This window comes from Calypte anna, chromosome 6 (assembly GCF_003957555.1).
Source record: "Calypte anna isolate BGI_N300 chromosome 6, bCalAnn1_v1.p, whole genome shotgun sequence".
NCBI lineage: Eukaryota > Metazoa > Chordata > Aves > Apodiformes > Trochilidae > Calypte > Calypte anna.
The window spans coordinates 31,547,791-31,681,708 of record NC_044252.1 but is presented as its reverse complement, the minus strand read 5'-3'; the positions used below and the strand labels follow the sequence as shown (position 1 = coordinate 31,681,708).

Below are 133,918 nucleotides of genomic sequence, written 5' to 3'. Positions count from 1 at the left end.
AACTCCAGCTTTGCTGAACAGAATCCCATCATCAAAACACCACCACCTTCCATTTAAAAAATGGTTTAAAACCCCAGGAATGGGGTTACATTGAAATTAAGTTGTGCCTTGACTTGTTCTGTGCAGCCCGCACACCCTCCTGTAGCTAGCAGCAGATTTGGAGGCTGCAGAGACCCTCCAGCTCCTGGGCTTGGTGGCCAGGACCTGCCTTCTGCTCCCTGTAAGCAGAAGGAGCTGTGCTGGTGGCCTGGTGAGCCCCTGGGGTACAAAGCCACCACACCAGGATGCTGTGTCACAGGTGATGGCCAGCTCAGTCCCTGGATGGGGATAGGGGACAGAAAGATCTCTGCCTCCTCTCCACTCTTTCATTCACATCCACTTGACAACTGGCTGAAAGCCATCATTCCCCTAACTGTTGCTTGTTTTTAAGTAATGCAGCTGCTCTGCACAATCTTACCCACCTTTTTGACTGTTCATTAGGGACCTGCAATACTCTTGGTTTATTCCATTTAAACTTGGATTTAACTAACAGTAGTTATGTGCCCCATCACCTCTTCATTACGAGGCTGAATTGCTTCCTAAGGACCAAACCATGCAGAGTCTCACAGCTTCTGCGAGGCACCGGTCACCCTCTTTTCTCATCCATTTCACTTAGGCAGCAGCTTTCAATGGGAATTGATGGCAGGCTGAGGCTGGATGAGTCCTGAGCCACCGTTCAGATCCTGCACTCAAAAATCTTCATTTGCAGCAAATGATGATGATGATGATGCTGCACGTGACTCCCCTTAATGCGAGTTAATGTCTGTGTGACCATCGAGGAAGGAAGGCAGAACAGAGGATCAATAATCACAATGATCTCAGCAATGGTTTTGAAATATTTAACCAGAGGCAACAATTAAGGTTCTTTTAGATACAGTGAATTTAAAGCCTGGAATCTGAGACAAGTGTTTACCCTTAATGATTGTATGGCTTTCCCTAAATGATGCCTCCTCCTGCTTGAGCTCAGCTACCTACAGAGCCAGCACAGAAACAAATGCTTCAAAGCCACGTGAAACTGCAAAGAACTTCTCTCCTTTGCTGGTTTCTCATTGCTTTTAAACAATGCTAAACCAAGGATTAAATTTATAATTTAACTTGTCTTATAGCAAGCATTAAATATTCCCAAGGAAAGTTGTGGATCGAGTGGGCTTATGTTTTATAAAGCATCACAACCTGCCAGCCTTCCTCAGCTGGTGGGGGCTGAAAGGATGTTGGGCTTTTTGTCTTGCTTTTTTTTGGAGTGATATTCAGATTTTGGAAGTGAAGAAGAATATTTGCTTGCTGGTAACCTGAATTCCACTGAGATATGAATCTCTGTCTCTTTGAGAATGATAGAAGAAGTCGGGCAGGGTATTGTATACCATCTTGCATTAAAAAAACTCGGGGGTTTAAGGCCATCTGTATTTAAATCCAAGGACAGATGAGACATTTAAATTTTAGTAGCTCTCAGTTATACACCTGACATAGAGAAATGGCTGCAATCCTTTTTATCAGGCTGGAGAATAGGCATTAAATGACAAAATATTAGTCAGGCCATAGATCCACGAAACCTGTAAGTTCTTCAGCAGCTTCATTAAATCTGTTTTTTATCAGAGGGGAGAGAAGGGTCTGTTATAACACTGAGAGCATTTGAGGCATCGGGCTTTTAGAGGCTGGCTGCCAGCTACTTCATCCATCTGTCTATTTTCATATTTATTGTTTTCCCAATCACTTTATTCATCCATCTGTTCATCTGTGTAAACCCATTTTTTTAAATTTTAATTTTTATTTATAGACTGACCTTAATAAACTCCCCTCAAGTACCCCGTGTTTATCACTGTCACGGATGAAAACATTATTAATGACAAGGGGGTGGGGGGGGGGCTGAACGGGGAGGATGCCTGCCCTTTAAATTCCTTTTCAGCTGACTGGGCTGCAGCAACTCAGCTGGGTGGAGGTGGCTGGATCGATAAGGTCGGAGTTCAGTCACTGCTCCCATCTCCTCCATCATCCCCATCACTGCCAGCTAACGATGCCTGCAGGTGGAGCAGGGCCACTCGCCTACGTTTATGAATGGCTCCGTGGCAAAGGCTTTTCCACCCCGTCAGAAAAGCTGTGGGTAGCTGGGGATATTTATTTTTGAGGGAAGGAAGGGGGGGTGGGAGTCCCAGGAAAGCAGCCTGGTGTGCTCGGAGGAAATATCGCTGGCTCCTAGGGCAGTGCTGGCACCAGGTTGGTTTCAGCTTTTCTGGGGAAATTCTGATTCAAGGTGAAAAAGGGAAGTGCTGGTCCTTGAATGCTTCCCACATCCCATGAAGGAATCGAGAGGTGAGTCAGGTTTCAGTACAGTCACTGTGCTGTGCTTTCAGCCCAGGTTCTTAAACTCTTGAACTCCCAGGGGTTGATAACCACACATCCAAATCCCTCTATATTAGCCCAAAACTTTGATACCCACACCTGGTGTGGGCAGCAGTAGGTGTATTTCTTTCTGCAGGTGCCTAACTCCTGATGGAGTTCAGAAAATGCCATTTATTTCTACTGATAGTGTCCTCCTTTAATTGCCACCAGCAGTAATCGTTGCCTTGAAAGCAGAATGTGACAAGAGTATCTCAAAGTACCCCAGAATTATCCACCCCTATGGATTAGGTGTGTTTTGAATTTATGATAGGTGATGATCACAAGGTGGCTACAAATGCTTTAAGGGTTCACTTAGCTGACATAAGGTCTACCCTTGCCTCAAAAATACATTTTTATCCTGCTGGCTTCAAGCAGGTTTGACAAATGCTCTCCAGGATAACTCAAGCCTCATGTTTTATCTTTGGTTGGCCTAGGTACCATTTGTGACAGTTTTGCTGTGAGAGATGTGGCTGTGAGGCTGGGAACATTCCCCTCATGGCTTCATCTCATCTCCTGGCTCATTAGAAGCCTTGGATTCCTGCCTGGGATTTCATTTTGACATCAGAGGCGTAAATCAAGTCATAAACATATTTAAACTAATGTTGTTGAAAATCTGTAATTCTGACAGCAAAATGAGCAACAAAAGGAGTGCATCTGATGTTTGGTGACATGTAATTTTAACTTCATCCAGTCCCTGTGCTTTTGAGACATTGTTACCTGCAGGACAAGGCAATAAAATAAGGATGTACAAGAATGTGTCAAATGTAGGGCTTCCCTAAATTACACTCTGAGGCACAGATTAATACATTTAATACATTCCAGTCATGAGTGAAGTACTTATAGCAGAACAACTGCTCCTCCAGTGATATCATTCACTGGAATGAACTACAGCTAACAGTGACAAGCTGGAAAAATGCCCCCACTTTTCAAACTGTACAAATGGCATTTGGACACAGTAACTCAAAACTGGACACTTCATTTCAAGTTTAAAGCTAGTGGTCCAGTCAAAAGCTATTACTCCATCTTCTTTATTTGTAGTCCATGCTTTTGTGCTCTTTAAGAATCAAATAAATACTGGTGTAATGGTTAGCAACTGCCAGTTCAACGAAAAATACTGCTAAATTCACCAATAAGTCTTTTTTCTACACACACAAATTTATGACATAAGAACTGAACCCATTCCCGTTACAATGTCTGGATAGTTTTTTAATGTAGAGGGAGACTCACTTTAGTGATAAGAGTTTAAACCTCAACTCCTTTTTCCTTCTTTCTGGATCATACATCTAGATAGAGAAGAGCGTGAAATAAACGACGTGGGAGCCAAGGTGCAATGAGCTGGCCCGGCCTCAGCTCCAGCACTCTGGCAGAGGCAAGTGATCTCCATGGCCTCTTGCACCCAGAACTCTTTCCCGTTTGAAGGAAAAGAGGTTATTTAAAGGCAGATGCAAGACCTGCCCTCTCCTCTCTCTTAAGAACTCAATGGAGAAGGGGAAGGAGGGTACAGGAAAGGGCTTTTTGTGAAGGGGGTGGAGTGATAGGATGGGGAGGAGCAGTTTCAAGCTAGAAGAGGGAAGATTTAGATGAGACATAAGGAAGAAATTCTTTGGTGTGAGGGTGCTGAGCCCCTGGCCCAGGATTCCCAGAGAAGCTGTGGATGCCCCATCCCTGGCAGTGTCTCAGCCCAGGTTGGATGGGGCTGGGAGCAACCTGGGCTGTGGGAGGTGTCCCTGCCCATGGCAGGGGGGTGGCACTGGGTGAGCTTTAAGGTCCCTTCCAACCCAAACCAGTCTGGGATTCTGTAGTGGAGGAGGCTGAGCTGGGTACAAGCTCACTGGATGCCTCCTCTATGATTCTTGTTGTCCCACTGTTTTCAAGTCCCTCTCTCTCAAAGGGACACCCCAAACCTCCCCCTCTGCCCCACTGCTGGCTGTAAAATAACCTCAGTTTGTGGTCACCACAGATGTCCTGCTACCACATCATGTGCTGATGCCAAGGGAGGCAGCAGAGCTACCCTGTGAGTTGGGAGGGCTTTGTACAGGGACAAGAGGCTGCCCAGGGAATGGGGGTGGTGGCTTTCCAGTCACTGCAGCACCATGAGCAAGATTTGGGGCTTGGGTTTTCAGTTCCTGAGTTGATCTGCCTGTACCAAATAACCAAAGCTGAAAGGGAAGAGGGTTAAGCTCCCTCATAGCAATCAGCACGAGCATCACACCCCCAGAGAAATCTCTCCTGCACCCCCCCACCACTACCACATTAGGGGCCACGAGGGTGTCTGTGAATTAATGCTTATTCCAGACAATGCCTGTGCTAAAAAAATGTGTTATTAGGTGACACATCACACCTGGAAGAACACTTACAGTTCTGGTGCTTACTCTAATAACAGTGCAAAGCTTCTGAAACTGACTGATGAGAGACCATAGCGGGGCTGGAGGGATGGAGGGATGGATATTCATGCTGTCCAAGTGCCACATCTTCTCTCCAGAAAGCTTTTTTACAGGGTGCTGCATTAAATGCTGCAGTAAAACCCCAGCCTAACACCCACTGTGGGGAACAATGGATTTGTTTCCAAAAGGAGAAAAGAGCTCAGCCTCACACTTCTTCAGTAAAGTACACAGCTGTGTTTCCCCAGACTCATGAAGTTACTTATAACTTGTTTTGGGGAAGACAAGGAACTAAGCCCCAGGTAATTATGGATTTTCTAAATATAGTGGTTTTGCTTTCCAGCTTCCCCACGTGGTGATTATAATCCTGTTCATTTTTGTCACTGGTATTTGCAGGGAGAAGCCTCAAAACTACATGGCTCTTCTTAAGTTTCTTTCCCACTGGTGCTGGCTCTGTAGTGGTCCCATCATCAGAAGACCCATGGTACCTGAAACACTCAAGAAAAAGTGTTTGGAAACAGAAATTATTCTGATTTCCACAGAAAGCACTTAACATTTTTCTTTTATTCAGTTTCTTAAAGATACCAGCGCCGAGATGAACAAGGATTTTATGATGTTCTAGGTAATTTCATTTGGTGTTGTAATTACATCTTGATTAATTCCATCCACATGGAAAATGATGAGATTTTTGTTTTTTTTTCTTATCTGCAGGGTACACTTAGCAGATTTTGTATTAACTACAAGTAATGCAAGTTGGGAAGGACTCTGCCAACAAAGCACCTTTAGTGACTCAGAAGGCATAAATGGTGTAAGAGGGGCAGGATTGCCCCCCTGATCCCTGCACTGACATCATGAGAATACAAAGACCCTGAAACCTATTCTGCAGAAATACAGGAGGCTGCTAAGACACAAACCTCTGCCACTTCCCTTCTTCCACTGCTGGCACCAAATGCAATGTGTCTGTTACCACCTTTCCTTCTGGGAGAGAAGCTCCTCTTGACAGGTTGAATGAGAAACCAGAGCTCAGCAGCTTCAGCCCTGCCACTTCCACACGTTCTACATGGTGAAACTTGGTTGGAGGACTGGGAATCTTTTTTTCATGAAATCATTTAAGATTATCTTAATCCTTTGACCGTAGCCAGCTGACACCATCTTCTGATGTTTAGCTGAGGTTCTAAAAATGCAAAATTTTATTTTCTGAAGTATAAACACTTTTAAGTTGTTCTCCTGAGTTCTGTAGCCACTAAGAGATGTATGGGGAACGACGTGGAGCTGCAGGAGGTCCTTGCCCATGGAGGTGTGCTGCCATGCAACTCCACTAGGGCTGAATTCCCTAACTTTGTCCTTATGAAAGCTCTCATTACTCATTCCTGTCAGTTTCCACATGGCCTTCATGCTGTAGCCATACAAGAACAAGAGACCGCAGGAATTCCGAGGAAGGGCTGGGGATACTCAGAAAAATCTCCTAAATGATACCAATTAGAAAACCAGGATTGATGTCTCCTTTCCTTCTCCTCCCTGCTGTTATCTCCTGTGAAATAGCTTCAGAGTCAGGAACCCCTTACTGGTCACTGCAAGTCATTAATTTTAGAGTCATTTTCTCCTGCTGCATCTTGCATTGCACTGCAAAATGCTGACACTCCAGGCTGGGAAGCACTGCAAATTTCAAGCACAGTGCTACAGAGCAGAGTTGGTCTTAGAGAGACCTAAACAAGACATCACCCAGCAGTGCAAGGGAGGAGCTGACACGTGGGTTACACACTCATGAAAATACATCCCAGGTGCTGGGACGCTGCTTTATGCAAAGGGAGTGGGAGTGCCAGCCACAGCCTGGGGTTGTGTCTTGCTTAAAAATCCCACTTTCAAAGGTATAAACCAACCCCATTATATAGGTAAGATATAGCTCACTGTGTTTTAAAATAACATGGCTGCTTCACAGCCTCTACATCTACCTATGAGAATCCATTTGGTGTTACACGTTTCTGTGAACAGACTTCACAGTTTATTGACTTCCCAGAGGCTTTGGGCTGGCTGTGGCACAGAGGAAACCCCTCAAACCCAAACTGAAGCAGCACCTGTAGCCTGTGCTACATGCAAAGGGGTTTTTTTGGTTGAGGCTGTCAGGGAGCAGTGCCCAGCAGACACCACCATTCACTCCAGCTGCAGGACCAGGCCAGGTGGCATCAACCTGACTTCACTGGCAGGAACCAAGAGTTTTTACTACAACAGCATTCACTGGGGATGGTTTTTTTACCAGGATACTGGTTTACATTAGTCCACATCCAATCCTAACGCAGCTTGTAAACATCTTGAAGCAGAATTTTTTTTTTCACATTTATATTTTTTGCCAGAACTCTTTTTTTTCACATTTATATTCTTTGCCTTTACCCAGATGATGGGGGTTTGTGTGCACCTTGCACAGCAAGCCAAAGAGAGGGATCCTACCTCAGCACAACTGAAAAATAACAGTGTTTTAAATTCCTACCACTTGTTCCTTGTAGAATAATAATTAAAAAACCCCAACAAACCCAATTCAATCCATATCACAGGATTTTATCAGCAGCAAAATTCTAATTTAAAATTTTACCACTGCCTGCTCTCCCAGGGAATAATAGCAAACAGTGCTCTCCAGTCCTACTTTCAGCTCATTAAATCCTGTTGACAAACTCATTCGTTTTAAGAACTGAGTGAAATGACTTTCAGAAGAACTCTCCTCAAGGTGCACACATGGGAAGTAGCCCTCAAAGGCATCATTCTTGGAAAACCCACCATGAAGGCAGGAGACCTGATACCCCTTGCTGCAGCGCCTGTGCAGAACACGGAGCATAAAGTGACAAAATAATTGGATTATAGAAGCACAATTCAGACTTTCAGTTACTGGGTGCTTTCTTGCTCCTGGTTTCCACAGAAAAAGTCAGGTTTTTTTGTTCCTTAAGTCCTTGTGCTGCTGATTTCCATATGAAAAGGTAAGTTTATAAAAGAGCTTTCCTATTTTACTACATCTAATAGTTAATAATTTAAATCTGTAGCCATTATCATCATATAGATTGACACAAATGGCATATGGATCATTCTGGGGATGAGGGTTAGTTTCTTTTAAGAGAGAATTGTTTTAGTTTTTGCAGGAAATTAATCAGGGGAATGGGCTTTGTGGAGCATGGAGCAAATCTAATCTGTTCTTTGTTCAAATTTGCCTTGCTCCAATTCCTAGCAATTGTAGACAACATGCTCTTTTGTTCAGGAGCCACTTGTTACATGCATAATTAGAGACTGCAGTAGCTGTGTTTAAAGAAAAACTGTTTTCCAGTGTAATGTGTGATCTTGATAATAGTATTTTCATCAAAGGTAGCAATTACATTCATTAAACTGGGACTGGCAAGGCAGCAAGGAAATTAAGTGGAAGGTGAATAAAAAGCTCCCCGTTTCTTTTTAAAATCTCTGCCTCTTTACAAGTTGAAATGCACCATGTTGAGCTGCAAACTGGAAAATACATACTGAATATAAAAAAAAAAAAAAAAAAAAAAAAGAAAGAAAGAGAGAAAGAAAAAAAATAAAGTCCTCCTTAACCTTTCTGAATAATGATCCAGAAGATATCCTAGGGACACCTACTATAGATGCACTTTTCAAATTAAAGGGCTTTATTCTACATTAATTTCTTATGCAAGTTTTAAACGAGCTCAACATATGATTCAGGTCTTTAAAGGCTCCGGGGCTCTCCAGGATTAATTCACTGTTCTTTTCACACATAAATTAATTGTTTTGTGTTCTCAAAAAAACAGCAAACAGCACATAAATCAACCAGTTTAGAAAAGACACAAGGCTGGTGCCTTTTGCAAATCACTGAAGTTTGTTGTTTGCACTTCATTATTACAATCTGCAACTTTTAAAGGAAAAGCTGGAAAAGTAGGACATATGTTGTTAATTCTAAGCAGGTTTCTTGAGTGCATAACTCATTTTAGCAATCTGAATCCTTGAAAGACAAAAGTTGTGGAGCCCTGAAAAGCTGTTCTTCCAGCATTCTCATTATATTTTGCCCAGTTAATAATTCAACCACACATCACTAATGTATTTGCAAACATTACCACGTAAAAACAGTTATTTAATTTTTCTTCCTCTCTTTTTGCCTTAAGCCTTGTCAGGAGTGAGGTTTGCAGATAGAAAAATGTAAAAATCTTAAGATGTCAGCTCTGGGAGGGCTGTGTGCTCAGCCAGTGGGCTCCCCCTGGCTCTCCTGCTGAGTGCACACATGGGAATCTCATTTTTTAGCTCCAGAATGTAATCCTCCTTTTTTTTTTTTTTTTTTTTTTTTTTTTTTCCAGGCACAGCATCACAGGCTGATGCTGGGGGAAGCAGGTCCCTCCTCTGCAGGTCCCTCTGTGCACACCACTGCAAACAAGTTCCTACTTCAGATGAGCCCTAATTTTGCACACAGGCAAAATTCCCCATGTCAGGGGTCTCAGCAGGTGACAACCAAAGCAGAGGACATTGCAGCAAGTAGGGCAAGGCTAATGGACAAGCAGTCCCAGCAGGACAGGTACTGAGAAGCAGGAGATGGCAGGTGACATCCTCCCTCCTGAACAGGGATGTCCCAGTGCACTCACATCTCAAGGCAAGGGAGCAAAATGCAGCCAGAACCTTGTGATCCATAACTCCAAAAATAACTATTTCCCATCCTGCCCTTCCCAGAAATAGAATATGAAACCACAGCATCTTGGCTAGATTGGAATTTGCATCGTTCTGCGAAGCATTTCCTTCAGTTAGGAATGATTTAATTATTCTTCACTTCCTCTTCGAGAAATCATTCCTGGATAATGAGGTTAGCATAGAGCAGATATGTTTCAGTCAAGGAGTAGATGTAATTTAGTGCCAGAAGGCTTTTACAGTTAAAAAAAGAAACCTAAAAATCTTTTTGGATACATCCAAATAGAAGCAGCAGTATGAAGAAGGTTGCCTGTTACAATTAGACTGAGACTTTAACCCTGTGCTGTCTCAGCACCCTGAAAAATCAGAGGACAACCTCAACCCTCCTGCAGCACAGTTCCTAACACAAGGATTAAAAGGCACATTCTAAAGAATTATTAAATAATCAGAAGCTATATTACCTCCAGAGAACTGTTTATCTCTGCAAATTGAATCACTGAAATCAAAGCACAGTAGAGCTGAACACTTCTAGCAGGATAACGGGAGAGTTCCTGCTGCTCCTCACTTTGGACCTTGAAAACCTAGAATCCTGCATGGATCCTCCAATATGTTTTATGCCAAAAAGCTTGCTGAATCCAGATTTTACTGATCAAGCAACAATCAAGACAACTTGCCATGTCAATCACATGTAGATATTGCCACAATTAAACTAAGCAAATTATTCCTTCTTTCAAGCTTGGCTGGACAGACATATTATTAACATTAGAAGGGTTGGGAGCAGATGATCGTTGAGGTCCCTTCCAATCTGACATTCTATGATTCTAGCACATTTAGAAGACCACAGTAATCTGGAATTTAAGAAGGAAGCATAAAAAGTTTGTGTTCAGTGAAAATCATACAATGGAACAGAAGGAATTTTTCTGTGAATATGAGGAAAACAAGACTACGAATGTAAACACAGCATCCGTATCATCCAACCGTTTTCTAGCACATAATAGGGAGTCATAAAACATTTTAAAAGTTCAAAAAATACCTGAGCTGAAGTGCTTTGCCTCAATTCTTGTGGGAACAATAAGAGCAAATGCTGCATTTGGCATGTAAACATCCTCCATTTCAGGAACAGAATGTTTAACATTTCCTTTCCTAAAACAAACAGCATCAGCTTTTGCACTAAAACACATTTGCTCTGCACCAACTCTACCTTCAACAGCTCTATTGACAAAACAAATTCTGTGGAGTTTTTTAGGCATTTAACTAAATTACCAGATGCTTAACTTGAGTTTTTGAATTATTCCCCAATTCTTTTAAGTCAGTAGAGCTGATCCAATGCTCTCTGTGAGATGAAATGCAAAAAAACCCCAAACCCCCCAAAAATATTGTTGTGCCTACAACTGAATCTCATAGATGTTTTTTTTGCTTCAGCTGGTCCTGTAGCTGGTGTTGGGTACATGACACATTAACTCCATAAACAAAGCTTTATCAGCCAATATTTTTTAGCATAATTAATATTCACAGCTTCTGTGACTCTCAACCTTTCACACTGGTTTTTGTGTCCCTACAGATAAAAAAAAAAAATATCCAGAGAAGCCTGTGTCCTTCTAAAAGGTAATTATCATGTCTTTGGGTACCATCTAAACGAAGGCAGAAAATCTCAGCAACACAGCATCAAATTAAACTGGGATGGCTGCTCTGCTTATATTGAAAAATTTGCATTTAATTTGCATCCTAGGATGCAAATTAGTGACCAGAAAAATCTCGCAGCATGTCCTAGGAAATGATTCAGGCCAAAAACAGCAAAAAAAAGTTGCAGAGAAGTTGATATGATAACAAGGATGATCTGAATGTTACTCTCACAGGTGGGTCATTGACAGTCTTGTCAGAGTGTTCCTAAGAGAAGGCAGGAGACAAACCCTCAACCAGGAGAACATCAGCTCTGGATGTGTGTACCAGAGGCCCTTCCAAAAAACTGAAACAAATCAAACAAAACCACACAAATTCCAGAGAAGCACAGGATATAAACTCAATATGGACCCATCATAATCCACCTTCCCTTTGTTCTCTCTGCCCTAGGAAAGCAAATCCTCCCATGGTTGGCACACGTGAGGGCAACCAGGCTGGTGAAGGGACTTGAGCACAGATCCTGTGAGGAGAGGCTCAGGGAGCTGGGGGTGTTGAGGCTGGAGAAGAGGAGGCTCAGGGGAGACCTCATCACTCTCTACAACTCCCTGAAAGGAGGTTGGAGCCAGGGGGGGTTGGGCTCTTTTCCCAGGCAACTCTCAGCAAGACAAGAGGGCAGGGTCTCAAGTTGTGCCAGGGGAGGTTTAGGTTGGAGATTAGAAAGAATTTCTTTCTGGAGAGGGTGATCAGGCATTGAAATGGGCTGCCCAGGGAAGTAGTGGATTCTCCGTGTCTGGAGATATTTCAAAAGAGACTGGATGTGGCACTCAGTGCCATGGTCTAGCAACCGCAACGGTGGTTCAAGGGTTGGACTTGATCTCTGAGGTCCCTTCCAACCCAGCCAATTCTATGATTCTATGATTTCTGGATCTGCCAACTCCCATTTGGTCCCAAACCAAACAAGCAGTTTCAGTTTCAGCTCTTCCCACCCTGCAGCCATCGCTCCAGATGAACCAAAGCTCATTTTTAAGTCTTGCTGATGTCCCCTGGGAGGTCACTTTGAGATTTCTTTGTAGGTAAGTCTTGGAAAATTAGGAACTCTACAGCTAATAAGACACACAGAGGAAAAACAGTCCCAGAAAGATGTAAACCCAGATGATCTTGCAAGATAGAAGAATATGTAAAAATAGTACTGATACCTGTTGAGACTGCATATTGACAATTTATCATTACTTTACCAGAAAAAACATTGCATTGTGCATTGCATCTTCTTTTTTGCACATAAATAAACCAATATGAATCAACACCAACATGAACATTCATGCTCTAATCTATGAAACAAGCTATTAGACAACATGTTGGTTAGTTCTAATTACCTAAATGTCTAAGAAACTTCCTGCACATGAACAGAATATTTTTAGAGGATAATAAAAGCCAAGATTTCAAAGCAGCTTAATAATGTCTCTAGTATCAGATAATGAGAAATTCCCTCAATGCTGCTAAGCTGGACTTAGTTAATTATAGCAACTGATCTTACAACTGGCATATTTAGCTGAAATAATTACAGGAATTCCTATTTGTTAGGCTGGAACTCTGGATTCACTACACACTGATGGTGGACTGGTGAGAGTTTAGAAAGAAGCCTTGCTTCTTCCACCTGGGTGCACAATCCCCCTACATAACTCCAGCCAGTCAAATCCAGAAGACTAAAAATTCTTGCCATGTTCTCACCTGGACCTAGAGCAAGGAATTACACCTCAGAGAAGACAATGATTGTATTTTGATACAACATAAAATGATAGATCATGGGAAAATTGTTTAAGAATCATACGTGCTCATCTGCCCATCAGCTCTCACTTGATTTGTGCCTCTGCCAGCAGTCTGCATGGGGATAACACAAGAGGTAAATATTTATGAAGTAGTTGTGGTAGCTCTTAACCACCTCCATGTCATTCTCTGAGGAGATCTATGATGCTGGTACCCTGAATTCACTCTGGGGCTGAGGAAAAATGTTTCTACACCTTTTGTGTATTCAATAAGCAAGCTCTGGGAAGTCAGACAACTGCTTTTGAAGCAGAATGTGCTTCAAATGGAGCTCAGCTTAGTAGAAGAGCTTGAAATGTGTCTCTCACCAAAGAGATTTCCAAATGGAAATACAGTAACATGTTAATTAGAAAATTCTTTGCATAGTGAAAGGCTCCCAGTGAACAATTACTTCATACTTCACATCAGCCTTTTCAAACACAATCTTTACACAGGGAAAAGAAAATATGAAAGAAAGAACAACAGCATAGAAAACTTTGTATGAATTGTTATATTTGAGTATTTCCCAAGCAGCAATTAGACTTTTCTGTGAGAATCTGCCTCAGACCTCTATCACAAACCAGAATACTAAAGAAATCTGACAGAGGAGAGAGTTATTATGTCCCAGTACAAAAATGGCAAGATTTGGGGAAAATTTTAGATGATGGATTATTAGAGAACCATCCCCTGATGTGCAGGATTAGCATTGTATCAAGGCAAATGTCAAAACCAGGCACTTTTTAATACATTCCTGATACAGGGCTTTAACTGGGGAAGCCCAGATGCAACATGTGGTACTGAAGATGCTGTTCCAGGGCAACAGTCTGGATTGGCTGGGCTGAATGAAGGGAAAATATGAACACTAATATGAACACTCACTGTGTACAAAGCAGTTTTGAGTTCTGTCATTAGCACAGAAAGCCTCACAGCACTCACAATGCCAGCTCTGCAGCCCTACACCTCTAGGTGCAGCCAGACACCATCAACAGCCTTGGGATCACAGTGCCAAATGTAGAAACTTAGTTGATGACAATCCAAAAATGCTTGTCCCAAACAGAATGGGGTGAGGGAAGCACGTGCAGCTCTTAACAGCTCTTGCACAACAGCACAGTAATTTTATTACTAAACAAATACCTATGTTAATGCAAAAGCAGAATCAGACTTAAGGGGATGAAACAACTTGCTGGAGTTGTCAGAGACCAGAAAAAATGCTCTCCACAAAGGTGTGTGCCCTTTGGAAACACAGATCAAAGAAACTCAGTGGCTGCAATTAATTTGTGCACATGTTTCTCTACAAATCTTTTTGGCAAACCCCAAATACAATACACACATTTGTTTCAGACCTTACTGTGTACAGAACACACCATAAAGGGACAGGTGAAATATTTACACTTGTAACATTTAGTTAATGGCTTGACCTTGTTTTTCTGAGAACTGCTGAGTAGCTGATGAAGATTTTGTAGTAAGGTTATGATGATATCAGACTCACAGGTAGATCATGCTGAGCAGAATAACTGTAGCTAACTGTTGTGGTGTCTGTAGTCTTTCTAACAACTTCCCCAGCTGTTTTAATTCAGCTGAAAGCCTGCAAATGACCTGAAAAGTAGAAGAAGTACTAATAATTTATAATAACAATAATAGTAATACTAATGATGCTAGGAGAAAACTTCAGAAATCATCTAGTCTCCTACTTCTGTATTTTTGAAAATTTCAAAGCTGTTGATCAAACTGATAGGGGAGAGGCTTTTTAAGTGGCATCAGAATAATTATCATATTAATTCTTTGCCTATCAACAGGCAAAGTGTACATGTGGGGGGAGTGGTTCACTGAAGAACTTACTTCCCTTTGAAGCTGACAGCAAGACAAAAAAGTTGTTAGCAGTGCTTTTCCTTCTGGCTTGTGTCTTTGCATAAGGCACTCCAGTCTGCTTGTTTTACAAAATCCTACTTGTTAAGTGTCATTTGGCCCTGGTTTGGCCAAAAAACTCCTCTGGGAGTCTCTGACTGTAACATTCAAGGCTCCTCTTGAAGTGAGTCATCAGTGACTAACAAGCTTTAAAAATGAGATCCTTCTAAGTCAGCTGATACCAGAAAACCAATCCTTCCCTCCCCAAAACACTTGAGACAAATTGCCAATTACAACAATTATAATAATTTTTCATATGTTAAGCTTTCCATCCCTTGATTCTTAGTTAATTAGTCCTCCAGCACTGAAGAGGCTTCTGCAGTAAACAAAATGTCTAGTTTTAAAGTAAACAGAGAGAGATAAAAAAAGCACATACTTCTCAACCTGCCCCTCCTTTCTCTCTCTCAAAAGGAGAAAAACTGCTTTTTTTGTAGAGAACCATTAACTTCCATGAGAGTTTTCTAAGGTGCAACTTAACTGTCCCTTCCTAGCTACCAGGAAGGCTTTGAGGATTAAAGTCTGTAAAATGCATTGAACATGGAAAGGCCACTGTGAGGTGATATCACAGCATTCCTACTGCCTAGCTTATCCTTCTGGCTTTTTGCAGAACTACTAGAGCTTTTTTTAAGCCAATTTCACTAAGATTTCAACTCAACCTTTTATGAAAGGAGAACTAAAAATAGGCTCTTAGATTAAAATCCTTAACAGCTGAGAAGGCTGGAAAGGGAGGTAGAGATTATCCACCATTCAGGACTGAAAAACTGGGGCTGGAAGGACTTAATTACCAAGGTATACTTAAGAACACACTAAGGGCTGCTATAAAAATTACTCCAATTACAGCAGCTCCACAGACATCACTCCACCTGGGAGAGAGGAAACCATCACTTCAATCCCTCCATATCCCCCCCCTCCTGTCCCTCATGTTAATAAAGGGCACCAGGAACAAACAGCAGCTTCACACCATGCAAGAGTTGTGCTGCACATGTAGAGTCCCTTCCCCCAGGTGGCTTCAACAAAACTTTCACCCCCAGCAAGCAAAGGATTTGACTTCTCTTGCTTCCACCTTGAAATCTCCAAGTGCAGAAACACAGTTTAATAATTTCTGCCAATGTATTAGCTGAGAAGTGTCTCAGGCAGAGGTATTTTTAACCTGTGATCTGGATGGGAACATGGAATTTACAGTTTCACATCAGTTACACACTCCCTGTCCTGAAATGGGGAATTTGTGGTCTTCCTTATGATTTTGTCTCATATTCCTCCTGATGTATGATCTTTATAGTTACAAATAAACATGTAATTCACAATGGATATTCAGTGAAATCATTTCTGCTAACAGTAAAAAAGTCCTTATGGTTTCAGTACTCCTGTGCTAAGCTTTTTGCAATGGTGCTCAGCTGGATATTTGAAGTTCCTTCATATATTGTACCTGAAAGTAGAAGAAAATAGATTAGAAGACAATAAAACCAAAGTGGGTATATGAAGAGAGACCAAGATGCTGTTTTAACAGTTTAGAGCACTGACAATTATGAAGTGAAGCTTTACTGAGTAAATTCTAGAGACAGAATTATCAGATACATAATTTTTTATATTTTGTTGTCTGCAACAACTAAAATACTCTTCTGCTGGTACAACTTAAAGGTCTTTTCCTGAAAAGAAATTCCTAAATAGTAAACAAAAATTAAAAATTAATATCAGCAAGAAAAGTCAAAGGATAATATTGTTAGAAATGTCAAACTGTTAGGTATGGGGATTATACTGGTAAACAAGGAAGTCTTGATAATAAAACTCCACATAGATTCAGATCTGAAAACTTCCTGAAGGGAAAATATTTTCAATCTTTTTTTGAACTGGAATTTTCTTAAGAGAACACAATGTGTGTGTATTTTGTAGGTATCTAATTAAACACATTCCATATATAGATATTCATACTTAAATTTTTACCTTCTCATATTAAAGCCTTTAAAAAAGTGCTGTTAGTCTCAGGGAAAAAATATCTTAAAATAATAGCCAGTCATTCATCCATAAACTTAATACTACTAATGCAACAAGAAGTACTTCAGAAACTCTCACTCACCTATCTTGCAGTCACGATAGAACTTTTCTATTGGATAATTTTTTGTGAATCCAACACCACCCATCCATTCAATACATTTACTTGTTGTCAGTGTGGCAACCTGTGAAAACAGTTTCACAGTTACAATGTCAGGATTCAACTACAAAAAGATGTTAATAAGATTTATTCTTTGTAGCTATTTAAAGTAAAAACAAAACAGCAATTTAAGCAGTTACTAGAAACAGTGGGAAGAGGAAGGACTGGTAATTGTGCATCCACCCTGCCTTACCTTACCAAGTTATTTTAGCACTAAAACGACATTTTCCTAAATCAGAGACAACCAGGATTTCACTAATCATTGTACCAATAGTTTATATGCTGCACTATGAAAAAACAATTACTAAAGGGCAGAAGGAATCCAGTTTGGAATCATATTCCAACCCTCAGCTGCGAGCAGCAGAATTGAAATGGTCAGCAATGAATGAAGTCTCCCCATGTCAATTCCTCAGCCACACTAAGACAACTCTGAGAAATTTAAATCTCTCTAGATGAATGTCTCTCTCTTTTAATGTTGCTGCTTGTTTTTCAAAATTTTATTTAGGGTTGTGAGCAGTTCAATCTTACACTTGACATCCCATACAGACGGAGAATGAGAGACAAGACAAAGGTACCTCACAGATCTCACAGCAAAACATGCATTAAAAGTTACATATTCAGTAACAGAAGAAATGTTTGAACAGCAATAAAATAAATCCAGTGGATAAAGAAACTGCAGGTTACCTCAGCAGCATAGTACTTGGCCATGCTGGCTTCTTTGATGTGTGGCCTTCCCATCTCAGCAAGCCGAGCTGCATTGTAGGTCAGCAACCTCGCTGCCTCCAGCTGTGTGGCCACCTGAGCTATCTGGTGCTGCATCCCCTGCAATCAGCACCCCAAGAGTCAGGCACAAACACCTGGGATTCAACTTGAATTTCTACCAAGAACCATTCTTTTCACCAAGGAACATCCCTCTGAAATAAAAATACACAATGTGCATGGACTAATAATCCTGCACATCTGTGTGTCAGTGAAACCAAAGAAAAACTTTGGGCCACTGAAGAACTTTTAGGAGCTCCAAGCCCATTTTCTCCTTCCCTTTTCTTGGATTCAGGAGTACTGAGGAACTTCTTGCCTGTCTCTCTGGACAGGAGGGTTGAAAGTGAACACCTGCATCCATGAATATCAAGGAAAATCTCCAGCAAATCTTAATATTTTCCTCAGCACTGCAGAGACATGGGTAGGTCAAAGCTGTGTTTATTTTGCAGCTCTTGAGGACACCCATACACTAACAAGTTGAGTTCCCTGATGATTTTTAAAAAGCACCTCTTAAATAAAGTGGAGAACTGGCAAAGTTCTTCTTCCCATGTCCCATAGCCATTACAAAAGAGGAGCATGAAAGTCTACAGAAAGTGACTACTGAGTGGATTCAAGGGGAGGGAAGGAGGTGGCACAGCTCACCTATAAATTGCAGGTATTAAGAACAGTTTTATTTAAGGAGGCCTAAACATTACAATGACTTAAAAGGAGCATTTAGTTGTCTAACATGCTTGTAAAGCAGAAAGAAAACTTTCATCTTATTAGAACATTGACACTGCTCCCTAAAATTAGCAAAAATATATATGCAGGTCAAAATAACAAAATGATTCAGCAATTACAAATTCCATTTCCCATTCAAAAGACGCAGTTCCAATAATTTCCTAGAGATCTCTGGCTGCTTCCTAAAACGTGTATAAATTATGAGCAGTACTAATGTTCCTTCCCTTCATCCGAGATGTAGGTTTCTTTTAACAAGAAAATTACTACAGTAATTACAATTATATATCTTCCTTATTAAACTATACATCATTTCTGCAACAAAGAGTCTTTTTCGTTTCGAGATACTGATATTATCATGAAAACTAAATGTCTTTGTGTAACACAGGAAATCTAATAATTCAATCAGTTTCCCTCATCTTTTTATAATTTCTAATGCCTCCAGAAAAAGGCCTTCCCCCACACCTCATGAAAGGGTATAAAAACTGGAACACAGTCAACATACTGTGATATTAAAATGAGAAGAGAAAGGAGCTCCATGTGTATTATTCTCAAAGGCAGTCAATACACTGTCGAGGGAAAGGAGTCATGTTAATAATGTTTGGAAGTTTTAAATAATTTATGCAGCACTTGCAAAGGCACAAAGCACAGAATTTATATATTTCATGTGGCAGAAGAACACTGATCTGGAATTCTTTTGAAAAATTCTTTCTCAGATACTGAGGAGACATGACACAAGGTGGAGCACAAATTAAGAGCACATCAGATTACTCATTTCACTGACTTCATTTACTCTGGTAGCTGCCACAGGCTCAGGGTAAACTTCTCATGTGTTCATTAAGAAATACCTGGAAATCGAATATACTTTTCCCAAACTGGACTCTCTCCTTTGTGTAGGGAATTGTGTAGTCAAAACACCCCTGTGCCAGTCCTAACATCTGTAAGAAGTAAGACACAGTGGAGTTAGGCCAAAAAACCCAAAGCCAACCCAAACTTAGTGAGTCCATTTCATGCTAATCCACTCCTGAAATAAACTTTCTTATTAAAAGCAAAATAGTTCTCAAAACACTATCACAAATTTGTTTTTGGATAAAAGTTATGGATCAAATGCAGTTGCAAAAATATTGAGCATTTCTGGAAAAATTCTTAATTATATGAGAAAATCACTGTAAACTAAAAATCTATAGATCTACATTACACTATTACATGAAAAATAATTTGAATGATTATTCAAAGCTATTTTCATAATCAGAATAATTTCTCATTTTATAGAAAACACTAGACTGTGAGAATTAGTAATTTATTTCAGAGGTTAGAAAATTGGTGCAGTGCAATCAGGGATAGTATTTGTTCCAGCATTTTCTAGAAAAAAACCAACTCAACAAAACATTTCTAGAAGACTCATTGTCTTTTCACACACTTATCTTGGAAAATAACATCTGGGAAAATGAGACATGAGCACTGATACAGAAGTAACTCACATCTACCCTAGTGTCTGATTTGTAAGCCTACAGAAACATTATGAAATCTGGAAGAGAAACTGGATTTTTGGGGGGATTTAGAACTACCAAATTTTGAACAAGACAGCAAAGGAAGGACCCTGCCTTCCATATATCTTGGAGTATTTACCTATTAGTAAATAAGATCAGTTGGTTTCATTCTCTAACTACAGTTCATCTGAATGCATTCTTTCTACCTAGTTTCTTTCCTAGGAAAAAAAAAAACAGGATTGGAAGTTTTAATTAGGTTAGAAGTGTAACTTGGAGTAATTATGAGTAAAATCCAGATCATGTATTTTACTACCAGAGTCTGTACATTATCTGTATCTCTGGGAACAATGGGGACCACAGCCCTAGTCTTTAAATGCCATATCTGTCAAAGTTTAATCACAGATACTCTTAGGAAATGCTGGAAACTCCAAGGCATTTAGCAGCAGAGGGTATTGCCACATGGAAAGGCTAAATTTCATGAGGGCTGTTACATCTGGTGTGCTTCCAAACTAGGAGAAAAGGCAGTCTGGCAGTACAGGAACCCTACATAGCACAACTACATCCACAACAAAGTAGAAATGTGGAAAATATTACTTTCAAAAGTATAAATACATAAAAACGTAAGGAATTTTATTATAGGGCTGAGCTGATTTCCACAGCAGCAATCTGAGTCCACAACAAAATACAGTATTTTGAGGTAACTCCAAGGTCAGCAAGCATTTTCCTCTTAGATGCCATAAGGTGCAATTTTCAAACACAATAATAACAAGGACACTTTTCCTATTTAAAAAAAAAAAATCACACTTATTTTACAAATAAGTTGACTTCTAAAAATAAGTCATTGGGAACATATAATTTTTCATTAGGTCACATTTGTCACTCCCTTACAATCACAGTTGGAAGCATTAAAATTATACATGTCAGTGTGTTATATTTTCCAAAGCTAGTTTTCAAATTTGCATAATGGCAGAGAAAAATGTTACTACATTTCAGCAGCAATAAGTTAACCACCAAAGACAAACTAATTGCCATTTAATGTTTTCTAAATCTATTGCTTAATGTCACCGAAGGAGAATTTCACCATTCACACTCGTTTCAGGGTGTTACTGCAGCTTAGATACAGGAAGGGTGACATCTAGTGGCAATTTCGTTTTTATTAAAGTATTTTCTAAATAGTTCATTCTTAATGGCTTTAAACATTTTGTGAATTTCAATGCAAGTTCAAAACTACAGACTGGTTGTATTCAGTGTTAAAAGAAATCACCCACCTGTGCAGCAATACCTATTCTGCCAGTATTTAGCATCCCAATTGCATACTTATAGCCTTGTCCAACCTGTCCCAGGATGTTGGTTTCAGGAACCTAAAGGATAAAACCACTCAATTATTCTTCTATTCTGCTTTACAGCTTTGCTGGTGTGGTTCAGAGATGAATCAGTGTGTAAGTTTTGCTTAATGTTTCTCATAAGTGAAGGAATAAAACATAACACAGACATTTGGCATCTAGAATATCTGATCAGATCAATCTGTGGTCATAAAGTGACAGTTGAGAAGAACTGTATCAACATTTAAGAAAGCCAACCCCCCCTGAAGACTTTTGTGAAAGTATAAGGGGGAAAAAAGTCCAAATATGCCAAATGACCAACATGTCTGTCCTGGTTTGGACCAGGATAAAGGTGATTTTTCTGTCTTGTACTTTTGCTTTTAGCTAAGTTTCTTGTAAGTAGTTGCACTTGCTGAAATTAACAGCAAGTTTCTCAGACAGTGTGTGCTTCTAGGATTGATAACACTTGATGTTTACAGTTACTGCTAGAGACTGGTGTGCAGAGCCAAGGACACTGCTCAGCTCTGAGGAACATTTTACCGTCCAGGAGGATACAGAGGTCCCACCTGAGCCCTCCTTTGGGGAGGAACAGACAAGATAGATGCCAGAATTGACCAAACAGAGTATTCCATCCCATATACGTCACACTCAGTATAAATTTGAGGCATCACGAGGGCCAAGCCAGATTTCCTGATTTCCTGCTTCCCTTCCTTCTCGGCATCCTGGAAGGATCCCGTCCGTTCATCTGCCTGTGGTCCTGATCCGTGCCAGCCCATATCTGTGTGTTCCTGCCTCCAGTTCCCGACTGCTGCCAACTCCAGGATTCCAGCCTGGACTTTCCCAGGGCTGCCCTGCAGCCTCGGTGGTGACGTGAGAGTTATTGGGGAAAAAGGGGGGAGGAATGTGGTTTCCATTTTCCTGTATATTTGTATATATTTAGTAATTTTTCCTATTTATCATTACTGTTTCATTAAAGTTGTGTAGTTTAGTTTCCAACCCATCAGTCTCTCTCCCTTATTCTCTCTCCTTTCTTTATCAAGGAGAGAGAGATTAATAGAGAGCGTCTGTTATTCGGTTTAATTGCCGGGCCAGTGTTAAACCTTGACAATGCCTAAGGAATTAAAATACTGGGAATTTGGTTAACATTCTCTCCTTGCAACCACACACAAATTCTGCTCCAATAACCAAACCACTTGCAATACCTTAACATTTTCAAATGTTACTGGGCAGGTAGAAGATGCTCTGATTCCAAGCTTGTCCTCCTTCTTCCCCACTTGCAGTCCCTCTGTGTCACGATCTACTATGAAGCATGTAATTCCCCTGTACCCCTGGGATGAATTAAAACACAATCAAGATATGTTTTTATACTAATATCAGCATTGACTTTTAATCTTGACTATTTAAAAGCAAATGTGTAGCTGTAAAAAGACAAAGTATTATGCTTTTAAAGCCATGAATGCACAAGCAACTCCAGTTTATATAGCAATGCAGTTAACAAATACAGAAACTGATTTATCAAATGTTTTCATTAGAGCTAATACTCAAATCATCTGCCAGCTTGTGAAGAAATGAACAAAAGTTCAGAAAGTGGCAATACAATGAAAGGAAAATCCTCTCTTATTTCACCAAACCCTGGAATTTTAATTTTAAAAATAAGTATCTTTATTTTTTAAAAAAGACAGACTGAAAGTAGTTTAAAAAAATAAGTAAAAGCTTTAAACAATTTAGTTTTCTATTCAATTATCACTGTAGTGTATTTGTATCCTCCATTTTAAAGCCTCTCACTGACTTTTCTGAATCTACTACCTGTATCCAAGCTTGTGACCAAACTAGGAATATGCATATTCAGCTATGTATCTTTTTACCTGAACATACTTTTAATACAGTATCTTTGTTAGATTTCCAGTGCATGCAGCCTAAGCTCTATTTTGCCTTTTAACAACAGCACCATGCTAGTTAAATCAGGAAGGCTGGGCTCTCTCTTCTCCCATTACTCAGAAAAATACCAATGCATGCTGTGCTCTTCATGGAAGCAATTACAGTTCTGACATTTTTATTTTCCCTGGTGGGAGGAATTTATTAAATTGCTCAGCAAGTTGCAAATTTTTGTTGGAAAACAATGTAAAGGTTTGCTGTCAGCTAGGAAAAGGTGCAAAAATTAGTAACCTTTAATGTATCAGAATACATTAGTATAAAATACATACATCATCAGCTGTCACTGATATGCTGCTCATCTTTAGCCACTTACTAAGGATGGATCTGCATTTGCCATCACAAAGAAAACTCCTGCATGTTCTGCTAAGCTAATCCACATCTTTGAGCCATTGATAACATAGTAGTCTCCTTTCTTTTCAGCCCGAGTCTTCAAAGAAAAAGCATCACTGCCAGATCCAGCTTCTGTAAGACAGAAGCTGCCAACCTGTCAAGTGAAGGGAAAAGGGAGTTTTATTTTTTACTAAACATATGACAAATTCTGCAATGAGAGCAGCTATAAACAAGCACAAGTCTCTTAAATTCAAACACTTTAACCTACTCCATCAAAATAACACAGTTTCAGGTAAGGAGATTAAGAATAGAAACACTTTGTCATTACCTGTCTCTTAAAGTCAACTGCTTTAAAGTTCTTTTCCACTGTAAATTATATTTTAATGAAACCAGTAGGCACCTTTCCACTTCTGTCTCCCAGCTACTGATGAGGGGACACATCTACCTCACCACAGACCTCAGCTCTAGACAGCATTTCAAAGTTCTTTGAAACTACTGAAATTGTATTTTCCAACACTGCAGTCACACATTTAGCCACTGAAGGACCCCCCAATAACATTAGATAACTATTAAAAATTATTATAGTTTAGCAAAGTGATTTTGACTCACAGTATCTTTAGCCACCCTGGGCAAGTAAAGTCTCTTTTGTTCTTCTGTTCCATATGTGGAAAACAACTTATTTGTTAGTGTATTTTGGAGTTCACATAGAAGAGCTACAGATGGATCAACTTTAGCCAATTCTTCTACCACCAATATGACAGAAAGAAACGAAGCTCCAGTCCCTCCATATTCTTCTCCAAGATCAATACTCATCAGCTGAAACATAAAAGATGCAAACAGATCAACCTGTCAGCTCCTGTCAACAACTTATTAACTCAAGCTCATACTTAAGAGATTAAAATAAAAAACACAGAATGGAAATAAATAGCTACAGATCCTTCCCCAGAAACCTGTTTTCCTTCAATACCCTTAAGAAACTTATTCACAGAAGCTGACAATCAGTTCATGCAAGAAATAATCAACACGTGTAGCACACAGGCCAATCTCCCAAAATCTGATTACATTTTGCAGGAGAAATTAACTCTGCATAGAAGTCTAATACTTAGAGATGTCACTGCATAAAATGACTTTCTAAACACAAGATGAGCTTTAGGTTTGACAGCAGGAAAGGCTAAAATTGAATCCAGGAATGAATACTTGCAACTCAAGTCCTCCTGGTTGCTCAGTAAGGACACAGACAACTCTTGATGCTCTTATCAGTCACATCAGTTCTGTGCAATTATGTTTATACAATTAAAAGAAAACAAAAAAAGGGAAAGGGGGGAGATAAGGAAGTGAAAGATAAAGATTGTGGTGTGGGAGTTGGAGAGATAGAAAGAGTATAACAGGAAAGATGGAGAGTGACAGTGTAGTAAAGAGAAAGTTGTCCTGGTGTAGAGAAATGTTTTAGTGATTCATAAGTTAGTTTGAATTTTGTCACTCAGGCTAAAAATCTGAAAAGTGCAGAGCTAGGAAACAACAGGAATGATGTCACTTTCTGAATAAATGATAAAGTAAGTGTGCAGACCCCTTGTTCAAACAGTCCCTGTATTATAGAGTCTTCCATTTTTGAATTCTCATCCATTTTTTGCACCAACGGCGCAACTTGTTCCTGAGCAAATTTTGCCACTGTCAATGAAAAGAAGAAATAAAAGTGTGTAAGTATTCTACAGCTCTCCTTGAAGATCAACATAACAGTCACGTGGTACTTCTGACAGGTCGTGTGTGTATTCCCTGACTCTCCCACACAAGCTATTCAAAGGACAAAAAGCTGTCCGAGGTGATGAGGCTCAGTTGTCACTGCCTTCTGAGCTCTAAGTTGTCACTTAGAGCTACAACTCTAAACTGAAATAAATACTTCCTGTAAAACCACAGCTTTGAAAGCATCTCAGCAACACTTATGTAACACTGGCTGACAAAAAAAACCTATAGAAAATATTTGAAATACACTCCCTGTCTGGTTAGCTGTATTGCATTTTTTTATAAATTAAACCTGCAGATTTGGAAGATGTTCTCAGGTTTTAATGCATCTCATTTTGAATGCACAAAATCCTGTGAGACTGTTTCTGCCTAACTGGAGACTTTTATAAGCTTTTTTCCACATGTGTAAGTCCTCACTCTTTGCTCTGAGGATCCTGTTTGAAACAATCTTCTCCGTGCAGGATTGGCTGCATGACAAAACACACACATCACATCTGTCACCATCCTGGATATACTTGAAATCTCTGGAAACCAGCTGGAGCAGATAGCTGCAGCTGAAATAAACCCTTTAGAAAGGGCAAGAGTCAATAACCTGGCAACTTCATGTCTGTGACAGCAACAGTTTTAAACATTAATATGTTTGCAGGGTAAACTGCACTGTGCTATGGTAACATGGGAAAAGAACATGACAATCTCCTCTTGGGAACTAAAGCAGTTTTAACATTGAGCAAAAGCCCCCACAATAATCTCAACATTTAATTAAATAATGAAAATAATTTTTCCATTTAATATTTCCCTTTTGATTAAGGCATTTCAACATTTTAAGCATGCAGAAAATAGGTACCCATGTTTTTCAGCATTGTCTCCTCCTCAGTGAAAGTCTGAAGGGGAGCATGGACAATTCCATCACTGGCTGGATTTGGCTGAAGTTCTGATTTGAAGGACCTAAAGACATGCTGAGAAGCCCTCCAGGGAGCCAAATGCACTGGCAAATTTCTTCTCAGCTGTTGGCAACAAATACAAAACATGCAAACAGTTAATACAATTCCTATTTGCATACAGGTAACAGTACAATATTTCACCCAGTAATTTTATTGAAAAGACACAAAAATGAGCAGAACAGCAGCTTTTGGGAGCAAGAAATGCATGGTGACTATTAGGTAGGTGGACATAAGTAATCTAACAGGTAATTAGTTTTGTATCTTGAAGGACAATAAACTACTTCAGTAGATAAAAGCAAGCTTTAGAAGGGAAGACATTTAGTTTTAAAGTTTTTCTACCCACAGAATATATCAAAAAGTAAGAGGCTAACAGTAGCTAAACTGCTCCTGAAAAGCAGTATTCAAAAAGGAAGCAGAGTTTGACTGACTGACCACAAGAAGCAAGACATAAAAACACCTTTGCTCTCACAACTCCCAAGCCCCAGCTTATTCTGTGGCTAACATCTAGAGATCAGATTTTTGCTTCAGATTTCTGTCATTTTTGCTCTGTCAGTATAAAGTGCAGACATATTAATGTCTTACCCAAGTCACTCCTAACAGAAACCCCCAGTAGAGACACAGCTGTGCCATAAAAATAATGAGCACATGCCTGTCAACATAGAGTTTTGCCAGCATGCATCAGCATTAACCCCACAGTGAGCAGACAGACTGACTGTGCTGTAACCACACTGCTGTTTAGCTCACAAAACACAGCACAATTTTGCAAAGCATGCTGTGATAGCAGGATTTCTCAAAAAAAAAAGAAAAAAAAATAGGTATTAACTCTGGGATCAGAAAGTAGAAATTCCTTTGAACCCTCTAATAATTCACTCTTCTATGTTGGCTTCCAACACTTGTCACCTCCTTGGCTGAAGAACTGATGTAAAACAGAACTACAGACTGGTTTTGTCTTAGGGACAAGATGCATAAGTCTACCATGGTAAGAAAGCTCTGATTTTAGCAGAAGTCATGCATGACAAAATAAAATAGTAAGAAGTGGTAATACAAAACACAAATATTGCTGTGAACATTCAATGTTTATTCACCTTCAACACCCCTGGTCATCACATAAAAAATACTGACTACTGAAGCTGATGTATGAATACAAAGTTTGGTTGGTGGCAACACCTTCAAATGGAGACTGTTACTGGAGTCACTACAGGGGCTTCACAAAAAACTAAAATACAAGTTGCCCTAATAGAGAAAAAAATCCAAGGCAACCATGTTGTGGAACATGTCAGTCAGGAATGGATTATCCAGCTTTGGTGGGGTCACTCAGCACCCAGGCAAGCAAGAGTATTAAACATCTATGTGTGCAAATCCACATTCTTAACAAGGTCCGAGAAGGAAAAATCTAAGCGTAGCTGCATACATTTAACACTACATGCTTACAGGAGTACACATCATGCATACTTCCTGCTTCTTCCACTACTTTATTTCCAAGTACAAAGAAAAAAATATTTTATTTTCACAGTGGCACAGCCAAAGATGAATCACTGAGAATAGTTCATCAGTACTGACCAAGAACAGTCAGGAGAAATGCATGGTGCCTTATAAGAATACAAAACTTTTTGGAAAACTGCAAGTAGAGACACTCAGTGGGCAATAAACCAATAGAGCTGAAACAACAAGTGGCAGTAATCTGGGATTAACTTCAGTTACATTTGCTTGCACTTGAGGCTTGGGTGTAGAATTATCAGCCACACAGGTGAACACTTCACTGAATGCATGCAGGGGCTCTGCCCTACCCAAAGTGGGAAGTACAGGTACTGCAAACTAAAAAAAAAAAAAATTTAATAGATTTTTCTCATCTGCTTTCACAAAAATGAGAGGTTGAACAAACTTGATTAAAAGCAGCCCAGTGAGGTCAAGCACAAACACAAGCTGCAGTGACCTGCAAACAGCCTGGCTAGCAGGTTGAAGCTTAGAAAAGGAAAATTCCTAATACAGTTATACTAAAAAGTCTTAAAACAGTAAGCTGGCCCCAGGGGATGGAATATACACAGAAAACACCCAAATGCAGAGCAGCAACCCACAGGTAACAGGTATTTCACTCCAGAGTAATACCATAGTGTAGAAGTGATTTGGTTTTGAGTTGATGTTTAGATTTAAAAAAAATCAAGTCACTACATTATGGTTTGCATTTTTATTCTTAGAAGTCATGCAGTCAAGTGGTATATACTGACTTTGGATACTTACTTAAAGTGCATGTATGTTACTCAAATTATTTAGTTCAGCTTTCATGGGTTTTCTTTGTCTTTTTCTGTAGTTAAGGTTATGACCTATGCTGCTACTACATTGAGACTGCTTGCCCCACTAAACATATGTATTTAAAAACTGGTGTCTGGTTGCTCTGATAAGCAGAAAAATCAATGTTCTCTCAATTCCTGCTTTCACCTCAGCTTGTTAAAGCATAGTTATTTTGGTTTTTTTGTTTGTTTTACACTCCAAAACAAGATTTTAATGCTGGTGGACCTGGCAGAAGCATTAAAATATAAATAATAAAAGGAAATACAATTTCCTCAGCTCCCTTTTCTTTCCTTGATGACTCCACTCCTGTACCCATCCCAGCTGTCCTCCAGACAGCTCCTGTTTCTCAGCAGAGAAGCTCCATCACAGGAAGCTTGCTTGCCCTGATTTATGAGGTTTTTTTCTTTATTTCCATTACCACAACACCCTCACAAGCTGCCATGGGGAGATCCCAGGCTGGCACGCCTTCTCACTCTGCACAGCAAGAGTCTCCTCTGATTTTTCTGCTTATTCCCTTGGTCTTTTGAGTATCCTTATGGTGCTACAGACCTGTTTAGAAAAGTGAAGGAGACAGCAGAGCACCCGAGCTGCTAAGAAAACCTCTTGCAAGTCTTGTGCAATGCCTTGTGTGGGAACAGCTCCTGTAACCAGGGGCTGCTCCAACCAGGAGCCCTTTCACAAGACACAAACAAGATTTTTTTTTTTCCCTTCTTTTTTTAGCACGAAGCTGCCTGATACCTTCCCAGCGCCCCCCAGGTAAAAAAATAAAATAAATGAATATTTATAAACAACCAAACCAACTCAAAACCTAAGAATCACAGACTGCCAGGCGGGAAGGGAGCTGAAGGATGCGAAGGAGCAGAATCAGCCCCCTCAGCCCTGCAGACCCTGCCAGCTCTGAGCACCCGAAGCCGCCCTCGCCCTCAGTGGAGGCAAGGACGATGCCGGGACCGCAGAGGCGGAAAGGGACAGGCAGGAGCCCCTCGGCAGCCTTCACCGGAGCTGGGAGGTGCGGTGGGATATGAGGCGGGATCCCTCAGCCCACCGCTCCCTCCAGCGCCCGCTCAGTCACGGGAAGGCATTCAGCAGTACCCCGGGACTGGGAAACTGCGGGATCCGCCGGCATCCCGGGAAGAGAAGAATCCCACCACCAGTACCAGGACCACCGCCTCCGCCACCACCAGCAGCAAAAGCAGCAGCAGCACCAGCAGCACCAGCAGCAGCACCAGCAGCAGCAGCAGCAGCACCAGGAGCAGCACCAGCAGCAGGAGCAGCAGCAGGAGCAGCAGCAGGAGCAGCAGCAGGAGCAGCAGCAGGAGCAGCAGCAGCAACACCAGCAGCAACACCAGCAGCAACACCAGCAGCAACACCAGCAGCAACACCAGCAGCAACACCAGCAGCAGCAACACCAGCAGCAGCAACACCAGCAGCAGCAACACCGCCACCTCAACCACCAGCAGCAGCAACACCGCCACCTCAACCACCGCCACTACAACAAGCGCCGCCACAACAAGCGCCGCCACAACCACCCCCTCTCCCCTTCACCTTCGCGCAGTTCCTCAGCCCAACCACCGCCGCCGCCGCCATCTTAGGGTCCGTCCCCCTCCTCCCCGTGTCTCCGCCCCGCCGGTGCGCGCGCAGCGGTCTCGCGAGGCGGCGGTGGGCGGGCCGGGCCGGGTCGGGTCGGGTCGGCAGAACAGAACACAACAAACATGGCGGCGGCGCCGGGGGCCGCGGGCGGCGGCTGCAGCGGGGGGGGGTGATGGCGGCGGCTGCTGCTGTGGTGAGTGCTGCCCCGCTCCTCACCCACTCACGGCGCTCAGCGGGGCGGGGGTTCCGGCGGCTGCAGCAGCAGCAGCAGCAGCAACGCGGTCCCCGCAGCCTTCGTAGAGCGGCAGCAGCCGTCACGCACCTGCCCGGAGGCTGAGGCGTCCCCCGGTGTGGCCTCCTCTTGACGTGAGGGGAGCGGGAGGGTCGGGGCTGCTGTGGGATCGCCAGGGAGGGAGGGAACCGGCACAGGGTGAGGGGAATGAGGTGGGGGTTGAGTCGGCCCTTCGGTGTCTCCTCTGGCAAACACGGGAATTTCGGCGGAGATCTCCCGGGGCCGCCTGGCTTCCCGCCCACGCGTGCAGGCGGCGTGGGTCTGAGGAAAGTGTGAGGCAAAGTGGGGGTGTCCGTGCGCCGGGGAACCGGGGGGTGTCATGGGGCTGGGCCCGGCTGCCGCTCCTCTTCCCTCCCACAAAAAAAAAAATCTTGGAAAGGAGCTGGAAGGGCTTGGGTAGAGTTTGGGATCCTTCCTCCTGCGTTGGGTTAATTCTAAGTCATTTGTACTGAAAAAGATGAGTCTGGGGCAGTGAGATCCCCTCTTTTTTTTATCACTCCTCCTCCTTTTTTTAACACCCCCCCTTTTTTTGTCACCCCCCCCTTTTTTTGTCACTCCCCCCCTTTTTTATCATTCCCCCCTTTTTTTAACACTCCCCTTGTTTTTTTAACACTTCCTCCCCCTTTTTGTCACTCTCCCCCCCTTTTTGTCACTCTCCCCCCCCTTTTTGTCACTCCCCCCCCCCCTTTTTGTCACTCTCCCCCCCCTTTTTGTCACTCTCCCCCCCCTTTTTGTCACTCTCTCCCCCCCCCCTTTTTGTCACTCTCCCCCCCCTTTTTGTCACTCTCTCCCCCCCCTTTTTGTCACTCTCTCCCCCCCCCTTTTTTTCACTCTCTCCCCCCCCCTTTTTGTCACTCTCTCCCCCCCCCTTTTTGTCACTCTCTCCCCCCCCTTTTTGTCACTCTCTCCCCCCCCTTCTTGTCACTCTCTCCCCCCCCTTTTTTGTTACTCTCCCACTCCCCCTCTTTTTATCACTCTCTCCCCCCCCTTTCTGCCAGTCCTCCCCATGGCCATACATAGTCATATTTTTTTCCTTATAATAATTTTATTACACATTCTTACTGTGTGTGTGTTAAAAGTATTGGGTTTACTGTGTCTGAATTATTTACTGTGTCGGAATTATTTTCTGCAGCTTTCTTTTATTCATAATGCCTCTCAGCCTGGCACGTCCTGTAATACTTCTCAGACAATAAAAAGTGAGCATCAGAGCTGTAATTAATGTTAAATCCTAGTGGTTGAGCCACTGTAGGAAGTGAATCACCAGTATTCTACCTGTCAGGGTATGAAGCTGGAGAAGATGTAGTTATCTGTGCAGAAAATGTTCTGTGTAAACAGAAGTTGAGGGACATCTGGTGAGATCAGCCCAGATAAATGAAACATGAGATGGCCTCCTCAGGTTTCTAATAATGACAATTGCAGTTGCTAGTTTGTGGTACTGACACAGCAGTTATCTGATCTGTATCCTTCTTCCCTAAAAAGGAGAGTGGCCAGCTGTGTATCTATAAAAAAAAATAGCAGGTAACATCACCAGAGGTACTTTTGTGCATACAGATGTAGAGGTTTGAGGTGGTGCTTAAACCGTGGCAGCTTGCCTACATTGAGAGAAAAAAAAAGGTTGTTTTCAAGTTAAATCAGTGAGGTACAGAAAGGAAGTTTTATGCAGTTGATCCCTAAAATAATATCTTTTTTCAATCATGTTTAAAATTGTGTGTAATTTTCTTTAAATTTAATGTAAAAATAATTGATCGTTTTCTCATCCATATCTGTAATTCATATCCTGATACCTTTGTTTTGTTGCAGGAGACACCACCAAATGGAACACAATTTAACTGAAGCCTGCAGTGAGGCTGGGGACACCTGAAAGAGGGTAAAGTTGATACATAAAGATGTGTTCAAAACCACCTTAGTGGTGATTATAATGATAGCAGTTGGACTCACTGGTGGATGGTGTGAAAGAACATGGTCATGTGGATCTCAAAAATGAGCTAACACTTGCAAATAACTGTGAAAATACAGGAGACTTTTTAAATGTAGTCTTGAACTTGTAAGTGTAGGTAACCAATGTTTGTTTAGTAGCTATCGGAAAACAAAAATATATTCTTGTTAAAATGTAACAAGTTGTTTCTGATAATAATCTGAAGGAGTAATAATGTCACTGACTCTTTGCCCAGTTTAATCTGAAGTTCTGCTTTAACAAACTGATTGTAAATTGAGACTCTAGAGGTTTTTCATGTCCCAGGAAATCATATGCCCAGTGACTTTTAGTGAATATTTTAAATATTTCGGTGCAAAATAATGGAGTAAGAATATAAGCAGGATAGGAAACTAAAATTTTGGGACAACTTTGAGATTACTTTGTATAAGGCTTCTTTCCATCCTTGTATCAGTGACATTCACTTGGTTTCTCAAAATTACAGTTGCCTTAATTGACTTACCCATCTCTGGGATTTTTTTGACCCACATGTTTACCAGAGAAACTTCAAATACTCAGTGAGATGGAATTGTCTTTCAGTGAAACACACAAAGGAGTAGATGCAGTCCTTCAAAAGATTTTGCTGGAAGTGCAGTTGTTTTAATAAAACTTATAGCAGTTTAAGTTAGAACCTGTCTTTCAAAAGATATATATTTTTCCTAAGTTTCTTTCATACAAGTTATGGAATTTGGCAAGAATACTGAGCTGACTGACCACTCTGCCCTGGTGAGACCACACCTGGAGCACTGTAAACAGTTTTGGGCTCCTCAGTTCAGGAGAAACAGGGATCTGCTGGAGAGAGTCCAAGAGAGAGCTATGAGGATGATGAAGGGACCTGAGCATCTCTCCTATGGAGAAAGACTGAGAGCCCTGGGGCTGTTCAGCCTGGAGAAAAGGAGGCTGAGAGGGGATTTTTCAGTGTCTATCAATATCTGAGGGGTGGGTGTCAAGAGGAAGGAGCAAATCTCTTTTTGGTGGTGCCCAGTAACAGGACAAGGAATAATGGGTTTAAGGAACACAGGAAGTTCCACCTGAACTTGAGGAGAAACTTCTTTACTGTGAGGTTGAGGGAGCCCAGGCCCAGGCTGCCCAGAGAGGTTCTGGAGTCTCCTCTGGAGAATTTCCAACCCCACCTGGATGTGTTCCTGTGTGTCCTGCCCTGGGTGATCCTGCTGTGGCAGGGGGGTTGGACTGGGGGATCTCCAGAGGTCGCTTCCAACCCCTGACATTCTATGATTCTGTGACATTTCCTTTTTTTTTTTTTTTTTCCTTCCAGGGAAAGCAGAGAAACTGGGATCTGTGCTTTCTGTCTAACCTGTTTGGAGTAGACTTTGGAGCATGTTTGCTACTTAGCAGGGAACTGAAATTCAGGTATGATCCATTTAAGAACCAACCAAACAAAAAAACAAGTTAATTTTGATTGTCATCATCCAATTAAATATCATTACTAATGTTACTGTTGCTGAAAATGGTTTTCCCATAAGTATCTGGTGAACTTCCATGAGTTAAAAGTTCTAAAAATAGTGTTGGCAGTTTGTGCATTGAGTCATGCTGAATGGTAGAAGTAATGCTTCACTTAAAAAGCAAACCAAACAAACAAAACAAAAGTGAACAAAAAACCACAAAAATCCAAAACAAACAAATAACAAACAAAAAAAAACCCAAACAAAGCAAAAAACCCACCCCAAACAACAACAAAAAACCTGTAATAAAACCAAAAGCAAACTTGTTTTTATGAATGCATTCAAATTCAATGAAACTTGTGTTTTGAAAATATTTTTCCTTCCAGGCACAGGAATTTGTAAACGTTAAAAGTGAATATGGGTGAAAAGAAGCCAGAGCCTTTGGACTTTGTAAAAGATTTTCAGGAATATCTTACCCAGCAGACTCACCATGTAAATATGATTTCTGGATCAGTTAGTGGAGACAAGGAGACAGAGCCTCTTCAAGCAGGTAAGCTCATTTCAGTGCTACCCAATTTTATTTTTTGGGAATGACTGCACTGTTTACACTCCAGATAATTATGCAGACTATACTATAATTGCATGGAAGCATTTCCAACAGTGTTTTTCTTAAAGATGTGTATATACCTTTGTTTTAGTCAAGTTTTGTTTCAATAGTTCTGTGTATTTAAAGACCAAGAGCATGCAGAAGCAAAAGCCTGGTGTGTTCTGGCAGCACGGTGGATAATATCCTCTGATTCTTGGCTGAAATCTCTGGTGGGTTGTTCACAGCTGGGACAGAAGGTGATCAGAATGGTCTCGACCATCCTTCTGTTGAAGTTTCCCTGGATGAAAACTCAGGAATGTTAGTGGATGGCTTTGAAAGGACATTTGATGGGAAGTTAAAGTGTCGATACTGCAACTATGCCAGCAAGGGAACAGCCCGGCTCATAGAACACATCAGGATCCATACAGGTATGAAATACTGTGCAGGGCTCTGCTGTGGGACACTGTGGTGTTAACTCCAGGTTACAGTTTGCACTCAGGGAGTTAGCATCTTCAGGCAGTCTGATAGTTCTTACTTATTCAACAATTAGAATTGTTTTGTTTTTTTTTTTATTAGACTTTAAAAAAAAGTTGTGCCATCTAGCAGTTTAGATTATGCAAATTTCCACTTAATTTTTCCTTGCTAGTCAGAAATTCTATTAATGCAGACTTCTGGATTTGAAGTAACTATATATGGGAGTGTAGTTTAGCAGGGGAGTTAAATTGAAGTGTAAACTGAAGGGCCCTAAAGGTAACTTGCAGTTTTTCCTTGCTAGTCAGAAAAGTGAAAACTGTCCCTGGTGCCACGTGGATGTTTATAGGGGCTTTCCTTCCTCTGTTTAGCTAGGAAAATATTCCTGTTTTATACAACATTTTTAATGTGCAAATACAAAACATGGTAATAAGAATAAAGCTTTCTTATTGGTAGAGAATTAAAATGTGAGAACATATCAAGTAAGTGATAAGACAACAGTAATGAATAGAAAAATGACTGTGGCTTAAGAGCATCTGCTGCTGTTGGGGTTATAAAGTTGAAAAGCAAAACTTGCAATGAAGGTTGGAATATCCTGAACTCTTAATGAAGTCAGCTCTGACTTCTTGCCAAATGTGAGAAGACAAATGAAAGGTCCTTGTGAAGTCTGACTGTGGCACCTACCAAGTCTGTTTGACTAATGCAGGAGATTTTATGTCTGCTGACTGGAATTGTAAGAAAAAAAAAAATCCTTATGCAAAGAATGGAAGTTTTTACAGTTTTCCAATCTGGTATGGACTGTCCCAAATCTTTGAAGTGTGTAATTTCAGTGCTCTTGTGTAGGTGGCATTCTGAGATTCACTTTATAGGAAACATGTTGCAACTTGGGTGTAATTGTATGGTTCCTGTTGGTCAGATTCTCACTGCTGTGAACCAAGGCTTCTACAGTAACTCCCAGGATGTTTTTTGGGCCCTGTGCTGGCCCTGCACTGTTGGTTTGTGTTTACAAGGTGTAAAGGAAAAGAAAATGGCAACCTCAAAACCCGAAGAGTTACAAGGTTCAGACTCTGAAGATCTTGTAAGTTCTCTTGTGCTACTCTGAGCTACCTCTGTGTGTAGCTGTTGCTGTTTTCAGATTCCTAGTGGAAATTCTGTGTAGGTTCAGTAGTGGATAAAAAACTGTGGCTTCTGCACCAGCATTTGGGCATAGTGTTAATGCCATGGTTTGCTGCAAAACAGAGGTGTATTTTGGAGCATTTTTGGTCTAATTTTTCATAAAGCAAAGGTACAGCTTCACCTACCATTTGGAGAGCAAGAGGTTTTTTTCTTTGTTTTAACAGCTTTACTCTGTGCAGCTCTGTTTCTGGGCTCATGAAATGAGAGTTGTGTAGCAGGAGAAACTGCACTGCAGACAGCAGCTCCCTGTAGCACTTTAGGATGACTTTTAAATGCTACTTAAAGACACAGCAGTAACATCAGTTTGAAAGGTTCATGTATTTTCAGGAGCACATAGCTATTGCCATCTAAAAACTTGTATCCCCAAGCCCCCAGTTCTTGCTGGCCAGTAGTCAACAGGAGCAGATGGCCTGCTAGAGCTGTGGCAGGAAACAAATTGCTCCTGGAAGATGTTGGTATCATGTGTTTCCTGGTTGTTGGAGATTTTGTGGTGGCTTTGGTGTGTGTGAAGTTTCTTTAACAGAATAACTGAAATAATGCATTAATACTTATTACCAAATGTCATAAATTTTAGCCATACTAGAGGGCAAAAAGAAAAAAAAAATCTTTAAGAGTAGATGAGGATATTGATAAAGTGTCAGCATTCCTTTTCTTATTCTAGGAAGCTGTCTGCCTTTTTTATACTCTCTGATCTTGGGTTACTATTCTTTCCTGTTTTCAGAATGCTTTCTTGTCCTGCAGCTACTTCAGGCAGTAGAGGCTACTGAGTAGTTAGAGGTAGCAAAACAACACTACAGATGAGTGTTTTAGCACAGTTGCAGTGAAGTACATTAAAAAGCAGGAAAGACTCCAACCAAAAACTGGGATGCTGAGAAAAATAAAAAAAAATCTGACTTGGTGGTCATTATTCAGGAGAAAACATTCCATGAGATACAAAATTTTGGGGTTTATAATGCTTTGACTGCTGTTTTGAGTTGTTTCTCCTGGTTGTAGTGTTGGATATTATTAGTATTCCACCAGAACAGAGCTTTACATATGGGATGACTTTTGTGCCAGTACTGCTGCAGGTGTTCCTCTTATCAGAGGGTCAATGCATGACACATATGAGCTAAGAAACTTGGACAGAAGTGCTGGGAAGAGGCAGCCAGATGGAAGGCATGCATCACTCTACTGCAAAAAATCCTGTGGCCTAAATTAGTTCAGTTTCAGAAAGCTGGTTAGCAGTGAGAGGGGGGTACAGAGAGGGTCTCTGCCTGTCAAAATGCTTCCACAGTTTGGACACACCTTCACTGTGAGCACTTTATGGCCAGATTATTGCTTCAGATGTATCTGATGCCTGATGAAGAATCAGTGACTGTACAATGATGAGAGCTTCATGAAGTCTCTTCAGTTTTGCAATACAGAGACAAGAATCTCAGGCTGCCATGGCTTTTTTGTTTTCCTGCAGTATTTCTTCTTTTACAAGATATTTAACACCCTTTACTTTAATACCACACTGTGCTGTCCTGATGGCAACACCATTTTTGACATTACTTTAGTGGCTCTTCAGAAAGCTCCACTGAGTTTCTTTGCACAGAGAGAGAGGAGTTCAAGAAAAGGTTTGGTTTGGTTTATTTTATTTTTACTTATTTCCTCTTTGGTTTGTTTTTCTTGGGTTTGTCTTTTTTTTTTTTCACTTAAGGACAAGGAGGTCCAAGACCTGAGTGTTGTTTTGCTCAGAAGCATGGTGGGGGAGCCTGGTAAAGGGCCAAGAGATGGATTGCATGGACTTTAAAGGCTTAGAGTGCCTGAATCAGTATTAAAATAAAAAGTGATAGATGACTGGTAGCCTCAGAGCAATGTCAGTAAACAGAGAATGCATCCTGGGTAACATGCAAGTGCAGCAAGGTATCTGCCAAAGTAATTACTCAGGCATGACCATGCAACCATTATTAAGTGTGACTTAGAGTAGAATTAACTCCATGCTGAGTCTGACAGCAGAATAATTAGTAGCTCACCAACTGTATTGTGTTCAGGGTGTGCAGCATGGGATGCAAATCTTCCATCTCTGTGTAACCAGTTGGGAATTACATAAAGCCATGCAGGCTGACAAGTTGTGAATGCAGTGAGTTTGGCAGCTTTTTTACACCACTGCTGGTGTCAAATCTCCAGATCTTTACCCACACCCCCACATATATATGTGCATGTGAATACATACACATGCTTAGGGAGGAATCATGGTTTTAATTGGTGCAAATATAAGCTTCTTAGAGGTGGCACAGAAATTGCTGTCTTTCTTCTTGAAGAGCCAGTGAGGTAGGGAAAAAAAAAATAAATCTTCCACTCTGTATCCTGGGTTGTGATTCCCAGCTCTCAGCTGCTAAACATGGGAAGGGATTTCTGCATCCATCATGTGCCATCCTATGGGGCCAGCCCCATGCTTGCAGTGTGATCTGCATTCAGGTATCTGGCTTTTAAAGTTGTTTTAGATGGATTTTGAAAGCCACAAAGCAGCTGGGTTGCCCTGTATTTCAAATAGCAAAAAAGGCTTCAGAGAAAATGTGAAGGCTGAAGAGAAGGAGCCCACTCACATTTTTTAGGAGCTTGCTGAGCTGTGTCACAAAAGGGTCAGTTGCACAACAGTGACTTAGAAACTGACCTGGCTTTTTAGATAGGAAAATAAGATAATGCTTCATTTCAGCACCTGAACATGCATGAAATCTTTCTGGCATTTCTGACATTGCTGTCTTGGATCTAAAAAAGGAATTCAGAAGTCTCAAAGTATTATATTCCAAATGTGTTGGCCTGTAATAATGTTTCAAAGTTTTCTAAATACTTTTAAAAGTGTTAATGCAAGTATCTAAGTATCATTTAAGAGAAGAGTGAGGTTCTGCCTGTCAGGAGGGAGTGTGCCTGGTACTATCAGGTCTGAGAGAGCACACAGCTCTCCAGGGATTAGCTGCCTTTTATTTTCTCTCCTAACTCTTCAACTACAGGATCCTTTTTGAAAGCTGAGTTCTTGAGTGGATGCACATGTCCATGGGTTATTTAGGTAAGAGCTCCAGGATATTTAAAAGAAAGATTGCTTGGAAGATACTGAAAGGATACCTTCCCTGAAGGTTTAAAGGCAGTTATCACTAAGAATAATCACATTTGTGGTGTGCAGACATTCCTGTAGCCAGCTGCTTCTGTCCTGGGTAGGTGAGGTGGAGCTTGAATCCCTCCAGGAGCACCACACGGATGTCACTGCATTCAGGCCTTGACATCCCTGCTGTCATTCCTGGTCAGGTGATCTCTTATACCCTAATTCTGCTCAGGCTTTTTTGTTATGCTTCTCACCACTTGGATGAGGCAGATATGTCTGATTGTACTTTCCCACCAAGCAGGCAGCTAAACACAAGATGAGCAGCAGCTGAAGCTGAACTGTTTGCTTAGCAGCTCCCTGCTCTGTGAAAAACCTTTTTTTTTTTTTCTTTTTTTTTTTTTTCACGTGCTGCGAGGTGCTGTGATTTAATCTATTTTAATTTTCCAGGTGAGAAGCCACACAGATGCCACTTGTGTCCCTTTGCTTCAGCTTATGAACGTCACCTGGAAGCTCACATGAGGTCACACACTGGTGAAAAACCCTACAAGTGTGAACTGTGCTCCTTTCGCTGCAGTGACAGGAGCAACCTGTCCCACCACCGCCGGCGCAAGCACAAAATGGTGCCTATCAAGAGCACGAGGTCTTCCCTGAGCAGCAAGAAGATGTGGGGGGTTCTGCAGAAGAAGACCAGCAATTTGGGGTACAGCAGGAGAGCATTAATTAATTTGAGTCCACCTTCCATGGTGGTTCAGAAACCAGACTACCTTAACGATTTCACTCATGAAATCCCAAACATCCAGACTGAGGCGTATGACAGCATGACCAAACCAGCCCAGAGCAGTGGGTTACCAAGAGATCCACAAGACCTGATGGTAGATAATCCTTTAAACCAACTCTCTACCTTAGCTGGACAATTATCTAGCTTGCCACCCGAAAACCAAAATCCAGCCTCTCCTGACGTTGTTTCCTGTCAAGATGAAAAGCCTTTCATGATGCAGCAGCCTGCTGCACCCGCAGTGGTCTCAGCTGTGTCAGCAAATATTCCTCAGAGTTCATCTCCAACCAGCCCAGATCCTCGGCCTACACACAATCAAAGGAACTACAGCCCTGTGGCAGGGCCCAGCAGTGATCGCAGTGCCCACACCAGTACTCCCAGTATAAGTAACAGTCAGCCCAGTACTCCAGCTCCAACCCTTCCCGTTCAGGACCCTCAGCTTCTGCATCACTGCCAGCACTGTGACATGTACTTTGCAGACAATATCCTTTATACTATTCACATGGGATGTCATGGATTTGAAAATCCTTTCCAGTGCAACATATGTGGGTGCAAGTGTAAAAACAAGTATGACTTTGCCTGCCATTTTGCAAGAGGCCAACATAATCAGCATTGACTGAGCACACACTTTCATTTAGGTTTGTTTTTTGTTTTTTTTTTAACATATGACAGTATATTTTTCATACTTGCTGAAGGAAAGCTTGCACATTCCCACAAGGAATATTCACATTAATCAATGTAACAAAGGAGGTAAATTTATTTCTTTCTGTGTTGCCGTAAAACTTGCCAGGGAAATTTTGTATGAGATGTGGTTGTGGTTTTCTTTGTAGCCTTTCCAAAAAGCTGAGAGTGCTTAAAGGACTGGAATGCATTTTCATGGTTTGGTTGCTAAACCTAAGTTGCTTGCACTCAATCCCAATAAACATTCTACAAATGCAGAAGCAGAGCATGTTTCCTGAAACATAGGATGCAGTTATTGGGCTGTGTACTGGGGCAAGGCAACATACATTAACCATGAAATAGAAAAGGGTCATGCAATGACAGATGTGGTTACTTTGGAGGTGTATTTATTGTTAAAAAACTAGCTACTGCAAACTGGAAAAGCAAAGAGAAGCAACTTTCAGGTACAAATTCACATTGATGTAAAACCTGCTTTAATCTGATGAAGGTTAATTATAAGGTTTTGTTTAGTATAGTCTAAACTCTTCATGCCAGGACTCAAACACTGACTTCAATTTTAAAACTCACCATCAAATGAGAACAGGTTATTGTGAATGAAACTTGTAGGAAGGAAGAGTTAAAATCTTGTCATTTGCTAGTTATTCAAAAGAAGAAGTAATTTTTGAGAGAATCATAATAAAGAGCTTGTAGAACTAATATATACTCCGTGAGATTTTTAACTGCCTTAAACTGATTTGTACAGATATTTAAGATTTGCACACTTAGACTTCTGTCTTGCTGATAGAAGTTCTAACAGAAACAAACAAGAGGTTTACAAATCAAAATTTGTTCAGTTTTATCTCGGGCCAAGCTACAGCTGATAGGTTGCCTGTATGTTTTAAAGTTGAGTAATCTAGTTTATTTTAAACTTCACCTAAGTTATGTGTTTTGTCCTCTCCCCCAGATCTGTTGTGTGCTAGAAAGAAGGGGAAGGGCTTCTGGGTTTTATTAACTGCTCTTGTAGTAGACAAAGGTTGTGCCTGCATTTCAGATGGTGATTACTAAATGGTAACTGAAGATGTACATGAAATCCATTGCACATGTTTGGTTTTTTTATACTGTACATCTTACTCTAGAAGCACCTAGGCTAACAGTCAGGCACTTTAATATAAACCTAAAGAAAACATCCTAGCAAAACTATTAAAAGCTCCTGATATGCTCTCCAGGAATTTGTAGCATTTCAGAAAAATGAAGAACTGTTACTTTTCCCATATTTAGATGTGCACTTTTACCTTAGTTTGTCTTGAGACAAATTGACTTTTCCCTTCTCTACTCCCCTTTTTCTTGCAGCAAATTCGTTTTGTTATAATCAGGAAGATTTTATTAATGTTTTGCAAACTCAGATGTTGGAATCTGAGTAGCAAATGTCTGGCTTATTCAAATTTATATTGTGGTAGGAACTAAAACACCCCAAAGCCAGTTGAAAAACTTCATTATTTCAGTGTAGGAAAACCATCATTGAGATAATTACAGCTTTCTAAGTAATTTTGGCTTTAATGAATTAGGAATTTTTGGAGTAAATACATTTCTCTCTGTCTGGCTTAGCTACTGTTGAGTTTTCTGTGCTTAAGTAATGAGTTCAAGGAACTGGATTCTGGGCTGCACATAATCTGGTAGTAAGCAGGTCAAATATGTCACTGAGGTATTTCCAGTGTAGTGGAGAGGAATGCTAACACACTATCTCTCCTAAAAACGTTTGTGGTTTCAGGCATGCTTGAAAATCCATTTCTTTGGATTTATAAAATAGAATGTAATTTTCTATTTTTCACAATGACACTTTTTATAATTTGAAAAAAATTCTCTGTTGCTGAATACCTTTAAAATTTCCTTTATAAGCAAAACTGTTCTTTTTTTTAAGGACTAGAAGTTGACTGAACTGGAACCCAGTTGGCAGTTACTGCTCCTGTACAGGTTTTGTAACATGATGCTTCCAGTAAAAGAGTAATGTAGAAATGATCCCTCTCTTTTGATCAGATACTGACACATCTTAAAATCTAAATTTGGCTAAAACATGATATTGGAACATGAGATGTTACTGTTGCAGGACATTACAATTAGTCATTTATAGAGGGAATTTTCTTTGCTTTTTGATAGCTGATGGAAACTTCTGTTCTTAGCAGCTCCAAGGAAAACTCTGACATGGTGATGCTCCAGGGAACACCTTCCCATGTCCATCACAACATCCAGGCTCTCCTTGGTTTACAGCTCCAGCCTTTCTCCCCCTTGGTATCAGCAGGGAGATGAACTCCCCTGTGCAGGAATGTTTGGGATTTTGTCTTTCCCATTCCCTACTTACCTGGCTTCTGATCCATTGGGAGTTTCATTGGCAGTGCCTGTAAATGTTAAGAGACTTCTTTTTGGGTAGGTTATTGATTTGATGGGTTAGAAAAATGACTTCTGAACCATGATGCCCCTGAAAGGAATTTTAGGTAGGAAAATGGAAAGGAATTATACATAGGAGAATAACTTAGGTTATAATAATAATAGAGAGGTTTCTGGGGGCAAGAGGAAGCCTGCATGGCAAGGAGCCCTCATTTAGGAAGGGATCCTCTGTCACAGAGGAGCATTTGTTCTTCATAATAAAACTCAGTGTGGAAAAAAATCCCCTTAGCTCCAAATGATGCAAATTGCTGCTTGGGCATATTTTAATACTGCTGGCTTAATACTGTTCTTTCTGTGTCAGAGTACCCAAGGAAAACAAAATTAGCTCCAATATCTGTGAGTGGAAAATAAAATTAAATGCTTTCATGAAATGAAAGTGATAAAAATTTTTTTAAAAATCTTTTCCTGTCTTCCCTTGTGCAGGCTGGGGTTTGCAGGGGGTCCTTGGGCAGCCTCAGGCTTTGGTCTTCATCCTTTAACTGAGGGAACCCCCTCAGTTTCTCCTTCACAGCATGGCACCCCTCAGGACTGGAATCCTTAAATTGTTTTTCAACATAATATTGTGTCTTCAGTTGTGCCAAACAGTGCCCTGACTGAGTCTGTTTCCTTCTGTCTACCAAGTGGGTTTGGTAGGTGTGTTTTCATGCTGGTTTTTCTTACTTTTGTATGAAAAGTAAGAGAGAGTAAGACCAGAATTAGGACTGGAAAATCATTTCAGAGCAGGATCCTGACTATTCCCATGCACAAGAAAGCCTTAGAGTGAACGAGGGACGGAGCCCTGGGTTAGGGCTGTTCATACTGAGTTCCCCATGTGCTGCCCTACACCAAATTATTTGCTGTTTGGTTTCTTTGTTTGTTTTTTGCTTTTTTAAACCCAGATCCTTATATTCTAAGGTGATGATGAGCATTTTAGCTTCTTTTATCAGGGAAGGTCAGGAATGAGATTAAATTTCTCCATATCTTAACTCTGTTAAGTTGTGTAGTTCCAAGATGTTAACTTTGTGGGGGTTTTTTTATTTTATTTTAATAGATTATTTGTAGACATTTTAACATGCTCTATTTATAATACACTTAACTTTCTTTTCAAACTGAATATTCCACTGAGCATGCAAATATGAGACTGGAGATATTAGTAATTATCTCAATATTTAAACCAACTGGGAGGCAGCTAATTAGGACTAAGAGTTGTTTTTTTCACAGATAAAATATTTAGATTATGAGGATTTGGACATAAAGCCTTGATTGGTATTTAACATAAAACTCTGCTGGAAGTCAGGTTCCACTAGTGCTGCCTGGAAAAAATGTTTTGTTGCAGTTTGTTTTGTTCCAGAGTGTTTGGGAGGTTTGCTTGATTGTTTTTTGTTTCTTTTTGACAAAGGGAATGTAATTTAGGAGTCTTCACTGGCAAGTTTTCTATTAATTTTAAGCTTCTTTGAAAATCTACAGCAAATGGATGTTCTGCTGCAGGAAATCTATTCCCTGCTGAAGCATTTTTCATGGAGCAATCTTTGTGTATGTGCTTAGAAGTACTTGCTCTGTTAATAATCTGTATTTCAGTGTAAAGAGCATATTTTGTATGCAAAAAAAAAAAAAATTAAGCCTGTTAGAGTTGTAAAATAAATTTTATTGTGTAGTGAATGTTTTCAGATGAAAAGGCTAATTCTGAAATAACTATATCTAGTGTAGTTCATGTTGTGAAGCTTTGCTTTTGTAAGATATGAATAAAATAACACTTTCTAATTAAGTCCCATGTTAATTCTTAATTGCATCTGCTTCAACAGGTGGAACTGGTGAACTGTGGCAGGAAGGTAACCTTACCTTCTGGGTAAGCAAGGAACAGTTCATTTATGTTTGATGTGAAAATGCTTCATTTCAGAGCTGAACCAGGACACTCTCATTCCTTTTCACTGTTAATCTTGCACACTTGGTCATCTTTCAACTTTATTTCCTCACACTCATCTTTCCTTCTTCTCAAGAGCACTTCTACGTCTGAAATCAGAGGTTTTGTCCCAGTGAGGTGCTTGTTGCTTCATATGGAATTTCTATGATATTGGACATTTTGAAGGTGGCCCCAAATTTTAAGTTCCTTTGGATGTCCAAGTTAATCCTACATGTGTGGGAACATGACTGCAGCTCTCAAGTTTCTGTTTTTTTGCCATTTCTGTCAAGGAAACAGGCAGAGAAGCTGAGAGCCACCCATCTCACTTCTTGTTTTTTTTTTGTTCCTTCCCAGGTATGTCCAGTTTTCTCTAGAAACACTCATTTTTTCTGGCAGAGCAGGACAGGGCACCCTCCATGGTGCTCTTCAAAACCTCTGCTGGAAGAGGCTCTGAGAAAGCTGATCCAGGTTGAAGTTAGTCCTGCTGTAAGCAGGAAAACAGGACAAGAGGACTTTTAGGTGTTCTTTTTTTTCTGTGATTCTGTGAAATTCAAATACAGGATGATTTGCTGTTGGTTTGATCTTCACAGTCAGAATCTGCTGGAATGTTTCTCTTCCACAACATGGGGAGAGGACTTAGAGAAGGCACAAGCCTCCAGAGACAGCAGCTGTGTTTCTCAGCTCTTTTTAAACACACTGGACTCTTAAAACCATTCTGTTTTAATTATTTTAAAACATATTTATTAACTACATTGGCTACCTCCTGTTGGAATGAAGAAATCACACTCGTGGGAGAGTCAGAACATTGATTTTGTGTGTTCATTTGGTTTTTCAAATTATTTCCTTGCCGCAAGCCTTCCAAAAACTCTGCTTTGAGTCTGTTGAGCTCTTCTGCCAGGCTCTTCATCTCACTCGGAAGCACGTTTTGGCCTAAAAGAAAATGAAGGCTGAACTCGGCCAAGTGCCAGGTCCTGCACTTTGGCCACAACAACCCCATGGGGAGCTCCAGGCTGGGCACAGAGTGGCAGAAAGGGACCTGGGAGTCTGGATTGACAGGAAGCTGAACATGAGCCAGCAGTGTGCCCAGGTGGCCAAGAAGGCCAATGCCATCCTGGGCTGGCTCAGGAACAGCGTGGCCAGCAGGTCCAGGGAAGGGATTCTGCCCCTGTACTCAGCCCTGGTGAGGCCACAGCTTGAGTCCTGTGTCCAGTTCTGGGCCCCTCAGCTCAGGAAGGAGATTGAGGTGCTGGAGCAGGTCCAAAGGAGGCAACTGGGCTGGTGAAGGGACTGGAGCACAGATCCTATGAGGAGAGGCTGAGGGAGCTGGGGGTGTTGAGGCTGGAGAAGAGGAGGCTCAGGGGAGACCTCATCACTCTCTCCAACTCCCTGAAAGGAGGTTGGAGCCAGGGGGGGGTTGGGCTCTTTTCCCAGGCAACTCTCAGCAAGACAAGAGGGCAGGGTCTCAAGTTGTGCCAGGGGAGGTTTAGGTTGGAGATGAGAAAGAATTTCTTTCTGGAGAGGGTGATCAGGCATTGGAATGGGCTGCCCAGGGAAGTAGTGGATTCTCCGTGTCTGGAGATATTTCAAAAGAGACTGGATGTGGCACTCAGTGCCATGGGCTGGGAACTGCAGCAGGAGTGGATCAAGGGTTGGACTTGATGATCTCAGAGGTCCCTTCCAACCCAGCCAATTCTATGATTCTATGAACTCTTCAGGAATTGCAGAGGTTTAGTCTTGGGCTGTCAGTGACCACCCAGAACATCCTCCCCTTACCTTTTGCATCCTTCATTGCCTGAGAGATGAGGCGCCTGCAGCTCTGATCAGCCTGATGGACAGCACTGGCTGCACAGAGCACTCTGTCTGCTTCCTGCCCAGGGTGACCAACAGAAAAGGAAAAATACACATCCCAACAGGTCAGGTTGGACTCAGGCTGTCTCTCAAAACAACCCCTCTAGCCACTGGCACACTGCACCCCTTTGAGGCAGGGAAGAGGTAGGGTTGCCTGAGTGACTGGCACTGGTGAGAAGCAAGCATTATTTTCATTGTTTTCCTCAGGGGGATGGGACAGCTCCAAAAATCTTTTTACTACTCTGAACCTTTAGCAGTGTTCTTAAAGGTAATCCAGTGGTTTCACTTAGTAAGGTGACAAGTACCTGTTTTGAGTAGGGCTTATCTCCTGTGTATGTTTTTGCAATCAAGAAATGAGGTAATTTTTTCAGTTTCTGGCATCCTGGTGCTCTGCAGCCAGCTCAGGAAGAAGTCACTCACTCACCCATCCCACCCTCTGAAAAAGCAGTGACTGTGAAGACAGGCAGTCTTACCTTTTGCTCAGTGTTTTCCTCATTTTGCTGCACTGGATTTTCCAAAGCAGTGGCCAGCAAACTAATTATCTGCTCACTAAAAAAAAACAAACAAAAGAGTAAACCACATCCATTTTGTGAAGACACCTCATCACAGGGAAAAAGAAGCAAGTGTGCAGTTAAGTTTAGGAAGCAATCAATGAAATAATCTTTACACAGCCAGTTAGGTGGAAAACAATTACAGCTAAAACTACAGCCAATTACTTCCAGCTTTAATGTTTTGGGCAATTTGCATAAATTTTCCAGATGACTTGAGAAGTGCAGTTAATTTTGAGCTTAACTCTGCCAAGAATGGTGGCTGTGAGTTCCCACCATCTGGCACCTATTGTGTGCCATTGACTGGTTTCCCAAAATCACCATATGGAACACTTCTTACACCCTGCTTCCACAGACTAAAAATCTTCTTCCCACCCATCTGTGAAAACCCTGGTGTCAACACAGTAACCTACTCATTCTCTGAAGTGCAGTCAGAGTTTTTCAGAATGAGGCTGTGCTGTTCCCAAGTGTTTTTCTGCAGATCAGGGATTTCTATTTTCGTTGCCATTAAAGATATTGTCTGGTCAGGCACTGGGTGACTTCTTAGACGGTTTCTCTGCAAGCAGCATTCGAGTGGACACTCTAAAAATATCTGGCAGAAGCTCAAGGAATCTAAAAGGACATAAAACAATTGAGCCTTTAAACTGTTGGAAGTAAAAATGTCTGAGTGCAACATGGATGGGAAAAGCTTTACAGGAATGAGGTACTTGTACACCAAAGAATGCAGAGGTAAAACCTAACACAATTTTTACCTCTGCGGCTGTTAAAGTGTAATTTTGGGGATTCACATAGGTAAAAAAGGCTTTAAGTGACCTCACTGTTTATAATAATACAGTAATAAAGTGATGCTGATGCTTACTATATAACAGGGTTCTAACTACAAGAGCAGTTCGAGTGCTCTCAGCTTCCTGCAAAGCTTTTACCATCCTCATGCGTAGGAACAGAGAGTAATTACACTTGCGAGCCAGCTGGTACACCTCATATCTCATGCTCTGGTAATAGAAATTGTCGTCCAAGATGAGGAAGAGGGGCCCAGGCCCAGCTCCAGCCGCCCTTTCCGCGGAGCTCAGCAACCCCTGCTCGCGGCAGCAGCCTAAGACGCGCTCCCAGACGGACCGGTCGGCAGTGGCAGGGGGTGACAGCGGGTCCCCGGTGACCAGCGCCTGCAGGACGCATTCCAGGCACTGCAGCAGGTCGCGCCGGTTCTGCTTCCAGCGGGAGAACTGCGGAGGGAAGCGGAGGAAAACCCAGAGGAGCGGTGAAGGCCTCACATCCCCAGGGCCCCGCCATGGCGGACCCGCCGCGTTGCCTGGCAACAGCCGCCAGGCCGCTGACCAATGAGAAGGTGGGGGCGGGGCAAGCGGAGCGCGCACTGACCAATGGGGACGGCGCCGGAGGCCCCGCCCCGGTGTCGCGCGGGCCGCAGGCTTCAGGCGGGAGGAGTCGGTCCCAGCTGAGGAGAGCGCAGGCCCAGCCCGGGCGCTGCGGCAGCCGCTGGGTCAGACCGCGGGCCAGGGTGGATTTACCGGCGGCCGGCAGCCCGCAGAGGAGGCACAGCCCCACCCGGGCACGCCCGCCGCCTCCCGATGCCTCCCCCGTCGCCGCCAACGCGTCCCGGAGCGCGCAGGAGCCGCGGCTGCCGTCTCCGCTGTGGATGCTGTGGTGCGCATGCGCGGGGCCGGCCCGGCGGGAGGGGCGGGGAAGGGCGGGATCTGAGTCCGGAGGGGTTTTCAGTGCTTTATTCTCTATTTATTCTGATAAAAAATGCGGGGATAGGGGTTGGTGAACCGGAATCCTTAGGAGGGCTGGGGGGTGCCGCGTGTGCCCATCGGCGGGCCTGTTGGGTGGTCAGAAGATCCGGCTGGAGTGTGGCGGCAGTGGTGATTAATGTTAAATTATATTAGTGTGGTGTGCTTGCTAATGAGGCCTCACTGTAGGGATGCTCGGGTGACATTTAAAGAATTAGGGTTCTAAGGAGCTAAGAAAGCCGGCGGTTCTGTGGGAGACACTCCTTGAGGGGGCAGATTTTTGCTTGTGGTGTATTTTGGGTGCTTTCATCCAGCTCTTACCTGAAATGGCTACGAAAGGGACTAGAAATATTTTACTGGTAATGTCATTCCATAATTTATTCACTGCTTTGCTGGTTCCTAGTCCCAGAGTTTGCACCTGAACATGGTTGGTGTTTGATTCACTCACTTGTGCACACATCCATCAGTTTTGTTCTTGCCAGGGAGTTTTTCTTGCTGTAGCAGCTTCTTTTCCATTTGGGCCCCTCAGTTTAGGAAGGATATTGAGGTCCTGGAGCAGATCCAAAGGAGGCAACTGGGCTGGGGAAGGGACTTGAGCACAGATCCTATGAGGAGAGGCTGAGGGAGCTGGGGGTGTTGAGGCTGGAGAAGAGGAGGCTCAGGGGAGACCTCATCACTCTCTGCAACTCCCTGAAAGGAGATTGGAGCCAGGGGGGGGTTGGGCTCTTTTCCCAGGCAACTCTCAGCAAGACAAGAGGGCAGGGTCTCAAGTTGTGCCAGGGGAGGTTTAGGTTGGAGATTAGAAAGCATTTCTTTCTGGAGAGGGTGATCAGGCATTGGAATGGGCTGCCCAGGGAAGTAGTGGATTCTCCGTGTCTGGAGATATTTCAAAAGAGCCTGGATGTGGCACTGAGTGCCATGGGCTGGGAACTGCAGCGGGAGTGGATCAAGGGTTGGACTTGATGATCTCTGAGGTCCCTTCCAACCCAGCCAATTCTATGATTCTATGATTCTATGTTGCCATCTTGACCAACTGTAACTTCATACTTTTAGCTGTCACACTTAGAGTGACAAAAGTTACCTCTTGCTTGTGTCGTAGGAACAGTTTCCAGCAAAAATCTCGGTCTATAATAAGCAGTAAACCTTAAAACACTGTCAAGTTGTATAATCTGTGTCCTGCTATATCAGATTTTCTGTAACACCACCACACTCTTGAGGGGATGGCCCAGGAGGCAAGGAGGCTGCAAACGTCCTGAGAGTTTCTACATCCTCATTTTCACAGCAGCAAATGGCCAGAGGTGAATAAATTCCACCTGTATGTAACTAAATCCACTTTTCTTTGGCCTGCACTTGCAGAGTCCTGATGCTGTTGCAGCTTTCATCTAACCAGAGTTAAACTTCAGGCTTCAAATTAAAAACAGACAACCAAGAGGGTGAGGTAGAAGAGGCACAAATTCATCCAGCAGCATCCCAGAACCATGGGATGTAACCAAGTCTGTGTTCAGTGCCTCTTGGCACCAAGTCCTTTCCAGGGGTCTGTGCTTTCAGAAGGTGTTTTGGCTGCACAGGGAGAGGGCTGGGGGATTGAGAACTTTCTTTTTTTTTTTCCAGGTGAGTTACTTGTCAGGGTTGGTTGAGGGTTCCCAGGAGGCTTTTCAGACAGCTGGTCTAGGTGGGACTTTGGGCTGCTGAGGTTCTGAAGGAGCTGCAGGGAGTGGGGTTTGCACTGGCTGCCTGAGGTGTGGAAAAGACATTCTGTGGGTATCTCATGGCTATGAATACAACTGGGATTTCTGAACTGGTTCTTTACCATTTTTAAACAGTTGGTAGCATTTATACACAGATTTAACTCTGCCCCTTCATCTCCCTCATAGTATTTATATGTCCCCTTAATGCTGTTTTCTGTACAATAATATTTCTATACAATTATATTATCCTTCAACCTTTTAAGCTATTGCATCTCATGTAATGCTACATGAGAAACTCTGTAACTTGACATGAAACATTAGGAGTGTCACATACAGTGATACGGCAATGTATAGCAAACATAAATAATAATAAAAATAATAATAAATAAATATTACAAACCTTGGACCTGGAAGATGGGATATGGTAAAAAACTCAGGACTTAATGTAGCAGGCTGGAAAAGATGTTGCAGAAAATCAAATTAACAGAAAACATAGATTTTAAAGTGTGGTTGATTATCCAGTATGAAGCTAATGGTGTTATAGAACTCATTTCCTGTGACAATCTCCATATTTGCACCATTTTGTTTTGAAAATTTTTACATCCCTTGATCAGAATTGGATCCCCAGCTTGGTTAAGCAACTGCTGTGGTATTTAGTGATCAGTGTTGGGCCCAGTGCTGTTCAATATCTTCACTGATGATTTAGATGAGGGGATTGAGTCCATCATCAGCAAATTCACAGACGACACTAAGCTGGGGGGGAGTGTGGATCAGCTGGAAGGCAGGAGGGCTCTGCAGAGGGACCTGGACAGACTGGAGAGTTGGGATGATTCCAATGGGATGAGGTTCAACACGGCCAAGTGCCGGGTCCTGCACTTTGGCCACAACAACCCCATGGGGAGCTCCAGGCTGGGCACAGAGTGGCAGAAAGGGACCTGGGAGTCTGGATTGCCAGGAAGCTGAACATGAGCCAGCAGTGTGCCCAGGTGGCCAAGAAGGCCAATGGCATCCTGGCCTGGCTCAGGCCACAGCTTGAGTCCTGTGTCCAGTTCTGGGCCCCTCAGCTCAGGAAGGAGATTGAGGTGCTGGAGCAGGTCCAAAGGAGGCAACTGGGCTGGTGAAGGGACTCGAGCACAGATCCTATGAGGAGAGGCTGAGGGAGCTGGGGGTGTTGAGGCTGGAGAAGAGGAGGCTCAGGGGAGACCTCATCACTCTCTACAACTCCCTGAAAGGAGGTTGGAGCCGGGGGGGGGTTGGGCTCTGCTCCCAGGCAACTCTCAGCAAGACAAGAGGGCAGGGTCTCAAGTTGTGCCAGGGGAGGTTTAGGTTGGAGATGAGAAAGAATTTCTTTCTGGAGAGGGTGATCAGGCATTGGAATGGGCTGCCCAGGGAAGTAGTGGATTCTCCGTGTCTGGAGATATTTCAAAAGAGCCTGGATGTGGCACTGAGTGCCATGGGCTGGGAACTGCAGTGGGAGTGGATCAAGGGTTGGACTTGATGATCTCTGAGGTCCCTTCCGACCCAGCCAATTCTATGATTCTATGATTTAGCTGCAGAATTCAGAGCTCAGTCTTGGGCTGCTCTGCTAAGTAGCAGCCTCTTCCATCCCATACCATGCACAGCCTGTGTCGGCAGGGCAGGCAATAAAGTTCATACGTATCCAGACAGAACACTTGGAAATTCAGATGGTTTCAGTGAAAAAAGCCACAATCAGAGAAAAGGGACTGTATAATTTGGATTACTTAACATGAAATAATGCAGATATGCATTGATCTTACCTGAATATTTCTTGCATTCTGACTTGGTCTGTTATTTTCCTTTGGCTGCTGAACATTGTTATCCCTGAAATAAAAAACACATCATCAGGCAAATCCCTGTGTGGTTTATCCACCATCAGGGATGTGGGGGTTTCTCAAGGGCTGAGCCTGGAGCTCAGGGAGCTGGATTCTGCTTCCTGCTCCACCTCTTTTTGGTGAATAATTCCAATGTTCTACAGCCCTGTGTCCATGCAGTATAATTTTCATTGGCAGTTAGGAAAATGCAATGTATTTTGGGAAAAAAAAATGCTTGAAAATTGCAAGCAGTATAATTTTCATTAACAGTTAGGAAAATGCAATGTATTTTGGGAAAAAATGCTTGAAAATTGACAACTGGAGCATCTGGATTAAACTAATAGCTATTAAACTGCCTACTACTACTAATAGCAGGGAGGTCTTGCCTTTTAAGTGGTCTGGAATTCTTTGTATGGCTAAAGCACCTAAACTGGTTTGCTAAATGAACCTGGAGCATGCTCTGAAGTGTTGGGAAATGCAATAAGTGCAATACCTGTGTTGTCCTCTACTTTTCCTGCAAAACTTCCTTTTTATTGTGCCACGCTTCATTACTGCTGCTGCAGTAAGGATTGCTGTGGGCAACACCAGGAGGAAGAAAATAAGCAGCCCATCCCGAAGTGATGTGTCTAGAGAGAAGAGAATTGAAATCTCACAAGTTAGTAATTTCATATGACCTCATATTAAAGCATTTTTTTTCTGCTAAGGACACCTGTCTGTTGTAAAAATGACAATATTTAAATTTTTAAAGAGCAAAGCTCATAAATCCACTGAAATATATAAAATGCTATGATCAGAAAAGGAGGATTTGGCCTTATGTTATCACAATTTCTCTCTGCCTTCCCTACCTCATATTGTATGATATACATTCTGCCTTTTCCATGTATTTTTTCCAAGAATCCTAAAGCAGACAAATTCATTTTGTACTTGTTTACCCACAGCTGATCTGCAAGACTTCCTTGTCTTCCTAAGCTATTAATAAATACAAAACCTGTGCATGGTCTCAGTGTGAAGGACAGCAAAATCTACCCCATCTTCCCTTTTCCCCCTCTCCCTCTCCCCTTTCCATGAACCACCTGCTGCTTGCATCTCCTTCACCTCTCATTTCTGTGAGACCCTTTCCATGTAGAGAGGCTATAGGCTGCCTCTGTGACCCCCATTTTATCAGAACTCTGTTTTAAATACCTCAGGAATTATCTAAATATCTATTTTAAAAAATATATAACTAATTCTAAGCCACTGATGTATTGCTTTTTTCTCTCAGACAAAACAGGTCAAATTCTCACTATGGGCCAACTTGATGTCTGCAATGGTATAAATCAGATAATAATGTTTGTTCTTCAGGCCAGTCCCATGCAGTAATAAAAAAACAGTTGAAAAGAGACCAAAACCCCTCTCCCTGTTATTAGTAATTATTTTCTCAGACAGCAGGAGCAGAATGAAGACCTTTTTCAGTTTCATACCTTTGTGAGCTGGGCCACTGTCGAGGCTGCCACCATATCCTGAGTGGTTACAGAAGGGAGGTGCCCATCCAGGGTTGCAGTGGCAGTTCCCCAGGTTGTTACACACCTAGGGTTGAGACAGCAGAGATTACTCAAGCAAACAACACCTTCCTGCATGCAGCCACCTTCAACCTCCACTGTGTGTTTTGGATTGCATGTAGGAACAAGAAATACTGCAGAGGGTTGCTTAGGGATAAGCTCTCCCCTTCCATAACATCCCAAAACACTGAGTGACACTAACAGCAGTTCATCTGGGGCAGAAGTTAACCTTTTTTTTTTGTTATTTGCCTGCAAGATACCACAGTCCTCTTCACTCTTACAGAATCTCTGTTTTACAGCCTCTGGATTCCATTTTGCTTGTTTCCTAGAGAAATGGAGCAATCAGGAATCACTAGACTGACCTCCCTAGAGGAATATTTCCTTTTCACAACATGACAGCTCAGTGGTATCTGAAAATTCACTGGGGAAATTCAGAAGAAATATCTTTCAATGTCAGTGCCAAGAGGTTTACATGAATTGCAGATAAAGTGGACTTAACTTTTAATACAAGTCTGAAAATATAATGAAAACACCTGTCTGGTTACTGCTTTTATGCAGGGATTTTGCACCTGTCTCTGTCTTCTAGAAATAGGGCATAAAACCAGCAGCTACTCACCCCATTATCATTACACTTCTGCTTTACATCACAGCTGTAGCCCAGATGACTTTCATCAACACATTCAAAACCTACACAGGCCTGGAAAAAGTATTTAGTGTCTGTCAAACTTAAAAAAAATACCATCCTTTTAGAGATATACTATATAAATGTACACACACTCTACAGCTTCTGCTTAAATCTCAAGAAAAAGGTCTGATAGGACCCTCAATACTTCACAGTTTTATAGCTGTTCTTTCTCTCAGATCTTCTGAAGTCTGTGGGTGCATTTTGGTGGAGTAATTTGAATAACTGATAATGTAGCTCATTGATTTGTAACATCCCAGTTTTTGAAGAGCTAATCAATCGTTTGCATGTGTATTTCTCAAAGGGCAGACTTCTGTTTTTATGTTGTGGCACACAAAGAAGAGAGCTGGGTAATGCTTTTGAATGTCATGGACTTTCCAGTTGGTTGAGGGTGTTCTGTAATGCTGCTGTGGTTCATCTTACCTTCTTTTCTCCACAGGCTGTTCCATCATGAACTTGAGCAGGATCAGGGACATCTGACCCTAAGTCAAAGTCAGAACTCCAGCATAAAACCCCAGATGCATTATTGACAACACTCCAAGCAGGAAGATTTTGCAGGCTAACAGATGTGCACTGGAGCTTGCCACACAGGCTATGCCTGGGCAGAACAAATGACACTCAGTGACAAGGTAAACAGAAAAAAAACTCCCACCATGCAGTCAAACTTTTTAGCTTGCTTCCCCAGGCAATATTCCTTTAAACCTTATGCTCTAAGAGTCTGTAACAATATATTTTATCCACTGAAGATTTTAGGGTTAGCTGTTATTTGCTGGTGACTTACTGAACAGGGCATTTCTTGTACACTCCACCTCTCATTCCACAGTTTCCAAACCTATCTCCTTTAATATTTGCTTTTTCAAAGCAGAGATCAGGTGCTTTTCTTGCCCCTGTATGAAAACCAGTGAATATTAGTAAGCCACCACCATTTGTTCTACAAATATGAGAAAAAGGAAAATCAGAAAGGTCTGTTAGGGAATGACAAGTCTTTTTACATTAAATTTAAACCTACCTTTTCCATATATAGATTCACACTGTGAATCAAAACTCTGGCATACTCCATAGTAGCAATATGCCTTCATGTTGTCACAAGGGTAACCATTCATGATATAAACATCATCAGGACAGTAGGCATTGCTTCCATTGCAGTATTCAGGGAGGTCACAGAAATCCAGTTTGGATCTGCACTCTGTTCCTGCCACTTTAAACTAGAAGCAGAGAGAAATGCCACCTTACTTTTATTGTGGAAGTTGTGGAACAATGTGGAACATGGAACAAAGAGAACTGGGAACCTTCTGTGGTTTTTAAGGAAGAGAAAATAATTTCTCAGATCAGTATCTTAACAAATACCCAGAATTTCCCTCCACTTCATATGGTGTGGCTACAAAGTTTATGAGCTGAGTCTGCAGAAGATGAGGGTAGATGAGGGTACAAATGAGTACACAATAGTAATTAAATAGTAATTAAAGAGCATCCAGCCATCACAGACCTTGGAGAAGCTTTGTGTTGCTTAATGGACATTACTGCTACTGAGTCCCTGATTGCTCCTCCCTCTCAGGAGGGACAACACAAGATGCAATTCCATTCCTAAGCTACTGGCCAGGGGTCATTAATCACAAGTTCTCTGCTTACATGCTCCCTGCTGGTGAGTAGAGTTTTATAATGTGCAAATACATCAAGGATGCTGTGCTGGCTCTTTTCAAACATTTAAAAATACCAGGAAATGGCATCAATTTAGCTTAGTAAAACAGAGCCTACCTTGCAGTTTTCACAGCACATTCCTTGAGCACACTGGGATCCAGGTGTCAGTTTGCAGGTTGCAGCATCACAGCAGTGGTTTGTACATTCCTGGAGAGGAACCACAGAGAAGGGGACACAACATTTTTAACTTGCTGTGTAGGTAGGAAAGAGCATCATCAAACCAAGTGTACATTAAACTTTAAATACACTGCTTTTCTTGCACCTCCTGAGATTGACAGCCTTCTAACAGAGACCAGCATATAGATAAACTTTATTTTTTTACTACAAGTCATCAGAAAAGCATCTGTTTTGATGTGTTGTGGCACAGGGGTATAAGAAAGCACACTTGGTGTTTAAAATAACACTTCTTTTCACCTTCCACCATCTTATTTTCCCACTACACCAGCAGTTTGATGGAGAGAAATATTGGTATCTTTTCATGACTTAGAAGGAGATCCATATAATGGAGTGAGGGATTGCTGGCAGCCCTTTGATTTATTTATCTTTTTTTTAAACACTTTTATTTTCCAAAGAACAAGTCAATATATCCCATTCTGACATTTTGACAGTTCAGATATGACCAACAGAAGTAATTTTGGTTTGGGCTAAGCTTAAGGTTACAGTTAGGAATGCTGGAAGTCTCTTTTATACAGCAGAAATATCCATATTGTTAAAACCAGCACAAAACCCAGTGTTGTTTCCACATGTTCTGCACTGCACAGGATTAGCTCAAAAGTTCTGTGAACTGCTATAACCCTTAACTGAGTTCACATCAAAGTCCATCTATCCATATCTAAATCCATATAAATAAATCCATATAAATATGGATTTTACATGTGGATTATATATTAGATTATTATTATATTATATATAAATATGGATTTAGACTTTTCCAAAAAATTCTCTTCATGTTGCCTGCAAAAATGGAAATTTACAAGGAAAAAATCCTCAAATACTAATGCAAATCAGGTATATCAAAAGGCCTCTAATAGACACCAAAATATACAGCAAATGCAACATAATAATGTAACAAACATAAAAAACCATAACATAACCATACAAGTATCCTGTTTAGTTTCATTCATTACCTGTGGTTTGCCACAGTCACATTCTTCATTGTTATCAACCACATTATTCCCACAGACAGGTTCTTTATAAAGATTACTTGTTTTGGGAGGGTTTCTAAGGCAGTTTCCTCCTCCATTTAGAATGAGGTTCTCAAAGTCATCAGCACTGCAGGTGCTGAAATTCCTGGAACCACTGGAAAGTATTATATTTTTTTTAGTAAGAAATAATTTGCTTACAGGAAAAAATACAACTCAAGCCCTTAAAATATTGTCACTCTGTAATAAATACTGTATTTCATAGTGCTAGGAGATCAAGGCATACTTTAAAAGATTTATTTTGCATTAGAACACATCACTAGAAGTTTAAAATACTATCTGTAACATAAATGCAAGTACTTTCAGAAGAAACAGAAATAATCAGATTATCAATTCTGCTGTCCCATATAAAACAGTCCTTTGAAATTGCTTGTCTGTAGTGAGTCTAAAAATGCTTGAATAAAAAGTACTCTCCTGAAAGACATTAACTTTAACTTGGAGTCCTAGAGAATGCAGGAATGCATATTCATAAAGTAGTTTGTTTTGTTACTCTGATTTATTAATACAAAGTGAGTAGATACAATAATATGAGCTTTTGCTCTTAAGGGGAAGCCAAAGAAAGAGGTGAACTGAAAGAATCAGGCTGAGAGGTTTTGTTTAAATTAGCAGTTAAAGAATCTGGGTGAAAGATGCATGTTAGCATGAATATATGTAAAGTATTCTCAGCAGGGTTAAAAAACCCTCCAGTTCACTGTCATTAAAAAAAATAAAATAGAGAAAATCCAAATAATAAAATAATAATCCAAATAATAGGGAAAATACAATAATTTTTAGGAATGCTACAAATAAAGAATGACTGGAATGGGAAACCTAACATTTAAAATTAATTGAAATTATGTCAAGACCCAAGTGAATTCACTTCTGTTGTTCAAGCAACTCCCCATTCATAGGAGTTCTTAAAGATTCATGGAAGTTTGACAGATTATAAAGCACAATCACTGCAGATAAATAGCAAGGATTAAAATAAAAGAAACTGGAAATCTTACTTATCTGTGCTGTGCATAATATAGGATGCAGGACACCTTTTATCATCGTGTTTCATTCCAAGATTATGCCCCAGTTCATGTGCAACTACTGTGGCATGGCGTAACATTTTGTCATGGTTCAGCTGATAAAGAGAAGCAGTGTTAAAAAATACAAAACTAAAGGCATTCATAAGCTTCTACATAGTGGTTTATTCAAGAAAAAAGCTTGAATATTATGTTGTCTTGCAAAACAAAAGCTGCAAGAGCAGACAGTTTGTCACTGTTTTTTCAGTAATGCCAGATTCTGCCATTTTCTGTTCCCTCCATCAGGCCCTTACTATGAATCATGACACACTTCATCAGTCAGTACACTGATTTCCATGGAGTCTTCAATGGTAAAAAGACAAAGATTGTTAAAAGTAAAGGATCTGCCTCTAAAACTGTCAGTGATGTTGTGGCATTCAAGCACAGGAGCCTCTGGAGATCCTGGTGCTCCTTCCCCAAGAGTGAAGGGGGAAAAAAATTTGTTTCTGTCTAGTTTTGCCAAATTTAAAATTCTTGCCTGTTTACAGCCCCGTTGTGGAGAATTCCAAACACTTGAGAGGAGAGCAAGCTATGCTGACTGTCTGTCCAGGCAAAGAGTCAAAAAATACAGATTATTCCCATCCCAAAAACTGTGATTATGAACCTTAGGGGTACAAGAATGGATTTTTCATACACAAACTTGAGCTAGCTGAATGACAAAAAGGTGATGAAACTATTTCAGGACTAAATTGGGCAATTGGACAGGAATGGGATGAATAGAGAAAGTTCTTTAAAAATATTTAAAACCATGCACAAGTCTTTACATCAGAAACCCCATGAAAGAAACCGTACTGCTCTAAGACCTGAGTGACTCCACCAAGTAGGTCAGCAAAGTGCATGCTGTTCATGGGGATGTTCTGGATGTTCTGTGGAAGCAGTGCCCAGCAGTAACACCATCTGCAGCTCTGGGTTGTGTAAATGCAGAGGGGAAAGGCTTCAGTTGTTCAGGCACCACTAACCCCAACATTTTGTACTTACAGTGCTGATCGACCCTCCCTGGACTTGTGAGCAGACAGTTCCCACAAAAGCCATTCCAATGGATCCACCATAAGAACCTCTCCCTCTGCAACAAAAGCAGTTTGGAAGTGGGTGAAGGAGGGGCTGAGCATTCATGATTTCTACTAAAAGGCACCAGTAAGCAGCAAAGAAATACTGTAAGTCAAGTCTTCCTGAAGCCAAGAAGAAATTTATTATCATATCGGAGTTTCACGGTGATAAATAATAAACATCTCAATTTCAGAGCTTGGAAATAATGAGCAGTCACCTAAATTTGCCCCTGTACTCAGCCCTGGTGAGGCCACACCTCGAGTCCTGTGTCCAGTTCTGGGCCCCTCAGTTTAGGAAGGATATTGAGGTCCTGGAGCAGGTCCAAAGGAGGCAACCAGGCTGGTGAAGGGACTTGAGCACAGATCCTATGAGGAGAGGCTGAGGGAGCTGGGGGTGTTGAGGCTGGAGAAGAGGAGGCTCAGGGGAGACCTCATCACTCTCTACAACTCCCTGAAAGGAGGTTGGAGCCAGGGGGGGGTTGGGCTCTTTTCCCAGGCAACTCTCAGCAAGACAAGAGGGCAGGGTCTCAAGTTGTGCCAGGGGAGGTTTAGGTTGGAGATTAGAAAGAATTTCTTTCTGGAGAGGGTGATCAGGCATTGGAATGGGCTGCCCAGGGAAGTAGTGGATTCTCCGTGTCTGGAGATATTTCAAAAGAGCCTGGATGTGGCACTCAGTGCCATGGGCTGGGAACTGCAGCGGGAGTGGATCAAGGGTTGGACTTGATGATCTCTGAGGTCCCTTCCAACCCAGCCAATTCTATGAATGTAGCCTTCTAAATCTGTTGTGTCAGTGCTTCTGACATAATCACAGAATGGTAGAGATTGGAAAGGACCTCTGGAGGTCACTGATCCAACTCCCCTGCCCAAGCTGAGCCATGTGGAGTTGATCATCTGGAAAGAATTCATTACAGTTTCTTGACAATTTACCAGGGGAAAACAGTTTAGGAGCTGAGTGAATTTTACAATAGTTATATTAATTCATACACAATAGTTATATTAATTCATACACAAACCTAAAATCTTGCACATGACCATCACTGGCAGCATGGCAGTTTTTCCACTGCATGAACACTTACATGATGAGGTGGCTGACATCATTTCGTGATCGTTTAAGGAGATCTTTCTGTCTCCAAGAAACAAATCTGCTCAGTACATCTCCAGCTGAACCATTCATTACAGATATGTGGTTTCTATCTGTCCAGATCTCTAATCCAACCAAAACAATCTGGATGTTTAATGCTCTGTACATCTGAAAAAATAATGATAATTACTGTCCATCAGTCTGTTTCAACTGAATTATGAGATATTACATCACTGACACTGAGTAACCATGAAGCTGAACATAAGGACTGCCACATAACTTTAGCTTCTTTGAATAATTAGTAGTTTGATGTTAGGAAAGAATATATGACTGAAGGCACTCTACTTCCTGAATTACCTAAACATAACTCTCAGATAGAATAGTTGGAAATACCATGTTCATTCATTTCCTTAACTAATTTTCTTGAGGAGAAATTGGGAGCAGAGGATCAGAGAGCTTATGGAATTGTTCACAGTACTGACAGTTTAGTCAATAAAAAGGACTATATACATGAGAAATACTTTTCCTGGAAATGATAAACCTACTGATGACCTCAAGTTCCTGGAGCAACCAAGGTCTGGAAGCACAGAGAAGTGGTTTAAAAACATTCTGTACCTCTCCCTCTGCATGCACCTCTATGAGACTTGTGCATAAATTCATGAGGTACCTTAAATGTGTTACAAATTGCTGTATAACTTCCAAATACAGTTTCAGAACATAATTGTTCAGCTTTACTGAAATAGCTGCTCTTTTGTAAACTATTAGACTCCTGAATCTCAGCAACTCATCTCACCTACCTACCCCATCAACGTAATTGACCAACTCAACTGTTTCCTTTTGCACTGCAGCAGGGTCAGATTCCTTCATCAAAAACTGTAAAACATCATATGAGAATATCAGAGAAAAAAATCAGTGGTTTAATAAAAATGGATGTAGCACTGGATGAAATCTTTACCCTGTTGTTATCCACAACCACAAATAATTCCACATAGCTTTTCTGTGGCAGGACAGCTCTCTTCTTCTGCAAATGAGAAAGCACAGTAAGTTAACATCATGACTGAAGAGTCTGAGTTGCTTTAATTATCTTTTTAACAATCTTCACTTCATGGATCTATAAAGTACGGATGCATTTTTAAAATGTGTCCTCAAAAGCCAATCTGCCTTAGAATTCCATATAAACATCTACATATCAGTAATTCCCATCTGCTCAGACACTGGGACAGGAGCTAAATGGCAGCTTCATGCCTTTCATCACACCCACAACTGTCTTGGGCAGAGATCTGCTCCTCTGCTAAAGGATTGCTTCAAGATATGTTCAGTTCCTCTTGTGCTCTTCTTCTGTTTCAGGATTTCCTTCTCAACACTTTGGGAGCCATGAAAATGAAGGCAACAAGGAAGTGGCCTGCCAGGCTAAACCCACCTCCAATGACTCCAAAGCAAGAACTCTGGAGACCCTTGGCTGCTGGAGAAGGCTGAGGAGATGGCTTGGACTGCAGCTCTCAAGAGAAAAAAGCAGAAAGGTATTTACCCTCAGAGGCTTTTCCCTGCCAGAGGTACTGTTTGATAAAAATGCATATTTCACAGACTGCTCCACAAACATCTTCTCCTGCTGAAGGCTGCCATTCAGCACACCACATTGGAAGGGGGTATCCTGCACATCTGCTAACTGGTAAAACACATGCTCAGGTGTGCTGGGTGTGTTGAGTGGCTCCATTCCATACCATTTTCCACCAATGTAGAGAATTCCTCTAGAAACAAACAAAAAAATAAAAATTATTCTACATTTTTTCCTTCCTGGTCATGAGTAGGTGAGTGAATGACAGCTGAATACTTAAAAGCTGTATTCATTCATACCACTAAATTGAAATAAATCATTTATTTTAATTTATTTTAGTATATGGGATAAGTTCAAATGCCCAACACGACCTTAGAAGACAAAACAGAACTTATTTAAAATACCTCATTGTACACAAGTGTGGGCTCCTTCAATCAGTTTGTGGGAAAGCCAAACTGCTACTAAATGAGTCTGGATTGGGAGATACAGAGCTGATGCAAGGGTTCTCTTTTAGTCCTTGTGATTCTCACTTCTAGCCCCATGCAGCTACAGTACAACAGGAATTTTGAAAAGTGTATTTTCTAAGACAGAAAGAAAGGCTAAAACAAAAAAAGTGCAGCTTAAGATTTTGCATTTGGCCATGGCTCAGAAATACCTGGTACATGCCCAGTTGCTGTACCAGAAATCTTTCAGAAGTTGTCCTCTTATTCTCCAGAATCCCAAAACTATATTTAGAAAAGGATTTCTCTACTTAATATCTTGTGAAAGAAGATCCTCAAAAATGTAAGCTCAAGGTACCCAAAGGAATTGTGTCCTTCTAAATCTGCAGAACAGCCAAAATGAAATAACTGTTCTGCTTAGTGAGATCCAGCATTTCCTGAAATACCAAATACCAGCATGTTGGCCATTTAATGTTTCATTTAAAGGAATACCAAGAAATGTCATTACTGTTGGTGGCATCTCACTCTCCCTGCTTGTCAAAAAGACATAAAAAAAAAAAAAAAAAAAAAAAAGAGAAGCTATAAAACCAGTAAAAGGCAAAATTAAAAAAAATATTAAAAAAAATGCAGGATAGGGTGTTGTTTTCTCCCCAGCTGTATGATGAATAGCCACTGGTTTTTACTGCTTTACTTTGGTACTGCACAATTAATTATCCTGAAGTAAAAAGCAAGAGGAAATACCTGAGGCCATCGCATGTGCTAAGAGCAAGCACTGAGTCAGCAATTCCTTCAATGGTGCCATGATAATAGCAGTGTGTCTGAAATGCAACAAAACCACATAATGAATGACACAAGAAGGTTGCTGCCTTCAAATTAAAATGTAATTTCTAACCAGAATTTTTGTATTTACATAACATTAAGGCTGTCTGTTACAAATTTACAGATTCTAAAAGCAATCACAGCCTTCCTGGAGTAAAATGCTACTGGATGTAAGTAATCAATAATAGCATTTGCTCCCTTGGTTCTAGAAAATAACCAGCTTTTAAGTTTAACCCATCACCATCTTTTAGCAAAATCTTTTCACCTACAGTTCTTCAACAGACTCCTCCCAAAGGCTGATCTGAGATTTCCCATGCAGAAAGCACCCAATGAAGTCTCACTCAGGTCACATGCAGCTGAAAGTTGAAATTAAATGCAAAGGCATTTCCAAGGCTTGCTTGATTCAGGATCTCAAAACTACAGAGAGAGCTTTGATGCTGCCATTGTCCCTTTAATTGCATGTTATGCAAAGGTGACCTAATCAGGTAGCTCAAATTCAGCTTTGGCATAATCTCTTGGCATCTCCTTTCAAACTCTGGAGAACAGTGGTATTGTATCACCACAAACCACCCACTCCCTCAGAGGACATAGAACCTTATGTTTTGTGTTAAAACAGAAATGCTACAAATGTGAAAACTCACTGAATCTTCTTCCCCAGCAATAGATTCTGTAGATAATTTATCTGCACCACTTGCATTTTTTCTGCCAAAACTGCAGCTGAGTTTCACCCTCCCATTATAGAGGTTCAATGCTTTGTATGTCCACTTTTGCTTTGAACACACATGTAGATGCATACCCATCCTTCTTGTCCTTAATTCTATCAAATTGTTATTATGGCCTTCAGTTCATACAGCTTGGCTTTGTTTGAGGAAAATCTTATGCAAAAGGAGAATTTTATTATATACAATACCTTGTTTTTTGATTGTGTTGCCTCCATTTTCCCATTTTCTCCATATGTGTATAGCATAAAGTCTTCACTAACAAGCTTTCTGGAAACAAAAATAAACTACTGCTCTTTTAATAGTCTAGAAAGCAAGAAATGAGTCAAGAATCCTGGTGAGTGCTACACTCTATTAGCAGCATACTTAACCTAAATCATTTTTAAAATCCATGGACTTGAAACAAAATACCTCAAAAATGAGCTGCACAACTAGAAAAAACACTGTTCTCTTTGCAAGGTAATGCCATAACAGAGACTATTTAAGTGTAATTTTGCAATTAATACAATCTGCCATTGAAATGCTTTCTTCTGAATGTTTTCAGCATAATAATACTTGTCTCTGTTTTTATAGCCTATTGGATGCATCAGAATCCCAATATGGAAGGATTTCTTAGAACACTCTATCACATACTTATTTTTCTTCAGCTGTAGGAGGTATGTTCCATTTCTGGTTTTAATTGAGTAAGAAAGATTATCATCTGAATGTGCCTGAAAACAGAAGAAAAGATATAACTTATTCAGGTGATTTTCTTCTTCCTTGTGTCAGTTCCATGTTTTCTTTAACAAGAAAAGCCCAGCTACTATATAGGTCTTAAATCTACCAAAACACTTATTCCTAACCCTCAAGTCTTTCAAAATCTCAGCAACACTCCCCACATTTTTTCCCTTGGAAGGTTTAAACTCTACAAAGCTATAAATTCTCATGTAGAAAACAGGATGAAAAAGTCCACAAAGTGCACAAGCAATTAACTGGGTCTGTGATTAGAGATATCTAGAAGGGAGGGGAAAATATGTAGTCTATGGGAATAAAAGAAAATGTAAAACTTGTGCTATTAAAAGAAGAACAACAAAAAAGGGGTGGTGGTACAGGTAAGTGTAGAGTACCATGCTGCAGTGCTAAAGGCTGAGAAACAGCTGGTCCTCATGCTTGGGAGAGGAGGAAAATAGAGTTTGGATGAAGGTGGCTGCACTCAGTTCCCCAAGCTGGGCACAGCCCCTGTGTGAACTCTTTGCCCCACTGCCACCTCATGTTTTGTGACACTCCTTCTGTAAACCCCTGGCAGGCAGGGGAACAACTCACAGCTTCCCCCTTCCTTAATTGGTTTGCTCAAAGGTGAGTAATGCTGTTTCATTTACAGTTACTTCAGTGTCTGGTGCCAAGGTAAATTACCTTAGAGCTAAAGAATTAAGGCCCAGATCTTTCCCTTTTAACTCACTCAACCTGCACGATTCTGTGTGACCATTGGTACCAAGTGAGCAGCAGCCCTTTAGATGCTGAAATGATTAAAATCATAGAATCATAGACTCACAGAATGGTTTGGGTTGGAAGGGACCTTAAAGATCATCTACTTCCAACCCCCCTGCATGGGCAGGGACACCTCCCACTTGACCAAATCTTCTGGTTATCTAAAGATCAGGTACAATGAGTATGAGAACTTAAACAGCATGGATATTAATTCAAGTTCAGCATCTAATTTAACTTAGGTGAAATGGAAAAAATTCTTCATGTTCCTTCCCATTTCTGTGTTACCAGGCCTAGAAGTTTGAAAGGTGGTAACTTAGAGTGGAATCACTGACTTTTGTGAGAAAATGTTTACTCTAAACTACTTGAAAACACTAAGACCTTGAATGTGTGGGGCATATTTCTTCACACAACTAATCTATGTATACCATACGTTGTGTCTGTGTCATACAGGATGGCATTGTGGAAAACAGCAACATCAGAAGAAAAAAATCATATGGAATAACAAACCTCATGAAAAAACGGGTGATGCTTCTCTCTGCTGGTCAGACTTTGAGGAATAATTATTTCTAATGTAGAAAGCTTGGATATGTGTTCAGAAGATGCACCTAAAAATAAAGTTTGAAGTTTCTAAAGAATCAGAAGGGATTAACTAATACATTGTCCAGGACATGATCAGCTTGGTCCATCCTGTATCTGCCAGAGTTCTTGGGTTATGCTGGGAAAGTCACAGAAGTCAACACCTTCAATTCATGACCAAGGTACTCTTCATTTCTGACTGTTTCAACTAAATATATATGGCCTCATATATTCATTTTCAATATACAGATGTGTCTTCAGGATGAAAAATTGCTGTTTTTTGTCTGTATGCAAGGTTAATGACTACATCACTCCAAGCACAATTGCTGTAAAGTGCTAAAACCTGCAAATTCAAGTAAAAGTTTTCTTAAAGTGGGTGCCCAAAACTTGGGCAATCTTGGCTTTAACTCTCAGCCTTAGATACTTACATCATAACTGGGATAATAAATTTGAGTCATTCCTTCATGTAGGCATTATGAAAACAAATTAACTACTGCTCCCAAATTAAAAGAAGTAAATCTCTCAATCAATGCAAGCAAGTAACAGAAAATCCCAAGAACAAAAAAAATTTAAAAAGAACCCCAACCCTCCTGTATTCATTGCATACTTTGATGGTAATGAAGAAATAATTAAAAAATGGACAAACTGATTGTAAAAAAAGGTAACTTCTGTTTAAAGCTGAGGTCTGCTGGAGTACACAAAGAAAAACTATCAAATCATTTAAACACAATCTTAATTTTCACATATTCTATCCTGGATAATTAATTTGTTAATAGCTATCAATTTTTAAGAATTTATTCTTCTACAACCTTCACTTTTAACCCCATGTACCACAGAAAATTCTGATCTGTAAACCTACAGCAGGGCTCTGTAGGACTTACAGTACAGTTATTTTGAACAGTAGATCCAACTTTGCCAGGATGTTTCAGAAATTTCTAGACAGAGAACTGTAGAATATTGTGTCTTCAGAAGAATAAATTCATTCCCTAAATACACCAGGGAATTTTTTTTACAAGTTATGGAGCTGTTTTTCTGCAGCTTTGCCTTCTGGAGCTACTGTGAGATCCTCCACTTGCTCTTGCTAAGGTCTCTACTTCTTTCTGCTTTTTCTTGATTAAATCAACTCCCCATCAACCCTCTCATTCTGTTTAAATCCCTTTATTCTTATTCCTTTCCCCATTGCCCTGAATGAGGACTACTTAGAGTTGTTCTCTGGATACAACTCTGCCACTGGTTGTGTGCATAGTCTTGTCTCACCACACAGCCTAACGCTGCCGTTTGATTGTTCCAGGGACAGTTAAACCTTGGCAAAAATGTTTGTAGCCTTTTAGATTATATATCAGAATTATCTCCAGAGCATCATGCTAATGCAGGAAGTTAAAGGTAAAAAGTCTGCTGACTATTTGGTTTCAGGTAAACAGTTTTATAAAGACAAAAACAATCTACAGTGACTATTTTTTTAAGATTGGTTGAATTCATCTTCCTTTTTCTTGTCTGCTCATCAGTCTGGTTGGAGTGTTGAGTTTGATCAGAGACACAACCACTGCTCTTAAACAGCTTACAGAATCAACAATAACGTGGGTTTTAACAATGGAAGTGGTTTATTCCTTCTTAAATTGTTCTTTTATAAGGAAACAAAGAGATTTCTTCTCATTCATAACAGCATCAAGTCACTCTCAGCCTCCCACGTTTCTGTGGAAAGAATTCATAATGGCAAAGAAGGCACAGAATCACCCATTTAAAGCAAGGAAGAGGATTCCTCAGTGTAATAATGATCTCTACCTAGTAGATAACATCAGGATTTTTCAACACTAGGTGCAGGTAGCATATGTTTATCATTAAAGGCTGCTAGTGCACTCAAACTATGGAAACTGCTATCAGCAAACAGCAGAATGCCTGCACTCAAAGAACACAAAGATTAATGCAAAGTTCTGAAAAGAGTATCAGCACTCAATATTTACTTCTGACTTTGCTCCTAATATCCAACAGCTGTGTGCTCTGAATCACAAAATCCCTTCTGTTTCATCAGCTAAGTGGATGTTGAACTGACAGTGGAAATGCCATTCTCACATCTTAAAACACCTGAAAGCAAGAAACTGTCTTTAAATCAAGTCATAAAATACAACTTCCTGAGATATTTCAGATGTTACATCTAAATCTAAAACCTAAAGCTAAGCCATAACTGGAAATAAGTTAATGAGGAGCTAAAAAAAACCAAAAAACCCAACCCAAAAACCTGAGGAATTTGCCTCACATTGCTGAAGATGAAAATCTTTTCCCCTGGTCTTTACTATCAATGACAGTGACAATAATTGCAGTTGTCCTGTAAGGAAGGTGATGTATTTACATACCTACTACATCTTGGAGAAGAAAAGAAATGACACAAACAGCTCAGCTATGAAAAGCCTCAACCTATACTCTTTTCCAGATCCTTTTTTTTTCTTGAACAAGATTTTCTCTATTCAACTAATAGCCTAATACCTGAGGAGAGTGGTGACTTGATCTGAAAGTTGTGCATCATTACCATCAGGACCAGAGAGTAAAAGAAGAATTGGAGAAACTTTCTGAACACGTAACAAAACCCGAAAGCTTACCTTTTATCCAAAAAAGTTTCCCAGTCAAAGTCAGTCCAAAAGTGAAGAAAAATAGGCTGTGTTTTAGCATGACTTGAGTTTCCTGGAGAAACTACTACAATATCTGAGCAGGAAACTGTGTGCCTGGCTCTTAGCTGCTGTACACAGGAGAACTAGAAGAACAAGAACCGTCTGCTCCAAGGTAAACAACAGAAAGCACCCCGATACTTCATCTCTGCTAAGGAAATGGGAAGTAAAACTTAATCCATTAGGCTTGCGAGAAAACTGGTCAGACAGCTTAATGCAAATAAAAAGCAGCACGTTCTTATATGCTGATTGGAGAAAGAGCACAAAGCCAATGGCAGGATCAAGGTGATTTATTCTAAAGGAGTTTAATAATATGAGAAACACACAATATTGCTACAAACTGATAGATGCTACAAACATTTAGGATATTTGTGCTGGCTCTTGTCAGCTCAGCAAAAAGCTATAGAATAAAACCACTTAAAAATTTCAGCTTGTCCTTTCTATTTTTTCTTCTTTAAAAATATAAAAATCACAATATACATGAACACAGGGCAATCCCACAAACACACAGAAATCCTCCCCCCCACAGGGGTTTTACCCGGTCCTTTCTGGGTTAAAGATGGTTCTTCTCACCAAAGCTCTGTTGTTTTGTGGGGATCATTGCTCTTCCAGGATCAGCACAATCTTCCAAGGCATCGTGGCATTGCCATCAAAGGCAGAAAATAAATATTTCTAAACCTGGATGAGTTTGCAGTGCATTTCAGGTGTATCAAGAACATTTAGAAACCCAGAAAGGAAACTGATACAACACAGTTTTTATGCTACAACATTTACATTAATTGATCTTAATTAATTCATTAATTAAAACAGACCAAATAAATTTTTTCTGTTGCTAGTAAATTGTATAAAACAATGGCTGAAGTGGAAAAAAAAATAGATGTGCCAACTACAGTTTTAATATTAGCTTGTGCAAAACCTGTTCAAGTCCATCTTCCTATTTTCAAAGACCTAATTAAGGTTCCTCAGCTGAGCACCAAGTGAAAGAACTCGATATCTGTTTTCCCTGGGTATACATCTGTAATGCAGACTCAGGAGAAGCCTTTTCTGACTCTAGAAACTGGGATCCTACTGCAAATTAGATGAACCCAATCTTTTATTTATAGTCTCTCTGCTGAGTGGTACACCATTACCTTGCAACACAGAAGAGAGAATTCCATTGCTCTACATTTTGCTATTTTATCTGTAGGACTTTTCCATCTCTGTGAGAGTTTTATTTTATTAGGAAGTGTTCTGATACTGGCATTTACCCTGTTATTTTGAAGAAAGGATCCACAAGTGGCCATTCCCCTTCGTGCCACCCATAGCAGGGTGGGATGTGGGGTGGGTGAGGACATCTCAGTTCACACCCCTGGGTGCTGCTGTCCCAAATGGAGGGACATTTTATTCTGTTTATTCTGAATATTTATTTTGATCCATCTAAACCCTGCAGTAACCCAATCTGCACTCAGAGCAGAGGTATTGATTCCAGTTCTGTGCAGCAATGGGTGCGAGGTGGTAACCCCAGGAAGCTACCCCACCTCTGTACAAAAAACCACAACATATTTACCCCCTTGAGCAGGCACCAAGATCCACCTTTATTTACACTCATTGGTTAGTAATTTATCACTACCAGTCTCAGGAGTTAGTTGTACTCCCAGTTTCTGTTTAAAGGCACAGTGTTTAAAATCAAGACTCATGTTCAGTGAGGAGGTGTTTCTTGGGCTGGTGGTCTCCATCTACTCCTGCCCTCTTTAGTTCCCATTGAGTTCTGCTGAACCTTGTGGCAAGACCTTTCCTTTGTTATCTCTAAAGGTACCTTTTAAGGAGTTTAATGGTTATTAAAGGTGGTAGGTCCTCCATCCCTGGAGGTTTTTAAGAAGAGGCTGATGTGGCACTCAGTGCCATGGTCTGGGAACCATGGTGGCAGTGGATCAAGGGCTGGATTCGATGATCTCAGAGGTCCTTTCCAACCTGGATGTTTCTGTGACTGTGAATGTATTAACTCACTTCTGGTTATTCCTGTGACACATCAAGGCTGTTCCATAGGCCTTTAACAGCATCTGGTATTCCTTAGCAATCTTCCCTTTGTTATCACCTCTCCTGCAAAGACAGGTTTTAAAAGTTGGGATCGTTCTGCCAGTGGAAGAGAAGGATCCAGGGAGACCTTAGAGCACCTTCTAGTGCTTGAAGGGGCTCCAGGAAAGCTGGGGATGGACTTTGGACAAAGGCTTGGAGTGATGGGATGATAGGGAATGGCTTTGAACTGGAGGAGGGTAGATTTAGATGAGATATTGGGAAGAAATTCTTCACTGTGAGGGTGGTGAGACCCTGACCCAGGTTGCCCAGAGAAGCTGTGGCTGCCCCAGAATCACAGAATCGTCCGGGTTGGAAAGTACCTCTGAGATTATCAATTCCAACCCTTGATCCACTGCTGCTGCAGTTCCCAGCCCATGGTGCTCAATGCCATATTCAGTCTCTTCTTAAAAACCTCCAGGGATGGAGAATCCACCCCCTCCCTGGGCAGCCCATTCCAATGCCAGATCACCCTCTCTGTAAAGAATTTTTTCCTAATATCCAACCTAAACCTCCCCTGACAGAGCTTAAGCCCATGACCTCTTGTTTTACTGGTAGATACTTGGGAGAAGAGCCCAACCCCCCCCTGGCTCCAACCTCCTTTCAGGGAGTTGGAGAGAGTGATGAGGTCTCCCCTGAGCCTCCTCTTCTCCAGCCTGAACACCCCCAGCTCCCTCAGACATTCCCCATCCCTTGCAGTGTCTCAGCCCAGGTTGGATGGGGCTTGGAGCAACCTGTGCTGGTGGGAGGTGTCCCTGCCCATGCCAGGGGGTTGGTGTTGGGTGATCTTTAAGTTCCGTTCCTCCTCATCCCCTCCCATCAGCGCTCCCATAGCCCCGCTGAGGGGTGGTGCCGCTCCCTCACAGGGTCTCTCCCCAGACACAACCACGCATGCGCAGCTTCCCCCTTCACCCCCTCCGCGCAGGCGCCTCCCGCCCGTCGCTCCCGGGGTCACGGTTGGTGCTGCCGCCGCCTCAGCCCCTGCGGTTCCGTTTGTGGCCATGGCGAGCGGCCCCGCTGAGGAGGAGGCGGCAGAGGATCCATCTGGGGGTCCCGGGGAGCCGTGCCGTGTGGCGGCGGGGTGCTCCTGGTCCTGCGAGCCGCCCGACGGCCTGGCCCGAGCGGTGTGCCTGCAGCGGGGCGAGGGCGGCGGCGAGGAGAGGTGAGGGCGGAGGAGGAGGAGGGGACTCACGGGTCCGGTGGCGGGGCGGGAGCGGGCCCGGAGGGGCAACACGGCCGTGGTGTTTCTTTACCTCCTCTCCTTCTCCGCAGCACCGAGGCCGTGGTGGTGGAGAGACGGGCGGGCAGCGGGAACGATTCGGCCTGCGTGCTGCAGCTGGAGTGCCGGCCCCCAGGAGCCGGTGAGATGGTGTCTGTGGGTGTCCTGAGCGAGGCCCGGAACATGGAGGTGTACGTGGGAGAGGAGTACTGCGGGACAGGCCGCGGAGAGAGCATCGGCACCTCCCGGGGCATGGGGTGAGTGGCGGACGCGGGGGTGCTGGGGTGGGAGGAGGAGGGAGAGGGGGTGTGTGGTTGTGGTGGTTGTGGGTTGTGGTGGGTGTGGTGGTTCTGGTTGGTGGTTGTGGTGGTGGGTGTGGTGGTGCTGCTGCTGGTTGTGGTGGTGGTGGTGGGTGTGGTGGTTCTGGTTGGTGGTTGTGGTTGTGATGGTGGGTGTGGGTGTGGTGGTTGGTGTGGTTCTGGTTGTTGGTGGTGGTGGTTCTGGTTGTTGGTGGTGGTGGTTCTGGTTGGTGGTTGTGATGGTGGGTGTGGTTGTGGTGGTGGTGGGTGTGGTTGTTCTGGTTGGTGGTTGTGGTGGTTGTGATGGTTGGTGTGGTTCTGGTTGGTGTGGTTCTGGTTGGTGGTTGGTGTGGTTCTGGTTGGTGGTTGGTGTGGTTCTGGTTGGTGGTTGTGGTCGTTCTGGTTGGTGTTGTTGGTGGTGGTTCTGGTTGGTGGTTGTGGTCGTTCTGGTTGGTGTTGTTGGTGGTGGTTCTGGTTGGTGGTTGTGGTTGTAGTGGTGGTGGGTGTGGTGGTTGGTGGCGGTGATGGTGGCAGTGGTTGTTGTTGTTGTGGTGCTGGTGGTTGTGGTTCCCCTGTGTCCCTAACTCCATCTGTCCCCTCTCTTGCTGGCTGCATGGTTCTGTGCCAAAGATCTGGTGTTTGCCCCACAAAAGTGCCCCCCTCCCACCCCTTTGGGCTTTCCCGGAGGTCTATGTGACACTGGGGGCTGTGGAGAGGTACTGGAACCCCCTGGGGTGACCCTGCTGTGCTCCTCATGCCTGCTGGGCTGGCACAGCTTCAGTTCTGCGGTTCCCTTTTGTTCTTTTCTAACCAGTGAAATGTTTAATGAGGTTACAAAGTGCTACTCTGAAACTGTGTGCAGGGCTAGAGGAGTTGGGAGGACAGGTGAAAGTTTCTGTCTGGTTTCTTTCTAGAGATCTGCTCCCCTCTTCAGCAGCTCTCTTGTAGCTAATCTTTACCAATAGATCTCTTGTCTCTTTGAGGTGTAATAGCCTCACACTTTATAAAAAAAAGAGAAAGAGATTTGTTTTCCCCTTCAGTGCTTCCTACTCTGCTTTGCCAGGGGAATTAAAGCAATGTCTTGTCTTTTGTTTTTAAGTTACATCTGTTGAATTAGCTAAATTCAGCCTCAGGGAAGATGAGTGAATAAGGCACTGAGCCTCAAAAACTTCTCTACTAGATAATGAATGTATGTAAGCCTACAAATCCTTTTTATACATAAATGAAGTTATGGTAGAAGTCAATACAACCTGAAAATGAGCATTAAAACTGCTATAGCACTTAAGAAATACGTTGTAGTCTGTCTTGGTTCTTATCTAAATATTTAGTGACACAGTGTATTTCTATCAAAGAAGAAAGTACTTTGTATCTTCATGCCAAAGCTTGTTTATTTTGTTTTTGTAGCGAAAGTGAAGAGGTTACTTTATACAAGAAGTACCTTAAGTTCGAATGCCCTGCAGCCTCCTGTAGAATTAAGGTAGGGATTGAACAGAATTGTTTTCTTTGACTGAATTACATTGCTCTTAGTCAAATAATTGTTTTTATACACTTCACAGAATCAGAATTTTCAGGGTTGGAAGGGACCTTTAAGATCACCCAGTTCCACCTGGCATGGGCAGGGACACCTCCCACCAGCTCAGGTTGCTCAGAGCCCCATCCAACCTGGCCTTAAAAGCTTCCAGGGATGGATGGGGCTTCCACCACCTCTCTTCATCACTTCATCTAATCACATAAAAATCCAGTAGATAGCTCTTTGTCCTGGCTCTCTGAGACTCAAAGAATAAGGCACAGTCCCAGACACACAAAGAAAAGAGGAAGCTGTTTTTTCTTCCTAACCAAAACTTTTGTTTTTCTTCTTGCAATAGCTGCTTTCCATCGGGGATAAACAAAGAGTACTCATCAGTAAAATAATTGTAGAGGTGAAAACAGTATCTGCAAAACTAGCAACTGATTTTCCTCCACTAGGCTCAAGCATAGATCTAAACAGAGTGCAAACCATCATGGAATCCATGGGATCTAAGCTGTCTCCAGGTGCTCAGCAGCTCATGGACATGGTCCGATGTCAGCAGAAGGTGAGTTCTTGTGCTTTTCTGCCATTTTAATCCTGATTTACTCACTGGCATTCTTGAATGAGTGCAATGAATAATGATTGTGTACTCGAGCAATCACTGCATGCACCAGAAATGCTGTATCATCAGAAGTGTGAACTTCACTGTCACCTTTCCCTTTCCCTTTGTTCATTTCTGTTGTCACAGCTTGGCAAGGGGTGGTGGGCATGTTCCCTGTAATGCTTGGGGTGTAGGTAGGTGGGTTGGTTTGTCTCCTTTATTGTTAATTCAAGTGTGTCACTGCCAACTGAAGAGAACATGCTCCTATAAATTATTAGTTTGGTTTAGACCCTAATCCTGCAAAATAAATCCTTTCCATATAATCCTTAAACCATCTGATGTCAGTAATGCTCAGCCTTGGGGACATAGCCTGGTAAGAATGAAGTCAGTAAAAACTGTTGTGTTACTTAGAGACTGACAAGGTAATTAACACTTGTAATGGTGGTTCCCTTATGTGTGTAACTCCCTTGTGCAGAGGGAAAATATTCCCTGTGCTTTTCCCTAAAGAACATAATCCAGAATGACTTTTTGAATCTTTTCATCATACTGGTAGAATGCTGTGTTATAAAGTATCTATTGTTATTGTATAATTTCCAGTTAATTTAATACTTTATTGTTTTTGTTCTCATCAGAACAGTTTACCTCTTGGAGACAAACTTCATTGGATCTTTGGGAAAAATTCAGACTTTGGAGGTGACCATGCAATAGATGGATTGTGTGGTGCAGCTCTTCAGACATCACTAGATCAATCAGCCAGTGACTCCTTGCCTGTTAGAAACAACTTAACAAGTGAAGCAGTGCATGAAGACCTCAAAATGAGGGATGATCTGAACACACAGATACCCAAAAGAGGGAATATTTCTGCTTCTGAAAGACTTCCTACCCATCAAAACACAGTTGACCTTGGAAATTATGTTAAAATCCTGGGATCTTTGCATATGCAGGAACAAGGGGGTGAAACCCCAAACGTAGCTCGTGCACAGGTGCTTCTTCCTTTTCTTCAAAACTTGTGTAGTCAGGTAAATCACCTGAGGCTGAGAGATGGTGAGAAGCATTTTGGAAAAACAGTGATGAAAGAGGAAGATGTTCAGTGTGTTGGGTAAGTTAAGTTTGGTACACTATTAAACTTGTATTTTCCTGTGTGTATTGACAGGTTTATAAAATAAAATACAGAAGGTAAGCATTTAATCCTGATTTTTAAAGAGTGCATATGCAAAAATAAAGATTTGCATAGTTGCTGGAACTCTTGAAATGCTTTAGCTGCTAAGAATGCAGTCACACTGACATTATTTGCCATGCTGGCAGAACTTTAATGTTGAACTGTGTGGATTTATTATACATAACTGGACTGTCTAATGCATAACTGAGCCATTGGGGGAAAAAAAAAAAGGTAGAAAGAAGATTACTGTATACCCATGTTTATAAAAAAATAGATTTAAAATGTGCCAGGCAAGCAGGGTATTTTACTTGTGCTAAGAACCTCCTACCTTCTCAAATTGATTGTTTAATAAATTAACTTCTTTTAAATGTAAAATCTAAAGTGCCCAGATCTCTATCATGCCCTTTGCCATTAGAAGTAGGTTAAATTTAGTCTTGTATTTTCTCTTTTCACAGAGCAGAACAACAGCCTATTTGCTCCTATTTGGAAAAGATCATCTCAAAAAATATGGATCTGATGGAGAAAAAACTAATGGACTATATTGATCAGCAAATCCAGGCTCTTCAGACACATATAGATAATAAAATGGTTCTCTTAATGGACTTGGTTCAGAGCTCAAAGCCAAACAAAATTTCCCAAGCACACTATGAGTCTAATGAAGGGTTCTCTAATGGAGAGAGGTAGATGTGTAGAGATACAGGAGTTAAGTGTAAGTATTTTAAGGGCAATTATACTTTACAGAGCTTAGTATTTATGGAGTTGTAACTGTAAAGAACCTCAGTGTTGCTAACTTGCATTTTGTTACTGTAATTCTCTCCACTGTTGTACACACTTGTTGGTTTTTATGAAAGATCTTAGGACTGTGTGTGTTTTCCTAAATACAGAAATTTTGTATGCCCTTTTTGGCTTATTTATTTAAAAACCATCACTAAAACCTGCATAAAAGTGCCCAGTTTGAACCATGAAGTACTCTAAATAAACTGAGTTACAGCATAGCTTTTCACCTCCATGTAATCAGTTCGTTTTTGTTTGTTTGTTTTCATGTATCATGTGCTACCAGTAGAATGAAGTGTAGTTTCTTTGTACTCTTTCTTTAGTGGCATCCCTGTCTGAAGGTGCTTACTACTCCATCTAAAAGGAAGAATGGTAATATTGATGTTGCCTAATTTAGGGTGTTTTAGGAGTCACTTTTAGAGGTACAGGCTACCTTGAACCCCACCCTGGCTTCTTTGAAACCTTGCCATCTGAGTTAGGAATCTAAACTTCATGAGTGACACTGAAAACAAGACTATCATTATACTTTTTTCCTCCTGAAATAATTGACCCATGCAGGAACAACTTAAATGAGTGTGTAATTAGCAGACTTGTGTTTCTCCATGCTTCATTATCCTAAGAAGCGCAAGAACTTCAGTTGTGGTTCCTCTTGGGGGAGACTTTGTTGGCAGAATGTGCTGGGGTAGGTAGGATCTGCTCTCTTTTCATGACAAGTAGACTCATTGCTTCATGTTTAACCCATCAGGATCAGTTCTGATGTCATCTGGGGAAGTGTAAGTGTGACTCAAAGTCCCTCTTTATGAAAGTCAAGCTTCATACTTCATTCTGTTCATTACTCTCTGAATTCTGGGGTGCACCATTTATTTAACAAGTTAAATAAACACAACCAAGTTTAAGGTTGTGTTCATCTATTACAATGCATTAAAATACATTGAGAAGAGGCAGGTGTTGAATCAGCAGGCAGCACAGGCACGTACACTCCTGTATCTTTAGTCTACTAATTATTTTCTTCTCCAGGAAAACTGATGTCTCTTGCAGACTGTCAGATCTTGATGGCAGCCATCCACAGAAGCAGATTTTGGAGAGGATGATTGTCTTTGAACAGATGTCTTGCAGTTTTAACTCAGCTTAACACATGCCAGGTGTAGTTTCAAAGTGATTTAAAAAGATAAAGGGGAGCTTTTTTTTTTCTTTCTTTTTTTTTTTGTTAAGAAAAGGTCATAAATTGTCTGGACTTTACTCAATTTACATTTGTAAAATTAGGTTTTAGATGCTTTTTAAGAAGCATCCTAAAGTAGACACCTCCTTTATTATCTCAGTTGTTTACAATAGAATACTAGGTTGAGATGTGTTTGGTTTTGGTATTGTTTTTTTGATTAAAACTGAAATATTTTTCCAAGCATTGTTGTTTGCCAAGGCTGTTGGTTTATTGATTTCTTTTTTGCTGGTCTGGGTTTTTTCCCTCTACTCTTAGAGTGACAAATTTGAATAGAAGGTGACATATTCAAAAGATCCTGAAAGAGTTACTGCTGTACAGCCAAATTAAAATAGGATGCATTTTGATCTTCTTCTTTGCACTTCTCCCTTCAGTCACCTGTAGGATACCTGTTGTGCAAAAAAGGATAAAATTTCCTAGAGGAAAAAAGGACTATGTTTGCATACCTGCAGATTCTATTCCATTGTCTTCAGCCAGAGCTGGAGCAGCCAGGAGAGGAAGGAGGAGCAGCCTGAGCACCTGCATGTTGGTGGCAGCTGGGGATGTTGGGCTCTTCTAACTTTTATACCTCCTGTTTATTTCATAATCATCTGATATTACATGGCATCACAGAGGGTTTAATCTCAGTTACTGTTTCTTTTTAACAGACATAAATGAGAAAGTAACAGCTGTGCTCATTTTTTTATATATATATATATGTCCTGGTTTGGGCCAGGATAAAGGTGATTTTCTGTCTTGTACTTTTGCTTTTAGCTGAGTCTCTTTAAGTAGTTGCACTTGCTGAAATTAACAGCAAGTTTCTCAGACAGTGTGTGCTTCTAGGACTGACAACACTTGATGTTTATAGTTACTGCTAGAGACTGGTGTGCAGAGCCAAGGACACTGCTCAGCTCTGAGGAAAACATTTTACCGTCCAGGAGGATAAAGAGGTCCCACCTGAGCCCTCCTTTGGGGAGGAACAGACAAGATAGATGCCAGAATTGACCAAACAGAGGATTCCATCCCATACACGTCACACTCAGTATAAATTTCATAGAATCATAGAATCCTAGGGGTTGGAAGGGACCTCGAAAGATCATCTAGTCCAACCCCCCCTGCCAGAGCAGGGCCACCTAGAGTACATCGCGCAGGAACGTGTCCAAGCGGGTTTTGAATGTCTCCAGTGAAGGAGACTCCACAACCTCCCTGGGCAGCCTGTTCCAGGGCTCTGTCACCCTTACAGTAAAAAAATTTTTTCGAATATTCAACTTGAACCTCCTATGCTCCAATTTACACCCATTACCCCTTGTCCTATCACTGGTAATCACTGAGAAAAGCCTAACTCCATCTCCCTGACACTCGCTCCTTACATATTTGAAAACATTGATGAGGTCACCCCTCAGTCTCCTTTTCTCCAAACTAAAGAGACCCAGCTCCCTCAGCCTTTCCTCATAAGGGAGATGTTCCACTCCCTTAATCATCTTCGTAGCTCTGCGCTGGACTCTTTCAAGCACTTCCCTGTCCTTCTTGAACTGAGGGGCCCAGAACTGGACACATTTGAGGCATCACAAGGGCCAAGCCAGATTTCCTGATTTCCTGCTTCCCTTCCTTCACCCGGCATCCTGGGAGGATTCCATCCCTTCCTCTGCCTGTGCTCCTGATCCATCCCAGCCCATATCTGTGTGTTCCTGCCTCCAGTTCCCGACTGCTGCCAACTCCAGGATTCCAGCCTGGACTTTCCCAGGGCTGCCCTGCAGCCTCGGTGGTGACGTGAGAGTTATTGGGGAAAAAGGGGGGAGGAATGTGGTATCCATTTTCCTGTATATTTGTATAGATTTAGTGATTTTTCCTATTTATCATTACTGTTTCATTAAAGTTGTGTAGTTTAGTTTCCAACCCATCAGTCTCTCTCCCTTATTCTCTCTCCTTTCTTTATCAAGGAGGAGAGAGAGATTAATAGAGAGCATCTGTTATTCTGTTTAATTGCTGGGCCAGTGTTAAACCGTGACAATATATATGGACTACATGGAGTTAGTTTGACTCTGCTTTTGTCAGCTCTGCTGGGTTCAAAGCACTTTTTTCAGGTGAGTTCATAGAATCATAGAATCTGAGGGATTGGAAGGGACCTCTAGAGATCATCCAGTCCATCCCCCTGCCAAAGCAGGATCACCTAGGGCAGGCAAACTTCATGAAGTGTCTGTTGGGGTGTACTTTCAGGAATATTCTGGAAGGGATTGCAAGACTCCCTTGGGAGATGCATTCAGCACTTTGCTCTTAGCTTGGTTTTTCCCACCTTCATTTCGACACCAACCCCTTGTGGGTTGCACTTGGCAAATTATTCCCTGTCCTTGCTGAGGACTCCTCTGGCTGTAAAGTGTGACTCAAGTGACAGTGGAGTTGTCATGAGCAACAATTTCTTGTTGCTGAAGTATTTGTGTCTGAGCAGTCATAAATGTGAAAGTTGATTGTGCTGCATTCACAGTAAAAGCTACAAAAAAAGAAGAAAAAAAAAAAAGGAGCCTTTTCTTCCCAAGGTAAGGAAACAAGCACAATCCCAAGAACCTCACTTCTTTCCAGCATGAATCTATGAGTGTCTGCTCCAGTGTTTTTATGGTACTTTGTCTGTCTTTCCCTAAGGACCAAAGCTCTTGGAATCCAGAGGATTCCTGCTGCAGGGCTGGGTAGCCAATCTTTAGAGCTTCAAGAGACTGTGATAGTGTCAGTGCCACAGATGTGCTGATCCCCTGCCCCTGGCTGCCTGTGGTGTCTTTCCTGGCTGTGTGATTCTTTGCAATACAGAGAGCAGGTATCCCACAGGTATCCCACAGCTGTGCAAACACAGGTGCTTTCAAGTTTAGTAGAAAAGTCAAATTGCAACACAGACCTTCTTCAAACACGTCCAGGTATTTTTTCTTTCATAAACCCAATTATTTTCTTTTTTGGTATAAAATATTATTTTTTTTATAAACTGAGACGTGATGCATCTGTAATGTTCTTATATTTCTCATCTCAGACCTTTGCCTTTTAAAAAACAATTACTTCAATGATTTTTAACTGACTTTAAGGCTTTCAGTGCAACCCTGTCTTCATCATCTACTTCTCTTAATGCCGTGGAAGCATGGAATACAAGTATAAAGATATTGCATAGCATTTGAGTTCCCTTTAGCTTCTGATAATGCTAATTTTTCACTTGCTCTTTATGGCCTTTCATTTCTTAAACCCACACACATAATTGCAAGGTTATTTTCAAATGCTGTCGTTCATTTTGAAGACATTTAATCTGTGAGTTGGTGCATGGAGCCCTGCCAATCAAGGCTGTGCCCATCAGAACCAAGAAAAAAATGCCTATGGCTATGATTCCCTGCTAAATCATTCTGGTAGTTATGGGTTGGTAGTCAAACTGGTTTGTAATTATTTGTATATAACTGATAATGAAATATTTTCCAATATTATAAGATTTTTCTCTATTATGAAGTGGAAAAGGTTATTGCTCAGATATCACTGGTTACAAGTGGTGCTTGTCCTTTGATTTATGTCACTTGGTGAGCTCAGGAAGCAGCACTGGGATGTCTATCTGTAAGGCAGCTCAAACTTTCTTAAATGCTCAGTGTTTGAGATATTTGGTACAATGGGGAAGAACTGTGAGAGGGAAACAAAATCTTGATGAGAAAAATCACCAAGATGATACAATAACTTTTTATCACTGAGAGTATTTATTGAAGTTTGAGGTTTTACAGATCTGGAGTATAGATCCCAAGGATCTGAAATAAAGGAACAGAAGCACAGTAAGATTAAAATACCTTTTGATTTACACCCGCCCTTGTAATTTATTTTTTAGAAATCAGCAGCAGACGTGCAACACGCCCACATGTAGAAATGATCAACATAGTGTTAGGGTTAGAAGAAACATGATTGGGGCTGTTATTATTTGGGGATGATGGTAAGAAGTGTGCTGCCACTTTCACTTGTGCTTCTTTTGCCTCACATCCTGTGACTCTTGTAGTGGCGGGAGGAAGAACTGGAACGACCAGCTGAGTGGAGAGAAAATCAATTCTTTTGGTTGTGATGGTGTCCCATGAGCAGCTCATTACTCTCTCCTACAACTGACCCCGAGGTTACACAAGTGACCACTGCCTGTCCCTTCTCCCCTGGGAACAGGATGAGCTTGCTGTGGTGCCCCGAGCTGTTTCTTTGCCTGCCAGAGCACCCTGGCATGGGCTGGCCAGCAGCCTGGCAGGATACAGGCAGCTCTTTTGTATGTATGGGTTTTTCCCTGGAATGGTGTAGATGTAGGGCAGCTCATCCCCTTGACCCTCACCCCAAGGATGGTTTGGCTGCCAGCCCCTGTTAGCAGCAGTGTGTGGTCCCCAGGCTCTCTGCCTGCTCCTGACCTCTCCCACTTCCCCTTTTCTTCTCTCTCCAGATCCCCCCTGCCCCTGAACTGCCAGGCTTTCCCAGCTCCCATCTCTTACCCACCATGTCCTGTCCTTAGGAAGAGAAGTCATTAAAACCCAGAAAGAATGAGAACACCTTACCTGACTTCTTATGAAACTGGTGTGGTTTGGGATATTTTGCTGAGGGAAAAAAACCCAAAACAACAACTTAAAAGGTGAGGCTGAATAAGGAAAATGCGTGCTTTCATGTGATTGATTAATTAAGATTGTATGTAATAGATTAATGAAATACTAAATTGTTAATTATTATAATAAATTTATTACTCAATGTATTAATCAATAATGAGAAATCCTTACCTTGGTATACAGGATGCAGACGTAGTATGGGTTGGGGTTTTACTGAGGGGAAAAGAAAGCAACGTAAAAGTGAGACTGAATAATCAAAATGTGGGCTTTTATGTAATTTATTAATTAATTAATAACGAGGATACCTTACCTACATATACAGGACGTAGTTGTAATATGGGCTGGTGTTTTACTGAGGGAAAAAAACACAAAAATAATGTGGGACATGAGATTGAATAAGGAAAATGTGATAATTTATGTGATTGATTAATTAGTTATTCGGAATGTATGTAGTAAAGAATGTTAAGTGATCAGTTGATAATTATTAATGGTTATTAGTATTACTTAAACCAATTAATTAAGGATGAGAATCTTTTACCTGTTTTGATAAGAAATGGACGTGGTCTGGAATGGACTTTTACTGAGGGGAAAAAACCCAAACAAAAGCAACATAAAAAGTGAGACTGAATAAGAAAAAGATGTGCTTTTATGTAATTAATAAACTAATTAAGAATAAGAATACCTTACCTATCTTCTTACGAAATACACGAGGCTTGCGACGGCGTTTTACTGATGGGGAAAAAAAATGAAATAACAACACAAAAAGTGAGATTGAATAAGAAAAATATGTGCTTTTATATAATGAATTAAGTAATTAGGAATGAGAATACTTTACCTATCTTCTTACGAAACAGGTGAGGTCTGCGATGGGTTTTTACTGACAGGAAAAAACCCAAACAATAAAGTAAGAGGTGAGACTGAATTAGGAAAATGTTTGCTTTTCTGTAATCAATCAGCTAATTAATAAGGAATGTGTGTAATCAAGAATGTTGTGTAATAGTTAAATGAATTATTAATTGCTATTTATTTTAATTAACAAATTTATTACTCAGTTAATTAAAAACAAGGAAACTTTACCTCGGTACACAGGACGTAGACGTAGAATGGGACGGGGTTTTACTGAGGGGAAAAGAAAGCAACGTAAGAAGTGAGACTGAATAAGCAAAATGTGTGCTTTTATGTAATTGATTAATTAATTAATAACGAGGATACCTTACCTACATATACAGGACGTAGTTGTATTATGGGCTGGTGTTTTACTGAGGGGAAAAAACCACAAAAATAACGTGGGACGTGAGATTGAATAAGGAAAATGTGATCATTTATGATTGGTTTATTAATTAAGAATGTATGTAAAAGATGTTAAGAGATCAATTGATTACTAATGGTTAATTGTTTTCATTTACTAAGGATTCATTTAAAACTTGAGAATGAAAACACTTTACCTATTTTGATAGGAAACGGGCGTGGTCTGCGACGGCGTTTTACTGAGGGGAAAAATCCAAACACCAACATAAAAAGTGAGACTGAATAAGAGAAATGTGTGCTTTTATTTATTCATTAATTGAGTACTGAAGAATAAAAATACCTTACCTGTCTTCTTACGAATTGGTCGAGGTTTGCGATGACGTTTTACTGATGGGGAGAAAAAACCAAACAATGACATAAAAAGTGAGACTCAATAAGCAAAATGTGTTCTTTTATGTAATAACTAATTAAGTATTTAAGAATGAGAAGATCTTACCTGTCTTCTTATGAGATGGGCGACGTTTGCGATGGGGTTTTCCTGATGGGGACAAAAAAAACCCAAGCAATAACATAAGTAAGACTGAATAAAGAAAATGTGTTTTTCTATAACCAATCAACTAATGATTAAAGCATATGTGTACTCAAGGATGTTATGTAATGTTTAAACAAATTATTGATTATTTAATGAATATTTTTTTATTCTATCAATTAATTAGGAATTAGAAAACCTTACTTTGCTTTCCAGGACGTGGACGTGGTTTGGGACGACGTTTTCCTGAGGTGAAAAATGAAAACCATTTAAAATGAGACTGAATAAGGAAAATGTGTCCTTTTAGGAAATAATTAAAATAACGTATGTAATGAAGTATGTTATGCATTCAACTAATTGTTATTTATAACTACTGATTTATTAATTATTCAATGAATTACTAATTAAGAATGAGAACACCTTACCTGGGCGGGGTTTGGGACGGGCTTTTGCTGTGGGGAAGAAAAAGCCAAACAACAAGAGAAAAAATGAGACTGAATAAGGAAACTGTGTGTTTTTATGGAATCAATTAATATCTCTATTGCAATCAGCTGGATGCCTTGAACTAGGAAATGTTAGCAGCTGCAGATTTCAGGAACAGGGTTGTCATAGACAAAGAGGTCATACTAAGAAAAATGTAGGGGCTTGAACACTAAAGATGACATTATTGGCATTAATGGGGATTAAATTTAAGATTTAAATCTGGTTACTCCATGGTTTCAGCAGGCAGCCCCATGCTCTGAAGCTGAGTCTCCTGTAAGTTGTCAGCACAATACCCAAGTTTTACTGAGGCAGCTGAGTGCCATTGCCCATGTGGAGCCTTTAGTCTGCTCTCTAAGCATCCAGGGCAGAAAGTTTTCAGTGAATGAGCAGAACTTGCATTTCAGATTTGTCAGAAGATACATTGTAGAAAAATAAGGTTCAAACCAAACCCCTCTGAGTCATCTTCCATCTGGGATGCACCCTGGGAAGGTTGCAGGGAGCCTGGGTTGTTAGGAGTGAGATGATAGAGACCAAATCTGAATCCATGCAGGTGCAGTGAGTCTGCCCCAGTGCTTTTGTCAGTGCAAGTATTTCTCCTGCACAAGCCCCAAACCCCTTTCCCTCCTTTATTATTCATGGAAGCCAAGGGAGAGGTGACTGGGATGGTCCCTTAAAGATCCTGGGTAAATCCCTGAAGTTATACCCAGTGAGGAGATGGGGAGCCAGTCAAGAGCTGGTCAGAGCTTGGGCAGACAACTGAGCATGCAAGCCAGAGACACAGTGTGTTACTTACCAGTGGTAGTTTCTTCTGTTTGAGGAGCTATAGCCTCATCTTCTGTGAGGAAGAAGAGATGAAATTCAATACTTCCTTTATTTAAAAATGGAAATTTTACATAGAAATCCCTAAAAGGATCCTCAGCTGTTTGCCATATTATCAAAATAATTTTGAGTAAATTCAAAAAACAGTATCATGGAATGAATTGTGTTTGAAGGGACCTTAAAAAGAATTCAGGTCCATGGGCAGGGACACCTTGTAGGAGTTCAGGGTCTCCCAGGTCACACCCAACTTGGGCTTGAGCATTTCTAGGTATAGGTAAGAGAGAGCTTCCCTGGGCAAGGTGATTTGGGGTCTTGCCAAACTCAAAGAATTTCTGACTAAAACTGCATCTAAGCCTCCCCTCTTCCAGCTCTGAGCCATTATCTGTGGAGAGAACCAGCAGTTCCCCCCCAGGGTCACACATACCTGCTGTTGTAGTCGTGGTTGTTTTTTTGGTAGTGGCTGGAAGTGACAGGAGAGAAAACAAACCTGGAGGTTAGTGCTGGTCACTGCAGATGGTGCATGTGAAGTACCAATTATAGACAAGAAGTGTTCAAATCATGAATGGGTCATGACACAGCTTATCTGAGAGAAATGGTCTCAGGTCTAACCAAAATCATAGTAAAAAATTTGTTCCCAATATGCCCTGTAAATCTCCCCTCTTCCAGATTTAAGGCATGAGCTGTGGAGGGAACCAGCAGCTCACTCCAGGGTCACACATACCTGCTGTTGTAGTCGTTCTTCTTTTTTTGGTGGCTGGATGAGACAGGAGAGAAAACAAACCTGGAGGTTAGTGCTGGTCCCTGCACAGGGTATGTGTGAGGTACCCATTGAAGGTAAGAAATGTTCAAACCCAACCCCATGGAGTCAGCTTCCAGCTGAGATGCACCCAGGAAGATCCAGGGAGCCAGCTTGTTAGGAGTGAGATGATGGAGAGCAAATCTGAATCCATGAATCCAAGAGTTTTACTTGGCAAGGAGGGGAGGGGTCTCACATCCACAAAGAAAAGACTTTCTTCCTAATCTCTCATCTAAATCTCTCCTCATCCACATTTCAGCCATTAATGCCAGCATTTCACCCCAGGGTCACACATACCTGCTTTTTTAGTTGTAGTCGTCGCTGTCGTGGTTGTGGTTTCTGCAGGGGCTGGATGAGACACAAGAGAAAACAAAGCTGCAGGTTAGTGCTGGTCCCTGAACAGGGTACGTGTGAGGTACCCATTGAAGATAAGAAAAGTTCAAACCCAACCCCACTGAGTCAGCTACCAGCTGGGATGCAGCCCAGGAAGGCTACAGGGAGCCTGGGTTGTTAGGAGTGAGATGATGGAGACCATATCTGAATCCATGCAGGTGTAGTGTGCCTGCCCCAGTGCTTTTGTCAGTGCAAGTATTTCTCCTGCTCAAAGAAAATGCCCCTTTGTCTCCTTTACTGTGCATGGAAGCCAAGGGATAGGTGACTGGGATGGTCCCTTAAAGATCCTGGGTAAATCCATGAAGTTATACCCAGTGAGGAGATGGGGAGCCAGTCAAGAGCTGGTCAGAGCTTGGGCAGACAACTGAGCATGCAAGCCAGAGACACAGTGTGTTACTTACCAGTGGTAGTTTCTTCTGTTTGAGGAGCTATAGCCTCATCTTCTGTGAGGAAGAAGAGATGAAATTAAATACTTTTTTAAAATGGAAATTTTACATGGGGATCTTTAAAAGGATCCTCAGCTGTTTGCCATATTATCAAAATAATTTTGAGTAAATTCAAAAAACAGTATCATGGAATGAATTATGTTTGAAGGGACCTTAAAAAGAATTCAGGTCCATGGGCAGGGACACCTTGTAGGAGTTCAGGGTCTCCCAAGTCACATCCAACGTGGGCTTGAGCATTTCTAGGTATAGGTAAGAGAGAGCTTCCCTGGGCAAGGTGATTTGGGGTCTCGCCATACTCAAAGAATTTCTGACTGAAACTGCATCTAAGCCTCCCCTCTTCCAGCTCTGAGCCATTATCTGTGGAGAGAACCAGCAGTTCCCCCCCAGGGTCACACATACCTGCTGTTGTAGTCATGGTTGTTTTTTTGGTAGTGGCTGGAAGTGACAGGAGAGGAAAAAAACCTGGAGGTTAGTGCTGGTCACTGCAGATGGTGCATGTGAAGTACCAATTATAGACAAGAAGTGTTCAAATCATGAATGGGTCATGACACAGCTTATCTGAGAGAAATGGTCTCAGGTCTGACCACAACCATAGTAAAAAATTTGTTCCCAATATGCCCTGTAAATCTCCCCTCTTCCAGATTTAAGGCATGAGCTGTGGAGGGAACCAGCAGCTCACTCCAGGGTCACACATACCTGCTGTTGTAGTCGTGGTTGTTTTTTTGGTAGTGGCTGGAAGTGACAGGAGAGAAAACAAACCTGGAGGTTAGTGCTGGTCACTGCAGATGGTGCATGTGAAGTACCAATTATAGACAAGAAGTGTTCAAATCATGAATGGGTCATGACACAGCTTATCTGAGAGAAATGGTCTCAGGTCTGACCACAACCATAGTAAAAAATTTGTTCCCAATATGCCCTGTAAATCTCCTCTCTTCCAGATTTAAGGCATGAGCTGTGGAGGGAACCAGCAGCTCACTCCAGGGTCACACATACCTGCTGTTGTAGTCGTTCTTCTTTTTTTGGTGGCTGGATGAGACAGGAGAGAAAACAAACCTGGAGGTTAGTGCTGGTCCCTGCACAGGGTACGTGTGAGGTACCCATTGAAGGTAAGAAATGTTCAAACCCAACCCCAATGTGTCAGCTTCCAGCTGGGATGCACCCAGGAAGATACAGGGAGCCTGGCTTGTTAGGAGTGAGATGATGGAGAGCAAATCTGAATCCATGAATCCAAGAGTTTTACTTGGCAAGGAGGGAAGGGGTCTCACATCCACAAAGAAAAGACTTTCTTCCTTATCTCCATCTAAATCTCTCCTCTTCCACATTTCAGCCATTAATGCCAGCATTTCACCCCAGGGTCACACATACCTGCTTTTTTAGTTGTAGTCGTCGCTGTCGTGGTTGTGGTTTCTGCAGGGGCTGGATGAGACAGGAGAGAAAACAAAGCTGCAGGTTAGTGCTGGTCCCTGCACAGGGTACGTGTGAGGTACCCATTACAGGGAAGAAAACTTCAAACCCAACCCATACCCAGTGAGGAGATGGGGAGCCAGTCAACACCTGGTCAGAGTTTAGGCAGAGAACTGAGCATGCAAACCAGAGACACTGTGTGTTACTTACTGGTGGTAGTGTCTTCTGCTTTAGTAGTGGTAGATTCTGAAGCTATGAAAAAATGGGATAGATAAAATGAAATATTTTCTTCAATTTAAATGGAGTTTTTCCCTTGAGACTCTTGGAGAATCATTTCTTGCTTGCAGTATTGCATGAAGGTTTTTGAGCAACATTTAATAATGTTGTCATGGAATGGTTTGGGTTAGAAAAAACCTGAAATATAATCTAGGTCCATGGGAAGGGACATCTTCTACTAGACCAGCTTTCTCCAATCCCCATCCAACTGGTCCTGGAACACTTCTAGTGATGGGGCAGCCACAGCCACTGAGAAACATAGGCCAGGACAATCAGAGCAAAGAATTTTTTCCTGATTTCTCATCTAAATCTCCCCTCTCTCATTGATTTAATCTGTTTTCATTTCAAAGGAACCAGCAGTTCACCCCAGGGTCACACATACCGGTTGGTGTAGTCGTCGTTGTTGTTGTAGTTTCTGCAGGGGCTGGATGAGACAGGAGAGAAAACAAGAGTTTAAAATAATTCAGGTCCATGGGCAGGGACACCTTCTAGCAGACCAGGTTCTCCCAAGTCACATCTAACTTGTCCTTGAACATCTCTAGGTAGAGGTAAGAAAGAGCTTCCCTGGCCAGCAGGGGACAGGGTCTCACCACCCTTAGAGCAAAGATTTCCTTCCCAATATCTCATCTAAATCTCCCCTCTTCCAGATTTCAGCCATTAATTCTTGGAGGGAACCAGCAGTTCACCCCAGGGTCACACATACCTTCTGTTGTAGTTGTCGTCGTTGTTGTTGTGGTTTCTGCAGGGGCTGGATGAGACAGGAAAGAAAAGAAACCTTAAAAATAATTCAGGTCCATGGGCAGGGACACCTTGCAGTAGACCAGGTTCTCCCAAGTCACATCTAACTTGTCCTTGAACATCTCGAGGTAGAGGTAAGTGAGACCTGCCCTGGACAAGGAGGGATGGCGTCTCACCACCCTCAGAGCAAAGACTTCCTTCCTAATCTCTCATCTAAATCTCCCCTCTTCCAGATTTCAGCCATTAATTCATGGAGGGAACCAGCCACCCCAGGGTCACACATACCTTCTGTTGTAGTCGTAGTTGTTGTTGTTGTGGTTTCTGCAGGGGCTGGATGAGACAGGAGAGAAAACAAGAGTTTAAAATAATTCAGGTCCATGGACAGGGACACCTCCTAGCAGACCAGGTCCTCCCAAGTCACAGCCAATGTGGGCTTGAGCATTTCTAAGTATAGGGAAGAGAGAGCTTCCCTGGGCAACGTGGGACAGGGTCTCACCACCCTCAGAACAAAGACTTCCTTTCTAATATCTCATCTAAATCTTCCCTCTTCCAGATTTCAGCCATTAATTCATGGACAGAACCAGCAGTTCACCCCAGGGTCACACATACCTTCTGTTGTAGTCGTCGTTGTCGTTGTTGTGGTTTCTGCAGGGGCTGGATGAGACAGGAGAGAAAACAAACCTGCAGGTTAGTGCTGGTCACTGCACAGGGTACGTGTGAGGTACCCGTTGAAGATAAGAGAACTTCAATCCTAACCCCACTGAGCCATTTCCAGCTGGGAATCACCCTGGAAAGATTGGAGGGAAGCTGATTTGCTAGGTGTGAGATGATGAAGAATCCATGCAGGTGTAGTGTGTCTTCCCCAGTGTTTTTGTCATTACAAATATTTCCACTGCACCAACCCAAAGACCCTTTCCCTCCTCTATTAGCCATGGAAGCCAGGTGACAGACGACTGGGATGGATCCTGGAGCTCATGGGTAAATCCATGAAGTTTTACCCAGTGAGGAGACGGGGAGCCAGTCAAGACCTGGTCAGAGCTTGGGAAGACAACTGAGCATGCAAGCCAGAGACACTGTGTGTTACTTAATGGTGGAAGTGTCTTCTGTTTGAGGAGCTATAGACTCAGTAGCTGTGAGTAAGAAGAGATGAAATTAAATACTTCATTTAAAATTGAAATTTTAAATGGGGATCCTTAAAAACATCCTCAGCTGCTTCCAATATAATACAAAATAATTTTGAGTAAATTCAAAAAGCTGTACCATGGAATTATTTGTGTTTGAAGGGACCTTAAAAATAATTCAGGTCCATGGGCAGGGACACAGATTCTCCCAAGTCACACCCAACGTGGGCTTGAATATTTCTAGGTATAGGTAAGAGAGAGTTTCTCTGGGCACGGAGGGACAGGGTCTAGGTCCATGGGAAGGGACATCTTCTACTAGACCAGCTTTCTCCAAACCCCATCCAACTGGTCCTGGAATACTTCTAGTGACGGAGCAGCCACAGCCACTGAGAAATATAGGCCAGGACCATCACAGCAAAGAATTTTTTCCTAATTTGTCATCTAAATCTCCCCTCTCCCTGATTTAATCTATTTTCATTTCAAGGGAACCAGCAGTTCACCCCAGGGTCACACACACCTGCTGTTGTAGTGGTCGTTGTTGTTGTGCTTTCTGCGGGGGCTGGATGAGACAGGAGAGAAAACAAAACTTAAAAATAATTCAGGTTCATGGGCAGGGACACCTTCTAGCAGACCAGGTTCTCCCAAGTCACATCTAACTTGTCCTTGAACATCTCTAGGTAGAGGTCAGAAAGAGCTTCCCTGGACAAGGAGGGATGGGGTCTCACCATCCTCATGCAGAGACTTCCTTTCTAATCTCTCATCTAAATCTCCCCTCTTCCAGATTTCAGCCATTAATTCTTGGAGGGAACCAGCAGTTCACCCCAGGGTCACACATACCTTCTGTTGTAGTCGTTGTTGTTGTTGTTGTGGTTTCTGCAGGGGCTGGATGAGACAGGAGAGAAAACAAAGCTGCAGGTTAGTGCTGGTCCCTGCACAGGGTACGTGTGAGGTACCCATTACAGGTAAGAAAATTTCAAACCCAACCCCGCTGAGTAAGCTTCCAGATTGGATGCAGCCCAGGAAGGTTACAGGGAGCCTGGTTTGTTAGGAATGAGATGATGGAGATGAAATCTGAATCCACGCAGGTGTAGTGTGCCTGCCCCTGTGCTTTTGTCAGTGCAAGTATTTCTCCTGCATCAACCCCAAGACCCTTCTCCTGCTTTATTGTGCATGGAAGCCAAAGTATAGGTGATTGGGATGTCTCTGGTACTCATGGTTAAATCCATGAAGTTATACCCAGTGAGGAGATGGGGAGCCAGTCAAGACCTGGTCAGAGTATTTCTCCTGCACCAACCCCAAGACGCTTTTCCTACAGCCTTCTAAGTAACTGCCATTAGTAGTATCATGGAATGTTTTGGGTTTCCTTGGCCATAAATATTCTTTAGTTCCACAGGAAAAGAAAACATCCACATGACCAAGCTGATCCAAGACGCTTCCAACTGAGACATGAATATTTTTAGACCAGGGGCAGAAACATCTTTAGAAAAGCTGGGCTGGGGTCTCAGGGTCTCAGCATGCTCAAAGGAAAGAATTCCTTCCTCCTTTCTCATCTAAATCTTCCCTCTAAAAGATTTCAGCCATTAATTGTTGGAGGGAACCAGCAGTTCACCCCAGGGTCACACATACCTTCTGTTGTAGTCGTCGTTGTTGTTTCTGCAGGGGCTGGATGAGACAGGAGAGAAAACAAAGCTGCAGGTTAGTGCTGGTCCCTGCACAGGGTACATGTGAGGTACCCATTACAAATAAGAAAATTTCAAACCCATCCCCACAGAGTAAGCTTCCAGCTGGGATGTACCCTGGGAAGGCTATGAGAAGGCTGGCTTGTTAGGAGTGACGTGATGGAGACCAAATCTGAATCTACACACGTGTAGTGTGCCTGTCCCACTGCTTCTGTCAGTGCAAGTATTTCTCCTGTACCAACCCCAAGAAAGTTTTCCTACTTTATTATGCATGGATGCCAAGGAAGAGGGTATTAGGATGTGCCTTAAAGATCATGGGTATTTCCATGAAGTTATACCCAGTGAGGAGATGGGAAGCCAGTCAACACCTGGTCAGAGCTAGGGCTGAGAACTTAGCATCAAAGCTGGAGACACTGTGTCTTAGTATAGGTGGTAGTGTCTTCTACTGTGAGAGCAGAAGAATGTAGTTGTGAGACAGCAGAGATGACATTAAATATTTTCGTCTCTTTAAAAGGAGATTTTACATTCTGACCCTTAGGTGCATCATCTGCTACTTGCAATATTATTCAAAGCCTTAGCAGTAATACCACTAATACTACAGTGGAATGTTTTGGGTTTGGTTGGACCATAAATATAGTGTAGTTCCATGGGCAAAGACAACATCCACATGACCAGGTTGATCAAATACCCATCCAACCGAGACCTAAATACTTCCAGGCATGGGACAGAAGCATCTTCTTTGGAAAAGCTGGGCAAGGTCCTAGGTCTCAGCACCCTCAAAGCATGACTTCCTTCCTCCTATCTCATCTAAATATCCTCTCTCATATTTCAGCCATTCACTCATGGAAGGAACCAGCAGATCAGCCCAGGGTCACACATACCTGCTGTTGTAGTCGTTGTTGTCGTCGTTGTCGTTGTGGTTTCTGCAGGGGCTGGATGAGACAGGAGAGAAAACAAACCTGCAGGTTAGTGCTGGTCCCTGCACAGGGTACGTGTGAGGTACCCATTACAGGTAAGAAAATTTCAAACCCAACCCCAGTGAGTCAGCTCCCAGCTGGGATGCACCCTGGGAAGGCGACAAGGAGCCTGTTAGGTGTGAGATAACAAAGAGGAAATCTGAATCCATGCAAATGTAGTGTGCCTGCCCCAGTGCTTTTGTCAGTGCAACTATTTCTCCTGCACCGACCCAAGGATGCTTTTCATACTTTAATTGGCATGGGAGCCAAGAGAGAGGTGGCTGGCATGCTTCCTGAAACTCATGGGTAAATCCATGAAGTTATACCCAGTGAGGAGATGGGGAGCCAGTCAAGATCTGGTCAGAGCTTGGCCAGACACCTGAGCATGCAAGCCAGAGACACAGTGTGTTACCTACAGGTGGTAGTGTCTTCTGCTTTAGAAGTAGTAGATTCTGAAGCTATGAAAAAATAGAAGAGATGAAATATTTTCTTTAATTTAAACGGAGCTTTTAATCTGAGACTCTTGGAGAATCATTTGTTGCTTGCAATAGTACATGAAGATTTTTGAGCAACATCAAAGAACGTTGTTATGGAATGGTTTGAGTTAGAAAAAAACTGAAATATAATCTAGGTCCATGGGAAGGGACATCTTCTACCAGACCAGCTTTCTCCAAACCCCATCCAACAAGCCCTGGAACACTTCTAGTGATGGGGCAGACACAGCCTCTGAGAAACAGGCCAGGACCACCAGAGCAAAAAATTTTTTCCTAATTTGTCATCTAAATCTCCCCTCTCCCTGATTTAATCTCTTTTCATTTCAAGGGAACCAGCAGTTCACCCCAGGGTCACACACACCTGCTGTTGTAGTTGTTGTTGCCGTTGTTGTGGTTTCTGCAGGGGTTGGATGAGATAGGAGAGAAAACAAGAGTTTAAAATAATTCAGGTCCATGGACAGGGACAACTTCTAGCAGACCAGGTTCTCCCAAGTCACATCTAACTTGTCCTTGAACATCTCTAGGTAGAGGTCAGAAAGAGCTTCCCTGGTCAGCATGGGACAGGGTCTCACCACCCTTAGAGCAAAGATTTCCTTCCTAATCTCTCATCTAAATCTCCCCTCTTCCAGATTTCAGCCGTTCATTCATGGAGGGATCTAGCAGATCACCCTAGGGTCACACATACCTTCTGTTGTAGTCGTCGTTGTGGTTTCTGCAGGAGCTGGATGAGACAGGAGAGAAAACAAACCTGCAGGTTAGTGCTGGTCCTTGCACAGGGTACGTGTGAGGTACCCATTACAGATAGGAAAATTTCAAACCAAACCTCACAGAGTCAGCTTTGAACTGGGATGAACCTCAGGAAGGGTACCAGGAACCTGACTTGGTCAGAGGGAAATGATGGAGACCAAATTTGAATCAATGCACGTGTAGAGTGCCTGTCCCTGTGCTTTTTTCAGTGCAAGTATTTCTCCTGCGTCAACCCCAAGACCCTTTTCCTGCTTGATTAAGCATGGAAGCTGAGCGAGAGATGACTGGGATGGTCCCTGAAGGTCATGAGTAAATCCATGAAGTTATACCCAGTGTGATGGGGAGCCAGTCAAGACCTGGTCGTTGCTTGGGCAGACACCTGAGCATGCAAGCCAGAGACGCTCTGTGTTAATTACAGGTGGTGGTGTCTTCTGCTTAAGAAGTAGTAGACGCTATAGCCGAGAAAAACATGAGATAACATGAAAGGTTTTCTTCTCTTTAAAAAGAGATTTTACACCCTGTCCCTTAGGGGCATCCTCTGCTGCATGCAATATTGTTCAAAGACTTATCAGTAACATCCCTATTAGTACCGTGGAATGGATTGGGTTTGGTTGGCCTTAGCTATAATTTAGTTCCATGAGCAAACATAACATCCACATGACCAGGCTGATCCAAGACCTTTCCAACTAAGGCATGAATACTTCTAGCTCTGGGGCAGAAACATCTTTGGAAAAGCTGGACTGGGTTCTCAGGGTCTCAGCACCCTCAAAGAAGAGAATCCTTTCCTAAGATCCAATATAAATCTCCCCTCTCTCAGATTTCAGCCATTAATTCATGGAGGTAACCGGCAGATCACCCCAGTGTCACACACACCTGCTGTTGTAGTCGTCGTTGTCGTCGTTGTGGTTTCTGCAGGGGCTGCATGAGACAGGAGAGAAAACAAGCATTAAAGATAACTCAGGTCCATGGGAAGGAACACCTTGGAGCAGACCATGTTCTCCCAAGTCACAGCCAACGTGAGCTTGAGCATTTCTAAGTTTAGGGAAGAGAGAGCTTCCCTGGACAAGGAGGGATGGGGTCTCACCACCCTCAGAGCAGAGACTTCCTTCCTAATATCTCATCTAAATCTCCCCTCTTCCAGATTTCAGCCATTAATTCATGGAGAGAACCAGCAGTTCACCCCAGGGTCACACATACCTTCTGTTGTAGTCGTCGTTGTTGTCGTGGTTGTGGTTTCTGCAGGGGCTGGATGAGACATGAGAGAAAACAAACCTGGAGGTTAGTGCTGGTCCCTGCACAGGGTACGTGTGAGGTACCCATTGAAGATAAGAAAAGTTCAATCCCAACCCTTATCCATTCAGGAGATGGGGAGCCAGTCAACACCTGGTCAGAGGTTGGGCAGACATCTGAGCATGCAAGCCAGAGACACTGTGTGTTACTTACTGGTGGTAGTGTCTTCTGCTTTAGAAGTAGTAGACTCTGTAGCTGTAAAGAAATGGAAGAGATGAATTGAAATATTTTCTTCTATTAAAATGGAGACTTAACGATGAGACTCTTGGAGAATCATTATTTGCTTGAAATATTACATGAAGATTTTTGAGGAACATTCGAACATTCAATAATGTTGTTATGGAATGGTTTGGGTTGGAAAGTATCTGAAATATAATTTGTATCCTTGGGCAGGAACACGTTCTACCAGACCAAGTCATTCAAGCCCCATCCAACCTGTCCTCGAGCACTTCTGGAGATAATGCAGCCACACCTTCTGGGAGACATGGGCTAGGGCTCTCAGAGCAAAGAATGTCTTCCATAATCTCTCATCTAAATCTTCCCTCTTCCTGATTATATCTGTTTTCATTTTGAGGGAACCATCAGTTCATCCCAGGGTCTCACATACCTGCTGGTGTAGTTGTCATTGTCGTGGTTGTGGTTTCTGCAGGGGCTGGATGAGACAGGAGAGAAAACAAACCTGCAGGTTAGTGCTGGTCCCTGCACAGGGTACGTGTGAGGTACCCATTGAAGATAAAAGTTCAAACCCAACCCCCCTCAGTCAGCTTCCAGCTGGGATGAACCCCGGGAAGGCTACAGGGAGTCTGGCTTGTTAGGAATGAGATGATGGAGAGGAAATGTGAATGCATGCAGGTGTAGTGTGCCTGCCCCAGTGCTTTTGTCAGTGCAAGTATTTCTCCTGCACCAACCCCAAAACCCTTTTCCTTCTTTATTGTTCTTGGAAGCCAAGGGAGAGTAGATTTGTATGGTCGCTGGTACTCATGGGTAAATCCCTGAAGTTATACCCCGTGAGGAGATGGGGTGCCAGTCAACTCCTGATCCTTGCTTGAGCAGACAACTGAGCAAGGAAGCCAGAGACACTGTGTGTTACTTACAGGTGGTACTGTCTTCTGCTTTAGAAGTAGTAGACTCTGTAGTTGTGAGAAAGAAGAGATGACATTAAATATTTTCTTCTCTTTAATTAGAGATTTTACACCTTGACCCTTAGGGCCATCCTCTGCTGATTGCAATATTTCTCAAATCTTACTTAGTAATACCCACTAATATCATCCTGAAATGTTTTGGGATTTGTCGGACCCTAAATGTAATTTAGCTGCAGAGGCAACTACAACATCCACATGATCAGGCGGATCCAACCCCCATCCAACCTGAATACTTGTAGGCATGGGGCAGAAACATCTTCTTTATAAAAGCTGGGCTGGGGTCTCAGGGTCTCAGCACCCTCAGGACAAAGGCTTCTTTTCTAATATCTCATCTAAATTCTTCCCACTTCTAGATTTCAGCCATTAATTCATGGAGGGAACCAACAATTCACCCCAGGGTCACACATACCTTCTGTTGTAGTAGTCGTCGTCGTAGTTGTGGTTTCTGCAGGGGCTGGATGAGACAGGAGAGAAAACAAAGCTGCAGGTTAGTGCTGGCCCCTGCACAGGATACATGTGATGTACCCATTGAAGATAAGAAAAGTTCAAACCCAACCCCACTGAGTCAGCTTCCAGCTGGGATGCAGCCCAGGAAGGCTACAGGGAGTCTGGCTTGTTAGGAGTGAGATGATGGAGAGCAAATGTGAATTCATGCAGGTGTAGTGTGCCTGCCCCTGTGCTTTTGTCAGTGCAAGTATTTCTCCTGTACAAAGAAAATGCCCCTTTCTCTCCTTTATTGTGCATGGAAGCCAAGGGAGAGTTGATTGGGATGGTCCCTTATAGATCATGGGTAAATCCATGAGGATAAAAACACACAGAGGACATGGGGAGCCAGTCAAGACCTGGTCAGAGGTTGGGCAGACATCTGAGCATGCAAGCCAGAGACACTGTGTGTTACTTACTGGTGGTAGTGTCTTCTGCTTTAGAAGTAGTAGACTCTGTAGCTGTAAAGAAATGGAAGAGATGAAATGAAATGTTTTCTTCTCCTTAAACAGAAATTTAACGATGAGACTCTTGGAGAATCATTATTTGCTTGAAATATTACATGAAGATTTTTGAGCAACATCCAATAATGCTGTTATTTAATGGTTTGGGTTGGAAAGTATCTGACATATAATTTGTATCCTTGGGCAGGGATACGTTCTACCAGACCAAGTCATTCAAGCCTCATCCAACCTGTCCTCGAGCACTCCTGGAGATAATGCAGCCACAACTTCTAGGAAACATGGGCTAGGTCCCTCATAGCAAAGAATGTCTTCCATAATCTCTCATCTAAATCTTCCCTCTTCCTGATTATATCTGTTTTCATTTTGAGGGAACCATCAGTTCACCCCATGGTCTCACATACCTGCTGGTGTAGTTGTCGTTGTTGTCGTGGTTGTGGTTTCTGCAGGGGCTGGGTGAGACAGGAGAGAAAACAAAACCTGCAGGTTAGTCCTGGTTCCTGCACAGGGTATGTGTGAGGTACCCATTGCAGAGACGAAAAGTTCAAACCCAACCCTGCTGAGTCAGCTTCCAGCTGGGATGAACCCTGGGAAGTTTTTAGGAAGCCTGGCTTGTTAGGAGAGGGATGATGGAGAGGAAATCTGAATGCATGCAGGTGTAGTGTGCCTGCCCCAGGTCTTTTGTCAGTGCAAGTATTTCTCCTGCACAAACAACATGCCTCTTTCTCTCCTTTATTGTGCATGGAAGCCAAGGGAGAGTAGATTGGGATGGTCCCTGAAGCTCATGGGTAGATCCATGATGATAACAACACAGAGAGGAGATGGGGAGCCAGTCAAGAGCTGGTGAGAGGTTGGGCAGAGAACTGAGCATGCAAGCCAGAGACACTGTGTGTTACTTACTGGTGGTAGTGTCTTCTGCTTTAGAAGTAGTAGACTCTGTAGTTGTGAGAAAGAAGAGATGACATTAAATATTTTCTTCTTTTTAATTGGAGATTTTACATCATGACCCTAAGGGGTATCCTCTGCTGCTTGCAATATTACTCAAATCCTTCTCAGTAACACCCACTAATAGTATTGTGGAACTTTCTGGTTTGGTTGGACCTTAAATATAATTTAACTCCACTGGCAAATACAACATCCACATAATCAGGCTGATCCAATAGCCATCCAACCGAGACGTGGATACTTGTAGGCATGGAGCAGAAACATATTATTTGGACAAGCTTGGCCAGGGTCTCAGGGTCTCAGCACCCTTAGAATAAAGACTTCCTTTCTAATATCTCATCTAAATCTTCTCTCTTCCAGATTTCAGCCATTAATTCATGGAGGGAACCAGCAGTTCACCCCAGGGTCACACATACCTTCTGTTGTAGTCGTCGTTGTTGTGGTTGTGGTTTCTGCAGGGGCTGGATGAGACAGGAGAGAAAAGAAACCTGGAGGTTAGTGCTGGTCACTGCACAGGGTATGTGTGAGGTACCCATAACACCTAAGAAAAAGTCAAACCCAACCCATACCCAGTGAGGAGATGGGGAGGCGGTCAAGACCTGCTCAGAGGTTGGGCAGCCATCTGAGCATTCAAGCCAGAGACACTGTGTGTTACTTACTGGTGGTAGTGTCTTCTGCTTTCGAAGTAGTAGACTCTGTAGCTGTAAAGAAATGGAAGAGATGAAATGAAATGTTTTCTTCTCCTTAAACAGAAATTTAATGATGAGACTCTTGGGGAATCATTATTTGCTTGAAATATTACATGAAGATTTTTGAGGAACATCCAATGCTGTTGTTATGGAATGGTTTGGGTTGGAAAGTATCTGAAATATAATTTGTATCCTTGGGCAGGAACACGTTCTACCAGACCAGGTTCTTCAAGCCCCATCCAACCTGTCCTCGAGCACTTCTGGAGATAATGCAGCCACACCTTCTGGGAGACATGGGCTAGGGCCCTCATAGCAAAGAATGTCTTCCATAATCTCTCATCTAAATCTTCCCTCTTCCTGATTATATCTGTTTTCATTTTGAGTGAACCACCAGTTCACCCCAGAATCACACATACCTGCTGGTGTAGTCGTCACCGTCGTTGTGGTTTCTGCAGGGGCTGGATGAGACAGGAGAGAAAACAAACCTGCAGGTTAGTGCTGGTCCCTGCACAGGGTACGTGTGAGGTACCCATTGCAGAGACGAAAAGTTCAAACCCAACCCCACTGAGTCAGCTTCCAGCTGGGATGCAACCCTGGGAAGTTTGAAGGGAGCCTGGCTTGTTAGGAGTGACAGGAATGAGAGGAAATCTGAATCCACGGAGGTGTAGTGTGCCTGCCCCAGTGCTTTTGTCAATGCAAGTATTTCTCCTGCATCAGCCCCAAAAACCTCTTCCCACTTTATTTTGCATGGAAGCCAAAGGATAGGTTATTGGGATGGTCCCTGAAACTCATGGGTAAATCCATGAAGTTATACCCAGTGAGGAGATGGGGAGCCAGTAAAGACCAGGTCAGAGCTTGGGCAGAGAACTGAGCATGCAAGCCAGAGACACTTACCAGTGGTAACCAGTGTGTTACTTACCAGTGGTAGTGTCTTCTGTTTGAGGAGCTACAGACTCATCTTCTGTGAGGAAGAAGAGATGAAATTAAATATTTTCTTTAGTTGAAATGGAAATTTTACATGGGAATCTTCAAAGGGGTCCTCAGCTCTTTTCAATGTCATACAAAATAATTTTGAGTAAGTTAAAAAAAAACTGTGTCATGGAATGTGTTGTGTTTGAAGGGACCTCAAAAACAATTCAGGTCCATGGGCAGGGACACCTTCTAGCACCCCAGGTTCTTGATGTGACCCCAGGTCACATCAAATTTGGCCTTGAATATTTCTAGTTACAGGTAAGAGAGAGCTTTCTCTGGACAACATGAGACAGGGTCTCACCACCCTCAGAGCAAAGACTTCCTTTTCTAATATCTCATCAAAATCTCCCCTCTCTCAGATTTCAGCCATTAATTCATGGAGGGAACCAGCAGTTTACCCCAGGGTCACTCATACCTGCTGTTGTGGTCGTCGTTGTCGTAGTTTCTGCAGGGGCTGGATGAAACAGGAGAGAAAACAAACCTCCAGGTTAGTCCTGGTCCCTGCACAGGTTACGTGTGAGGTACCCATTGCAGATAAGAAAAGTTCAAACCCAACCCCACAGAGTCAGCTTCCAGCTGGGATGCAGCCCAGGAAGGCTACAGGGAGCCTGGTTTGTTAGGAGTGAGATGATGGAGAGCAAATGTGAATCCATGCAGGTGTAGTGTGCCTGCCCCAGTGCTTTTGTCAGTGCAAGTATTTCTCTTGGACAAATAACGTGCCCCTTTCTCTCCTTTACTGTGCAAGGAAACCAAAGGATTGGTGACTGGGATGGTGCCTTACAAGTCATGGGTAAATCCCTGAAGTTATACCCAGTGAGGAGATGGGGAGCCAGTCAAGAGCTGGTCAGAGCTTGGGCAGGAGACAGTGCCCTGCAAGTTAGATGCAAGCCAGCAACACTAGGTGTTACTTACAGGTGGTACTGTCTTCTGCTTTAGAAGTAGTAGACTCTGTAGCTGTGATAAAAAAGAAGGGTTGAAATGAAATATTTTCTTTAATTTAAATAGAAAATTTCCCCTGAGAGTCTTGGAGAGTACTTCATTGTTTGCAATATTACATGAGGATTTTTGAGCAACATCCAATAACATCGTGGAACGGTTTGGGTTGGAATGTAGCTGAAATATAAGTTATATCCTTGGGCAGGGGCACCTTCTACCAGTCCAACTTTCTCAAAGCATCATCCGACCTGTCCTCAAACACTTCTAGGGATAGGGCAGCCTCAGCTTCTCTCAGAAATGTGGCTAGAGTCTCACTACATTTAAAGCAAAGATTTTGTTCCCATTTTCTCATCTAAGTCTCCCCTCTTCCAGACTTAAAACATTATCTGTGAAGGGAACCAGCAGTTCACCCCCAGTGTCACACATACCTGCTGTTGTAGTCGTGCCTTCTGCAGCATCTGGATGAGACAGGAGAGAAAACAAACCTGCAGGTTAGTGCTGGTCCCTGCACTGGGTACGTGTGAGGTACCCATTTTAGAAATCTAATGTTCAAACCCAACCCCACTGAATCAGCTTCCAGCTGGGATGCACCCCGGGAAGGTTGCTGGGGGTCTACCTACTGTAAGTATTTCTCCTGCACAAACAACCTGCCCCTTTCTCTCCTTTATTGTTCATGGAAGCCAAGGGAGAGGAGTTTGGGATGGTCCCTGATACTCATAGGTTAAACCATGAAGTTACACCCAGTGAGGAGTTGGGGAGCCAGTCAAAACCTGGTCAGAGCTTGGACAGACAACTGAGCATGCAAGCCAGAGACACTGTGTGTTACTTACTGGTGGTAGTGTCTTCTTCTTCTGAGTCAGAAGAGTCTGTAACTGTGAAAAAGAAGAAATGACAATAAATATTTTCCTTAATTTAAATGTGGGTTTTACCCTGAGACTCTTAGGAGAATCTTCAGCTCCCTGTAATATTAAAAAAACATATTTGAATATTCAATAATGGTGTAAGGGAATGTTTTGTGTATGATAAAATATTGTTTTGATTTTAATCTTAATTTTTCATTTTTGTTATTTATTCTAATCTTTCCTAATTTTTTTCCACGTATTGTTCTTAGCTGATAATTTCTGACAAATATTATATTGCATATTTGAGAAATCACATACAGTTTCTTTAATTAGGACATCCCACAACCTCTCTAGGCAGCCTGTGCCAGTGCTCCATCACCCTGACACTGAAGAAGTTTCTCCTGATATTGAGGTGCAACTTCCCACATTCTAGCTTAAACCCATTATTCCTTGTCCTGTTACTGGGCACCACTGAAAAGACCTTGGCTCCTTACTCTTTACACCCACCCTCTCAGATATTTATAGACATGCTTTGTATTACAACCCTGACATAATTTGGTTTGATCTTGCCCTATGGAGCATCACTGTTAGCAGGTGGGAGCTGTGCTGAGGAGGGCAGAGGGACACCAAGGTTTCTCCTCCCCAGCTTGCATCCTGGGCCACAGGAGGCAGAACAGGACCTGCCCTTCATCCTGGGCCAGCTTGATAAGAAAGTTGAGGACTTATAAATTGTTCATAATCCCAGTAGATAATGTTATAAATGGTGAGAAACACAGACTGGGAAATGGGGAATTTCATAGATGAAGCATTAGCTGCAGCATTTCTTGATATCTCCACTGATGTTCCCTCCTAACCAATATTTCAGCCAGGTTTCTCTAATACCCTGCACATTGTGATGGCCTTGGAATTAGAGAGACATCTGTGCTAGGAGAGGAGTCTGCTAGGAGGAGAAATTGAATGTCTGAAAGTCGCAATGAAAAGCACAAGTGTGATCTGAGGAGCTTTTGACTTGCTCTAAGGTAAAAAAGATGCAGGTAAGAGTGCCTCAGGTGAGCCAATTGTAAAGATCTCACCATACATACATGGAGACTTGATATCAGCAGGTAGACCTAATCACACGCCTCTTCCCCTCCCACCACATTTTCCTATGAAAATGAAGATGATCCTATCCTGCCTATTGCCTTTTCCAAGGCTAATCAAAGGCAGAGTTATTCAGTATTTTTACTCAATTCCCAATACTGAATCCATATATTACTCAAAATTTCCACACATGAGTATTGTAAATTGAATTTTCTCCTTGCCTTCAGCAGTAGTAGTTGGAGGTTCTGTGGTGTCTGTCACATCAGTGGTTTCATAGGGAGATGTTGGTGCAGCAGTGGTAGTTTTATTTGAGTTCATTGAGGACTCTGGAAGGCAGAGGAAATAAATTATTAGAGAACTTTAAGAATGAGAACTGAGACAATGGTGAAATCACTCAAATGTTTGATTTTGTGCAGCACTGGGTTGTGCTCCTTCTTGTCACCATTTTCAGACTCAGTGCTTGCTGTTACCAATCTTTGAGTTTTGTCCAGAACTTTTTGTTCCTCAACCACACAAAACAGCTTAGACACAAGGATCCTCCACAGGCACACAGCTCACATCTTATTTAATGGACTTAAAAATGGTTTGGGTTGAAAGTGACCTTCAAGATCATCCAGTTCCAACCCTACTGCCATGGTCAGGGACACCTCCCACTAGACCAGGTTGCTCCAAGCCCCATCCCACCCTGTCCTTGAAGCCACAACTTGTCTGGGCAATAAGGGCCAATGTCCCACCACAGTCACAGTGAAGAATTTCTTCATAATAACCAGTCTAAATCTCCCTTCTTCCTACTTAAATCCACATCTTTGTGGCCTCCTCTGCACATGCTTCAACACCTCCATGTCTTTTCCATCTTGAGAGCTCCAGAACAGGACACAGAGCTCCAGGTGGGGTTTCAGGAGAGCAGAGGGGGAGAATCATCTCCTCTGACCTGCTGCTCAGGATGCTCTTCATGAAGTCCAGACTATGGTCAGTGTTCTGGGCTCCAAGTGCACATTTCCAGACTCTACTCTGATGTCTCTTGTGATTATGGTCACAGGAAAACCCAAACACATTTTTAAGAGCAGACAATCTTTTGGTTTGGTTTTGGTTTTTTACCTGAACAGATGACACTGACATCCTCCTCATGAACACACTCATGTTTGCCCCAGCCATCGTTCTGACAGTCCCAAAGCTGAGATTCACTTCCTTTACACTGCACCTCGCTCAGGAAGATGTCATCTGTGCCAGGGCCAAAGTAAGCCTCATCCAAGACTGAAACAACTTCACCACAACCGAGCTGCTTGCACACAACGTTGCCACTTTCTGTCGCAAAGTCATCATCACAGACTGTCCCCCATTTGCCATTGTAGTAGACTTCCACCCTCCCAGAGCATTTGTCCTCTCCATCTACCAAACGCAGTTTTTTCTCTACAATTGAAGCAAAAAAGGATAGGTAAATATCTCTGTTTATTCTCAGAATGTCTAAACTTCTAACCTCTAAACTTGCCTCCCCATCCATGCAGGGATGGGCTGCCTGGTGTGTCCCCAGTACCTGGGGTTTACTGGGGAACACCTACAAGCTGGGCAGGGCGGAGAGATGGACAGAAGAACTGACACCAGGGGTTAATTCAGCTCTGTCCTCGTGGTCTGCTGAATGCAGGACCTGACCTCTATCATGGTAGGTTGTTGTGGCTGTGCTGGTGGGATAACCAGCTCACCTCCAGATGGCTTCTGTAGCTCTGCAGATGTGTGGTTCATTCACATGCAGGAGCTTCCCTCACTCTCTTACCTTTGGGTTTCAATGAGTGTTTTAGTCAGTGTAAAAATTTCTTCCATGCAGTACCTGAGCTTCCGGTTTGATCCTCCTCTTCTGCACGTGCTGCAACAGATAAGAAAAAAATAAGTATTGATGTAAGATGTCACAATTCTGGGTATGATTTGTGTGTTAGTGTGAGGTAATGCCCGGTGTGTGGGTTGTCAGTGATACTGCAGGAGATCCTTTGCCACCCCTTCCCCACAAGGCTCTCTGTATTACCTATTCATTCTGTCTGTTATTTCTATTGCAAACATAAAAAAAATTTCAGAGGCAGTACCTGGTTCAGCAAGGAGAGCAGCACTTAGCAGCAGCAGCAGCCAGGTGAGACAAGCTCGTTGGTCCATTGTGGTTGTAGCTGTCTGTTCAGCTGATGGCACCTTCAGAATTTATACTACATGGGTTCTGGTTTCCACCAAAGGTGTGTGCTCTGCAATTTGATCTTCCTTCCTGAATCTCTTCCAGCCCAATGCCAAGGCAATGATTTACTGAATATTTTCATTTCACAGGGTACATCCCGACATCCGGATAAGTAAATCCGGATCGCAGCAGTGCTGGTTCTGGATTGGCTACTGAGATCTTCCCAAACATTGCCCAGGACACCTTTGTGGTCTTGCTTTGCTGATGTTGTTATTCCAGGAACCAGTGATTTACGTGTGGAGGTTGGGCTGTTTGGTAAGGATTCTCTTAAATCACTCTGAGAATTATGCCAAAAGAAGAATAGCATCCTGGAAATGTCAGGAAAGTCTCAGCTAAATTCTTTGTTTCTTATTCCTACAAAGAGCAGTTTCTGTGCTTTTTCATATTCCTCTGACTCCTCTTTAACCTGGGACCTTTAACCATACCTCCAGCATGGTTCAGCTCTGCAGTTCTCTCTCTCTCTCTTTCAGCCTGCAGAGCAATACAAGAGCTGTAAGAGAGATTGGCCAAGGTTTGGTTGGGTGAACATCGTTTTTTGGGGTGTAACCAAGGATATGAGGGAGAAGGAAGAAGAGAGGGTCAGAGGGTGCTAAAGTTAGCTAAAACTGTGCAGGTGAAGGAGTGTGCAGGTAAGACCTGTGGGGCAGGAGCAGCTGCCAGGCCCTGTTGTGAGGAAGACAGGAGGGACTGAAGTCAGGGGGCCCTATGGAGTGATCTACACTGCTGTGCTGTGACCCCCAAGGTGGGTTGTTATGGATCAAACAAGAGAGAGCCTGATGAAGTGGAGCTTTTGCCTGACAGGACTTAGGAGATGAGCTTCTGGATCTGTGAAATATTACACAAAAGAATCCAGACACAACATATTTATCAGGTGAAGAGGAGAACCTAGCAACAGGTTTTTAATCCACTGGCCTGTAGGATGAGAGGCAGAAGATATTGCAGTGCCCATTTTAGTACACAGAAATCAAGACTGGGAAAAAGCATGAGAAATCATTGTGAAGAGAGAACATACAACAGCTTATGCTTGAGATTAACCTTTGCCATCTCTCTCCATGGTGGTTTTCCAGCTTAGGTGACTTGCAGGGAAAAAGAGAATTCCACCTACAAAGGGCATCCTATACAGCTGGAAAGGCTTTGCCTCTAGCAAACCATGGAGCCAGCAGAATCCCTCCAGCCACACAGTCTTCTCCTTGGAATGAGGTGCTGGTGACACCACCACCGTGGCCACTGACATCCCAAAGGGTACCTCCAGCTCTACCTCTCTCTGGAGTGTCAGGGAGGAGATGGATCTCAGATAGAGAGAGAAAAAAGCAAACCCAAATTGTTCTTAGCTGATTCAGAGATGAGCATCACCTCTCTCTTTCTGTGAAAGCTTTTTGTAATTTCTCAGCAGAGCAGGCTGTGTGGTATCTATGTTCTTACCTTCCCAGTGACTTCTTGAGCAAACAGAGTCATGTCAGGTATCCAAAGTCCTGGTTCCGTGTGTCTGTGTGAATGACTTGAATTCAGGGTCATTTCCTGAACGGACTTAAGTGTGTTTAGAGAAGATCCTTATAAATATATTTCTGTGCACGTAGCTCTAAGCTGGGCCTGAACAGTATGGTATGTACCAGTTCTATTTCCTGGCAAGAATTAAATGGTTTTATGCAAACATTTTTCACCTTTGAATCCCAGGCTGGTTTGGGTTGGAAGGGACCTTAAAGCTCACCCAGTCCCAAGCCCCCTGCCATGGTCAGGGACACCTCCCCCAGCCCAGGTTGTTCCAAGTCCCATCCCAGCTGGGCTGAGACACTGCCAGGGATGGGGCAGCCACAGCTTCTCTGGGAAACCTGGGACAGGGTCTTACCACCCCATAGTCAAGAATTTCTTCCTAAAACCCATTTCAAGCTTCCCTCTTCCCATTTAAATCTGCCCCCTCATCCTATCTCTCCATGCCCTTGTCTGAAGTCCTTCCCTGTATTTCACAGAGACCCTGCAGGCACTGGAAGTTGTTCTGAGGTGTTCCCAAAACCTTCTCCTCTCCAGGTTAAACAACCTCAACTCTCAGCCTCTTCCCATAGCTGAAGTGCTCCAAACATCTGAGCATCTTCATGGCCCTGTTCTGGACTTAAGTTGGATTTACTTCTGGTATGTTGGGTTCCATCTGGAGAAGCTGGTAATGAAGCTGCTACTCCAACCAAAAGAAACCCTGAGAGACTTTATATTAGATAAATATGTGAGACCTTGGTCATGATCTGTATGGAAGTGCAAAATCCTTTAGCTGGATGGAGGTTTTACTTGATAGGCAAAGGCAAAATAAAATCAAGTCTGTAGTAACATGAGAAAGACAAGTGTAGGTTAGAAATGGGGCACGATTTTTCAGCAGTGAAAGACTGGCCTTGAAAAACTGAAGCAGCATGAACTAGGATGTGGTAAATTCTCCATAAAATCAAAGATTTTAAGAGCTTGATTTTTAAGGACATAAAGGAAGGTGCTTGTTGAATGAAACCCCTCAGTGACTTCTGTGACTTGTCAGGCAGGAGTTCTGGCTAAATGGTCATAGTCTCTTTCTGGGTAAATGCTATGTAATATTTTCAAGCTGAATAAATTTAGTAGAAGTCTATGAGTAAAAGCAGAGTCCCATAATGCCTTCATTGCTATAATTTTTCTGTAAAATTTAACTTGTTAGGTTGTCTGCAAGTGCATTACTCTTTTGCTGCCTTTTGAGTCAAATTGTTTGATTTACATCCCTCTGAATCTGCCAGATGCAGTTTGTGTTTGCATTCAGGTCAATCTGTGATGCTTTTCTGAGGTCATGAAGCAAAGCCCCACAGCCTGGTTCACCTACTGGAAGAGAGCAGCAGCAAAGAACCACTTGCAAGCATCTCATAACTTTCTTTTGCAATTATATTTTATCCTCCACTATTGCAAAGACCCTGAGACAGTTCATTTGGAACCAGACATGCAAAATGTTTTTATTTTCTTTGTTTCTTTTAATTTCTGTTACTGCAGTTCACGAAACCTGAAGGACTGAAGAGTAAAATAATATCTAAACACACTTTAAGTCTTTGTTTGCCTAGTGCCAGAGAAAAGGGGAGTTCAGGAACACACCACAGATAAAGCCAATGGCAAAACTGGAAATGCCAGGTGACACGGGACACCTCAGCAATTCTATTCTGCAAGGTTGTCACCAAATGCACTTCAACACTCCTGTCATCCCCTTGCTCTGTTTTTCTAAAGATCATTGAATTCAGTTCTAAAGGTCAGGGCCATGTATAGGATTTACTGCTGCTGACTGTTCTGGTCCTCCAACTCTGAAAGGGCACTGCTTAACTGGAAGAGCTTCAGAGAACACCAGCAAAGATGATCAGAAGTTTAGAATGGCTTCCAGATAATAGGAAAATGGATTGAAGCATTTGAGGTCAGAACAGACATAAGTAGGGAAGTGAGGAGGTGCTAGAGGTCTGTAAATGTTTAGTATTGTCTGTAAATTGAAGTATTTTCTTCCAATACAATAGCTTAGTGGCCTGGAATGAGATGATGAATAAGGTGTGGGTTTGAAACAAAAAAAAGGAACTCTCTCTTTGTAGATGGATCTCTGCTGCAGAGTGAGGTGGATTTCAAAGAAACCAATGAGCCAGGTACATCCATGAAAGGAAAAGCTTTTGGTAATGAGTGAATGCCAAGACAGCCCTTCCTCTCTGGTTTAGAAAGTCTGGAATGATTTTTTTTGGTGACTGGGAGAGTATTCTGGCAAATATTATGCAGCCTTGGATCTGTGTCTTACCTGAGCATCCCCTGTTGACTCTTAGTGGTTTCAGGAGGGACTCATGTCCCAGGAGTTCCTGAAAGACTCTCCTGTCAGAGGGACCCTGCCTTGGAGCAGGTGATGAGTGTGAGGAGTCTTCCCCTGAGGAGGAAAAGGGTCAGAAACCCCGTGTGGGGAACTGACCCTGAACCCCCCCTGCCCTGTGCCCTGAGGCGAGGCAGCAGTGAAGCAATCTGGGACGGGGAGAAGGAGAGGGAGAAGGTATTAAGGTCTGGCTGTGTTTCTCTTTCTCTTTGCAGATTAAATTAATGTTTTCACTTCCCAGGTTGAACCTGTCTGGTTTTTGCCTGTTGCTGTCATTGGGGAATGCAAACCTCCCTGTCCTTGTCTCCATTAAGGAACCTTTAGGTGGGTTTTCTCCTCCCTGTCCCATGGTGGGGGGAAGGTGAGTGAGCAGAGCCCTGGTTGGTACCATCTGGACCCAAACCCTGACAGCAGCTTTGCTGTGCTCTCTCTCTGCCTCCCTGGGCTGTTCTGTAGCTCCCCAAGAGCAGCCCTGCAGCTGGGCTTCAGTCTCTGCTCAGGCTCAGCCCACATTTGAATCTTCTTCAAATACTATGACAGTTGTGTTCTCTGCTGACTATGCCAACTCCTACAGAGGATTTTCTGCTCAGTACAGCAGCATTCCCCTGCCAGCTCCTGTGGAGCCCAACAGGAAGAACATGTTCTACCTGGGGAGGATGATGGTTCTACCTGGGGGAGGGAGGAGAAAACTGTGGTCCTTCAGGGACTGCTCCCTCGTGCTCCTCCGTGGGCTGCAGGGACACAGCTGCCATCTCACCACAGGCTGTGGGGACATCTCTGCTCAGGCACCTTTCCCCCTCCTTCTGCACAGACCTCGGGGTCTTTGTTCTGGCATTGCTCTCTCACTGCATCCTATACTCTGCTCTATAGGTCTTTTTATATTATTTATACAGTTCTGGTTTTCCTTTCTTGAATATATTACTGGCAGAGCCACATCCAACTGCCCATCTCTGCTTGGCCTTGGGCAGAGGTGGGGCAGGGATAGGAATCAGGGGAGCTTCCAGCAGCTTCTCCCAGGAGCCACTCCTGTTCCCCCTCTGCTTCCAAAGCACCCCTGCACTGACCCAACACACAGGCTATAACCACCAGATTAGAAAAATTTCATCCATCTCTTTCTCTGAGATGACTGCTTTACTCCTTTACAGTTCTGCAATCCAGAAGATATTTTTCTCTATTATGAAGTGGAAAAGGTTATTGCTCAGATATCACTGGTTACAAGGGATGCTTGTCCTTTGATTTATGTCACTTGGTGAGCTCAGGAAGCAGCACTGGGATGTCTATCTGTAAGGCAGCTCAAACTTTCTTAAATGCTCAGTGTTTGAGATACTTGGTACAATGGGGAAGAACTGTGAGAGGGAAACAAAATCTTGATGAGAAAAATCACCCAGCTGATACAATTACTTTTTGTCACTGAGAGTATTTATTGAAGTTTGAGGTTTTACAGATCAGGAATATAGATCCAAAGGATCTGAAATTAAGGAACAGAAGCACAGATAAGATTAAATACCATTAGATTTACACCCGCCCTTATAATTTATTTTAGAAATTAGTAGCAGACGTGCAACACACCCACATGTAGAAATGATCAACATAGTGTTAGGGTTAGAAGAAACATGATCGGGGCTGTTATTTGGGGATGATGGCAAGAAGTGTGCTGCCACTTTCACTTGTGCTTCTTTTTTTTCAGATCCGACGTCTCCTGCTGCGGGGGGAGGAAGATCTGGAACGAGCAGATGAGGAAGATCTGGAACGACCAGCTGAGAAAGATCTGGAGCGAGCAACTGAGAAAGATCTGGAACGACCAGCTGAGTGGAGAGAAAATTAATTTTTTTTAGTTGTGATGGTGTCCCATGAGCAGCTCATTACTCTCTCCTACAACTGACCCCGAGGTTACACAAGTGACCACTGCCTGTCCCTTCTCCCCTGGGAACAGGATGAGCTTGCTGTGGTGCCCCGAGCTGTTTCTTTGCCTGCCAGAGCACCCTGGCATGGGCTGGCCAGCAGCCTGGCAGGATACAGGCAGCTCTTTTGTATGTATGGGTTTTTCCCTGGAATGGTGCAGATGTAGGGCAGCTCATCCCCTTGACCCTCACCCCAAGGATGGTTTGGCTGCCAGCCCCTGTTAGCAGCAGTGTGTGGTCCCCAGGCTCTCTGCCTGCTCCTGACCTCTCCCACTTCCCCTTTTCTTCTCTCCCCAGATCCCCCCTGCCCCTGAACTGCCAGGCTTTCCCAGCTCCCATCTCTTACCCACCATGTCCTGTGCTTAGGAAGAGAAGTCATTAAAACCCAGAAAGAATGAGAACACCTTACCTGCTTTTCCAGAACCTGAGCGTGATTTGGTATTGAATTTTGCTGAGGGAAAAAAACCCGAAACAACTTAAGAGGTGAGACTGAATAAGGAAAATGTGTGCTTTTATGTGATTCTTTAGTTAATAGGAATGTGTGTAATCAAGAATTGTATGTAATAGATAAATGAAATACTAATTAGTAACCAGTTGTTTTAATTACTAAATTAATTATTCGATTAATTAATTAAGAATGAGAAATCCTTACCTCGGGAGTTAAAACGCTGACGTGATTTAAGTCCTTGTTTTACCAAATGGAAAATAGAGGAACATAAAAAGTGAGACTCAATAAGGAAAAGATGTGATTTCGTATAATGAATTAATTAATTAATTATGAGGATACCTTACCTTTTTTTACAATACCTAGACGTAGTTTGGGACGGGTTTTTACTGAGGAAATAAACCCAAAAATAAAGTAAGACATGATTGAATAAGGAAAATGTATGCATTTATGTGATTGATTATTTGACTATTCAGAACGCATGTAATCAAGAAATTTAAGTGCTCAATTAATAATCATTAATAGTTGATAGTTTTAATAAATTGAGTACTGATTAATTAACCAATCAACTAATTAATTAAGAATGAATATATTACCTGCTTTGATAGCAAATACGCGTGGTCTGGAGATTATTTTTACTGAGAGAAAAAACCCAAACAAGAACATAAAAAGTGAGACAAAAGAAGCAAGATGTGTTCTTTTATGTAATAACAAATGAAGTAATTAAGAATGAGAATACTTTACCTTTCTTCTTACGAATCAGGAGAGGCTTGCGAAGGCGTTTTACTGATGGGAAAAAACCCAAACAAAACACAAAATTGAGATTGAATAAGTGAAATATGTGCTTATATATAATTAATACATTAAGTAATTAAGAATGAGAATACCTTACCTATCTTCTTACGAATGAGGCGAGGTCTGCGATATGATTTTCCTGACAGGGAAAAAACAATACAATAACATAAGATATGAATAATGAAAATGTGTGCTTTTCTGTAATCAGTGGACTAATTAATAAAGAATATGTGTAATCAAGAATGTTATGTAACAGATAAATGAATTATTAATTGTTATTTATTTTAATTTACAATTTTTTACTCAGTTAATTACTAATTAAGAATGAGAAAACCTCATTAAGCTAATACCTTTTTTTTTTTCTTTTGTGGACTTCTTTTGGGCTGTCAAAGAGAAAGTAAAACCAAATATCAGCAACTGTTACATGAAATATGAGCAAAGCGAAGACCATTAATGGAGAGGGAACCAGCAGTTCACCCCAGGGTCACACATACCTGCTGTTGTAGTCTTCTTTGTCGTGGTTTTTTTAGGGGCTGGATGAGACAGGAGAGAAAAAAAAGTTGTAAGTTAGTCCTGGTACAGATATCAAAGGCTCACACCAAACCCCACCGAGTCAGCTTCCAGCTGGGATGCACCCCAGAAAAATACAGGGAGCCTGGCTTGTTAGGAGTGAGATGATGGAGAGGAAATCTGAATCCATGCAGTGTGCCTGCCCCAGTGCTTTTGTCAGTGCAAGTATTTCTCCTGCACCAACCCCAAGACCCTTTTCCTACTTTATTGTGCATGGAAGCCAAGGGACAGATGACAGGGATGGTCCCAGAAACTCATGGGTAGATCCATGAGATTATACTCAGTGTGGAGAAGGGGAGCCAGTCAAGGAGAGCCTGGCCAGAGCTTGGGCAGACACCTGAGTATGCAAGCAGAGACACTGTGTGTTACTTACCAGTGGTAGTGTCATCTTCATCATAAACATAGTCTTCAACTGTGAGAAAGAAGAGGTGAAATTAAGAATTTATTTATTTTAAATGGAGATTTTACCCTGAGATCCTCGGGAGCAACCCAAGCTGCTTGATACATCACACAAGTCCTTTTGATTAACATCCAATACTGGTGTCATAGTATGGTTTGCATTGCAAAGGTCCTCACAGAGAGGTGTCAGGGAGCCAGTCAACACATGGTTAGAGTTTTGGCAGAGAACAGAGCATGAAATTCAGAGTAACTGTGTGTTACTTACAGGGGGTAGTCTCTTCTGGTTCAGAAGCTGTGAGAAAGAAGACATGAAATTAAATATTATCTTCATTTCAAGTGGAGATTTTTGCTCCCTGATGCATAGCAATTACGTTAGCTTCTTGCAATACCAACAAAGTCTTTACTGTAATATCCAATAATGGTGTTGGGATTGGTTTGTATTAGAAGGGACTTAAATATAGTTCAATTCAATGGGCAGGGACAGCTTCTCCCAAACAAGGTTCTTCCAATCCCCATCCAACCTGGTCTTGAAAACCTGAAGGAATGGGTAAGCCACAGTTTGTCTGAGGAGCCAGGGCCAGTGTCTCAGCCCCCTCAGAGCAAATAATTTCTTTCTAAAATGTCCTCTAATTCTCCCCCCTTCCACATTTAATCTCTTATCTCCTGCAGGAGATAAGATAAGTAGTCGTTGTTCTTTTTGTAGTGGCTGGAAGAGCCAGGAGAGAAAACAAACGTGCAGGTTAGTGCTGGTCCCTGCACAGGGCACGAGATACCCGAAATGGGTAAGAAATCTTAAACCATGAGTGGGTCATGGCACAGCTTATCTGAGCAACATGGTCCAAGGACTAAACACAATCTCAGCAAAGACTTTCTTCCCAATATCTCATCTAAGTCTCCACTCTTCCAGATTTAATCCATTATCTGTGGAGGGAACCAACAGCTCCCCCCCAGGGTCACACATACCTGCTGTTGTAGTTGTGGTTGTTTTTTTTGTAGTGGCTGGAAAAGACAGGAGAGAAAACAAACCTACAGGTTAATTCTTCTCCTTGAATGGGGTACATGTGAGATACTAATTACAAATAACAAATGTCAATCCATGAACAGGTCATGGCACTGTTTATCTGGGAAACATGGTCCAGGGTCTAAATATGATCACAGTGAGGAATGTTTTCTTGATATCTCATCTAAATCTAAACTCTTCCAGATTTAATACATTATCTGTTGGAGAGAACCAGCAATTCCCCCCCCCAGGGTCACACATACCTGCTGTTGTAGTTGTGGTTGTTTTTTTTGTAGTGGCTGGATGGGACAGGAGAGAAAACAAACCTGCAGGTTAGTGCTGGTCACTGTACAGGGCATGTGTGAGATACACATTATAGGTAACAAATGTTCAAACCATGAGCGGGTCATGGCACTGCCTATCTGAGCAACATGGTCCTGGGTCTAACCACAATCACAATGAAGATTTTATTCCTGATATATCATCTAAATCTCCCTTTTTCCAGATTTAATCCATTATCTGTTGGAGGAAACTAGCAGTTCTCCCCAGAGGGTCACACATACCTGCTGTTGTAGTTGTCGTTGTGGATGGGACAGGAGAGAAAACAAACCTGCAGGTTAGTGCTGGTCCCTGCACAGGGCACGTGGGTCATACCCATTACAGATAACAAATTTCAATCCAGGAGGGGGTCATGGCACTGCTTCTCTGGGAAACATGGTCCAGGGTCTAACCACCCTCACAACAAAGATTTTCTTCCTAATAAGCCATGAAAATGTCCCCTCTTCCAGATTGAATCCATTATCTGTTGGAGGGAACCATCAGTTTCCCCCCCAGGTCACACATACCTGCTGTTGTAGTTGTGGTTGTTTTTGTAGTGGCTGGAGAAGACAGGAGAGAAAACAAACCTGCAGGTTAGTGCTGGTCCACGAACAGGGTACATGTGAGGTACCCATTACAGATAACAAATTTCAATCCATGAATGGGTCATGGCACTGTTTTTCTGGGAATCCTGGTCCAGAGCCTTACCACCCTCACAGAAAAGAATTTTTTCCCAATATCTCATCTGAATCTCTCCTTTTCCAGATTTAATCCATTATCTGCTGGAAGGAACCAGCTGTTTCCCCCCAGGTCACACATACCTGCTGTTGTAGTGGTGGTTGTTTTTTTTGTAGTGGCTGTATGAGACAGGAGAGAAAACAAAACTGCAGGTTAGTGCTGGTCCCTTCAAAGGGCACAAGTGTGAAACTTGTTACAGATAACAAACTTTAAACTATGAATGAGTCATGCCATGTTTTTTCTGGACAACCTGATAGGGGATCTCACCACAATCACAGCATGAAGTTCTTTCTGATATCTCATCTAAATGTTCCCTCTTCCAGATTTAATCCATTATCTGTTGGAGGAAATCAGCAGTTCACCTCTAGGGTCACACATACCTGCTGTTGTAGTCGTAGTTGTTTTTGTAGTGGCTGGAAGAGACAGGAGAGAAAACAAACCTGCAGGTTAGTGCTGGTCCCTGCACATGGCACATTTGAGATATTCATTATAGGTAACAAATGTTCAAACTATACACGGGTGATGGCACTACTTCTCTTGGCAAAATGTTTCAGGGTCTAACCAGAATCACAGTAAAGAATTTCTTCCTAATATTACATCTAAATCTCCCTTCTTCCAGACTTGACCTATTATCTCTTGAAGGAACCAGCAGTTCATGCCCGGCTCACACGCACCTGCTGCTGTAGTTGTCGTTGTCTTGCTTTCTTCAGGGGCTGAATCAGACAGGAGAGAAAACAAACCTGGAGGTTAGTACTGGTCCCTGCACAGGGTACGTGTGAGGTACCCATTACAGATAAGAAAAGTTCAAACCCAGCCCACCGAGTCAGCTTCCAGCTGGGATGCACCACAGGAATGTTGCTCGGAACCTGACTTTGTAGGAGTGAGATGATGGAGAGCAAATCTGAATCTATACAGATGCAGTGTGTCTGCCCCAGAGGTTTTTTCAGTGCAAGTATTTCTCTTGCTGAAATCCCAAGACATTTTCCCCTCCATTAATTTGCTTGGAAGCCAAGGGAGAGGTGATTGGGAAGGTCCCTGAAGCTCATGGGTAAATCCATGAAGTTATACCCAGTGAGGAGATGGGGAGCCAGTCAAGACCTGGTCAGAGCTTGGGCAGACAACTGAGCATGCAAGCCAGAGACACTGTGTGTTACTTACAGGTGGTAGTTTTGTCTTCAGCATAGTCTTCATCTGTGAGAAAGAAGAGATTTAATGAAATATTTCCTTCATTTTAAATGGAAATTTTGCTGCAAGACCCTAGGGAGCATCCTCAGCTGTTGGCAATCTCACACAAAGCCTTTTAATTGACATCCAATACTGGTGTCATGTTATGGTTTGTGTTGGAAGGGTCCTTAAATATAATTTAGATTCATGGGCTGGGACACCTTCTATCTGACCAGGTTGCTCCAAGCCATATCCAGCCTGGCCTTGAACGTTGATAGAGGTCAGGTAGCCACAGATTCTATGGGCATCCTGGAAAAGGGTCTCACCATGCTCACAGCAAAGGCTTCATTCCAAATATCTCATCTAAATTGCCCCTTTTCCAGATTTAAACCCTTCTCTGACCACGGGAACCAGCAGTCCAGTTGCAGGATTACACATACATATGTGTTTTCTGCAGGTTGGTTCTGGTCCCTGCTCAGGTTATGTGTGAGGTGCCCATTACCGATAAAAAAAGTACAAACCCAACACCACTGAGTCAGCTTCCAGCTGGGATGAACCCCGAGAAGATTAAAGGGAAGCAGGATTAAAGGAAGGCTGTTAAGACCTCGTAAGAGCTTGGGCAGACAACTGAGCATGCAAGCCAGAGACACTGTGTGTTACTTACCAGTGGTAGTGTCATATTCTTCAGAATAAGCATAGTCTTCTTCTGTGAGAAAGAAAATATGAAATTATACATTATGCTAATTTTAAACTGAGGTTTTATTTTTCTTATTAATTCTACTCTCCCCTGGTTTTGGTTCTATGTATTATTCTTAGCTGATTGTGTCTGACAAATAATTGCAATGAATATTTAAGAAATCACATAAAGCTTGTTGAAGTAGGAGACCCCTCAACATCTCTGGGCAGCCTGTGCCAGTGATCCATCACCCTCACATTAAAGAAGTTTATCCTGATGTTCAAAGAGAACTTCCTATTTTCCTATTATTTATCTTTCTCTAGAAACCCAACCCTCAGTTATTTATAGACATTGCTAAGTTTTAATGTCCTCAGGCTTTTTGCAAAGAATCACCATTTAATGGTTGATGAGAAACACAGACTGGGAAAATGGGGAGATTCATAGATGAAGCATTAACTGCAGCATTTCTTGATATCTCCACTGATGTTCCCACCTAACCAATATTTCAGCCAGGTTTCTCTAACACCCTGCACATTGTGCTCATGCCCTTTTCCTGTCTGCAGCATGGTTGCGATTTCCACTGACCCCTGTTCCTCTGGGATTGCCTTGGAATTGGAGGAGAAATCTGTGCTAGGAGAGGAGGCTGCTAGGAAGAGAATCTGAATGTCTGAAAGTCACAATGAAAAGCACAAGTGTGATCTGAGGAGCTTGTGACTTGCTCTAAGTTAAAAAAGATGCAGGTAAGAGTGCCTCAGGTGAGCCAATTGTAAAGATCTCACCATACATACATGGAGACTTGATATCAGCAGGTAGACCTAATCATGTGCCTGTTCCCCTCCCACCACATTTTCCTATGAAAATGAAGGTGGTCTTGGCTATCACCTTTTTTAGTTGTTTTTGGGGATTCTGTGGTATCTGTCTCATCATCACTGTAGCTGGAAGATACAGCAGTGTCGTCTGTGGCATTCATTGAGGACTCTGGCAGGTAGAGCAAATAAATTATTAGTCAACTTTAAGAATGGCCATGAGAACTGAGACAAATGGTGAAATCACTCAAACATTTGACTTGGTGCAGCACGTGGTTGATGCTCATTTCTCATGCTTACCATTTTCAGACTCAGTGCTTGCTGCTATTTTCTTTGTATTTTTTCCAGAACTTTGTTTTGTTCCTCCTTAAATCCATTGTCCCATCATTTCAGGCCTTTCTCAAAACTCCCTCCCCAGCTTGCCTGTACCCCTTTAACGCACTGGGATGTCTCCTTGGAGCTTTCTCTTCTCTCAGTGGAACAACCCCAACTCTCTCAGCCTGGCTCTATAGCAGAAGTGCTCCAGTCCTCAAACCATCTTTGTGGCCTCCTCTGCCCATGCTTCAACAGCTCCATGTCTTTTCTATCTTGAGAGCTCCAGAACAGGACACAGAGCTCCAGGTGGGGTTTCAGGAGAGCAGAGGGGGAGAATCATCTCCTTTGACCTACTGCTCAAGATGCTCTTCATGAAGCCCAGACTATGGTCAGTGTTCTGGGCTCTAAGTGCACATTTCCAGACTCTACTCTCTTGTGATTATGGTCACAGGAAAACCCAAACACATTTTTAAGAGCAGGCAATCTTTTGGTTTGGTTTTGTTTTTACCTGAACAGATGACACTGACATCCTCATCATGAACACACTCATGTTTGCCCCAGCCATCGTTCTCACAGTCCCAAAGCTGAGATTCACTTCCTTTACATTGCACATTACTCAGGAAGATGTCATCTGTGCCAGCGCCAAAGTAAGCCTCATCCAAGACTGAAACAGCTTCACCACAACCGAGCTGTTTGCACACAACGTTGCCACTTTCCGTCTCAAAATTATCATCACAGACTGTCCCCCATTTGCCATTGTAGTAGACTTCTACCCTCCCAGAGCATTTGTCCTCTCCATCTACCAAACGCAGTTTTTTCTCTGCAATTGAAGCAAAAAAGGATAGGTAAATATCTCTGTTTATTCTCAGAATGTCTAAACTTCTAACCTCTAAACTTGCCTCCCCATCCACGCAGGGATGGGCTGCCTGGTGTGTCCCCAGTACCCGGGGTTCACTGGGGAACACCTACAAGCTGGGCAGGGCAGGGAGACGGATAGAAGAACTGACACCAGGGGTTAATTCAGCTCTGTCCTCATGGTCTGCTGAATGCAGGACCTGACCTCTATCATGGTAGGTTGTTGTGGCTGTGCTGGTGGGATAACCAGCTCACCTCCAGATGGCTTCTGTAGCTCTGCAGATGTGTGGTTCATTCACATGCAGGAGCTTCCCTCACTATCTTAACTTTGGGTTTCAATGAGTGTTTTAGTCAATGTAAAAATTTCTTCCATGCAGTACCTGAGCCTCCGGTTTGATCCTCCTCTTCTGCACGTGCTGCAACAGATAAGAAAAAAATAAGTATTGATGTAAGATGTCACAATTCTGGGTATGATTTGTGTGTTAGTGCAAAGTGATGCCTGGTGTGTGGGTTGTCAGTGATACTGCAGGAGACCCTTTGCCACCCCTTCCCCACAAGGCTCTCTGTATTACTAATTCATTCTGTCTGTTATTTCTATTGCAAACATAAAAAAATTTCAGAGGCAGTACCTGGTTCAGCAAGGAGAGCAGCACTTAGCAGCAGCAGAAGCCAGGTGAGACGAGCTTGCCAGTCCATTGTGGTTGTAGCTGTCTGTTCAGCTGATGGCACCTTCAGAATTTATACTACATGGGTTCTGGTTTCCACCAAAGGTGTGTGCTCTGCAATTTGATCTTCCTTCCTGAATCTCTTCCAGCCCAATGCCAAGGCAATGATTTACTGAATATTTTCATTTCACAGGGTACATCCCGACATCCGGATAAGTAAATCCGGATTGCAGCAGCACTGGTTCTGGATTGGCTACTGAGATCTTCCCAAACATTGCCCAGGACACCTTTGTGGCCTTGCTTTGCTGATGTTGTTATTCCAGGAACCAGTGATTTACGTGTGGAGGTTGGGCTGTTTGGTAAGGATTCTCTTAAACCACTCTGAGAATTATGCCAAAAGAAGAATAGCATCCTGGAAATGTCAGGAAAGTCTCAGCCAAATTCTCTGTTTCTTATTCCTGCAAGGAGCAGTTTCTGTGCTTTTTCATATTCCTCTGACTCCTCTTTAACCTGGGACTGGATACCTCCATCATGGTTCAGCTCTGCAGTTCTCTCTCTCTCTTTCAGCCTGCAGAGCAATACTAGAGCTGCAAGAGAGGCTGGCCAAGGAGACTTTAGGAGATGGGTTTCTGGATCTCTGAAATGTTACACAGAAGAGGCCAGACACAACATATTTATCAGGTGAAGGGGAAAAACTAGCAACAGGTTTTTAATCCTCTGGACTGTAGGATGAGAGGGAGAAGATATTGCAGTGCCCATTTAAGTACACAGAAATCAAGACTGGGAAAAAGCATGAGAAATCATTCTGAAGAGAGAACATACAACAGCTTATGCTTGAGATTAACCTTTGCCATCTCTCTCCATGGTGGTTTTCCAGCTTAGGTGACTTGCAGGGAAAAAGAGAATTCCACCTACAAGGGGCATCTATACAGCTGGAAAGGATTTGCCTCTAGCAAAGCCATGGAGCCAGCAGAATCCCTCCAGCCACACAGTCTTCTTGGAATGAGGTGCTGATGACACCACCACCGTGGCCTCTGACACCCCAAAGGGTACCTCCAGCTCTACCTCTCTCTGTAGTGTCAGGGAGTAGATGGATCTCAGCTAGAGAGAGAAAAAAGCAAACCCAAATTGTTCTTAGCTGATTCAGAGATGAGCATCACCTCTCTCTTTCTGTGAAAGCTTTTTGTAATTTCTCAGCAGAGCAGGCTGTGTGGTATCTATGTTCTTACCTTCCCAGTGACTTCTTGAGCAAACAGAGTCATGTCAGGTATCCAAAGTCCTGGTTCTGTGTGTCTGTGTGAATGACTTGAATTCAGGGTCATTTCCTGAGCTAAGTGTGTTTAGAGAAGATCCTCATAAATATATTTCTGTGCACGTAGCTCTAAGCTGGGCCTGAACAGTATGGTATGTACCAGTTCTATTTCCTGGCAAGAATTAAATGGTTTTATGCAAACATTTTTCACCTTTGAATCCCAGGCTGGTTTGGGTTGGAAGGGACCTTAAAACTCACCCAGTCCCAAGCCCCCTGCCCCCTGCCATGGTCAGGGACACCTCCCCCAGCCCAGGTTGTTCTAAGCCCCATCCCAGCTGGGCTGAGACACTGCCAGGGATGGGGCAGCCACAGCTTCTCTGGGAAACCTGGGCCAGGGTCTTATAAGAAATACTTAGAGATTTTATATTAGATAAATATGTGAGGCCTTGGTCATAGACTGTATGGAATTGCAAAATATTCAAGCTGATTGGAGGTTTTACTTGGTAGACAAAGGCAAAGTCATATTAAGTCAGTTCTTGGAGTACTTGTGTACTTCAAGCAGGAAGTCCTGAATGCACAGGAACAGCTGTCCCTCTGTGCCAAAAGTCAAGCCAGGGGGGAAGACAACTGGTCTGGCTTAACAGGGAGGTATTAAAGGAGATTTGGCTAAAAAGGGAGCTTACAGACTACGGAAAAAAGTGATGGCTACTGAGGGAGAGTTTAGGAGTATAGTTTGGTCACATAGAAAGAAAATTAGAAGGCACACTTTGTACTCAATCTTGCCACTTCTGTTAAGATAACAAAATGTCTTTCTACAACTACATCAACAGCAAAAGGAGGGGCCGGGAAAACCTCCTTTATTTATTGGACATGGGGGGAAACATAGTTACCAAAGATGAGGAGAAGGCTGAGGTATATAACACTTTCTTTATCTCAGTTTGCAACAGTAAGACAGGATGTCCTGAGGGCAGCTGCTTCTGAGGCTTGTAGAGAGAAATAAGAAGCTGAGCAGTTCCCCTGTAATCCTGGAGGGAACAGTTTGTGTTCTGCTGACCCACTTGGATCCTCACAAGTCTATGGGACCAGACAGGATACACCCCAGGGTGATGAGGGACCTGGGGAAGAGCTCACCAAGCTGCCCTCCATCATTTACCAACAGTCCTGGCTCACTGGGGAGGTCCCAGAAGTTGGTGAATGTCACAGCAATTCACAGAAAGGGACAAAAGGAGGACCCAGGAAACTCCAGGTCTGTCAGCCTGACCTCAGTGCCTGGCAGGGTTATGGAGCAGATCATCCTGGGGGCAATCACACAGCACCTACAGGATGGACAAGGGATCAGACCCAGCCAGCACGGGGTTAGGAAGGGCAGGTCCTGTCTGACCAACCTGAGCGCCTTGATGAGGTCTGGTGGATGAGGGGAAGGCTGTGGATGGAGTCTACCTGGACTCCAGCAAAGCCTTTGACACTATCTCCCACAACATTCTCCTGAAAAAGCTGTCAGCCCAGGGCTCAGAGAGAGGCACTCTGTGCTGGGTTAGGAACTGCACCAGAGTGGTGCTGAATGGTGCTGCATCCAACTGGCAGCCATGGTGTCCCCCAGGGATCAGTGCTGGGCCCAGTTCTGTTTAATATCTTTATTGGTGATTTAGATAAGGGAATTGAGACCATCATTAGCACATTCACAGACGACACTAAGTTGGAAGGAGGGTGGATCAGCTGGAAGGCAGGAGGGCTCTGCAGAGGGACCTGGACAGACTGGAGAGTTGGGCTGATTCCAACGGGATGGGGTTCTGATGTAAGGGTTAATATAAAAATGTAATTGTGTAGGGGTCACACTGGCCTGATAAAAGCTAACATAGAATGCTTGTTTGACAGAAATCAAGAAATTGTTTAGGTAGTCATCACCTTACAAGGGAAATATATGTGCTGAACTGATAACTAGAGCAACCTTGAGATAAGAAACAGAGCACTTGGCTGAAGCCTGAAGAAATGGGCATGCCCAGAGAAGAAGAGGTGAAAAGTTTACCTGGAGAAAGATCTTTGCTTCATTTTTACTTCATCCCCATGACCCCCCATAGCCTCCAGGAGCCACTACGCAATCACAGGAGGGAGGAGATTATGAAAATGACCTCCTGAGACTAATTTTAATACAAAGCAGAAGTCGGTGATGCACATTTATCGGCGTATTGTGAAATCTGACGAATATGTAAAACTTCAGTGCATGTAACAAAAGCCTCATTGCAAAATCGGTGCTCAGGGATTCCAGAGGAATTATCCCCTCGTGCTCCCAGCACTGGATAAACATTCCCCTCTCTATAACTTTCCAAGCTGTAGGGTTATTTTTCTGCAAGTCATTTTTTGGTACCCTGGATGGGACACTGCTCCACCCAGCTGCAGGATCAATGGGGAAACAGACAACCACAGCACGTGCCCTGAGATTTCTCGGAGGGATTCTGCTCCTAAGCTCTCACCGCAGGGGTGGACAAGAACTGTGGATGAGGTTTATTTGATTATAAGCTACAGGGACCCATAAGTTATTAGGGACACCTATGCTGGGTCAAGGCTGCCGAGGTAGAGAAGCAGAGATGTCTTGTGCAAGGCAGAACTCATTGGGTAAATAGAGGGCCCAAGAGGGAACGGTGATGTCTAGGACCCAAAGAACCTGTTGATGACTACATAAGAGGAAGGAGAAGGGTAAGAAGAAACAACCAGCTGGTGGGATACTAAGTGGGATCCTAAGTGATGTAGTGCTCAGATAACACTGGTTACAAGTGGTGCTTGTCCTTGGATACATGTCACTTGGTGAGCTCAGGAAGCAGCACTGGGATGTCTATCTGTAAGGCAGCTCAAACTTTCTTAAATGCTCAGTGTTTGAGATATTTGGTACAATGGGGAAGAACTGTGAGAAGGAAACAAAATCTTGATGAGAAAAATCACCAAGATGATACAATTACTTTTTGTCACTGAGAGTATTTATTGAAGTTTAGGATTTTACAGATCCAAAGGATCTGAAATTAAGGAACAGAAGCACAGTAAGATTAAAATACCTTTTGATTTACACCCACCCTTATAATTTATTTTTTAGAAATTAGTAGCAGATGTGCAACACACCCACATGTAGAAATGATCAACATAGTGTTAGGTTAGAGGAAATGTGATTGGGGCTGTTATTATTTGGGGATGATGGCAAGAAGTGTGCTGCCACTTTCACTTGTGCTTCTTTTGCCTCAGACCCGACGCCTCCTGCTGCGCCGGGAAGAAGATCTGGAACGAGCAGCTGAGGAAGATCTGGAACGACCAGCTGAGAAAGATCTGGAACGGGCAGCTGAGTGGAGAGGAAATGAATTTTTTTGGTTGTGATGGTGTCCCATTAGCAGCTCATTACTCTCTCCTACAACTGACCCTGAGGTTACACAAGTGACCACTGCCTGTCCCTTCTCCCCTGGGAAGAGGGTGAGCTTGTTGTGATGCCCCGAGCTGTTTCTTTGCCTGCCAGAGCACCCTGGCATGGGCTGGCCAGCAGCCTGGCAGGATACAGGCAGCTCTTTTGTATGTATGTGTTTTTCCCTGGAATGGTGCAGATGTAGGGCAGCTCATCCCCTTGACCCTCACCCCAAGGATGGTTTGGCTGCCAGCCCCTGTTAGCAGCAGTGTGTGGTCCCCAGGCTCTCTGCCTGCTCCTGACCTCTCCCACTTCCCCTTTTCTTCTCTCTCCAGATCCCCCCTGCCCCTGAACTGCCAGGCTTTCCCAGCTCCCATCTCTTACCCACCATGTCCTGTGCTTAGGAAGAGAAGTCATTAAAATCCAGAAAGAATGAGAACACCTTACCTGCTTTTCCAGAACGTGAGCGTGATTTGGTATTGAATTTTGCTGAGGGAAAAAAACCCGAAACAACTTAAGAGGTGAGACTGAATAAGGAAAATGTGTGCTTTTATGTGATTCTTTAGTTAATAGGAATGTGTGTAATCAAGAATTGTATGTAATAGATAAATGAAATACTAATTAGTAGCCAGTTGTTTTAATTACTAAATTAATTATTCAATTAATTAAGAATGAGAAATCCTTACCTCGGGACTTAGAACGTTGACGTGATTTAACACGGAATTTTACTGAGGGGAAAATAAAGCAACATAAAGGTGAGACTGAATAAGGCAAACATATGAATTCATATAATGAATGAATGAATTAATTATTAATAAGAATAGCTTACCTTTTTTTACAAGACGTGCACGTGGTTTGAAACGGGACTTTACTGAGGGAAAAAAGCCAAAAATAATGTAAGACATGAGATTGAATAAGGAAAATGTATGCATTTATGTGATTGAGTGATGCATTGATTATCCAGAATGTCTGTAGTCCAGAAATTTAGGTTCTCAATTAATAATTAATAATAGTTAATAGTTTTAGTTAATGAAGGATAAATTAACCAACCAACTAATTAATTAAGAATGAAAATATGTTACCTGCTTTGATGGGAAATATGACTGATTTGGACAGTTGTTTTACTGAGAGAAAAAAACCCAAACAAGAACATAAAATGTGAGACTAAGTAAGCAAAATGTGTGCTTTTATATAATTAATAATTGAAGTAATTAAGACTGAGAATACTTTACCTTTCTTCTTACGAAATAGGCGAGGCTTGCGAACACGTTTTACTGATGGGGAAAAAACCCAAACAATTACTTAAGATGTGAGACTGAACAAGCAAAATGTGTGCTTTTCTGTAATAAGTGAACTAATTAATAAGAATATGTGTAATCAAGAATGTATGTAATAGATAAATGAATTCTTATTAATAGTTAATTATTTTAATGAATAAATTTATTAGTCAATGAATTACTAATGAATAATGAGAAACCTTACCTTTGAATACAGGAATTGGTTTGGGAATGGGCTTTACTGAAGGGAAAAATAAACAACATAGTGAGACTGAGTAAGAATAATCTGTGCTTTTATGTAATCAATTAATTAATTAATTTAGAATAAGAATGCCTTACCTACGTATACAGGACTTATAACTAGTATGGGTTGGTTTTTTACTGAGGAAAAAAAACACAATGTAAGATGAGATTGAATAAGGAAAATGTATGCATTTATGGGATTGATTCATTAATAAGAATGTAGTTAAGAATATTAAGTGATCAATTAATTGTTATTAATAGTTAATATTTTTATTCATTGAAGGATTAATAACCAACCAATTAATTAATTAAGAATGAAAATATGTTACCTGCTTTGATAGGAAATTTGCGAGGTCTGCGACGGAATTTTACTGATGGGATAAAACAGAAACAACAACAATATAAAAAGTGAGACTGAATAAGCAAAATGTGTACTTTTATGTAATTAATAAATTAAGTATTTCAGAATAAGAATACGTTACCTATCTTCTTACGAATGAGGCGGTACTTGCGATGGCGTTTTGCTGATGGGAAAAAACCCAAACAATAACAGAGGATATGAGACTGAATGATGAAAATGTGTGCTTTTCTGTAATCAATCAAGTAATTTATAATGAATGGGTATAATCGAGCATCTTATGTAATAGATAAATTAATTATTAATTGTTATTTATTTTAATTAATTTTTTAAATCCGTGAATTACTAATTAAGAATGAGAAAACGTCAGAAGTTAATACCTTTTTTTTTTTCTTTTGTGGACTTCTTTTGGGCTGTCAAAGAGAAAGTAAAACCAAATATCAGTAACTGTTACATGAGGTGTGAGCAAAGCAAAGACCATTAATGGAGAGGGAACCAGCAGTTCACCCCAGGGTCACACATACCTGCTGTTGTAGTCTTCTTTGTCGTGGTTTTTTTAGGGGCTGGATGAGACAGGAGAGAAAAAAAAGTTGCAAGTTAGTCCTAGTCCCTTCACAGGGTACAGATAACAGAGTACAAATAACAAAGGTTCACACCTAACACCCCTGAGTCAGCTTCCAGCTGGGATGCACCCCAGGAAGGTTACAGGGAGCCTGGCTTGTTAGGAGTGACAGGATGAAGAGGAATCTGAATCCATGCAGGTGTAGTGTGCCTGCCCCAGTGCTTTTGTTAGTGCAAGTTTTTCTCCTGCATCCACCCCAAGACCCTCTCCTCCTCATTTTTCATGGAAGCCAAGGGAGAGGTGACTGGGATGGTCCCTGAAGCTCATGGGTAAATCTATCAAGTTATACCCAGTGAGGAGATGGGGAGCCAGTCAAGACCTGGTCAGAGCTTGGGCAGAGATCTGAGCATGCAAGCAGAGACACTGTTACTTACCAGTGGTAGTGTCGTCTTCTTCAGCATAAGCATAGTCTTCAACTGTGAAAAAGAAGAAATGAAATTAAATATTTTATTTATTTTAAATTAAGATTATCCTGAGACCCTAGGGAGCATCCTCAGCTGCTGGCAATCTCACACAAACACTTTTGATTAACATCCAATACTGGTGTCATGGTATGGTCCCCAAATATAATGTAGATTCATGGGCTGGGACACCTTCTGTCAGACCAGGTTCCTCCAAGTCACATCCAACCTGGCCTTGAACATTGACAGAGGTCAGGTAGCCACAGATTCTCTGGGCAACATGGGCCAGAGTCTCACCACGCTCACGGCAAAGACTTCATTCCAAATATTCATTCCAACCCTTATCTGAAGGTGGGAACCAGCAGTTCACTAAGGATCACACATACCTACACTTAAAAGTTTGTGCTTTCTGCAGGTTGGTCCTGGTCCCTGCACAGGGTATGTGTGAGGTACCCATTGAAGATAAGAAAATTTCAACCCAACCCCACTGAGTCAGCTTCCAGCTGGGATGCAGCCCCGGAAGATTAAAGAGAACTTCACTTCTTAGGAGTGAGATGATGGAGATGAAATCGGAATCCATGCAGGTGTAGTGTGCCTGCCCCAGTGCATTTGTCAGTGCAAGTATTTCTCCTGCAGCAATCCCAAGACACTTTTCCTACTTTATTGTGCATGGAAGCCAAGGGAGAAGTGATTGGGATGGTCCCTGAAGTTCATGCATAAATCTATGAAGTTATTCACGGAGAGGTGTCAGGGAGCCAGTCAACACATGGTTAGAGTTTTGGCAGAGAACAGAGCATGAAATTCAGAGTAACTGTGTGTTACTTACAGGGGGTAGTCTCTTCTGGTTCAGAAGCTGTGAGAAAGAAGACATGAAATTAAATATTATCTTCATTTCAAGTGGAGATTTTTGCTCCCTGATGCATAGCAATTACGTTAGCTTCTTGCAATACCAACAAAGTCTTTACTGTAATATCCAATAATGGTGTTGGGATTGGTTTGTATTAGAAGGGACTTAAATATAGTTCAATTCAATGGGCAGGGACAGCTTCTCCCAAACAAGGTTCCTCCAATCCCCACCCAACCTGGTCTTGAAAACCTGAAGGAATGGGTAAGCCACAGTTTGTCTGAGGAGCCAGGGCCAGTGTCAGAGTCTCAGCCCCCTCACAGCAAATAATTTCTTTCTAAAATGTCCTCTAAATCTCCCCCCTTCCATATTTAATCTCTTATCTCCTGCAGGAAACATCAGTTCCCTCCCAGGGTGACACATACCTGCAGTTGTAGTTGTTGTTCTTTTTGTAGTGGCTGGAAGAGCCAGGAGAGAAAACAAACGTGCAGGTTAGTGCTGGTCCCTGCCCAGGGCACGAGTGAGATACCCGAAATGGGTAACAAATTGTAAAGCATGACTGGGTCATGGCACAGCTTATCTGAGCAACGTGGTCCAAGGTCTAAACACTACCACAGCAAAAAATTTCTTCCTAATATCTCACGTAAGTCCCCCCTCTTCCACGTTTAATCCATTATCTGTGGAGGGAACCAGCAGTTCCCCTCCAGGGTCACACATACCTGCTGTTGTAGTTGTTGTTGTTTTTGTAGTGGCTGGGAAAGACAGGAGAGAAAAAAACCTGCAGGTTAGTGCTGGTCCCTGCACAGGGTACATGTGAGGTACCCATTATATATAACAAAGGTTTAAACCGTGAAAGGGTCGTGGCACTGTTTATCTGGGAAATATGGACCAGGGTCTAACCACAATCATAACAAAGAATTTCTTCCCAATATCCCATCTAAATCTCCCCTCTTCCAGATTTCACTTACTGTTTCCTGAAGTAACCAGCAGTTCCCCCCCGGGGTCACACATACCTGCTGTTGTAGTCGTGGTTGTTTTTGTAGTGGCTGGAGAAGACAGGAGAGAAAACAAACCTGCAGGTTAGTGCTGGTCCATGAACAGGGTACATGTGAGGTACCCATTTCAGATAACAAATTTCAATCCATGAATGGGTCATGGCACTGTTTTTCTGGGAATCCTGGTCCAGAGCCTCACCACCCTCACAGCAAAGAATTTTTTCCCAATATCTCATCTGAATCTCTTTCCAATTTAATCCATTATCTTTTGGAAGGAACCAGCAGTTCACCCCGAGGGTCACACATACCTGCTGTGGTAGTTGTCGTTGTTTTTTTTGTTGTAGCTGGAAGAGACAGGAGAGAAAACAAACGTGCAGGTTAGTGCTGGTCCCTTCACATGGGACATGTGAGGTACTCATTATTGACAAGAAATGTTCAAATAATGAATAGAGCATGCCACTGCTTCTCTGGAAACTATGGTCCAGGGTTTAACCACAATCACAGCAAAGAATTTCTTCCCAATATCTCATCTAAATCTCTCCTCTTCCAGATTTAATCCATTATCTCTTGGAGAGAACAATCAGTTCACCCCCCAGGTCACACATACCTGCTGTTGTAGTCGTAGTCTTTTTCTTTTTTGTAGTGGCTGGAAGAGACAGGAGATAAAACAAACGTGCAGGTTAGTGCTGGTCTCTGCACAGGGCACGAGTGAGTTACCCAAAATGGGTAACAAATCTTAAACCATGAGTGGGTCATGGTACTACTTATCTGAGCAACATGGTCCAGGGACTAACCACTACCACAGCAAAGAATTTTTTCCCAATAACTCATCTAAATCTAACCTCTTCCAGATTTAATCCAGTTAATCTATTATCTGTTGGAGGGAACAAGCAGTTCCATCGCAGGGTCACACATACCTGCTGTTGTAGTTGTAGTTGATTTTTTTGTAGTGGCTGTAAGAGACAGGAGAGAAAACAAACCTATAGGTTAGTGCTGGTCCCTGTACAGGGCACATATGTTGTCCTCATTATAGATAAGAAATGTCCAAATATTGAATGGGTCATGCCACTGCTTCTCTCTGCAACATGGCCAGGGTCTCATCACCCTAGCAGCAAAGAAATACTTCCCAATACCTCATCTGAATCTCCACTATTCAAGATTTAGTCCATTATCTCCCTGAAGGAACCAGCACTTCTCCCCCTGGTCACACATACCTGCTGTTGTAGTCGTTGTTGTTTTTTTTGTAGTGGCTGGAAGAGATAGGAGAGAAAACAAACCTGCAGGTTAGTGCTGTTCCTTGAACAGGGTACATGTGAGGTACCCATTACAGATAACAACTGTTCAAACCATGAATGCGTCATGGCACCGCTTTTCTGGGAAATATGGTCCAGGGTCTAACCACAATCATAGCAAAGAATTTCTTCCCAATATCTCATCTATATCTCCCTTTTTCCAGATTTCATCTACTAGTAGATTTCATAGTAGATTTCATCTACTATCTCCTGAATGAACCATCAGTTTCCCCCCAGTCACACATACCTGCTGTTGTGGTCGTGGTTGTTTTTTTCGTAGTGGCTGGAAGAGACAGGAGAGAAAACAAACCTGCAGGTTAGTGCTGGTCCCTGCAGAGGGCACATGTGAGATACTCATTATAGACAAGAAATTTCAAATCACGAATGGGACACGCCACAGTTTATCTTGGTACCCACATCAAGGATCAAACCACCCTCACAGCAAAGATTTTCTTCCTAATATGCCATGAAAATCTCCCCTCTTACAGACTGAATCCATTATCTCTTGGAGGGAACCAGCAGTTCCCCCAGAGGTCACACATACCTGCTGTTGTAGTCGTGGTTGTTTTTTTTGTAGTGGCTGTATGAGACAGGAGAGAAAACAAAACTACAGGTTAGTGCTGGTCCCTCTAAAAGGGTGTGTGTGTGCTACCCATTACAGCACACACTGTAAACTTTAAACTATGAATGGGTCATGCCACTGCTTCTCTCCACAACCTGGTCCAAGATGTAACCATCATTGCAGCAAAGAATTCCTTCCTAATACCTCATCTCAATCTCCACTATTCAAGATTTAAACTATTATCTCCTGAAAAAACCCAGCACTTCCCTCCCACATCACACATACCTGCTGTTGTAGTGGTTGTTTTTTTTTTGGTAGTGGCTGGAAGAGACAGGAGAGAAAACAAACATGCAGGTTAGTGCTGGTCCACGAACAGGGTACATGTGAGGTACCCATTATAGATAACAACTGTTCAAACCATGAATGGCTCATGCCACTGCTTTTCTGGGAAACATGATCCACGGTCTAAACTCAATCACAGAAAAGAATTTCTTCCTACTACCTCATCTAAATCTCCCCTCTTTCAGATTTCATCTACTATCTCCTGAATGAACCAGCAGTTTTTCTCCTAGATCACACATACCTGCTGTTGTAGTTGTGGTTGTTTTTGTAGTGGCTGGAAGAGACAGGAGAGAAAATAAACGTGCAGGTTAGACCTGGTCTCAGCACCTGTCACATCTGAGGTTCTCATTATAGACAAGAAATATACAAATCATGAATGGGTCATGACACAGCTTATCTGATCAAAACGGTCTGGGATGTAACCACAATCACAGCAAAGAATTTTTTCCCAATATCTCAACTAAGTCTCCACTCTTCCAGATTTAATCCATTATCTGTTGGAGGGAAGAAACAGCTCCCCCCCAGAGTCACACATACCTGCTGTTGTAGTAGTGGTTGTTTTTTCTGTAGTGGCTGGAAGAGACAGGAGAGAAAACAAACCTGCAGGTTAGTCCTGGTCACTTCACAGGGCACGAGTGTGAAACTTGTTACAGATAACAAACTTTAAACTATGAATGGGTCATGATATTGCTAATCTGAGCAATGTGGTCCAGGGTCTAAACTCAATCAAACAGCAAATAATTTCTTTCTAAAATGTCATCTACATCTCCCCTTTTACAGATTTACTGTATTATGCCCTGGAGAATCTAGGAGTTTCCCCCCAGGGTCACACATACCTGCTGTTGTAGTCGTGGTTGTTTTTGTAGTGGCTGGAAGAGACAGGAGAGAAAACAAACCTGCAGGTTAGTGCTGGTCCCTGCACATGGCACAAGTGAGGTACTCATTATAAACAAGAAATGTCCAAATCATAAATGGGACATGCCACTGCTTTTCTTGGTATCCTGATCTACGATCAAAGCATCCTCACAGCATAAAATTTCTCCATAATTAATCATATAAATCTCTTCTGTCTTCCAGATTTAATCCATTATCTGTTGGAGGGAACCAGTAGTTCTCCCCTAGGGTCACACATACCTGCTGTTGTAGTCGTGGTTGTTTTTTCTGTAGTGGCTGGAAGACACAGGAGAGAAAAAAAACCTGCAGGTTAGTGCTGGTCCCTGCACACGGCACATGTGAGGTTCTCATTATAGACAAGAAACGTCCAAATCATGAAAGGGTCATGACACATTTTATATGAACAAAATGGTTGAGGGTATAACTGCAGTCACAGCAAAGGCTTCCTTCCCAATATCTCATCCAAATATCCCATCTTCCAAATTTAAGCCATTAATGCATGGAGGAAATGAGCAGTTAATCCCAGGGTCACACATACCTGCTGTTGTAGTCGTCGTTGTTGTCGTTGTCGTCGTCGTTGTGGTTTCTGCAGGGGCTGGATGAGACAGGAGAGAAAACAAAACTTCAGGTTATTCCTGGTCCTTGCACAGGATGCATGTTAAAATCTCATAAATGATAACAAAGCTTAAACTATGAATGTGTCATGCCACTGCTTCTCTGAGAAACCTGGTCCAGGGTCTCATTGCCCTCACAGCAAAGACTTTCTTTCTAAAATGTCATCTAAGTCTCCCCTCTTTCAGATTTAATCCATTATCTGTTGGAGGGAACCAGCAGTTGCCCCAGAGGGTCACACATACCTGCTGTTGTAGTTGTTGTTGTGCTTCCTGCAGAGGCTGAATGAGACAGGAGAGAAAAAAAACCTGCAGGTTAGTGCTGGTCCCTGCACAGAGGACATGTATGATACCCATTACAGGTAACAAATATTAAACCATGAAGGGATATGCCCCTGCTTCTCTCGGAAACATGGTCCAGGATAGCACCATAATCACAGCAAGCTATTTCTTCCCAATATCTCATCTAAATCTCCCCTCTTCCAGATTTCAGCCATTAAGTCATGGAGGGAACCAGCAGTTCACCCCAGGGTCACACATACCTTCTGTTGTAGTCGTCGTTGTCGTCGTTGTTGTGGTTCCTGCAGGGGCTGGATGAGACAGGAAAGAAAACAAACCTGCAGGTTAGTGCTGGTCACTGAATGGGGTACATGTTAGGTACCCATTACAGGCAAGAAAATTTCAAACCAAACCCTGCTCAGTAAGCTTCCAGCTGGAGTGCACCCCGGGAAGGCTACAGGGAGCCTGGTTTGTTAGGAATGAGATGATGGAGAGCAAATTTGAATCCACGCACGAGTACTGTGACTGCCCCAGTGTTTTTTTCAAAGCAAGTATTTCTCCTGCATCAACCCCAA

General features: G+C 42.4%; 5 protein-coding genes across 9 annotated transcripts; 2 read left to right on the top strand and 3 right to left on the bottom strand.

The window, feature by feature from the left end:
• Positions 1 to 12,337: 12,337 nt before the first annotated feature.
• On the bottom strand, positions 12,338 to 30,613 carry ACADSB (acyl-CoA dehydrogenase short/branched chain). Of its 3 annotated transcripts, none has more exons than XM_030453755.1 (11): positions 30,347 to 30,613; positions 26,049 to 26,208; positions 25,032 to 25,132; positions 24,074 to 24,280; positions 23,448 to 23,618; positions 22,402 to 22,527; positions 21,146 to 21,238; positions 19,236 to 19,325; positions 17,596 to 17,733; positions 16,837 to 16,936; positions 12,338 to 16,188 (listed from the first exon to the last, which is right to left on the bottom strand). In XM_030453755.1, exons 2-11 carry the CDS (start codon positions 26,062 to 26,064, stop codon positions 16,118 to 16,120), a joined length of 1,113 nt encoding a protein of 370 aa, XP_030309615.1. In that variant the 5' UTR covers positions 26,065 to 26,208; positions 30,347 to 30,613; the 3' UTR covers positions 12,338 to 16,117. The 3 variants fall into 3 exon arrangements, with proteins under 3 accessions (XP_030309615.1, XP_030309613.1, XP_030309614.1); XM_030453753.1 differs by lacking the exon at positions 30,347 to 30,613 and adding an exon at positions 29,980 to 30,039; XM_030453754.1 differs by lacking the exons at positions 25,032 to 25,132; positions 30,347 to 30,613 and having other exon boundaries at positions 26,049 to 26,114.
• On the top strand, positions 30,068 to 44,486 carry IKZF5 (IKAROS family zinc finger 5). Of its 3 annotated transcripts, XM_030453759.1 has the most exons (7): positions 30,203 to 30,217; positions 31,449 to 31,512; positions 32,117 to 32,183; positions 33,565 to 33,659; positions 34,078 to 34,241; positions 34,523 to 34,705; positions 39,436 to 44,486. In XM_030453759.1, exons 5-7 carry the CDS (start codon positions 34,109 to 34,111, stop codon positions 40,377 to 40,379), a joined length of 1,260 nt encoding a protein of 419 aa, XP_030309619.1. In that variant the 5' UTR covers positions 30,203 to 30,217; positions 31,449 to 31,512; positions 32,117 to 32,183; positions 33,565 to 33,659; positions 34,078 to 34,108; the 3' UTR covers positions 40,380 to 44,486. The 3 variants fall into 3 exon arrangements, with proteins under 3 accessions (XP_030309617.1, XP_030309619.1, XP_030309618.1); XM_030453757.1 differs by lacking the exon at positions 31,449 to 31,512 and having other exon boundaries at positions 30,068 to 30,217; XM_030453758.1 differs by lacking the exon at positions 30,203 to 30,217 and having other exon boundaries at positions 31,325 to 31,512.
• PSTK (phosphoseryl-tRNA kinase) lies at positions 44,379 to 49,352 on the bottom strand. Its single transcript, XM_030453696.1, has 7 exons — positions 49,337 to 49,352; positions 48,518 to 48,852; positions 48,096 to 48,363; positions 47,554 to 47,752; positions 47,066 to 47,141; positions 46,518 to 46,611; positions 44,379 to 45,674 (listed from the first exon to the last, which is right to left on the bottom strand). The coding sequence occupies exons 1-7, from the start codon at positions 49,350 to 49,352 to the stop codon at positions 45,469 to 45,471; spliced, it is 1,194 nt and encodes a 397-aa protein (XP_030309556.1). The 3' UTR covers positions 44,379 to 45,468.
• Positions 49,353 to 50,543: 1,191 nt separating this feature from the next.
• LOC103526681 (disintegrin and metalloproteinase domain-containing protein 9-like) lies at positions 50,544 to 68,944 on the bottom strand. Its single transcript, XM_030453695.1, has 22 exons — positions 68,875 to 68,944; positions 66,212 to 66,309; positions 64,871 to 64,947; positions 64,429 to 64,507; positions 63,441 to 63,517; positions 62,233 to 62,452; positions 61,660 to 61,725; positions 61,506 to 61,577; positions 60,700 to 60,872; positions 59,556 to 59,640; positions 58,515 to 58,636; positions 57,454 to 57,625; positions 56,384 to 56,473; positions 55,638 to 55,833; positions 55,410 to 55,515; positions 55,052 to 55,226; positions 54,563 to 54,643; positions 53,869 to 53,974; positions 52,902 to 53,034; positions 52,355 to 52,418; positions 52,190 to 52,248; positions 50,544 to 50,622 (listed from the first exon to the last, which is right to left on the bottom strand). The coding sequence occupies exons 1-22, from the start codon at positions 68,942 to 68,944 to the stop codon at positions 50,544 to 50,546; spliced, it is 2,400 nt and encodes a 799-aa protein (XP_030309555.1).
• A 2,974-nt stretch (positions 68,945 to 71,918) lies between these two features.
• On the top strand, positions 71,919 to 76,786 carry C6H10orf88 (chromosome 6 C10orf88 homolog). The gene is made up of 6 exons (XM_030453675.1): positions 71,919 to 72,154; positions 72,265 to 72,468; positions 73,915 to 73,987; positions 74,376 to 74,582; positions 75,251 to 75,717; positions 76,233 to 76,786. Exons 1-6 carry the CDS (start codon positions 71,994 to 71,996, stop codon positions 76,459 to 76,461), a joined length of 1,341 nt encoding a protein of 446 aa, XP_030309535.1. The 5' UTR covers positions 71,919 to 71,993; the 3' UTR covers positions 76,462 to 76,786.
• The last annotated feature ends 57,132 nt before the right edge of the window (positions 76,787 to 133,918 follow it).

Coding starts and splice junctions, on each gene's coding strand:
- IKZF5 (XM_030453757.1), top strand. CDS start 34,109: ATGGGTGAAAAGAAGCCAGAGCCTTTGGACTTTGTAAAAGATTTTCAG. Junction 34,242..34,522: donor GACAGAGCCTCTTCAAGCAG/GTAAGCTCATTT, acceptor GGTTGTTCACAG/CTGGGACAGAAGGTGATCAG. Junction 34,706..39,435: donor ACACATCAGGATCCATACAG/GTATGAAATACT, acceptor TTAATTTTCCAG/GTGAGAAGCCACACAGATGC.
- LOC103526681 (XM_030453695.1), bottom strand. CDS start 68,944: ATGCTAAAACACAGCCTATTTTTCTTCACTTTTGGACTGACTTTGACT. Junction 59,641..60,699: donor GATGTCAGCCACCTCATCAT/GTAAGTGTTCAT, acceptor CTTTTGTTGCAG/AGGGAGAGGTTCTTATGGTG. Junction 52,419..52,901: donor AAAAGTAGAGGACAACACAG/GTATTGCACTTA, acceptor TTTTTATTTCAG/GGATAACAATGTTCAGCAGC.
- C6H10orf88 (XM_030453675.1), top strand. CDS start 71,994: ATGGCGAGCGGCCCCGCTGAGGAGGAGGCGGCAGAGGATCCATCTGGG. Junction 72,155..72,264: donor GAGGGCGGCGGCGAGGAGAG/GTGAGGGCGGAG, acceptor CCTTCTCCGCAG/CACCGAGGCCGTGGTGGTGG. Junction 74,583..75,250: donor TGGTCCGATGTCAGCAGAAG/GTGAGTTCTTGT, acceptor TGTTCTCATCAG/AACAGTTTACCTCTTGGAGA.
- ACADSB (XM_030453753.1), bottom strand. CDS start 30,021: ATGGCGGCGGCGGCGGTGGTTGGGCTGAGGAACTGCGCGAAG. Junction 25,133..26,048: donor GACAATGCTGAAAAACATGG/GTACCTATTTTC, acceptor TTTCATTGACAG/TGGCAAAATTTGCTCAGGAA. Junction 23,619..24,073: donor CCAGGGTGGCTAAAGATACT/GTGAGTCAAAAT, acceptor TTCACTTGACAG/GTTGGCAGCTTCTGTCTTAC.
- PSTK (XM_030453696.1), bottom strand. Junction 46,612..47,065: donor AGGAAAACACTGAGCAAAAG/GTAAGACTGCCT, acceptor CACCCTGGGCAG/GAAGCAGACAGAGTGCTCTG. Junction 45,675..46,517: donor GGCAATGAAGGATGCAAAAG/GTAAGGGGAGGA, acceptor ATTTTCTTTTAG/GCCAAAACGTGCTTCCGAGT.